The 115,364-nt window shown below is 38.9% G+C and overlaps 2 protein-coding genes and 1 non-coding gene across 4 annotated transcripts; all 3 read right to left on the bottom strand.

The window, feature by feature from the left end:
* Nucleotides 1-19,855: 19,855 nt before the first annotated feature.
* On the bottom strand, nt 19,856-19,962 carry LOC138382078 (U6 spliceosomal RNA). The gene has a single exon (XR_011233251.1). It is a non-coding gene; the product is annotated as a U6 spliceosomal RNA (small nuclear RNA).
* Nucleotides 19,963-26,162: 6,200 nt separating this feature from the next.
* On the bottom strand, nt 26,163-59,558 carry TRAM1 (translocation associated membrane protein 1). Of its 2 annotated transcripts, none has more exons than XM_069466387.1 (11): nt 59,272-59,558; nt 51,032-51,095; nt 48,839-48,960; nt 48,600-48,716; nt 47,306-47,364; nt 45,627-45,711; nt 37,327-37,397; nt 37,116-37,220; nt 36,014-36,157; nt 35,505-35,665; nt 26,163-27,727 (listed from the first exon to the last, which is right to left on the bottom strand). In XM_069466387.1, exons 1-11 carry the CDS (start codon nt 59,392-59,394, stop codon nt 27,654-27,656), a joined length of 1,125 nt encoding a protein of 374 aa, XP_069322488.1. In that variant the 5' UTR covers nt 59,395-59,558; the 3' UTR covers nt 26,163-27,653. The 2 variants fall into 2 exon arrangements, with proteins under 2 accessions (XP_069322488.1, XP_069322489.1); XM_069466388.1 differs by having other exon boundaries at nt 48,839-48,957.
* Nucleotides 59,559-78,832: 19,274 nt separating this feature from the next.
* Nucleotides 78,833-106,200, bottom strand: LACTB2 (lactamase beta 2). The gene is made up of 7 exons (XM_069466386.1): nt 105,982-106,200; nt 98,348-98,511; nt 94,002-94,128; nt 85,628-85,806; nt 83,568-83,716; nt 79,657-79,738; nt 78,833-79,007 (listed from the first exon to the last, which is right to left on the bottom strand). Exons 1-7 carry the CDS (start codon nt 106,101-106,103, stop codon nt 78,964-78,966), a joined length of 867 nt encoding a protein of 288 aa, XP_069322487.1. The 5' UTR covers nt 106,104-106,200; the 3' UTR covers nt 78,833-78,963.
* Nucleotides 106,201-115,364: the final 9,164 nt, after the last annotated feature.

Genomic DNA, 115,364 nt, shown 5'->3' with positions numbered 1-115,364 from the left:
TCATATGTAATCTGGATCATGGAATAGAAAAATGCTCCCACTTTGGTAAGAGATGCTGAGTGGGAGAAAAATAGGCCAAGAATCTGTAAGTCTTTTTTGAGAGTTTATGGATGATGCAGAAAGAAAAGACAAATCACTGTGTTTAGAGAAATTAGAATCTCACTGGTTGTGGGAGACCTTACTAGTGAATACCAAGATTTTTCTCTAATTTTCTTTCAGAGCACACGTCCCCTTGGAATTAGCCACAACCACGTGACTTGCTTTAGCCAACAAAATGTTAGCGTACGTATGAATAGCACTTCTAGAGGGAATAAGCACAGGAAACTTCTGCATTCTCCATGCTTTCTTCCCTTTCCACAGCGAACCCTGAAACCTTGCGTTGAGATGGCGATGTCACTAGATGATAGAATTTGTGTCAACCTGAGCCATGGAGTGACTATGATGACAGAGCTCCTCTGCTGAGCAGTGTAGCAAATGCAGTGTGAATGAGAAAAACAATAAGCCCAAACTATTGTTTCAAGACACGGAGATTTGGAGCTGATTTGTTGACTGCAGCACAATTTAGTTTCATCAGGCTAATGCATCGGTCAATAATAAATATGCACAGGAAGCCGGCAGCTAAGAACAAACCCTGAGGTGTGATGAAAGGGGAAGATCTCAGAGGGCTAGAGCCCTAGAAGGCAACACTGGTCAACTGCAATAATGAGACATAGACCGGATAGAGTTCAGAAGAGAAAAATTCAGGGTTATGCACTTGAAGTTGAAAAGTGAACATGTTCAAAGGCAAGGTGCCAACCACTCAAAGGCAGTTGGCTGGAAAATTGAAAGTGTAGCTTTAGTGGACAGCCAGTTGACCGGGAGGAATTGTCACAATCCTGCAGTTCTGTTGATTGAAAAAAATACAAGCAGAGAACTGTGGCAAATGAAAAGCATGTCTGTATCATGAGGTAATTGTTACATTGCTCTCTGGGCTGACCAGAGCCCTAACAGAGAGCCGGGGCTGGCTCCAGGCTCTGTAGTTCAATGGGAATTGAGAGAATGTGGACCCAGTTCAGAGCAAAAGCAGAATAGTCATTCAGCGACCAGCAAACAAGGGCTAAAGGACCTGGGATGATTTATCCTAGAGAGGGGATGTATAAGGGGTGACTTAAGAAGTGTCAGCATTGGATTTAAACTTCAGAAGAGCCATTGCATGAAGGATGATGGCTGTTTTTTTCTTTGTTGCCAAGGACACAAAAAGAATGGGCTCATTAAAGTTAAACAAAAGGAAGAATTTCCTGACTCCTAGGGTTGTTGGACACCAGATAATGTTGGAGATTTTTTTTCTGGAGGACTTTACAGAGATCACAGTTTCTTCCAGTGCAGTGGATTCACTGGGTCCTTCCTGAAGTTCAGGCATGGAAGGCTCACAATCTCCTTTCTTCCATGACCTGGATGATGGATGATGTCCACTGTGGGACACATTCCATGGCCTTGCTGCACTAACATTTTGCACAAATCCCAGCATCTTGTTGGCAGCTGCCTCCCCTTCCTTCCTGTTACGAAAACATGTCAGAAAACAAGTGAGAGCCATGCCGTGATGAGGATAGCCTCAACTCCTCTTTTTTAAAAAAGGTAAATGTTATGTAATTGTCAGACTTTTAACTATTGTTTGTAAAAATAACTTGTGATCATTCAACATTTATTTAACAGATAATTATTGAGTGAAGGTTGTATGCATGTGTGTTGGGGGTTGTCTAGGGTTAAACCAACATGTGAAATGCGGCATGCTATGGGACTATGGAGAAGGGCTGATTAGGCCGAACTGGAAGGAGTGCACACTCTGAGATGCACAGGAGGAGAAAGTCAATCAACAGAAGAGCTGGGGTAAGAACACAAGGGAAGCTGCCTGTGTGAAGGCTGAGCGGCTAGAAGCTTATGGAGGAATTGGAGATGGAAAAGTATCTGAATATAGCACCAGGGATGGTAGGAGACAGAGCTGCCATGCAGGAGGCAGAACACCTGGGGTCGCAGGGACCTTCTTAATAAGCTCAGATTTCATCCCAAGAGCATAGTCGAGCCATGGAATTGTTTTATGCAGGCGGAGGATGTTATCAGTTCTATGTTTCAGAAAGATCACTCAGGCTGCAGTGTGAAAAATTGGATAGAGGGGCTTTGAAATTAATCTGTCCTGAGTTTGAATCTATGGTCCATACTGTCAATTTTAAGATTTTCTTTTCCTTTTTTTATTAACTTTTTTAATTTCAAAATATTAAGGGGGGAAGGGAAGCAAAAAAACCCCCCCAAATATTAAGGGGATACAAATGTTTTTGTTACATGGATCGATTGTTTAAATGCTTGAGTCATGGCTATAAGTGTACCCATCACTCAAATAGTGTTCATTGTACCCATTTGGTAGGTTTTGGCCCCTCCTCTCCTCCCCCTTTCCCCCTGAATTTTAAGATTTTTAACCAATTATTTAATCTCGATTTATCTCAGTTTCTTCATCTGTAAAATAGAGATGATTATGCCTATCTGGCAGGGTGGCCATGAGGATAAGTTTAAACATTGGATGTGAAGGCTCTGTAGAGTGCCTGATGCCCCAGTATGGGTGCTCAACAAACATTGGTTCCCTTCTCTACAAATTCATAGTCAATTAGCAAATGACAAATGCACTTGCCATGGTCCTGAATCAAATGGTTTTTTTTTTTTTCAATTGAGAGTGATCATTACATGGGTAGTTTCCACCACCCTCTTAAAACTATAGAGACCAGATTTGATTTTCCTTTAGTCCTTTAATCATCTTTGTGGTTCTTTGCAGAACTCTCTCCAATTTTTCCAAATTCCACTTCAATTGTGGAGACCACATCTAGATTAGTCACCGAAGAGAACTCATTATAATTAGATCAACACTGTGCAGCCACTTGGGCGGCTGGCTCAGCCATGTAAACCCAGTCAGCCGGTCCCCATCGACAAATAGGTTGTGTTCCAGGAGTTCATTAGTAAGTTGGTTGTTTGGAACACAGAAAGCCTTTCCCCATAGAAACAGAATTATAGATGGTGGCTTGTTTCCCAGGCCAGTGCACAAAAATCTATTTAATGCACATGCAGCTGAACCAGGGCCCGGCCATGTAGGCCCTCAAGCCCTTAACTTGCCTAATGCCCAGTGGAACAGACAATCCCACAGAGCCCAGCACCTCTGACCCCAAGCATCCAACCCTGAGCCCCGAGGGAGGGGAGAACTGAGCTGACAGTTTTAGGGTGAGAATCACTTGTAGCCTGACATGAACACTTCTTGGAAATAGGCCTTACCTGAAATTGTGCTTGTTATTATGTATGCAAGCAATTTAGAGCTACTTCATGATGAATATGCCTATTGTATACTAGATACTTTACCTAAATCTACCTCACTATCTTTAAGTCTCATGATACTCCCGTTACAAAAATACTTTTTTTCTCAGTGTTCCCATTTTTCCTGTATCATAAGGAGATTGTGGCCCAAGGTCAGGCAAATAGAAGGTGGCAGAACTGATGTGGGATCCCTGCCTGGATTTCTGTCTTGCAAAGCTGAGATCTTTTCACTGCACAACACTGCCTCCCAGTGGAGTGTCCTTAACACATACGCTAGCGTCACTAAACCAACGATATACCTCCCAGAGCAGTAACAAGTTCTTCATTCATACATCCAACAAAGAATCTTTGAGTGCTTCCAATGAGCTAGGCCTTGGGAACACAAAATCAAATTAGACTCGGTGCTCTCACAGAGTGGTTGGGGAAAAGAGTAAGTAAATCAACAACTGAAATCAATGACATGAGAATGTGATCAAATTTAAAAAGATTACACAGAAACCCAGAAGAGAGATGTGTTAGACTAGGGTGATGGTGGCCAGAAAGTCTTCCTGGGAAAGGTGAGCTGATCTGAGTTTTGAAGGATGAGGTGGAGTTAGATGTCAAGCTACAATGACAAAGTGTCAAAGGGCATTCTATGCAAGAGGAACAGCATGTTTAGATGCACAGGTAATGCAAAACACACCAAAAATATGTTAAGCATGTCTCTGACTCATCTGCTTTTGTGATAGATTATGACCTATCTTGTGGAATTGGCAAATGAAAATGACATTTTAGTATAGGTTTAATTTGCCTTTCTTTTGAGAGATAGGGTCTCACCATGTTGCCCAGGCTGGAGTGCAATATCTATTCACATATGCGATTAGAGCACACCACAGCCTGGAACTCCCGGGCTCAAGCGATCCTCCTACCTCAGCCTCAGGAGTAGCTGGGACTACAGGTGTGTACCACTGTGCCCAGCTAAATTCTTTATATATTTAAAAAATATATTTGACATTATCGTGAACTGTCTATATTTATTGTTGATTTGTCTATTGGGTGTTGGTCATTTAAAGAATTGTAAGAGCTCTTAATACATTACATAATCTTTTTTATTAAAAAATGTTTAACATCAGAAAAATCTACAATTGTCTTTTGATTTTTTTTTAAAAAAATTTTCTTCTGAAGACCCTCTTGATCCTATGATTATTAAGAAAAAATTAGATTCTCTTTTTACATTTATTTATTTATTTATTTTTTATTTATTTTTTTTTTTGAGACAGAGTCTCACTCTGTTGCCCAGGCTAGAGTGAGTGCCGTGGCGTCAGCCTAGCTCACAGCAACCTCAAACTCCTGGGCTCAAGCGATCCTCCTGCCTCAGCCTCCCGAGTAGCTGGGACTACAGGCATGCGCCACTATGCCCAGCTAATTTTTTCTATATATATTTTTAGCTGTCCATATAATTTCTTTCTATTTTTAGTAGAGATGGGGTCTCGCTCTTGCTCAGGCTGGTCTCGAACTCCTGAGCTCAAACGATCCGCCCACCTCGGCCTCCCAGAGTGCTAGGATTACAGGCGTGAGCCACCGCGCCCGGCCTCTTTTTACATTTAAATCTCTGATCCAGCCGAAATTTATTTCAGCCAGTGTAAGATGCTCCAACTGCATCTCCCAGCCTGCCTTGTAGTGTTTAGTCCTCATGGCCAGGAGACAGGGAACCGGAACATGGGGCAGGGGGAGACGGTGAACTTGGGGCAGGGATGGGGCTTCTCCAACTGTGAAAAAAAGTCTAAAAAACCTGGGGCCCCTGCACAGGGCATAATGCAGAGGCGCCCATCCGCACTCTGGATGCAGCGGAGAGCAGCAAGGACAGAGAGAGCCTAACTGCCTGGTGTCAGTGTCCCCTTCTCTCTGTTGAATGGGGACTCTGAGCAACCAGGAAAACACCTGGTTCTGGACCAAGGGTCCTAGGAGCCCAGCAGACTCCAACAAAACCACAGGGGAGTGAACGCAGAAAGAAATAACAATCACACACGAACCCACAACAAAACAAAGAAAATAGACAAGACAAAGGCTGCAAACAAAATTCCAAAGCACACGAGGAAAACTACCCAGCTAAAGGGTCCAGAGATAATTTAACTGCCGATAAAACAAGCAAACAATAAAAACCCCAAAACCCCGCCACTGGCAGCCTCCCGACTCATACCTCTTTTGAGTTGACCAGGGCTTATCTCATTCTGCCTTCGGCCCTGTTCCAACACCTGTGGCGCCCCAGATGCCCAGGGCACGGCCCTTCCTGCCCTCTTAATCCCACACCCACCACACTTCCCTTATTCCGCCCACACCTGCCCTTCCTCTCCACCCCGGAACCCCTTACATCCAGCCCACAACCGCCACTTGGTTTCTTTCTTTCGTTTCTTTTCTATTCTTTCTTTCTTTCTTTCTTTCTTTTTTTTTTTTTTTTGAGACAGAGTCTTGCTCCGCTGCCCTGGCTAGAGTGCTGTGGCCTCATCGTGGCTCCTGCAACCTCAAACTCTTGGGCTCAAGCGATCCTCCTGCCTCAGCCTCCCGAGTAGCTGGGACTACAGGCACAGGCCACCATGCCCAGCTAATTTTTCTATTTTTAGTAGATACTAATTTTTCTACTTTTAGTAGAGATGGGGTCTCACTTTGCTCAGGCTGGTCTCGAACTCCTGACCTCAAGCAATCCTCCCGCCTTGGCCTCCCAGAGTGCTAGGCCACCGTGCTGCTCTCCACCTGGTTCTGAATGTTCTCCTCTGCTCCTTGCTCTACACAAAACTTGGCTGTCCCCAGAGGTCAACCCTCCCCTGCTGCCCTTCCACAGCCCCTCCGCCCCTGTACCACCGAGCCTGGGGGTGTCCTCCCCCTCCTGGTTAATGCTTCTGGCCCATCCCCCTCCCTCCTTCCTACACTCACTGGACTTTCGTCTCCAGTCGTGGGGCTGTGTCATCCACTCCCTATGACACCTTATTGCTGCACCCTCAGCGGAGCCCAGGGTTACTCCCTCCGTGTCTCCACCATTTTGGCTTCTAGCTCACTGTAACTCTCTCCAACACCACTTCTGCCTTGGTTCCTGGTGGTTTTGACATCCACACTGATGACCACTTCAGTACCCAGGCTTCTCAGCATCTCTCACCCCGCACCGGTCATCTCCCCCACCTCAGCCACTCACCATGTCACTACCAATACCTGCCCTCCTGCGGCGATCTTGAGGCCAGGCACCCCACTCTCCGACCAGGACCTCCTATCTCTCCAGCTCTCTTCCTGCCCCAGCAGTTGTTTGAGCCCGCCAGGACCTGGTCACCTTTCACTGGCCTTCACCTCGCACATGTCCTCTCTTCTCTTCCTACCCGAACTAGATTTCATGGTCAAATACTGTAACCACACCCTTGCACGCACCTTCAATTTCTTTGCCCCTTTCTTGCTTCATACTGTAGATTTAATCATGTTTAATCACGCATTACATGTTTCTTTGTTGTTTGGCTTCTTTGCTCAACATTGAGAGACTTCTCTTTTTTGTTGAGTGTGACAATTGTTTGTTTATTTTCATTGCTGTATAATGCCCTATGGTATGAATATCCCACATTTTATTTCTCTGTTGTATTGTTGATGGACATTTGGGTGGTTTCCAGCTTTTTGCTAATGCTGCTATGAACGTTTTTGCAGCTCTTTTCCGGTGCACGTGTGCACACATTTCTGTCTGAGTGGAGTGGCTGAGTCATAGCATATGCACGTCTTCAGCTTTAGTAGACAACGCCGAACTGTTCCACAATGGTCGTACCCATTTATAACCCGCCCACAGTATATGAAAGTCCCAGTTGCTAGCGTCCTCTCTTACATTTGCATTGTCAGTCCTTTTAATTTTAGCCATTCTGCTGAGACTGTAATTATAATTGTAACATTGAAATTTTATTAATTAATTTGCATTTCTCTGACGATTAAGGAGGTAAAGCAATTTTATATGTATTTATTGCCCATTTGCTACTGGGTTGTCTTTCCTTATTGATTAGTATGAGTTCTTTATATGATTATCCATGAGTTAAATGTATTGCAAATAATTTCTTCCACTCTGTTGCTTGTCCTTTTATTCTCTTGCCTTTTTGATGAATAAAAGTTCTTTTTTTTTTTTTTTTTTGAGACACAGTCTCACTCTGTTGCCAGGGTTAGAGTGCCCTGGCGTCAACCTTGCTCACAGCAACCTCAAACTCCTGGGCTCAAGTAATCCTTCTGCCTCAGCCTCCCAAGTAGTTGGGACTACAGGTGTGCACCACCATGCCCGGCTAATTCTTTCTATATATTTTTAGTTGTCCAGCTAATTTCTTTCTATTTTTAGTAGAGACGGGGTCTCACTCTTGCTCAGGCTGGTCTTGAACTCCTGACCTTGAGCAATCCTCCTGCCTTGGCCTCCCCGAGTGCTGGGATTACAGGCATGAGCCACTGCGCCTGGCCTCTTTCTGTTTCTTAATTTTTAAAATCATAACCTTTTCTCTGATTATAGAAATATCCCAATATAACCTATGTGATTCCACCACAGGTAATGAAGTTCTGACTTCAAAATGAATTGTTGAGTCAAAATCCTGCACACTAATGAAGGAATTATTCTACAAGCTTCTGGTAATAGCAAATATACCATACTTATGCTACAAAATGCATTTCTCAAAAAGCCAAACAAAGGAAATAGGAAGGAACAAACAAAGTTCTTTTTTTTCTCCCTATTGCCCAATTCTGAGTTTTCAGAAGGCTATTTGAGAAAGGGTAAGATTCTGGAGATTTGGGCCTCTGCTTATTTGATCACCTTCTCCGTGGCCCCCTCTTCCCTCTTTACCTTGTCTGTGATGACTTGTGCTCACTTATTCCATGAGTAATAATGTCACCAACTGGCATTGCAGTGGCATCACCAAATACATAAGTTACCCTTTTTGGAACAGGTTATAACAAGATTCTAAAATACAATCGTAATTCTCAAAGGATTTCATAGGTGTAGAGGCAGTCTTACCTGGGAACATTGAGACTTACTGTATTTGAAGAGTTTTGGGTCTTTCTCAAAGGAATTATTGGACTCCACTGACTGGGTTTGCAGGGGTGGTCACAGAGGCAATGGGGTAACATGTAAAAATGGAACCTTAAATGCAAAACCTAACGTGGGCCACTCCCCAACCCCCAACCAATTTCCCCCTCTTTTTTCTAGGGGAAGGGAAGTGTGTTTGGTTAAGGAAAGATGGGGATAGGGTGGGTGGAGGCAGGAGGGAAGGAGACAAAGGGAGGATGAGTGAAGAATGGAATGAAATTCCTATCCCCCAGGTGCTGCCCAAGTCTCCACAAAACAGAGCTGTGTCTGCAGTGGTGGCTGGTGACCCCCCCCACCCCCCGCCCCGCCCCGTCTTTGATTCTCCCTCTGCCTTGCCATACCCCCTCTCTCCTTCTAGGCTGCTTATGAGGGTGGGGCTCGCTTATGAGATACTGTGGCCGAGTCTCACCTCTGTTAGAAAGACCACATCCAGTTTCCATCTGAGCCTTTCTGGTTGTTAGGAAGTCCAAGAAAAGAAGAGAAAGGGAATGTGAAAGAACAAGTCCTGTAGGCCTCAGTTTCTTAATTCCCCATGAAGAAATCTAATCAGCTGAGGCTTCCTCAAGGGGGCAAGTAGCTAGGATTTTGCCTTGGCTAATTATTATTATTTTTAAAAATTATTATTGTTTTTTTCAGAGACAGGGTTTCTCTCTGTTGCCAGGCTGGAGTGCAGTGGTGTGATCCTTGCTCACTGCAACCTCAAGAACTCCTGCGCTTAAGCAATCCTCCTGCCTCCTGAGTAGTGGGGACTACAGGTGGGCACCACCACACTCAGCTAATTTTTCTATTTTTTATACAGAAAGGGTCTCACTCTTGCTCAGACTGGTCTTGAACTCCTGAGCTCAAGCTATCCTCCCACCTTGGTCTCCCAGAGTGCTAGGATTACAGGCATGAGTCCTCGCGCCTGGTCTTGTATTATTTTTTTTCTATACTCTTTAATTTCCAAAATTTTAAATCAAATTAATGGAGACTTGAACAAAAGAGTACCCCAGCAAGGAAAATAAATGCACTTCAAAAGTGAAAAACAGGAACATGCTGCTTAACTTACATCATTTTATTAACTGGATTAGTCAACATTTACTGAGAACCCACTGGGCACAGAATGTAATAGACATGGGAAAATTACAAAAGATAGAGAAAGATACATTTTTCTGCCTGCAAAAAGCAACTAATTTAGTTTAATGGAAGACACCAACTAAAGACATACGAGAACAGCTAAGGATACAAATAATGGAAATATGGTAATGTCCACCAAGGACACATTAGTTTCGATCACCAGTGAATGCTGAAGAGCAGGCTCAGCGAGTGCCCTTGGACCCCTGTAATTGCCGTGTTGCTACCAAGTGTCCTACTTGGGGATGTTGTGGCACAGCCCTGGCAAAAATCAGGCCAACAGCAGGCCTCACATCCGTCTCTTGGTCACTATAGGAGTAACCAGGCAGGGAAATTTGGTGACTTTGAAGGGCTGGTTTCCTACCAAAAGTACCTGACTTTATTTTAGAGACAGAGTCTTACTCTGTTGCCCACATTGGAGTGTAGTGGCCCAATCATAGCTCACCTTTGCCTGGGCTCAAGGCTCAAGTGATCCTCCTGCCTCAGCCTCCCTGGTAGCTGGGACTACAGGTGCGCAACACCACTCCCAGCTAATTTTTTTTATTTCTTGTAGAGATGGGATCTTGCTATTGTTGTCGAGCTGGTCTCGAACTCCTCACCTCAAGTGATCCTCTTACCTCAGCCTCCCAAAGTGTTGGGATTACAATGGGAGCCACTACTCCCAGCCCCTGACTTCATTTAATTGAACATACCATGGTGGCCATTTGGGGATTTATGCCACATGATTTGTGACCATCTGAAGACACCACAGGTAACCCACTCAAGCTCTCTGTACTGCCATTTGGCCAACTTGTCATTTTGTGGATTTCATGTGAAATCAAGCCTCTGCTCTGGAAAAAAGCAATCATCTGGTTTATCACCTGACTTTTGAGGGGAGTGTATTTTACTTTCCACAGCCTCCTTATCTGTGGTTCTTGCTGCCTAGAGTCAGGAAATCTGCCCAGAACTCTGGGTTTTGAATGAGAAAGTCTTCGGAGGGGCATCAAGCTTCCTTCTGACTTGTGACAAGTATTCTAGATCCTTCTGGAAACTGTTTTAACTGTCTGTGCATACAAGTGGAATGCCTTTGACGCCCACTGAGTGGCTCAGAACAATGCATCTCAGACTGCCTGTAGAGAAGGACTGTTTTGTTTTAAATCCATCATGGATCAATATTTAAAAAAATACAACAGGCCGGGCACGGTGGCTCACGCCTATAATCCTAGCACTCTGGGAGGCCGAGGCAGGAGGATTACTTGAGCTCAGGAGTTCGAGACCAGCCTGAGCAAGAACTAGACCCCCTCTACTAAAAATAGGAAAAAAAAATTAGCCAGTGAACTAAAAATAGAAACAAAAAATTAGCCAGGTATGGTGGCACATGCCTGTAGTCCCAGCTACTCGGGAGGCTGAGGCAGAAGGACTGCTTAAGCCCAGGAGTTTGAGGTTGCTGTGAGCTAGGCTGACGCCATGGCAGTCACTCTAACCTGGGCAACAAAGCGGGACTCTGTCTCAAAAACAACAACAACAACAACAACAACAACAAAATAAACTACTAGAAAAATGAAATAACAAAGGACATACAAAACACAACAAGCTCAATTCTGTTTATTAGTTTCAACAGACATAAAATTTCTCTATCCACTTGCCATAAAAGTTCTAAATGCTGACTCTGTTTCTGTACTTAGCTCATTGCAGACTTCTTATGGTTTGCAGAATGGGGCAGGAACTGACTGCAGTCTGAGTAGCACTGGCTCATGAGAGGATGAGGCTGTGCGCTATCTTCAAAGAGGCCTGTTAACGAATTGTTGGAGAGACAGAGAGCAGATCCCTTCAGCTAATTCTGTGTAGTCATTTGCTCTGACTTCAATCAGAGCTTGAAAGTTTGAAATCAATGTTTGTCCCTAAAAGTCAGTTGCCATTCCTCGTGGCCTCCCAGCTGAGAGGCAGGCTCCTCCTGCCTGCTCATACACAACTATTTACGTATCCTCTTATCTCTTTTGCTAACCTGCAAGGTCTCACTTAATACTGCTCAATAAGTGTGGGGAGGAGGAATGAAATAATGAAATAATACTAGTTACATGTCCTAGAAAATAAGCAGGCACTTTACTGTCACTGAGTACCACATTAAAAACATTGCTGGGAGTGTCCCAAGGAATTTCACTTTCACTAGTGTCAAGAAAGACTTGCGGAGAAAGTAAGAGGGAGAAACAAGATGAATACGTGCCGTCGCTAGGTCCTGGATGGTACAGGCCTGCAGACCACATTCCTGATGGCAACTGTGACCTGAGGAGGACCATGGGGACACCTTGCCAGAAGGAAAGAGCGCTGGGCCTGGAGTCACAGGCCTGGCTTCAACCCCGGCTCTGAGCTTTGTCGTGGGAGATCTTGATTCAAACTGAGCTTCAAGGTCACTTCCTCAGGGAAACCTCTCAGTTCCAGACAGAGTCCCGCTCAGTTTAGCCTTAAACCTGAAGTAACTTATACCTGAGGACCCTGGTACTTATCCCCGGCTCTGGAACATTCCCCATTGTTGTTGTTCATTCGTTCGTTCTTTCTTTCTTTATTTTTTTGAGACATAGTCTCGCTCTGTTGCCCAGGCTAGAGTGCCGTGGCATCAGCGTAGCTCACAGCAACCTCAAACTCCTGGGCTCAAGTGATCCTCCTGCCTCAGCCTCCCGAGTAGCTGGAACTACAGGCATGCACCACCGTGCCCAGCTAATTTTTTCTATATTTAGTTGCCTGGCTAATTTCTTTCTATTTTTAGTAGAGACGGGGTCTCACTCTTGCTCAGGCCAGTCTCGAACTCCTGAGTTCAAATGATCCTCCCCCTCCTCGGGTTCTCAGAGTGCTAGGATTACAGGCATGAGCCACCATGCCTGGGCAAACATTCCCCATTGTTATAATTATTGTCTGTGATTCCATCACTAGACTCTGGACCCATGGAGGCAGGGACTGTGTAATACTAATTTTTGTTTCCCTATAATGCCCATAAAAAGAGTCTATTAGTGTTTGTGAATAAATTAAAATTCATAAGCTATTTTGCTGTGTGCATAACATTCTGCGGTTCAATAATTAGAGATAACCTTATGTCTAAATTGCAAAACCCCTTGGAAGAAAGAACACTGAAGATCAAATAACCAATCCTCTCCCGAGGTCAGGCTTGGATGGAAACAGGGTGTGGTGGAACACAGTGAAGAACAGGAGCTCCATCAAACAGACATGTTCTTGAAGCCTGGCTTTGCCACTTACCAAGGCCCTTCACCCCTCTGAGATTCAGTTTCTGTAAAACAGGGCTAAGAACGGTTCCTACCTATTCATGGGATTCTAATGGAGTTAATAAATGAGGGTGATAAAGCACTTACAGTACTAACTGGGGCTTAGTAAGCCCTCAATAAATGTTAGCCATCTTTAATGAACTTCATTCAGTCTAAGAATTCATCGGTGTTTGAGTCTGTTTTGTGCTCCTATAACAGAATATCACAGACCAGGTGATTTACAATGAACAGAAATTTATTAATATTGGCACATGGTTTTGGAAGTTGGGAATTCCAAGACTGAGGAGCTGACATCTGGTGAGGGCCTTCTTACTGTGTCACCCCATGGCAGAAGGGCAAATAGAGGGAGGGAGAGAAAGGGGTGGGGGTGGAGGTTAGTGGGGGGAAGGTAAGGGGGGGTCGAACTTTTCTTTTTATAAAGAACCCACTCCCGTGATGACATTAATCCATTCATAAGGGCAGAGCCCTCGTGGTCTAATCATCTCTTAAAAGTCCCATCTCTTAATTCTATTATAATGGCTATTAAATTCCAACATGAGTTTGGGAAGGGACTAACATTCAAACCGTAACAATCAGTTTTTTTTAGAAAATCCTTATTTTGTGAACCACAAAGAAAAATATGCCATTGATCATTGATTGAAAGATCCATTTTAGGCCAGGTGCGGTGGCTCACGTGTGTAATCCTAGCACTCTGGGAGGCTAAGGTGGGGGGATCGCTTGAGCTCCAGAGTTCAAGAACAGCCTGAACAAGAGCAAGACCCTGTCTCTATTTAAAAGAAAAAAATAATAAAATAATAAAGAAAAGAAAGACCCATTTTAATTTCAGTAATGCTAATGTATGAAGGCAGCACATTTTAGAATCAACAAAATACAGTACTCTTGTTGTTATGGTCTGAATGTTTGTATCTTCCTCCAAATTTATGTGTTGAAATCCTATCCCCAAGGTGATGGTGTTAGGAGGTGGGACTTTTGGGAAGTGATTAGGTCAGGAGGGCTCTGCCCTCATGAATGGGATTAGTGCCTTTTTAGCAGAGGCCCTCGTAAGCTGTTCGCCCTTCCCACCAGGTGAGGACATAGCAACATGGCACCTTCTGTAAGGAAGGGAGCTCTCCCCAGAAACGGAAGGTGCTGACACCTTGATCTGGGACTTCCCAGCCTCCGGAACTACCAGCAAATTTCTCTTGCCTTTAACCCACCCATCTTATCGTATTTTGATATAGCCACCTGAAAGGACTAAGAAAATTGTGACTTATGGGAGAAAAAGATTGTGGAAAATAAAGATTGGACTGTAGGAGGATATTCTGGGTTCCTGGGAGAGGAGAGTTAGATCCTATGCTATATAATAGGATGTAAAAATGCAAATATCCTCTCCCCCTTTCTTCCATTTTAGGTGCAGGGTGCTAGCCATTGGGAATGCATGCTGGAAAGATGAAGATACAGTGTAATCGATGTAAACTATCCTCTCAGAGACAGACATTTGCAGAGCTAAAGGGGAGTCAGAGCATTTCAGGATAGGAACCCATTAAAACCAAGATTCTCTGCCATGAGAATCACTATGTACAAAACATCCTATACAACTGATAACTTCTGTTTGTAGGTATTTGGAAATATCAAGAAGAAACTAATACCTTTAAAGCCAAACTATCAGATAGATGAGTGAAGTTCATCAAATCATGGGAGTGTGTGCAGGTCTCTTCTTCAGGATTTTGAACTTTAGTGAAATGTAAGAGCAGTATTTTATTATATATATATATATTTTTTTTTTTTTTTTTTTTTTTTTGAGGCAGAGTCTCGCTTTGTTGCCCAGGCTAGAGTGAGTGCCGTGGCATCAGCCTAGCTCACAGCAACCTTAAACTCCTGGGCTCAAGTGATCCTCCTGCCTCAGCCTCCTGAGTAGCTGGGACTACAGGCATGCACCACCATGCCTGGCTAATATTTTCTATATATATTTTTAGTTGGCCAGATAATTTCTTTCTATTTTTAGTAGAGACGGGGTCTCGCTCTTGCTCAAGCTGGTCTCGAACTCCTGTCCTCGAGTGATCCTCCTTCCTCAGCCTCCCAGAGTGCTAGGACTACAGGCATGAGCCACCGCCCCAAGAGCAGTATTTTAGATGGAAGTGCAGATTCTGCATAAGAAACAGCTGGAGTAATCAATTTTTTAAAAAATCACAGGCTGAAACTCTTTCCCTTTGTAGAGAATTTGTGATATTAGGCAAAAAAAAAAAAAAACAAAAAAAAACCCAAAAAACCAAAAAACAAAAAACCCAAAAACTAAAAAAAGGAACAAATATCAAGGGCGGCTGGGTTAATAAGTACAGTGAGTACAGCTGCTCTTAACTCCGGAGACTAGGGCGCTGACGTGGATGGGGTGTGAGTGGAAAATTGGGTGTTGATTGCAGCAGCCCCTAACGGGGCCTTACTCCACAGCGGTATGTAATGGGGTATGATTGGCATTGCCTGCTAAACAAGAGATGCTGGACTGTAATTAGAATGTTGGTGCTCACCAAAATGCAGTAAAACAAGGAGAGCAGTGATTACTTAAACCTGAAGCTACATTCCACAAGACTGCTTTATTCTCTTTCAGCATTCATTAGGAAAACCACAGGTCATGAAAAAGTAAGATGCCATCTAATAGAAGAATGAGATGTGCCTGAGCTTTCTGTATAATGGCCAGTATTTAGAGGTATGTTCTATACATTTCAGTGAAAATCACTGCAGAGTATTTCTCTTACTTTAGAAAAGAGATTTTTTGCTAATGGTTATCTCCCCATCTCCGTCTCACTCTACTGTACCTGTGTTTCTGCACTGAGACAGAGTTGACTCACCATCCCATAATATGAACAAAGAAATGACTTCTAGGCTTGAATTGGGGCTTTCTATTCCCTGAGAGTGATTGATAGCTTTACAGTGAGGGAAGTTCTCTTTGCGGATGAAGTCGAACCCAGCCTCATGTATTTTCTTTTGAATTTTTCAGACTCCTCCATGTATTAGGATTTAGGTAAACCACCAATCATTCTAACATCTCGGTAATCTTCCAGACCTTAATCCTACAGAATTGAATTCACTGTTTAGGAACAACACTTGGCTTCTTATTTTTCTTACACTTAGCATATATAGTACAGACATTTTCCCTTCAGACCTAAGTTATGAATAATCTGTGTTTATTGTTTGTTGTGAATGAAATTAGCAAGAAATAGAATAGGCTGTAGTTGGTCACGAGGTCACTAATGACCTACATTAGTTGGAATAAATTGCATTTAAAAAATATTAAATTCTAATTGTTTTCATAAAGAACTTTATTATAGTTTCACATATTTGATAGAAGAATAAAAGGATTAGAGGCCGGGTGTGGGGGCCTTAGGAAGGTCAGGAGGGGAGGACTGCTTGAGGCCAGGAGTTCAAGACCAGCCTGGCAACCTAGGGAGACCCTGTCTTTAAAAGAAGAAAAAACGATTAGTACAGAAGTCAATCAGCAAACATACAACAGAGGAGACACCTTAGTCTTCAGATTTTAGTCTGTTTCACACATGACCCACACTTACGCGTGTATCCCCCACACACTGGCACATCCAGGCCTTCAAGCCCACTAGCCCACTTGCAGAAATGTTGTTTCTAGGACATTTTATAAGATCAGTTCAAACTATTTCATAAATATTGTCTCGTAACATTCTCATATACCTAATGGAGTTTGATTTTTCCCACCAGAAGGTATGACAATGCCAAGCAGCTAAAAATTCTCTAGAAGTTATATACATCAGCTAAATGGAAGTATATATTCATCGACCATATAGATATCTGATTTTTTAAAAATATCCTTCTTTAGAAACTATACATACTATTTTCTTTTATTATTTATTTATTTTTTAGAGATAGGGTCTTGCTCTGTTGCCCAGGCTAAAGTGCAGTGGTGTGATCATAGTTCACCGTAAACTTGAACTCCTAGACTCAAGCAATCCTCCCACTTTAGTCTCCTGAGTACCTAGATTTACAGGCATTCATCACCATGCCTGGCTAATTTTTTAAATTTTTTGTAGGGATGGGGTCTCACTATGTTACCCAGGCTGGTCTCAAACTCGTTCTCCAGCAATGCTCCTGCCTCAGCCTCTCACAGTGCTGGAATTACAGGCATGAGCTACTATACTCAGCCACTACTTGCTTTGATAATTTTCATGTTAAATAAGGGTAAAAGATTCAGTACAGACTTGGATGTTTCATTTATGAACTTTTGTGCTGGTTACGCATGCCTGCATCACCATGCCTGGCTGATTTTTTTATTTTTTGTAGAGATGGGGTCTCACTGTCTTACCACTGTGTAACTATTAATGATAACTAAAATCAATAAGGTTGTTTCTCACTTGAATTGGTTGAAGTTTGGATTGTCAAAATATGACTTTTGTCTTCAGTAACTTAAATAAGGTCAAAGTTAAATTACTAATAGTTGTGAACAAGACTATGTCATGGACCTAAGCCTCTTTTTTTGTTGATTTTATTTTATTTTATTTTTATTTTTTGAGACAGAGTCTCACTCTGTTGCCCGGGCTAGAGTGCAGTGGCATCAGCCTAGCTCACAGCAACCTCAAACTCCTGGGCTCAAGCGATCCTCCTGCCTCAGCCTCCCCAGTAGCTGGGACTACAGGCATGCACCACCATGCCCGGCTAATTTTTCTATCTATCTATCTATCTATCTATATATTTTTTTTTAGCTGTCCATATAATTTCTTTCTATTTTTAGTAGAGACGGGGTCTTGCTCTTGCTCAGGCTGGTCTCGAACTCCTGAGCTCAAACAATCCACCCGCCTCAGCCCCCTAGAGTGCTAGGATTACAGGCGTGAGCCACTGCGCCTGGCTGCACCTACGCCTCTTAATTTTTTTTTTTTTTTTCCGGCTAATCAGGTGAAGCAGTGGGAGTGGAGCAGGAACAAAGAAATCTGTAACTGGTTGTGATCGATAAATTGTAATCACCACCGTACTTGGACAAGCCTTACATTCTTTTTCTCATTTGCTTGTTTTCAGGATGCCCAAAATGTTTGATTTCAGCCTTAAACAAATACATTAAAAGTCTTTTCACTGAAGAATTATCTAGACAAATTGGCATGAATTAAAGCTGGTCAACTTAGACACCTAGCTCAACTTTTTGTAAAGCAAATTATGCTTAGATAAACAGAGACCATTTGTCTTTGTAAATATTGGGTCCTCTGCTGTCTGCACAAAATGGAGCTGAGCCACGGAGGTGTGTTGCCTTCTGCAAGTGGCTAACAGATTTTTAAAAGTGCTTAGTAACTAGATTAACAAAGCACTATTAGGCCGGGCGCGGTGGCTCACGCCTGTAATCCTAGCACTCTGGGAGGCCGAGGTGGGCGGATCGTTTGAGCTCAGGAGTTCGAGACCAGCCTGAGCAAGAGCGAGACCCCACCTCTACTAAAAATAGAAAGAAATTATATGGACAGCTAAAAATATATATAGAAAAAATTAGCCGGGCATGGTGGCGCATGCCTGTAGTCCCAGCTACTCGGGAGGCTGAGACAGGAGGATCGCTTGAGCTCAGGAGTTTGAGGTTGCTGTGAGCTAGGCTGACGCCACGGCACTCACTCTAGCCTGGGCAACAGAGTGAGACTCTGTCTCAAAAAAAAAAAAAAAAAAAAAAAAAAAACAAAGCACTATTATTATGAGCTTGTCTGCTGGCCTCTCATTTTATTTGAATGGATTGGGCTGAATACCTAGGGCTTTGCTAAAACACCTCTAGAGACTGCAACCCCACTCACTCTCCTTAGGCCCTGGATTCCTCCTCCCAACACCTGCCAATGTCTACTTTGAAATTTCCAAACCTGCCTTGCTTTGAAGTTTTATTGTAAATAATAGCAAAAATCCTTCTTAACTGAATCACCCACAACATCTAGAGTGGTCTTTTGGGAAAAACATCTGCATCAGCATTATTCCCTAAAATTTTCTCCAGGGTTACTTTTAAAGTCACTCATTTAAAGATTCAAATATTTACATAATGATCACTATCATTATTCTTATTTCTTAAAAACAATTTTTATTGCTGTCCATATGTAGATAAGCAGAGAACTAGTTTTCAGTGATATTTGCTAACATCATGGAGATACAGGGTATAATTGGGCTATTTATAATCACATCTGTGCAACAAAAAATCTCCTATTTCCTCACCTAAACAAGCTTTGCTTCAGGATGAGTTCTGAATTTAAGGACTTGGGAAGATTGCTTAATTTTGGAAGAATGTAATTAATACCTTTGTTCTAGAATAGTCCACCTGGACCACTCACAAACATATTTTAACATGCAGGCATCATGGTAGCCATAAAGCAAAAATCTATAGTAGAAGCAGAAAACAAAAATAGAGAGGATTCATAACACTATAGAAAACCATCAAACCACGAAGGAAGACAGCAAGAGAGGAAGAAGGAAACAGTATCTACAAAACAACCAGAAAATAACAAACAAAATGGCGACATTCATTCCTTACCTATCAATAATTACCCTGAATGTAAATGAATTAATTTCTCCAATAAAAAGATATGGTGACTGAATGGATAAAAAAGGGAGACCTGTCTGGGTGTTGTGGCTCATACTTGTAACCCCAGCACTTTGAGAGGCCAAGGTGGGAGGATTGCTTGAGCCCAGGAGTTCATTTTTATTTTTATTTTTTTTAGTTTTAGTAGAGACGGGGTCTTGCTCTTACTCAGCCTGGTCTCGAACTCCTAGGCTCAAGTGATCCTCCTGCCTCGGCCTCCAGTGTGCTGGGATTATAGATTTGAGCTACCACATCCGTCCAGAGCCCAGGAGTTCAAAACCAGCCTGGGCAATATAGTGACATTCCATCTCTACAAAAATTAAATAAAAAATTAGCCAGGTATGGTGGTGTGCACCTGTAGTTCTAGCTACTAGGGAGACTGAGGTGGGAAGAATTGCTTGAGCCCAGTACTTTGAGATTATAGTGAGCTATGATTGTGCCACTGCACTCCCGACTGGGCAACATAGTGAGACCCTGTCTCTAAAAACAAAAAGCAAAACAACCTCCCCCCCAAAAGCACCCACCTAACTATATGCTACTTATAAGAGACTTACCTTACTTTCTTTTTTAATGGAACATGTCTTGAATTTGCATGTCATCTTTGTGCAGGGGCAATGCTAATTCTTTTTGCATCATTCCAATTTCAGTATATGTGCTGCCAAAGCAAGCACTCAACTTTAGTTTTAAGAACACACATAGAATGAAAGTGAAGGAATGGAAACAGGTATGTCATGCAAACAGAAACAAAAGAGCAGAGGTAGGGGTAAAATAGATTTTAAGTCAAAAACTGTAAAAAGACTCAAAAGAGGACATTATATAATGATTAAAAAGGTCAATTCATCAAGAGGACATATCTATTGTAAATATATGCAACTAACATCAGAGGAGCTAAATATATAAAACAAATATTAAAGGATCTGAAGGAAGAGACAGATTGCCATACAATAATAGTAGAGAACTCCAATGCCCCACTTTCAACCATGTGTAATAAGAAAATAATAAGGAAACATTGGACTTGAACAACACTTTAGACCAAATGTACCTAAAAGACATATACAGAACATTCCACCCAACAGCAAGAGAATACAGTCTTCCAGGATACATCATGTTAGGGAAGAGAACAAGCCTCAGTAAGACTAAAATTATATCAAGTATTTTTTCCAACCATAATGGTATGAAATTAGAAATCAATAACAAAAGAAATTTCAAAAAATTCACAAATATATGGAAATTAAACAACATGCTCCTAAACAATCAATGGGTCAAAGAAGAAATTTAAATAAAGAGTAGTTAAAAAAATATCTTGAGACAAACAAAAATGGAAACAGAACATACCAAAACTTATGGGATACAGCAAATGCATTTCTAAGAGGGCAGTTTATAGCAATAAATGCCTACATCAAAAAAGAAAGGTCTCAAACAATGTAATGTTATACCTCAGGGAACTAGGAAAAGAACCAAGCACAAAGTTAGCAAAAGGATGGAAATAATAAAGATCAGAGCAGAAATAAATGAAACAGATTAAAAGAATATAAAAGATCAACAAAATTAAAAGTTCGTTTTTGGATAAGATAAAATTGACACAGCTTTAGCTAGGCAAAGAAAAAAGAGAGAAGACAGAAATAAACTTAGAAATGAAAGAGGAGATATTACAACTGACACTATAGCAAAAAAAAAAAAATCATAAGAGAGTATTATGAACAATTATATGCCAAGAAATTGGATAACCTAGAAGAAATGGATAAATTCCTAGACACATACTAGCTAACAAGACTGACTTATAGGCCGGGCGCGGTGGCTCACGCCTGTAATCCTAGCACTCTGGGAGGCCGAGGTGGGCGGATCGTTTGAGCTCAGGAGTTCGAGACCAGCCTTAGCAAGAGCGAGACCCCATCTCTACTAAAAATAGAAAGAAATTATATGGACAGCTAAAAATATATATAGAAAAAAATTAGCCGGGCATGGTGGTGCATGCCTGTAGTCCCAGCTACTCGGGAGGCTGAGGCAGGAGGATCCCTTGAGCTCAGGAGTTTGAGGTTGCTGTGAGCTAGGCTGACGCCACGGCACTCACTCTAGCCTGGGCAACAGAGTGAGACTCTGTCTCAAAAAAAAAAAAAAAAAAAAAAAAGACTGACTTATGAAGAAATAGAATATCTGAACAAATTGATAGTGAAGAGATTGAATCAGTAGTAAGTCTCCCATCAATGGCAAGGTCAGGACTTGATGGCTTCACTGCTGAATTCTACCAAACATTTATTTTATTTATTTATTTATTTTTTTTTTTTATTGTTATTTTTTTTACTTCCCTCTACCAAACATTTAAAGAAGAATTAGGCCAGGTGCAGTGGCTCATGCCTGTAATCCTAGCACTCTGGGAAGGCAATGCAGGAGGATTGCTTGAGGTCAGGAGTTTGAGACCAGCCCGAGCAAAAGCGAGACCCTTTACTAAAAATGCAAGAACATAGCCGGGTGTGGTTATGCATGCCTGTAGTCCCAGCTACTCGGGAGACTGAGGCAAGAGGATCGTTTGGGCCCAGGAATTTGAGGTTGCAGTGAGCTAGGATAATGGCACAGTATTTGCACTCTGGCATGGGCAACAGAAAAAGACCCTGTCTCAAAAGACAAAAACAAAAACAAACAAACAAACATAAAAAATAAAGAAGAACTAATACCAACCCTTCTCAAAACTATTCCAAAAAATCAAAGAGAAGGGAATACTTCCAAACTCCTTTTATGAAGCCAGGATTACTGTGATATCAAAGTCAGAAAACGGTAACAAGAAAAGAATATTACAGGCCAATACCCTTGATGACCACAGATTTAAAAGTCCTCAACAAAATACTAGCATACCAAATTCAACAATACATTAGAAGGATCATTCACCATGATCAAGTGGGATTTATCTCTGGGATGCACAGATGGTTTAACATATGCTAATAAATAAATGTGATACATTACATTAACTGAATGAAGGACAAAAACCATATGATCATCTCATTAGATGTAGAAAAAGCATTTAACAAAATTCAACATCCTTTGATGATAAAAACTGTCACCAAATTAGGTATAGAAAGGATATACGTCTGGCCGGGCGCGGTGGCTCATGCCTGTAATCCTAGCACTCTGGGAGGCCGAGGTGGGCGGATCGTTTGAGCTCAGGAGTTCGAGACCAGCCTGAGCAAGAGCGAGACCCCACCTCTACTAAAAAAATAGAAAGAAATTATATGGACAGCTAAAAATATATATAGAAAAAATTAGCCGGGCATGGTGGCGCATGCCTGTAGTCCCAGCTACTTGGGAGGCTGAGGCAGGAGGATCGCTTGAGCTCAGGAGTTTGAGGTTGCTGTGAGCTAGGCTGACGCCACGGCACTCACTGTAGCCTGGGCAACAGAGTGAGACTCTGTCTCAAAAAAAAAAAAAAAAAAAAAAAAGAAATTATCTGGCCAACTAAAATATATATAGAAAAAAAAAATTAGCCGGGCATGGTGGCCCATGCCTGTAGTCCCAGCTACTCGGGAGGCTGAGGCAGTAGGATCGCTTAAGCCCAGGAGTTTGAGGTTGCTGTGAGCTAGGCTGACGCCACGGCACTCTAGCCTGGGGAACAGAGTGAGACTCTGTCTCAAAAAAAAAAAAAAAAAAAGAAAGGATATACCTCAATACAATAAAGGCCATATATGAGAAGCCCACAACTAACATTATACTCAACAGTGAAAAATTGAAAGCCTTTCCTCTAAAATCTGGAACAAGACAAGGATGCCCATTCTGTGTCACTTCTATTCATCATAGAGAGCAATGAGGCAAGAGAAAGAAATAAAGGCATCCAATTAGGGAAGGAAGAAGTAAAATTGTTTGTTGGTAACATGATCTTATATATATAAAACCTTACAGACTCCACCAAAAAACTGTTAGAAGTAAAAACAAATACAGTAAATTTGCAGAATACAAAATCAACACATGAAAATCAGTATCATTTCTATATACTAACTATGAACTACCTGAAAAAGAAATCAAGAGAATAATCCCATTTATGATAGGTACAAAAAATAAATAAATAAAATCTTAGGAGTAAATTTAACCAAGGAGATGAAAGACCTGTACATTGAAAACTACAAAGCATTGATGAAAGAAGTTGAAGAAGACACAAATAAATGAAAAGATATCCCATATTCATAGGTTGGAAGAATTAATATTTTTAAGTGTCCATACTACCCAAGGCTATCCATAGATTCAGTATAATCCCTATCAAATTCCAATGTCATTTTTCATAGAAATAGAAAAAATAATCCTAAAATTCATATGGAACCACAAAAAATCCTGAATAGCCAAGGGAATCATGAGCAAGAACAAAGCTGGAGGTATCATACCACAGGATTTCAAACTACTAAACCAAACTATACTACAAAGTAGTAGTAATTAAAACACCATGGTACTGGCAAAAAAAGAGAGACATATGTGGAACAGAATAGAGAACCCAGAAATGAAACCTGGCATACAATATATATATATATTTTTTCCAGAAACAAGGACTCACTGTCACCCAGGCTGCGGTGAAGTATAGCTCACTGCAGCCTTGAACTCTTGGGCTCAAGTGATCTTCCTGCCTCAGCCTCCTGAGTAGCTAGAACTACAGGCATACCACCACAACTGGCTAATTTTTCAATTTATTTTTGTAGAGATGGTGGGAGGTGGTATCTCACTATGTTGCCCAGGCTGGTCTTGAACTCCTGGCCTCAAGTGATCCTCCTGGCTTGGTCTCTCAAAGTACAGGCGTGAGCCACCAATTAGCTTGTGACAAAGATGCCAAGAATACGCAATGGGAAGAGGACAGTCTCTTCGATAAACTGTGTTGGGAAAACTGGGTATCAACACGCAGGAGAATGAAACTGAATCTTTATCTCACACCATATACAAAAATACACAAAATGGATTAAAGATTTAAATGTAAGACGAGAAACTGTAAAACTGCTAGAAGAAAACATAAGGAAAAACCTGAAAGCACAATGAGATATATTGTAAAACAGAAAAGATAACAAATGTTGGTGATGTGTACACTGTTGGTGGGAATGTTAAATTAGTATAGCCGTTATGAAAAACTACTGGAGGATTCTCCAAAAACTAAGAGTAGAATTACCATATGATCCAACAATCCTGTCTATTTACCCCAAAGATTTGAAATCAGTTTCTTAAAGAGATAACCGCACTCCTGTGTTCATTGCTGCACTATTCACAATAGCCTAGTTATGGAATCATCCTAAGTGTTGTGAATAGCAGATGAATGGATAAAGCAAATGTGGTGTATATACACCATAGAACACTATTCAGCCTTAAAAAAGAAGAAAATTCTGTCATTTGCAACATGATTGGAATTGGAGACTATTAAGTGAAATCAGCCAGGTACAGAAAAACAAATACTGCATGTAGTCACTCAAATGTGGAATATAAAACAATTGGGAGTCAGAATCAGAGAGTAGAATGGTGGTTACAGAGGCTAAGGAGGAATGGGGAGATGATGGTCAAAGGGTACAAAATCTCTGACAGAAGGAATTTTTTTTTGTAGTTATAATAATGTACAGCATGGTGAATATAGTTAATATAAATTATACATTTTAAAACTTAAGTCAATTTCAAGAATTCTCAACACAAAGAATGTTAAGTATTTGAAGTGATATGTTAACTAGCTTGATTTTATATTATTCCACATTGTATTCATAAATCATAACCACTTTGTACCCCACAAATGTGTGCGTGGAACTTACACAATTATAAATTGCCAATTCACAGTAACAAAGATGAAATGTTGGCAAGAAGGCATTTTGCAAAGGGAAACCCCAGGATGGCAAAGCAACTAGTTCAAAGTCACTCAAAGAGTCTTAAGACAGCAGCTGTCTTGGTTCAGGATCCTACATGCTTCCCATCAGGTTTCAAAGTTAAACCTGAGTCCAGGTGATAGTGACAGCTTCTGCAGAGTCTGGAAGCCAGTAAAGATTTTCCGGTGCGTATGGTGGTTCACGCCCATAATCCTAGCACTCTGCGAAGTCAAGGCGGGAGGATTACTTGAGGTCAGGAGTTTGAGACCAGCGCTGAGCAAGAGTGAGACTCCGTCTCTACCAAAAATAGAAAAAAAAACGTCTCTACCAAAAATAGAAAAAATTAGCCAGGCGTGGTGTGCTGCACCTGTAGTCCCAGCTGCTCAACAGGCTGAGGCAGGAGGATCGCCTGAGCCCAGGAGTTTGAGGTTGCTGTGAGCTAGGCTGACGCCATGGCACTCTACATGGGGCAACAGAGTGAGACTGTCTCAAAAAAAAAAAAAAAAAAAAACTTTCCTCAGGGTATTTGTGGGCAGGGGCCTTCTGCTTATAACTTACAGTCTTACTTGTGTATATGTGCATGTTTGTATCTTGTCAAGTTCTAACTATATACCAAGGGCTTGTTTTTCTTTTCCTCAGTCTATAGTGTATGCGGTAGAACACAAATGCTTTAAGTAATTCATTGACAAGAAGATTCCACAGTCAGATGAGGTGGGAAACAGCATATTATATCACCACTGCCAACATTCTTGGTGCACCAGGAAGCACATCTGCATATCATGGACTGAATGGTCTTGTAATAAAGAAACATTTTTAAATTTGTTTAACCCAATGGTTCCTGGATTTATTTGGTTATGACCATTTTCTCCCCCAGTAGCCCTCATAAATATCCTAAGGAACTGCACATTTTTTTGTAGAACATACTTTTTAAAAAGGGTTGTTCTAAGTGTCTATCTAGAGTGTGCTCTTTAAACATAGTACATTTTAATGAGATTAGAAACTAAAAGGCGTAACTGCTAATAATGAAGGAAACATTCAGGACGCAGCTTTTGAAAGTAAAAATTTTTATTTTGATTGATTTCTCAATGTGTAGTTCAATATAATGCCAGTTTTTAATGGCAAAAATTTGGTTCCACTGAAAACTCCATAATGCTACAGAGAGCTACTACTTTTTTCAGGAAGTAGGCAAACAGCTGGAAAGAAAAAGCACAACTTTCTAGCAGCATGGCAACTCAAACTGTAGACCTAACAGGTCTACGACTTTTACACTAAAAATGGCACAACCATTAGCTGGTGACAGAAGTGAGAAATGGGTAACAAGATGTGAACACCAAAAAGAAGCAATATATATTATAAAGTCAAGGAACAAATCAAATATAGCTATAAGGATTTTAAAGGATAATTATAGAAAAGGGAACCAAATATTTTACTCAAATGCTTTTTAGAGCCTTTCTGTAGAGATACAAATATATATATATATTTATCCAAAAATATGCTTTGTACAGATAAATGTTTTTCAATTAAAGATGGGACCAAAGCTATAGTTATAACATAAAGCACACTGTCTTTTGTAAGACTATTTATCCACCTGAATTTTCAATTTCTTTAAAGTTAGTGCATCAAATATTTTCCAAATATAATTACCTGACATTCTTTTTATAGATATAAATCAAGTAGGCATTATTTTTTAAAAGGGTTTCCAGGTTAAGCAATATTTTTCTAAGATGTTGTGCATATCAAACTTATGACAAGCCCCATTAAGAATCATTAACAAACATATCAAAAAGGGGTATATAAGTCAGATTTTCCTCTTCATAGTAAATATTTTCTGATTTCCAGTTTACAAGTGTTGAAAATGCACAAGGAAGATTTTACTTTACATGTACTTTTATGTTAATAAGATATTTTGATTCAATATATATGTCAATAAATCTCCACATGTTGTAACCATTAGTATGTATTTTTTCTTTTAAATGGGGATGTAAACACTAACAACTACTACTTATAAAATAAAGCACACAAATTATTTTGGTAATTTTATAAATCTTTTTTTCCAGGTGTAAAGGCTACAAAAATTCCTAAAAATTAGAGAACACCGAAAACATATTAAAGTTTGACATCCAAGTTTATATCATTTCCATTTTACCCTGAAAGATAACTTAAAAAAATATGACCTTGTTGGAATAGGCCACCTTGCTAATATTATAAAAAACTGGTGAGCGCAAGAAACTGTATCACTGATATGTGGGATTTCCGTAAACAGTTTTCTCTTCAAATCATTACAAAAATGTTCAAAGATAAAAAACAAAATAGAAGATGGTGGTGGTCCCTAAACTATTTTGAAGGCAAGTAGCTTAGTCTAAGCTAAAATATTGTGTTCAGTCATAGTAATCATCCTCCCCTCAAATGCCCTTTTAAAAAATGCATGAAACAGTACAATGGCAAGAATCAAAGAGCACAAACTGTATTTTCAAGAACAGAAAAATCTCTAATGCTGAAAGATATAGTAAAAAGCAGATTTCTTTGGGGACATTAATCAATTAGTTTGTAATTCATTATGAAGATTTCTCTTTTCTGTTACGAGGCGAGTCCGCTGCATTTGAAGTTACTGCTCCATTTACACCATTTTCTGAAAGAGAAAAGAATCAGTGTTACTCTTGTATAAATAAATGCAAGTAATATAATCTTTACACATAAAGGCACCTTCAGAAAAGAAAATTTATACACAGGTGCAATCTATTTACTAGTATCTAACCCATCTTAATCTTTACTAGTATCTGACCCAATCAGAATATCCAGTAATGTGTTGAACACAATGAACTGAAAGCAGCAAATTAAAATAAAAGTGAATTCTATTCAAAGTAGGAAAAAGTGACAGGATAGAAAACTATTTAAAAAGTTACAAGGATTTAAAAATAATACTCCAGAGGTCGGGCACCATGGCTCAAGCCTCTACTGCTAGTACTGTGAGAGTACTTTGAGAGGCTGAGGTAGGAGAATTGCTTGGGACCAGGAATTGGAAACCAGTCTGAGCAACATAGCGAGACCCTGTCTCTACAAAAAATAAAAAAAAAAATTAGCTGTGTTGGTGGCGCATCCTTGTAGTCCTAGCTACTCGGGAGGCTGAGGCAGGAGGATCGCTCGGGCCCAGGAGTTTGAGGTTGCAGTGAGGTATCATGATGCCACTGCACTCCAGCCTGGGCAACAGAGTGAGACCTTATCTAGAAACAAAAACTTCAAGAGCAGTACTTGAGGTAGAAATAAACTTTTCACATTTGACAGCAAAGTCCTTGGGGATATTTCTTTAGAACATACAAAAAAGTTGGTGCTTAGGATGATAACTCTTATGTTTAAGAGTGTATCACGGTTTTCTTCTTCAAGATATGATGGAGTAACTGATGTCGGACTAAACCCGCCCTCCAAAAATATCTATAAAAGTTGGACACAAAAATGTATGTTTGAAGGCTCTGGAAACAATCAAGGCAAGATAGGACTTGATGTGTCAAGGTTCTGGAAAGAAAAGAAATGAGGCTGGGTGCAGTGCTCACGCCTGTAATCCTAGTACTCTGGGAGGCCAAAGCGGGAGGACTGCTTGAGCTGAGGAGTTCGAGCCCAGCCTGAGCAAGAGTGAGACTCTGTTTGTACAAAAAGAATTATCTGGGCATGGTGGCATGTGGCTGTAGTCCTAGCTATTTGGGAGACTGAGGAAGGATGCTTGCTTGAGCTCAGGAGTTTGAGGTTATAGTGAGCTATGATGGCACCACTGCACTTTAACTGGGGTGACAAGAGCGAGAGTCTGCCCCCACCCTCAGCAGAGAACTTAGGTGACTCTGCATTTACTGCTATTTCTCCTGGACCATTTGTAGGCAGGTTCAGTGGATCTGAGGCAGAGCGCACAAGAAAGTAATAGTCTAGAGCTGAGATTCTGGCCAAAATTCTGGAGAAAGGAGAACTGTAGAGGAAAAACCTAACATCCTATATGAATTTCTCCCTCAAGGTATTTGCCAATATCAAACTGTGCATGCACAAAGCAAGACTCAGAAATCATGCAGAAAGCAACTCCTAAGAAACTGCAAATTTAAACAGATAATTGGAAGTCTCACATCGATAGGGAGACAAAAATTTGATTTCAAGGCCTATCAGGGAAGAAAGCCCTTATAAACACCCAGTATGTCAATGTCCTAGGAAGGAGGGCAAACTGGAAATAGATCAGCTTCAGTGAGGTAGAATGATCTAGCCATATTCAATCTAGAGCCTCTGTAAATTTTTGCACAAAATGTACAGGAGTCAATTAAAAATTACCAGGCATGCCAGCATGCCAAAGAACAAGACTGAATGACTTCCAAACTTGGTGTTGCGGCGGGGGGAGACTGAATGACTAATGAACTGGAGAAAATACTCAGATTGAAACTTAGACAAAAAAGGATGGAAAAATGTAGAAAGTGTGAAAAGATATAAAAGACAGGATAAAGGGGTTTAACACACATATAACTGGAACCCTTGAAGAATATGAGAAACAGAACGGGGCTGAAGCAATATTTGAAAAAATAATGGCCAAGAAATTTTCCAAAAATTACAGAAAAAAGCAAGCCAAAATTCAGAAAGCTCTATGCAACACAGAATAGGATAAATATAAAGGAAATCATGCCCAGGCACATCACAGTATAACTGCCCCAAAGCAAAGACAATAATGGTAAGATTGGATGGAAAAAAAAAACCAAACAAAATCCAATTACATGCTGCTTACAAGCACCACAATCTGTATATAAAGACAAAGAAAGGTTTGAAGTAAAAAATACAGGAAAAGATATGCCATTAGAATATTTTATCAAAAGAAAGCTAGTGTAGCTATAGTAAAATCAGACAAACTAGACATCTGATAATGAAAAAAGGATGAATTAAACAGGAGCATTCCCAAATTTTGATGTACCTAACAACATATCTTTGTATGTTAAGCAAAAACTTACAAAACTACAGGGAGAAATGGTCAACTTTACTATTATAGTGTGAGATTTTAACATTACTTTCACATAACTGACAGAACAAGTAGAATTCCCTCCACAAAATCAGTAAAGGTATAAAAGACTGAACACGATTAAAAATGTGACCTGACACGTATAGACACAATATCCAACAAATGCAGAATGTGCATACTTTTGAAGTCCAAAAGAAACATTTACCAGAATTGGAATCAGGCTGAACTGTAATAAAAGTCTCAATATATTTCACAGAATTGAAATAATTCAGAAGACATTCTTTATCCACAGTGGAATTAAGCTAGAAATCAACAGCAAAAAAAAAAAAAAAAAAAGGAAAGAAAAAAATACCACACAAAGAGCTAGAAAGTGACCAAATATTTGTAAACTAAACAATGTACTTATAAATAACTCATGAGTCAAAAAGGAATCAATCAGAAGGATAAAATATCTTAAACTGAACAATGAAAAAGACATGAAAACTTGTGAAATACAGAAAAAGCAGTGCTAAAAGCAAAAGTTTATCCTTAATTGAATGTAATTCACAAGAAGGAATGAAAATCCAAAATCCAAAGATCCATTTCAAGAAGGTAAACCACAAACAAAACAGCAAATTAAACCCAAAAGGAAATAAGAACAGAATTCCATGATATAGAAAAGATACAACTAAGAGGTTAGGGGTAGATGCACAAAAAAAAGAAAAGATTCAACCAAGAAAATAAAAAATAACAAAAAGGCAAATGTTGGTTTTGACTGATGGAAGAAAAGAAGAGACAAGGCATAGGTCACTAACATAGGAAATGAACAACAGGAATTACTGCTGATCTATAGGCACTAATAAGATAATAAGGATAGTATAAATAATTTCATGCCAATACATTTGCAAACGTATATGAACTAAATTCCTTGAAAAACACAATTTATCACAAGAGAGACGAGACAACTAAAAAATAGAAAATCTGAATAATCCTATTGTCTATTTTAAAGAATATGAATCTATACTTAAAAACTGTCCCATAAAGGCTCTAGGTCAGATGCCTTCACTGGCAAATTCTTCCAAACATTTAAAGAAATAATGCTAATTTATATAAAGGACAAATCTGCCTAATACTTTTTATAAAGACAGCATAACCTTGATATCAAACCTTGACATATTATAAAAAAAGGCTAATCACAGGACAATCTTTTATATGAACACAGATGCAAAAATCCTAATCTGAAAAAACCAACTCAGCAACGGTGATGTACAATAGTACATCAGTACTACTAGTGCAGAAAGTCCCTACTCCTTCCTTATGTTTTATTATTATTATTATTTTTTTTTTTTTTTGAGACAGAGTCTCACTCTGTTGCCCAGGCTAGAGTGAGTGCCGTGGCGTCAGCCTAGCTCACAGCAACCTCAAACTCCTGAGCTCAAGGGATCCTCCTGTCTCAGCCTCCCAAGTAGCTGGGACTACAGGCATGCACCACCATGCCCGGCTAATTTTTTCTATATATATTTTTAGCTGTCCATATAATTTCTTTCTATTTTTAGTAGAGATGGGGTCTCGCTCTTGCTCAGGCTGGTCTCGAACTCCTGAGCTCAAACGATCCGCCCACCTCGGCCTCCCAGAGTGCTAGGATTACAGGCGTGAGCCACCGCGCCCGGCCTATTATTATTATTATTACTATTGTTAATCTCTTATTGTGCCTAATTTATAAATTTAACTTTATTATAGATATGCACGTATAGAAAAAAAGCAGTATATACAGTCATGCATCGCTTAATGACAGGGATATGTTCCGAGAAATGTCAGGCAATTTTGTTGTGTGAACATCAGAGTGTACTTACACAAACCTAGAGGGCATAGCCTACTACACAACTAGGCCATATGGCATGGTCTGTGGCTGAAACCTGTGCAGCATGTTAATATACTGAATACTATACGTACCTGCAACACAGCGGTATTTATCTATCTAAACACAGAAAATCTATAGTAAAAATATACTATTATAATCTTATGGGACCACTGTCATACATATGACCCATCATTAACTGAAATGTGATTATTTGGCACATGACTACATAGAGTTTGATACTACCTACAGTTCTAGGCATCCACTGGGTTTCTTGGAATGTATCCCTCCAAAATAGAGGGGGACTACTGTATTATCATCTCCAACTCAGATGAATGCCAGGAATGCCGGATGAGTTTAACATTTGAAAATCAATGTAATTCTCTACATTAAGAAAATAAAGAAAAACTACATGACTATCTAAATAGCTTCAGAAAAAGCAGTTCTTAAAATTCTATATCCAGTCATGAAAAAACATAGCAAATACAGTGCAGAAGAGAACTGAATAAAGGGTATCTATAAAACATTATTAACGATGAAATATTGAAAGCTCTCCCCTTATATTAGGAAGAAGACAAGGAAGTCTGTACTCATTTCTTCTATTCAATATTGTGCTATGGTCCCAGCTAGTATAATACATCAAGGAAAAGAAAAGGTATAATATTTGCAGATGACATGACCGTGTATTTTAGTGTAAACTTTAAAATAAGTGAATCAGGAAGGTTTCTCAATACAAGGACAGTATGCTAAAGAAAACAAATAGTATTTCTTTATAACAAATAATTAAAACTGTTTGTAAAAAGGAACATGTATACTAGCTTAAAAAAATAAAATATCTGACAATAAATCTAACGGAAACTGTATGAAATCCCTATATAGAAACCTATGAAATATTTCTTCAAGAATTCTTCCAAAAAACAAAAAAGGAGGAACATTTTTCAAATCATCCTATGAGGCCAGAATTAGCGTGACAGTAAAACTAGACAAAGATGTCACAAGAAAAGTACACACCAATATCCTTTATAGATACAGATATAAAAGTCCTCAACAAAATACTAGCAAACCAAGTCCAGCAAAAGATAAAAAGGATTATACACCATGCCTCATAAATGTAATGTTGGTTCAACATCTGAAAATCAGTTAATGTAATCTATAATATCAACAGAAAAAAGTGCAAAAACTACAAGATCATCTCAATAGAAGTAGAGAAAAAAAGCAATTGACAAAATCCAATAACCTTTCATAATAAAAACACAAACATACTAGGAATAGAGGGGAACTTCCATAACCTGTTAAAACCATTTATGAAAAACCCATAGCTAACATCATACTTTATGGTAAAAGACTGGATGGATGCTTACCCCCTAAGATCAGGAACAAGACAAGGATGTCTGCTCTCGCCATTTCTATTCAACATTGTTGTAGAGGTTCTAGCCAGGGCAATTTGGCAAGAAAATGCAATAGAAAGCATCCAGATTGGACAGGAAGAAGTAAAAACTATCTTTATTTACAGACGACATGATCCTTGTATACTGAAAATCCAAAGGAATTCACAAAAAAAAAAAAAAAAAAAAAAACTATTAGAATAAATAAGTTTAGCAAGATTGCAGGATACAAGATCAATATACAAAAACCAACTGTATTTCTATACACTAGTAATGACTCTGAAAACACAATTAAGACAATGATTCTATTTTACAATAGCATCAAAAGAATAAAATATTTAGGAATACATTTAACGAAAGATGTGCAAGACATATACATTGATAACTACAAAACTAGAAAGCAATTAAAGACCCAAATAAATATACATCCACATTCATACTCCCCAAAGCAATCTATAGATTAAAGGTAATCCGTATCAAAACCCCAGCTGGCTTTTCTGCAGAAATTGACAAGCTGATCCTAAAATTCATGTGGAAATGCAAGAGACCCAGAATAACCAAAACATGAAAAAGAACACAACTGGGCTTTTACTCGCATTTCCTGATTTCAAAACTTACTACAAAAGCTACAGTAATCGAGACAGTGTGGTATTGGCAAAAGAATAGACATACAAATTATTACAATGGAATTCAGAGTCCAGAAATAAGCTCTTATTTTATTATTTTTCTCAAGAGTATCAAGACAATCAATAGAGAAAGAGTAATCTTTCCAACAAATGGCACAGGGACAACTGAATATCAACATGCAAAACTATGAATATAAAGTGGTGTAGCCACTTTGGAAAAGAGGTTAGCAGTTCCCTCCAAATGTTAAATATACAGTTACCATATGACCCAGCAATTCCATTCTTAGGTATTATATATACCCAAGAGAATGAAAATAGGTGCTCAAACAAAAACTTGTACACAAATGTTCACAGTATCATTCGTAATAGCCAAAAAAGTGGAAACCACCCCAATGTCCATCAACTGATGAATGGACAGACAAAATACAGTATTATGTTCATACAATGGAATATTATTTGGCCATAAAAAGAATGAAGAATTGATACATGCTGTAACATGGATGAACCTAAAAAACATTACACTAAGTGAAAGAATCCAGTCCCCCCAAAACATGCAGAAAATAGATTAGTTGAATTAGTTGCCATGGGCAGGGGAAGAGAGAAATGGAGAGTGATTAATGGGCCTGGGGCTTCTTTTTGGGGAGATAAAAATGTCCTGGAATTAGTGGTTCACACAACTTTGTGAATATACAGTACTTAACTTTATGATATATGAATTATATCCCATTAAAGATGTTATTAAAGATAATCTAAATAAATGGAGGTATATATCATGTTCATGGGTTGAAATACTCAATTATTCCTAAATTTATCTATAGATTTGATGTAATTCCAGTCTAATATCCCAGTAAGTTTTTCTTGTGTGTGAAAACTGAAGAGGTTGTACTAAAATTTATTAAGAAAATGCACAGAGCTCGGAATTGCTGGGACAAACTTAAAAAGAACAGAGCTGGAGGATATAAACTATTAGATATCAATACTTACATAAGGAGCAAACCAGTCTTGATATATCTTCAAAACTGTGTTACAGTTCCAAGTATAACACATTGTATTTTTCAAATAATACAAATTGAAAAAATTAACTGCAGTGTCAATGCATTTTCAATTTTTCCAAGAGCCAGAAGGAGAAAAGAGGTTAAATAGAGGCTCAAAGACAAAAGCTCAAGCAATCAGAAGTTATGGAAAAAAAAAAAAAAGCTGCTCCACTTGGGACTAATGGGCAGATGGGAAGAAGTTACAAAGAGGTTTTAAAAATGTGAATGAGATGCTTGAAAACAAACTATCACATTCTAGTTATCCACACTAAACCTGCCCACATTATACACTGGTCTACAGTGGCTCAACGTAACCAAGACTGAAAAACCTGTGAGAGAGAAATTTAGTAGACAGATTTTGAGGGGAGTAACTGACTCCCATCACCCAGAGTATCACCAACTGTGGAATGGGGTAAGATTACTTTGCCTCTAATTATGTTAAAAAGTAGAAAATTTTCTTTATATGATCTGAGAATAGGTAAGATCTCACAATAAATGTTTTAATGTTTTCTAATTCCACAGATTTTTCATTGCTTACTGAATACAAACCTGTTCCTTTTCTAGAAGACCTGCCTTTAGTCACTGTTGGTTTCTTCTTCACAACTGGTGCCTGAAAAGGAGAATGTTCCCTCCACCTCCGAAGCTGAAAATTAATGAACTTCCACATCATGAATGCTTGGGTAATGCAAATGGATGCCAGAACAGCAATTCTGAGAAATATTAAGAAATAAACAAAAAAATTTAGAGTATATGAAAAAATGTCATTGAATAAAGTATTTATTCTAAACTGCTTTGATAGTATTTGGTACTAAAAGTCCTATTCTGTTGACAAGACTATGTTGATAATCATTCCATTAATAATTTGCCCTAGAAGTTAAATAAATGCTTTAGTACTTCAGTTTAGACATAAAAATCTGCAACAGGTATGAAATCACATCGAATGAGTATTTCCCCCAACCCCATAGTCATCCATTTTTTAGATGATTCACATCATAATGAAACTGATACTACCTATGATATAGCTGTACAAAGTGAAAAAAATGTTAGATAAACTGTACCTAACAGCCAACACATTGAAGTTTCCAGTACTGAAATCCAGCTTCTGATTCTCTGCTCTTGCAAGGCCAAAACCAACAGTAAGTACCGAAAGAATTAAAGTCAGAAGTCTTCCCAAGACAAAAAGAACTGCCCACAGAGAAAATCTGTAAGAAAAATGTCATAAGTCAAATTCATAAAATCTCAAAAATAAGAAAAAATTCTATGAGAAATTAGATTCCTATTAAGTAAATGCATATTAAAATAGCACTTATTCTGCAAAAAAGGATTTTAGAGTCAAATGTTTGGGAAATGCTTAAAACACATACTATACCACTCTCTTGGAGACACATAACACATATTAGCCCATTTAAAGTTCTAAGAAATCCAGTAATCTGTTTAATTTCTTGTTTAGTTCATCTTTTTTATGTAAGTACTATTAATGTCCCTTAGAACTACTAGTATACAGAATAACTTTGAAAAAATGATGGACAAAACAAAACAAAGCCGTGCTGTAAAGAACAGGATGTCCAATTCCATTTGAATCCCAGTTTTACTTTTTCCAAAGACTTTTTACTCTTTACAAGTTATACCTCTCCAATTCTGTTTTCAGTCTAATTTTCCCATCAAAATCTTTTAGTATCTTTTAAGCTATATTACCCATCATTTCATTTTCTTCAGAGATTTCATTTTACTATTCCTCCAAAAGAAAAACATGCAACAAACAAGGTAGGAGAAGTTATAAAAGAAAAGTGAACCCAAAAAGCCTTTAAAATTTCAACTTCCAATACTATATCTCTTCAGCTGAGAAGGACTCCATTTTAGGGAGTAAAATATCAAGTTTGAATTGCTAAATAATTTCATTTTATTTAAACTTGCTACTGACTGCTTAAAAAGTAATTTAATGGCAAGGGCATGGATCCTGGCAATCTAGGCACTGATTTTATTTATTTAGAGATGGGGTCTCAATATGTTGCCCAGGCTGGGCTTGAAATCCTGGGCTCAAGCAATCTTCCCACCTTAGCCTCCTGAGTAGCTGGGGCTACAGGTGCACACCATGGTGTCTAGCTAGGCACTGACTTTGAATACCCACTACGCAAGAAATACAATGGCTAAATGGCTTACCCTTTCTGATACTTTTCATCGCTAAAATAAAACAGGCGGGAAATGTGGAAAAGAAATTCAACAAAATAATGCAGCACCAGAAGAACAAGTCCTAGATGATTCAAGCTGTTAAAAGAACAAATTTAAAATGAAAAGATTAATCATCAATTAAGACAGATCAACATACTATCTGTCCAGTCCACTTGCACACCCAAGAAAAATCCCAACTCACTTCAAAAGATAAGCTCCAGCAATGTGAAAGAGGTAAAGACCAATGTAGACAAGCTGACGAGGAATATCTTCCTGAAAATAGAAAAACACATGATAGACTAAAACATATTGAAACATTTCTGTTCTTTAAGAGCAGTGTGGTAGAGTGAAAAATATGAAATAAAAAAAAACAAAAAAACCAAAAAAACAGACCCTCTATCCCACCTCAATCCCTGACCCCCAGTGAGCTATATGGCTTTAACAAACCATTTAATCTCTGTTGGCTTCAGCTAACTCATCTGCAAAATGTGAACACTTGAATTTGCTTCAATCAGATGAACTCAGAATCTCTTTTAGTGCTAAAACCTATGGTTCTTTTTAAAATAAACATGTATTAAATGATACAAAATTAATAACCATAGTTACATGCTGACAATTTGATGTCTTTCTAATATTAAAACTGCTATGTTTATAGCAGTAGAGATGCTTTTGTTTACCTAAAATAGTATTCACATTTTTAGCTCATGTTTAGTCACTTCACTGACAGTTAGTCATTAAAACTGAAGTTCAACATTTTAGCTTCTCATTTATAACACTTAATTACATATTCTTTCTCCTCAACTCTGCAAGCCCAAGTATCTAGATTTTACTTTTGCTCTTTTTTCCTCTCATAGTTCCTAGATGACCTGGTTATTTGAAACAGTGTTTTTTTTTTTTTAAATTTTTTTTTTTTTTTTTTGTTGAGACAGAGTCTCACTTTGTTGCCCAGGCTAGAGTGAGTGCCGTGGCGTCAGCTTAGCTCACAGCAACCTCAAACTCCTGGGCTTAAGCGATCCTACTGCCTCAGCCTCCCGAGTAGCTGGGACTACAGGCATGCGCCACTATGCCCGGCTAATTTTTTCTATATAGATTTTTAGGTGTCCATATAATGTCTTTCTATTTTTAGTAGAGACGGGGTCTCGCTCAGGCTGGTCTCGAACTCCTGACCTTGAGCAATCCACCCGCCTCGGCCTCCCAGAGTGCTAGGATTACAGGCGTGAGCCACCGCGCCCGGCCTGAAACAGTGTTTTTAAAAAATGTAAATCAAGACCTCCTAGTAGATCATGAAATATTTTTTTAAAGTTTTTTGTTTGTTTATTTGTATTTTAGACAAGAGCCTCGCTCTATCGCCCCATCTAAAGTGCAGTGGTGTTATCACAGCTCACTGCAACCTCAAACTCCTGGTCTCAAGCAATCCTCCTGTCTCAGCCTCCTGAGTAGCTGGGCCTACAGGTGTGCAACACCATGCCTGGCTAATTTTTTCTATTTTTGGTAGAGATGGGGTCTCGCTCTTGCTCAGGCTGGTCCCAAACTCCTGTGCTCAAGTTATCCTCCCACCTCAGCCTCCCAGAGTGCTAAGATTACAGGTGTGAGACACCATGTCCACTGCATCATGTAATCTATTTATGGGTCACACTAGCATCTTCTGAAATATGAAATAAAATAAAATAGAAAATGCTTGAGTGTACATAACTTTGTATTATGAAAACTTTATTCCAGATTTCACACACACACACACACATATAATTAGGATGTAAAATCTTGTTTTTCATCTTAGGTTGTAGTAAAAAAAAAGTTTGCAAAACACTGACAGCAATAAGCTCAATAAAATGCCTGTTGATTGATGAAACACTTACACCCCATTTCGACTTTCTCTGGTTTTAGCAGTTTTCCTCATGGATGTTTACAAGGCTTATATTATTAGCCTGGTTAGTACTACTCATATACTACAGCTGTTAATTAAAATGGTGGGTTGACTCTGGCAGACTGAACTGTATTCCTTTGGAATCTCACTCAACTTATCTCTTGCATGTATAGTGGCACACGGGTCTCTACTGGATCTCCAGTTCTCCCCTCATATTTCAGTACAGAGCTACCTCACCACATCTTCTGAGAAAGAGTAGAGATTTTATAAGTCTAGTTTTGAAATTGAAAACTCTTCTCTGGTAAGAATGGCACAAAGATCAAAGTCTAGGTAGAACATAAGACGGTCTGAATAGTATTATATACAATATTATACTTTGGGGCTCTTGTGAAAATTTCCAAGACATGATACCAAGTTGACAGTGGTTCTTTCAACTGGACAGAGAAGTATCTTTGAAAATAAACAGTCTTAAGATTCTCTCACATAATTTTTAAACTTCCATTTGGAAATTATTTCCTATTTTTAAAATTTCCCCTTATAAAAGGAAAGAAGGAGAAATGCTGTCAAGATAACACGCTAAAGTTCAACCACAAGAGAATGTCTCTTCTGTTAGAATATTTCCATAAGCGCTCACTTGTAGCATTATCAATGCAATATGATATGCTATGGATATAGAGGTACCACTACATGTATACACCAGCGTTTCCCAAAGTATGGTATGTTTATTTTTGGTACTGTACAAAATGATTTTAGATAGTACACAACAAAACACTTATTTAATGGTAATTTAAAATAAAATATTCTAAGTTATTTATTTTAATATGCCTTAATAATTAAAACGTCATGAGTATTACTGCATAGAATAAGAATATAGTCAAAAGTATGAATCAGTAGTATGTGAATATGGTAAAACAAGAAGGTGGCATGTAAATGACTAGGTATGGGAAATACTGCCATATTCCTTCAGATGTGTCAACCGATGCTCCAAATGTTGGAGGAGAAAACATACCAAGAAAACTCTCAATAATTATGAGGGAAGCTTTTAAGTTTTTAAAATGCTGATTAAACTCATTTCATTACATAAAAACTTGTGTAAGTCAACGTAAAAAACTAATTTGCTGGAAAAATATGTTACAGTGCAATGTAACTTCTCAAGAGAATTTTTAAAAAATTAATTTTAGATGAAACCAAAATTATTTTTTTAAAATTCATGTTAGTCATTTACCAGAGAGGAACCTAAGCTATCTACCCTTTTCCTCTCCAACAAATCTAAAAACACTATTATAAATGACAAACAAACTAAATTTCCAAAAGCCATTCCATTTCTCTGATCTTTTGTCTTTACATCTCAACAACCCAATGAGGTGGGGCATGATTGTACTTGTCATTAGCAAAGGAAAAACCCATAGGGTTTCTTCCTAAATTCAGATTCAACTTTGCATCTTAGGTCTGCCTTTTTGATAGTCACCCAGCTGAGTCAATAATAATAGAGGATAAAATGCCATCACCAGCTTCCGTCTTCACAACCATCAAATGCCTAAGCAAGAGCTTTTAAAATAGTATGCATAGCTTTCAAAAGGATAGAAGTATCAAGAAATCTTTTTGTAAGTAATGGTGCATTCAGCTGTATACAATTGTATACAAATTGTATAATCTAAACCAATGTTTGTACTCTTAAAGCTTACCACAGAAAAAGTAAAAATGAGTAAGAGAATGGGTAGCTAGAATAAGTGTTCTTACTAGTTGTGTGACCTTGGACAAGTTCCCTAATCTCTCTGCACAACAGGTATAATAACAACAAAATAATACCCCCCAAAATACCATAAATTATAATAATAGCAAAAAAAAAAAAATTAAAATTGAGTGACAGAGATGAATAAAATGACACAAGAAGTGGTGGGGATTGTGGTTAACTGAAGAACATACACTCTAGATAAGGGTATTTCCATATGATTAAAAAAATACAATGGAAGTGGAGGTGGTGTACCATGATTTTTAAAATGAGAAATTTTACCTAGAAAATGGCTACTTTTAATATCCCTGTCCTATCCTCCAATTCGCATAGGGTTACAGCCCCAGTGGCTCGGTGCTCACATGTCTGAGGCCAAAAACAAAGACCCTGTCCAGCACCATGGTCTCTGAGGCTTACACGTTTACATGCGGTGTGGGGAATGGGAGAGAACAGAGGAGGCTGGGTGAAATTGGCTCTCGTAGGGAAGTTCATGCAATCAGTTTACTGGCCACATTACAGATTTCAATTAGGGAGTCAGCAAGCTATCCAAGGGTGGCTCATCATTGCTCTACAATCTAGAGTCTGGATGAAAATAAAAGTGACTGAAAAAAAAATCAGGAGCTTGAGGCTGCAGTGCACTATGATTGCTGTGAATAGCCACTGCACTCCAGCCTGGGCAACATAGCAAGATCTCATCTGTATAAAAAATAAAAATAAAATTAAAAAAAAAGTGGCTGAGAGAAAGCTTTTGTATTTAAGACATTTTTATATGTCATTATATGGTTTTGTCATGTAAATTAACTTTCCCTATCAGGAGCCAGAAATGGAAGTTTTGTTTACTTAAGATTAACAATTTTTTGAACTCTTTTTTTCTACTCTTTCTCCCCTTTTCACTACTGCACTTGACTAGTCTTAAAAAAAAAAGATTAACAATTTTTTTATACTTGAATGGAAAAAATATAGAAATGAATTATTAGAAAAGTTTTTCCGAGTTCTTAAATATTCTTAATGCTAACGTTCAAGTAGCTTATATAAGAATGAAATCATGAAATAATGACACAATTCTGATAGTTTCATTTTTCATGGAAAAATCTAATAAATATAACGAACTTAAATCATTAACACATTTTAAAATTATAAATAACTTCAAGTACTTTTCAGTTGTTATTACATCTTTTTTATTAAAAAGGATAACTGCATACTTCAGCAAATTTATTATTATACGAAAATATATTTCTTGGCTACAGTATACTAAAAAATAAACGTTACCACAAACTGAATAACACATATATGCTAAGGCAAAGATTTTTCCCCAAACCCCAGATGGAATTATCTTATATTTAAATCTTTACAAAGCTCTCCTATTACAAAGACTTATACCAATTATTCTGAACAACAAATAAATGTTTGGGTAAGACATATAGACCTGAAAAATTTCAGTATATGCCATTTTTAAATGCTTACAGAGTTCTAATGGAAGAATTAGTAAGATATGTAAAGATGATGTTCTCCGGAAAAACTGTTAAGATGATTCAAAAAGTTGCTCTAGCTACCTAGTGATGAATGGCAGATATTAATATCAAAGTTATGGCCAGGCACGGTGGCTCACATCTGTAATCCTAGCATTCTGGGAGGCCGAGGCGGGTGGATCGTTTGAGCTCAGGAGATTGAAACCAGCCTGAGCAAGAGCGAGACCCTGTCTCTATTAAAAAATAAAAAAAAGAAATTAGCTGGACAACTAAAAATATATAGAAAAAATTAGCTGGGCATAGTGGCGCATGCCTGTAGTCCCAGCTACTTGGGAGGCTGAGGCAGAAGGATTGCTTGAGCCCAGGAGTTTGAGGTTGCTGTGAACTAGGCTGACGCCACGGCACTCTAGCCAGGGTGACAGAGCGGGACTCTGCCTCAAAAAAATAAAATCAAAGTTACATACGAAAAGTGTGAATATAACTTTCATGAAGTAGGAGTGGGGAAAAACATTATTTCTAGTTTAATGCTTTATGTGATATACAATTATATATATACATAATTAAACTAAAATTGAATATTAGAAATAAAACATTTGGCTATTTCATGACTTCCCTAAAAGCTCATATATTCAAGTTGGCTCAGAAATGATATTTTGTATCTTCTCATGGGCAAAATGGAGAACTGTTTACATTAAAATATACATGGTATCTGTAATTTAAATTTTCTCCCTGAAAGAAATACACCTCTTGAACTGCTACTAACAGCCTTCCTTTCTTTCTTCATTTGTCTGTAGGATTGGTTCAAAACAATCACTCTACTAGTTTCTTCCAGTAAAGAGTTCTTCCAAAAATAATTTTCATAGAGAAAATTTTAAGAAACTGTTTAACACATATGCAGCTGTTACTTTCAAATTATGTTAATTGCTTGAAACAGTTACTTTCAACTGTCATATGTAAGTGTTAAAAATAGTTTCAGTTAAGTTCTAAGTTATGCAAATTATTCCATAAAAATTAGATTGCATTTCTGGAGAAATGCCATCTGGCAGGAACTGGTAAGAAAAGAGCTTCAAGAACTAAAATGAACAATTACTTTGAAATGTCCCTCTTTAGTTACCATGGTCAGTGAACAAGATGAAGACATGGTATTATGTTCCTGAGTATACAAATACCTGCAGAAAGTTTTAAATATTTGAACCATGGTACTAAGACATCAAAAAAACCTATGACATTCTCAGCAGCACTGTTCCATAGAACTTTCTGCAATTATGAAATGTTCTTTATCTCTTCTCTCCAAAATGGTAGATACTAGCCACATGTGGCTAATGAGCAGTTGAAATATGGCTAATGTGACCAAAGAAGTGAATTTTGTTTTTTTAAAGTTAATTGAGATGTGGCTAGTGGCTACCACTTTGGACAGTACAGCTCTAGGACACCCGTGCCTCACATTAGGCGCTTACTGAATATGGAAGGGTTACTGTAAACTGTGGGCCTAATAATTTTATTTTAAGATAGTTCTATGTCAAAGGTTTAAAAATAAAAGATCTTCATTGTAATCCTTACAATCAACTTAACTGGAAAAACATTCTACTTTATAAAAGAAATCAACATAAAAAGAACTTAAGTGCCTTAGTAAATGGCCTCTGCTTTGGTGCTGTTTTCTAATCACAGCAGACATCAATGACGACAGATACGTAGGACACATAAAACACAAACAGTAGCAAATCAAGTACCTAAATCATGAATTAACTATTGGCAGCACATATAAAAATAAGTGTTTGTGGCTTTTGAGGAGGAAGAGATAAACTGGTCACTGGACGTGTTATCACACTTCCATTTAGGTAGGCTTCTCAAAGTAAGGGGATTTTAAAAAACAAGTTTTCAATGTGGAAAAATAGAAATATATGTACAATGGATAGAGAATATAATGAATCTCCATATACCTATAACCCAGCCTCAATAGTTATTAACAAATGACCAAACTCGTTTCATCTATATACCTTCTCACTTCCCTTCACCCATTATTATTTTGAAGTAAGTCCCAGATAGCACTTCATATATTGGGATTAAAAAAAACCTTATAAAAAAAGGAAATAAAAGTGTTTGATTACTTTGTCAGAAGGAAAAGGTATTCCAGGAAAAAGGAGTGATGTGTTGGGATTATAAAACTAGAGATATCAGTGTGAATGAAACATAAGGAGAGAAGCGGAAGAGCAACCAGGAAGAGGTGGTCCAGGCAGGTTTATTTGCGTTTAAAACAATAAGAATCTAGTACAGGTTTCAGAGAAAGAGCTAAATAAAGGAAATAAAGTGGACTTTTGCAATACCATAGAAGCCAGACTTTAGAAGTACCGAGGGTATAACTAGAGAGCGAGATACTGCAGTTCTCCAACAGTTTAGTTTTTGCTCAAATAAAATAAACAAACATCTTTCCCACATGCTAAAAAGGGAATGCTCCACCCATTTCTGGAAAGGTTTCGCTGGTGAATATTTAACTATGTTTTACTTGTTCAATACTGAACTTTTCTTTGAGACTTATACACAGAACTGTTAGTTGTAGAGTAATCCGATTAATCCCTTTGCCTCACTTGTCAAATAGACTGCTAGGAATACCAATAAGAAGAAACTAATTTTGCACTTTAAAAATCAAATTTTAATTTACATTACCAGTATCTGTATTTTTTTGAGTCCAACTTCTTACTTAATATCTAATGTTCCTCCATTATTCTTTTAAAAAAGCTAAGACAGGCCGGGCGCGGTGGCTCACGCCTGTAATCCTAGCACTCTGGGAGGCCGAGGCGGGTGGATCGCTCAAGGTCAGGAGTTCGAGACCAGCCTGAGCAAGAGTGAGACCCCGTCTCTACTAAAAATAGAAAGAAATTATATGGACAACTAAAATATATATATACAAAAAATTAGCCGGGCATGGTGGCGCATGCCTGTAGTCCCAGCTACTCGGGAGGCTGAGGCAGGAGGATCGCTTAAGCCCAGGAGTTTGAGGTTACTGTGAGCTAGGCTGACGCCACGGCATTCTAGCCCGGGCAACAAAGCGAGACTCTGTCTCAAAAAAAAAAAAAAAAAAGCTAAGACAAATATATGCCCACCACCCCAACCCTGTTCCACTCTCAGGATATTTATGCATGATCCTGAGAGTTCAATCTGTCCCAGGTGTTCTCACTAGTAATATAATTTTAAAATGAGCAATCAGCAAGTCAAATGTAAAAGGGTCCCCTCTAAGTTAAAATACTAACTAAAGGTTTTTAAAGAAATACTTAAGGATTTTAGTCTTTGTATAAAGGGGGGTGGTGGGAGAAAGACAGAAGAGTTGAGGTGAGAAGGAAGGCGGAAGGGCAAAGATGTGAGGAAATACTTAATTTTACAAAGACTTTCCAAAAAAAGAAAAAAAGGACAAAACTTTTAAAACTACCATCCCAGCTTACTTTTTTGGTCTTCTGGAAGTAGAGTTCAGGAAAAGCATGAAGCCAGTAAGCCAACTGTGATATGTAGAAAAATTTCATTTGAAATCTGCACAAAACAAGAAAGTGAAGAATATCTTTTAAAGAATAATATTTGTAAAGAATAAAATAAAGGATATGCTAAGTAACTACCTTTTGCCTTATCAGTTCATACATATTCTGCACGTATTTAAACAACTCTTCAAAAACCACTTTCCCCATCTCCCTAGGATATTCCCACTGTCAATTCCCCTGGATTAAACAATGGGCAAAGATCTGAATGCTGTTAACATGCAAACTAGCCGGGAGGAGCCAGAGCCCCTGTCTATTAGTTAATTAAAACTGATTAGTATGTCATGTTAGCTATTGAAAACATAAGAAACATAATCAACCCACAGATCTATATGGTTTCATCAAAAAAGGAATGGGAAGGGCAAAAAGCCTGACACAAAAGCAATGGTGCATAGATTAATAGTCACCCGAAATTGGGACAATTACAATTTCAAATATCCTTTCGCTTTTTTTCTTCTTAGGGAAATATAGTAACTTTACCTGGTTGGAACATGGAGACAGCCCCCCAAAATGGAGGCAGAGCCTGGACTAAAGAGAGTAATAAGGCATACAGGGGTTCTCCAGGGGGTATATCATAGTCAGTCTAGATGCAACAGTCTCCCTTTACATTATATCCCTCTAGCCCTTCTGTGTCTTCTTTATTCTCCCTTCCCCCTCCCCTCCAGAAGGGGAATACGGTCCCATATAAATATGTTTATAACCCATTCTACAGAAGTTCACTGAACTAATAAAATTTTTAAAATTCAGAGTATGATTCGGTAGAGTGGGTATTACTGTTGGACTTAAAGAGATCCATGTTCACGTTATTCCCTTCTTTGCTTTCTATCTTTTTCTTCAATTCTCACACTGTAATGTATTTACAAGTACTTCTACGTGACAAGCACCGGCGACCTAGCTGGTACAACAAAGGATATAAAATAAAAAGATCGTTCCTACTGTTGCCAAGGCACATATAGTCTTGGTGGTTATGGGCACATTACAAGACTTACATAAATGACACAAAAATTATAGATCAAAATAATATATAGATACTTCATAAAACATAAACCAAAATGATGAATTCAGGGAAGCAAAAGACTAATAAGACTAATACAGGCTAAAGTAGCAAGGAAAATTATTAATAACATGGAATAGTGGTACTAGAGCTAGGCTTGAAGAAGGAATAATTTAGCTAAACATCTTTATAACCACTGAGCGATGTAGCCTGGCAGCACAGTATAGAAACTCAGGGCTGGAGAGATTAAAAAACAATCCCTATCCTCAAGAAGCTTACAGAAGAGGACAAGAAAGGAAGGAGTGAAAAAAAATAGGGGTATGGGGAGCAAAGAAAGGAGCAAGAAGGGTAAAGAGTATTAAAATTGTTACAATCAGCTGTCTCAAGCTAACAAAGATGCCGAAAAGATTATATACATTAAAAAAAGTATACAGGAATTTTTTTCTTATGGCAGTGGGACTGTCAAAGACATACTTTAACCTTTTTTATGAATTTGTCTAAGGTCCTAAAAAAAAAAAAAAAATAACAAGAATGAATTCTGCTTAATATTGACATGACCATGATACTTAACGAAGAAAGGCCTGCTAAAAAGACTTACGTCATCAGGTTATGGGGATAAGCCCTCCATAAGATAGTTGGGTCTGAGATGTAGTTTTCCTAAGAAAGAAGACATAAAAATTAACCTATGAGCACAATGAAAATTTCCTAGAAAATAAGACAGTATTTTCATTTCTTAACATTTACAGTTTCTCATATAAAGTTCCAAAGAACTCACTGAAGTTAAACCCTATAATTGTTTTAGCTATTTTTCAATTCAACTTGAATTGTTTACTTTAGTAAAGTGAAAATCAATGATATGAATGAGACGTGGAATCAACTAAGACATAATTATTGGCCTTCAAAAACCTTTCAATCCGGTAGAATAAAAAATACACGTACACAAACATAAAACAACCAATAAACAGCAAAGACATATAACAGAGGCATAACAGCTACAAAAGAGATGAATTTTGTCACAAGGATTTCAGGAAATGATGTAGCACCTAACAGGAGACGAAGGATCAGAGAGCTGCCAAGTTTTATGAATTTATGCCCATAAAATACTACCCAAATCTTTTTCTTAGATAACCAGATCTATTCGGTGAGAATTACCACATATGTAAAAAAATAAAATAAAATAAAATCTAAAGTGACTTACCTTTTATAAGTCTATTTTCTCACAGAAGTGTAACTTTTATAGTTTTTTAAAAATTTATAAGATTTTAAACTAAAATTTACATGTATTTATATAGTATTATTAAAGCAGCAGAGTAAAATGGAATGAGCACTGGATTGAAAAGTTGAGTTTTAGTCTATTTCCAACATTAAGTGGTGTACCCTTAAAATTCACTGACTATCATTCATCCCTAACATAGTGATTAAAAAAAAAAACTATGTGTTCAACAAACTCAAAAGTAGGTAAACTATGGAACACCATATAAATTTAAGGGACTGTTATTATTAATAATATATATGCTTATTTGTTTCAGAAAGCCTTTTCTCTCCTCATTAGTTAGGGTGATACAATTAAAGGTTTTGACTGCCTCAACTGAAAAGTTATACATTTTAAGTTTCTTAGACTGCTTTTAAAGGAGGAAATGACTGGAAACATTATAACTCCTGTAACCTAGTAGGAGTATCACTAATATCTTACGCTCTTGCTAATACAGAGGCATCTGCAAATGTCTATGAGTAAGGCTTTCCGAAACAATAAACATAGTTTAGAATTTTTGCTGTATAAAAACTTAACTAAAACAGAGATGTATCACTAAAACTCTTAACTTATACTTGTTCATTAGCAGAGTTCCTAATCTTAGATGAGGAAGGAGAACAACAATATGAGACATACTTACAGAGATTAGAATGAATGTGCCCCAAACACAAGCAAAAAGGTAGAATGCACTAAGCTGACCAGATTCATTAAACTTGCTGTGTTTCGTTTTGGAGAAGTGCATTCGCCTGTTAATTTTCTAAAAATAAAAACAGCCATTAGTAATTAACAATAAAGTATAATATATATTCAATATATAACTATCAGAGTATGGAAAGCTAATACTTTACAAAGCATAGATTTCTAAGATTGCATACTTACATCCAACACATACTCCTGAATTATGGCATGAATAATTATCGCCACTAGCATGTAGAAGAAAACTGTAGCCAAATCTTTGATACCATAGTAATAAAGGGATGCTGATTCAGTAGCTTGTTCTTCTGAAGGCCAAAAAGGACATACATACACAAAAATATACATAAGGTTATGCACAACACAGTTATGGAAACAAACAAAAGAAAACAACCTAATAAAAAAGTTCTATACAAACATCATAAATAACTTGCTCCTGGGCATCTTGAGTCTTAAGGGGCAAAGAAAATCGAGCAGACTATCTAGAAATCTAAAGCTTCAGAAATATAAAGACTTGACACATGTTAGTTACAGCCACCAAACACCAAAAAACAGGGGAGAGGAGGCCACATTCAATAAACTGTTACCCCAGGGGTATAGATTAAGTTGATAAAGTTATACCTAGTCCATGTACCTGTTTTGTCAAAGAACTTTTGAAACTTTCTACCTCTACTTTCAAACTAGACATTACATTATGATTCTGAAGGAAAAACTGACTTGATCTGTTTTTTCCATCAGAAAACAAATGGAAAAACAGATCCCCCCCCCCATGTTTCTGACCTATTAAGTTATGTTTTGGACCTGTACTAACAATCCTTTAAGCAGTAGATAATTAGTATCTATAAGCAGTAGAGATAAAGGCAACTGCTACTTAAAATTGTTTTTAGTCCTTGCATTTGCTATAATTTTTCAAAACAAATCTGTATCAAATACTTGTGAATTGCTAATACTTCTTGTTCTCAAGCTTTATGTTTATAGGGACCATTTAGGTAAAAGAGCTTTGTTCTTCTCTGGCATATTCAAATTTCAAAACAACACTGTAGTTCTGAGTAACCTGATATCTAAGTCACTAAATCAAGCATTTACAAAGGTATATGTAACTGAACAAAGCCCCAACTCAATGTTATATACTACGTGACCATACATTCTAAATAGAAAACCTCTGGACAGGTTTACTGACTCTGAATGTTAATATTTTATTAATCAAATTTATCCCATCCCTCACTCATGCTAGTTAATGTTACTGTCTTCAATTAGAATCAACTTCCAGTAACAACTTGATTTTCACATAGAATAATTTAGAAAGAATATTTTTTTAAAGAGATAGGGTCTTGCTCTGTTGCCCCGGCTGGAGTGCAGTGGTACAATCATAGCTCACTGCAAGCTCAAACTCCTAAGCTCAAACGATCCTCCTGCCTCAAACCCCAAGTATCTGGGACTACAGGAGCAGGCCACCATGCACAGATGAAGAAATAACATTTTCTAAAGTAAAGATTAAAAGTGTAGGCCGGGCGCGGTGGCTCACGCCTGTAATCCTAGCACTCTGGGAGGCCAAGGCGGGTGGATAGCTCAAGGTCAGGAGTTCGAGACCAGCCTGAGCAAGAGCGAGACCCCCGTCTCTACTAAAAATAGAAAGAAATTATCTGGCCAACTAAAATATATATAGAAAAAATTAGCCGGGCATGGTGGCGCATGCCTGTAGTCCCAGCTACTCAGGAGGCTGAGGCAGGAGAATCGCTTAAGCCCAGGAGTTTGAGGTTGCTGTGAGGTAGGCTGACGCCACGGCACTCACTCTAGCCCAGGCAACAGAGTGAGACTCTGTCTCAAAAAAAAAAAAAAAAAAAAAGAATAAAAGTGTAGACACTATTACCAGATAATTACTAGAGTTTACCAACATTCTCTCTAATCAAAACAATTGTCAGAAGTAGAGCACAACAAAAGTGAAAATAAACTTAAAAGAATTGTTATTACAGGTCCAAAACATAACCTATAGGTCAGAAAAACTGAACCCGAACATTGTGCCTTTAGATGCCCTGACTAAACAATGACACTTTAAACAAATTTAAAATATCTAAGATTCAAATTTTCTTATGAAAAAAATCAGAAGGCACAGAAGGCAAAACAGGATGTTCTTTGTTTTAAGCCCAGTCACAAAAATATGTAATAAATATTAAACCCATAAAACTGATTTTCATATAACATAAAAGATAAAGTCAACCAAAACCACTACATCTAGTATTACAAAATCAAAATAATGTTTAGTTGAATTATGGATGAGGTCTGTGATGATTGATGTAGAACCTAGTGTTCATGGAAATTTCCAAGTTTGTTCAACTGAACGTTTATTTAAACAGAAAATTTTTAATGAAAATTACCTACCTGTTGCAGGGAGGGTAACATTGTACTGAAGAGTAACAAAAATGATAGAAGCTTTTGCTGTTATCTAGAAAGGAAAAAAAAAGAGCAAGTCAATTTGTGACCCTCCTCAAACAATAGATCTGGGTAAAAACATTACAAGCTCTGTCCCCAAACCTAACAATCAAGGGCACTCTAGTTTCTGTGGCACTCTACAGACATAACTGATCACCAAGGAGTTAATTTAAATCACCAGAGTACTCTTCTGCAGTTTAGATAAGATTGCGTAATTCATCCCTAACTTTAAGATTTCAAAAGAGACACCCTGCAGGTCCAGAAAACCATGATTTGACAAATAATGATTCTCTACTCTAAATCTATACAATAAACACAAAGTTTCTACCAAGAAAAATTCTAAATGTAAACGAATAAAAGTAAAAGGAAGCACAGTTAACATGAGAAAAATGGATCAAAGGTAGGGTCTGGTTTATGTGTTAATCTCCCACACCCCTGGCATAGTTACATGATCAATAAATATTTAACTGACCTGACTATTGATAAAAGTAAAGCGCTCAGAACAGATAAATGGCATGCTTAATATTTATTAGGCACCAGGGACAGTGCTAGATAAGAAAGAACAAAACGAAGATGAATGAAATAATCCTTGATATCAAGGAGCTCAGTCATGTCGGGACAGGTAAATAAACTTATGTAAGTGCCAATAGCTTACGCTGTGGGGTACTCAGAATAAACAACAGACTTTTTTGTTTTCTTCCTGGGGTAGGGAATGGAGCACGTTCTGGAAAGGCTTCTTTCTCTCAGAGGAGGTGGTGGTGGAGCGTGTCTTGCTGGAAAATAGAAGTTCCCTAGGCTCACAAGGCCAGACAGAGGGCCGTACAGGTAGAGGAAACAGACAGTGCAAAGGTCGAGTAGCAGTAAACATAAAGGCCAGGCATAAGCACACTTCAGCGAGTGGTGGAAAAGACTAGAAACAGAGTGCCAGAAAGGACCTTGTTTGTTGAGCTAAGTAGTTTAGAATTTATTATAGCACAACTGGAGAATTTTGAGGAGGGGGAAGGTCATTTATGCCTTTTAGAAAGATTGTCGTCTATGACCTACAAGTGGTCTCTCAGGCCCCCCTCGGAGCTGAGCACACTGCAGCCAGAATGATCTTCTGATCACGTTTCCACACCCTCACCCACCTGCTAAGGACGCTTCACTGGGTTCCCAGCTTTCTAGTATAACGTGGTCTATACAACTTTCCACGGTCTGACACCTCCCCTCTGCCTCGGCAGCCTCACCTCAGACCACTGCCTCCCGCTCCTTTGCCCTGCAGTTCCTCCTGCAGGGCCTGGCCACATGGGGGACTATTTACAACACTGTTGGAAAACCTACCCCTCAGATCTCAGTGCAATCACACCTTTTCAAAGAAGTCTTCCTTGTCTTCCTAGAGTAGGTCATTTCCTTTGTTAGATTATCTCAGAGAACTGTGCTCTTTTTCTTCAAAACACACACTCCGGCTTGATTATATTAATAATTTCTGTTTCACTCATTAGAAAGTAATCTCCCTAAGAGCAGGGACCACACCTGTTTCTGCTCATCATGGTATGTTCAGAGCCCAGCATGGGGCTTGGCACATATTAGGTGACTGATCAATATTATTGAATAAATACCAGATAAAACACGAATTGCAGCAAGCATGCAGGCAAGAATAAGTCTTGCGCAAGATACCATAGGAAAGACAATAAGGTCTGAACTAAGGCAGTGCAGTGGGACAGAGGAGGCTCTTACAAGGCAAAATAAGGTTTGGTAAGTAAGAAGAAAGAGTCAAAGACTATTTATTGACGCTCATAGCAGAGACTTCTGTGAGATATACAGGTAGAAAGAGCAGGAGGTGGCAAAAACCTAAGTCTAGAACTCGGTAGGGAAAACCTAGCTTAGGTAAGGATTTGGGAGTGTCTACTTACAGATCATAGTTGAAGCTGAGGAAAGATGTAAGTTGTACAAATAGAGTGTAGAGTATTTGTAGAGAAGTAGGACAACATCAGAACTGTGGAGAAAAAGCCTAAACTTCAAGTCCCCAAAACTAAGAAGAAATGGTCAGACAGAGAATGAAGAGAGCATGGTATCCCAAAAGCCAAGCGGGAAGCATTTGAAAAGGTGTGGTTAATAAGGGCAAAGTTTCAAAAGAGATGTGTTAGGGAAAGAGTACAACATACTGGACAATTTAAGAAGTCATCAGTGGTCATGGCTTGAGTACTCTCAATGAAGATGTGAGAACAGAAGCTGCATCGCAGTAGACTGAGGAACACAAGAGGGACAAAGTGGTATCCAGTAGATGCCTGGTCAAGATTCATGTTGTTTTTAGAATAGGAGAGACCGCGCTTATGTGGGGGAATAGGAAAGGTGACAGGGAAATGGGAGAAGTTAAACACACAGGATATCCAGGAGATTCTGATGCTTGCAGCCAAAAAAAAAAAAAAATCACACACAGGGTAAGGTCCAGTGCAGTGGCTCACACCTGTAACCTCAGCACTTTGGGAGGCCAACACAGAAGAATTGCTTGAGGCCAGGAGTTTGACACCAGCCTGTGCAATGCAGTGAGACCTCTTCTCTACAAAAAATTAAAAAAAAAACAAAAAACACAGGCTAGAAAGAGGATAATGAATGGAAGGATATGACAAAGAACAAAACCCTAAGGACAGAGTACTACTGCACTCTTGAACAACTTTTCCTCTTAGATTGGGAAAAAGGTAGTTAATGGATGAGGCAGATAAGTTCAAAAGACAGGAAACTGAAGAAATCCACACCTGATAAACTTTTATTTTCTCTGTGGGGAAAAAAAGCAATGTCACATGTTAAACATAATGGGGACCTGAATGATGAGTATTTATATAGTTCCTATAGGGAAGGGAGCTGGCCAGGAAAAGTAAAAAGATCACTGGTTGTTACTAATGTCTAAGGTTAGAAACTTGTGATTTGTAATATTGTCTATCAGTGTCAGTGTATGACTTTGTCGGGTAACACTCAGCAACCTGTGAATTGAGAGGCACAGAAAAGGCAGATAGAGTAAAGCCTGCAGGAAGAAAAGCAAAACAATGAGGGGCTAATATAATGAAAAAAAGGAAAGGGGGCCAAGGTACCATGGTAAAGAACTGGCTTGTGAGGAGCAGAATGAGGAAGGTGAACAAAATGCAGGTTGAGGCTGAACTTGCTATCCTGGAATTCAGGATCTGGAAATCAGTCAGGCCTGCATGATAGAGTCAGGGATAGGGCCACTAAGGTGAGTTGCTGAACTGCGAGAGGTATGAGGGTCACTTGAGTAGAAAAGGCTAGTAAGACCACCGTATTAAAATTTGGGTCATTCCCAAGGATTCATTAGAACAGAACGATGGCATGAGTTTCTAGGGTAACACTACTTTCATGTGATTATTTTTAATAAAATTGATTGGTTACTAAATTTCATTTAGTTTTTCTATCTTTGTTTAGACTTCATCTCTCTCTCTCTCTCAGACACACACACACGCACACACACACACAACCAGGCAAACACCACATCCTTGTTTCTAGTTTGTAATATAAGGTCATTAACACAGCGAAGAAAACTTTGTTAAAGAGTCCTTTACGAACAAGTGAAATTCTTCAAAGATAAATTTACTATCAAATTAAAAAAGCAATAAAAAATTAGATTATCCTTTTATGCTAGCCTTTGAAATAAAATTAAAATCTGGCCTCCAGCAGGTTTAGCATGTGACATGAAGAATGAGAAGACGAAAATATAAACTACACATCACAAAAAAGTTTATACAAAACCTAAACCAGTAATCACGCTCCCATTTCCAGGCCTCCTAAGCCTCACACCCCAGCCAGCATAGTTTTAAACTAATACCACAATTAATTAATAGTAAGATAAGTTAGTTTGGAATAAAAATATGCTACAGAAATATATAATGCACTCAACTCAGAAGTAAAAATAACTGAGTTTATAACAGTTTGGGAGATTTATACTGCTTCTCTCCCATTTATAAGAAAAAAACGAGACTTATTCAGATTTATCTTAAATAGGTTACTACAAACTCCAATGAATTATCTAAATCTATGCTGTATGTAATGTCATAACTATCATGACTTTTTTTTTTTTTTTTTTTTAAAGAGACAGGGTTTCACTTTGTCGTGCAATGGCGTCATCATAGGTCACTGCAATCCCAAACTCCTGGGCTCAAGCGATCCTCCACCTCAGCCTCCCGAGTAACTGGGACTACAGTGCGTATCACAATGTCCAGCTAATTAAAAAAAAATTTTTTTTAGAGACGGGGTCTCATTACGTTGCCCAGGTTGATCTCAAACTCTTGGCTTCAAGGGATCCTTCCGCCTCAGTCTCCCAAAGTGCTGGGCTTACAGGCATGAGCCACCATGCCCAGCCCATAATATTTCTTTAATTGAGTGGTCACCAGCTGGGGACTGGTATCTTTTCTTGGTATATTGAGATATTAACTATTTTGTACTTGTTAAAAGAAGGTGTGACTACTATATGGACTGAATTCCTGAAAGGTAATTTTTTTTTTTTAAACAAATAGAGACAGGGTCTTACTCTTGCTCAGGCTAGTCACGAACTCCTGAGCTCAAATGATCCTCCCGCCTTGGCCTCCCAGCGTGCTAGGATTACAGGCGTGAGCCACCGCGCCCGGCCCAAAACAATTCTTAATATCAAATTCCACTCCTCACCAGCTTATACAAAATTAAGTTCTTAAAAAAGAGAAACTCGGCCCAGAGGCTTGTGCCTGAAAATTCCAGCTATCTGAGAGGACAGCCTGAGGCCAGGAGTTAGAGACCAGCCCGGGCAGTTGGCAAGACCCTGTCTCTAAAAAAAAAATATATATATATATTATTTTAAAGAGAGAGAACGAAGGAAAACATTGGCAATGACCATGGTGGCGTACACGTGTCGTTACAGCTACTTAGGAGGCTGAAGCAGGAGGATCATTTGAGCCCAGGACATTGAGACTGCAGTGCGCTATGATCACACCACTGCACTCCACCCTGGGTGACAGTGAGACCCCATCTCTAAATAAAAACATAAATAAATATTGGCATTAAGACAATTTATGCTTAAAAATAAAGCAAACCCCTAAAAACTGTTCCAAGATTGTTTTAACTATAAATCTCCCCAAACCCTGTAAGGCATATCTTGTAGATTTCTGAACATCTATCTGGAAAGTGACTCCCTTTTAGAAGGAAATATTTCTCTTATGAACCCCTAACTCTTCACTCCTTTTCCACATCTTCACTTTCAGAAAGCTTTCTATGCATTCTTACATGTTTCGACTGTTCAAATTTTCCTAACTCAAATATGAAGCCATTAAATAAAGACCATGGTTTGTATTCTGAGGACAGATACTGACTGTAATAAAACAATGATTTCAAAATTCACAAGCAATTTTTGGTAATATAAAGTTCCCTGGAAATTAAACTCTCATATTTTCCACAGACTGACTACTTTTTTATCAACCTCTTCAGTACATATAATCTCTTAATATGTTAACTGCTGGGCCATTCTCTCACATAAAAATGCTGTTTTGTATTTTCAAACTTTGATGAGTTTCCAAGGAATAATAATCACTACCATTTATTGTATGCCTTTTGTAAGCCAAGCATTGAACAAGGTATTATACGTATTAGTTAATTTAATTCTTAGAGTAACCCATAAACCCATTTTATAGATAAACTTAAGTTCTGAGATGTCTCAGGTCACCCAGTCAGCAAGCTGCAGAGCCCTAACTTCAACATGGACCCCTTTAGCTCCAGAATCCATGCTTTTAAAGTATATCTATATTGCCCCTTAATTTTGGCTAGTAACAGTATGTTACTTCTTTGTTGATTTCACCATAAATCCTCTGACATTTCCTCAGTATATTTACACAAAAGGCTTAACAGTTCTGCAAAAACATCAACTTCCCTATTACTCTAGCACAAATATTGCAATTCTGTAATTATGTTAACTTTGAAATTTGGTAGTATTTTAAGTATTTTAAAAGTCAAATAGCAAGACTCACCTAGTCAGTATTTCCCCATTCATAGATAACATACTTTCAAATCCCAACTCTTTAACATATGGTAAGAAAAATGAACAACTTGCACACACTTCCCACTTTTGTAAACCACTTTAACACTCACTTTCAAATTGACTTTAAAAACTTCTGTTTAGTATTTTTGTTATGTCTTTTTAGATTTACAAATTTTACAGATTTATATAAAGTTGAAAATCCACTCACTGTTAAAAAGTCATTAACATGTGAGACAAGGTACAGGTGGTGAACTTTCCTATAAATGTAATAAGAAAAGTAATACCACTTCTAAGTGTCAGAATTTCTGATTTATATTCCATTTTATTCAAAGCACTGCAAATATGCCTTGCAGGTCATAGTTCTCCTAAATTATGTTTTTAAAGTCAGGAATTCTCACCATGTGGAGATGGGTTCTAGCAAGTTACACAAAATAGCTGAATATATGCATATATGGAAGTATTGCTTTTACTATTAAAACAAAGTATATGTAAATATTAAATTCAGAAAATGAGTACAAATATTTAGCATTATATTTTTAGTGATACCATACTTTAATATAATGCTTTGTAAACTCTCAGGTGCCTTCCCACCATATTATCCCAACTTTGCAACAATGGCCATGAGAGATTAGTACAGGTGATATTATTTCCTTATACAGAGCAGAAGAATTGATGCTTGGACTTGGGTCATCCAGTAGGTAAGTGGCACAGGCACAGCCTAATATAGAGCTTGTGACATATGTTAGTTTCCTTTTACCTACCCTTCAACTATACCTACCTCCTTAGCACTGGTTTCAAACACACACGATACTACCAGGAATAAAAAATATCTATATCTAAATACAGAAAAGCCTATTTGAAGAGAAGCAAAAATAAAGTAAAATATTAAGTTATCTAGTAATAAAATTAAAAAAAACCCTAATGGACTTCATTTAAATTTATTCTTAGGAGAGTCTGGATGATTTAAAAAACAAAAATTAAAAAAAAATCCATTCATCTTTTGGTCACTGGCAGTGTCATTCCATTAATTTTTCTCCAAGATTCTTAACATGGCTCTTTTTTTTTAAGTACCTCCTACGTCCTAGGCACTATTTTACATGCTGGAAATAGACTGGTACAAAATGAAATAAAAATCTCTGCCCTCACTAAGGTTAGACGCCAGGAGGGAGGAGAAAAAGCAATAAGTAAATAAAATAATTAGTATATTTGATGAGACATAGGGGTTACAGAGGAATAGAAAGGAAAAAAGAAAAAAAAGGAATAGGCGTATTGGGGGAAAGAACGTAGGATGTTACATGTTCACCTTGCAAAGTTTATTACCCATATTCAACAGCTGTTAAATAAGTCATCAAAATACTAGATATGTGGGAAGAGAATTTACACACTCCTGACATTTCCATCCTCTCTTACTTCAATAAACAAAAAGAAAATTACTCGGCTCTCTGGCACTACTGTTCAGAAACTCGATTTACTTATCAGACCTTGTTTCTTCAAGGCAAAAGCAAGCATCAGGGCAAAAAGTTCCCTGTCGAGTTATAATACCAGTTTAAGAGACAAGAATTAAAACAATCGGGTGCGCCTTCAGTGTGCCGGTGCCCAGCGGCCACCGCCCTTCAAGTAGGCAGCATATGCCCGACTCCGTCTGTTTCTCGCTCACCCCAATCTCGGTCCTACAAGGGGTCTCCCTGTCAGTTGGGGCCTGTGGTCTCGGGGCTGGCACGCCCCGTACCCCGGGGGCCTGGCCTCCACATTTCCCCCGCCGGCCGGACGCACACCGCAGCCAGGGCGGGCCATCCCCCCAAGTCCGCCCACCCGCCCAGAGCCAGCTCGGCAGTGCAGGGGCCGTCCCCGCCCGCCCGCCGGCCCCTAGCCGGCTGCCACGTAACCCTTCGCGGGAACCAGGAACTGCTCTGCGCGGCTGGCGGGAGGGGGCGGCGGCGGGTCGGGGAAGGGGGCGACACGGCGGCCCCAGCCCCCTGCGGGCGGCAACGAGGCCCACCCGGGCTCCGCATCCCCAGGCCGGCCGCGGGGGGGTGCTCCGCCAGAGCTGGGCAGCGCAGGCCCGCGCCTCGGGGGCCAGGGGGCCGCACCTTCCCCCGGCCCGGACCCCCGGCGGTCCCGGGCGGAGGGGCCGGGGCTGGCAGCCCGGGCCCAGGCAGGGGGCGGCAGGGCAGGCGGTTGGGGCGCCAGACGGGCTCACCTCGAACATGAGCCCCAGCAGGAAGACCATCGCCACACAGGAGACGATGTCCGCGTGATTCTGCAAGACGAATTCATGGCTCAAGACCGGGGGGCTCTTGGTACTCTTCTTGCGAATCGCCATGGTGGGGCCGCCGCCCGTGCTTGCAGGTGCTCCGCCCCAGCTCTGCTCTTCCCAGCTGCTCACCGACTGGCAGCCGCCGCCGCCGCCTCCCCCAGACTGCTCTTCACAGCCCCGCCGCAGCCGCTCGCTGGGGCTTCACTTCCCATCCCACGGCCAGTACGCAGCCGCCAGGGCCGCCCGGGAAAAAAAAAAAAAAAAAAAGAAAAGGGGAAAAAAAAAAAAAAAGCGAGCCCGCAGCGGGGGCGAGCATGCGCACTAGAGAGACGGCGCTCGCTCGTGCCGCCGCCGCCCCTGCGAGCCCACAGCGCCACCTGGGGGCCGGAGGCCGTTGGCCCGCGCCGGGCGAGTGTGCAGGAACCCGAGCGGGTCGCCCCTGCTCCGCGCCAGGCCGGGCGTTGGGAGTCGTTTGAGGCGCGAGCTTCCCGCGCCTGGTCAACAGACTGAGACCCCTGCCTGATCCCGGGGCGGCCGCGTGCTGGCGCGCATGGCCTCAGGCGTGTCTCCCCCGCCCGTCCTCCTGGCCACCCTGGGCTCGGGTGCTGGTGGCTTCTTCCACACTTGCTTGTCACTTTTCTAAGCCACTGCCACCGTCAAGATAATCTAAAAATACGAATGCTGCCTGACTACACAAGGGTACGGCGTATTCTCCAGTTTTAGCATCCGCCTTAAAAATTAACCTGAGTTAAACACTCTTGGGGACTTTTTCCTACTCATTGTAAGTTTGGACCAGCTTAAAAAAAACAAGACTGTCCCTGTTCGGTCTGACTACCCATTCCCATCCCCATCCCCCACTTCAGACTGAAGAGGATGGGATCGGTTTGAGTTTGCTTTGCTCTATATATTTTTTTATTAACACTTCTTAGTAATTTAGGGAGATAGTCAAAAAGGACTGTGGATTAGGCATGTCCTTCTTTTTCATCGTTCTGCCCAAACCAAGAGTCCTTTGTATTCCTTTTCCTGATGAATTGCTCCACTGTTTACCCCTTTGCCAAATCTAGAAACCAAAATCATCCTAGATTGAGCCTTTTCGGCACCCTTCCACGTCCAATCTATCACCAAACCCTGACAATTCTGCGCCTTTCCTCCAACTCACGGCCACAGCTTCAGGAGTGGACTTGTCTCCTGCATGACAACTCTGATGCAACCAGATATTATAACTCTGATGGAATCATTCATTGGCTTAAGAACGTGGGTTTTTGGATCAGAAGTCTGCTACTTATCACCTGTATGATCACGGACAAGTTATTTAATCTCTGAGAGTCGGTTTCCTCATTTATTTATGTATTCATTTATTCCAAAAATACTTATTAGGTGTTTACCATATGCTAGGCACCAGGGATACAGAACTGAATAAAAAATAAAAATTAACCTATTCTTATTGGCTTTCACTCTAGCAGGGGGGGGGAGTGGGGAGAGAATCTTTAAACAAAATTTCAAAAGTGAAACATATGTTACATTAAGTTGAGCGTCCAGGGGAAAAATAAATCAAGAGGAATAGGGAAAGTGTGAGGGAATTTCAGTGTTTGCCTGAAGACCTGAAGCGGGTGGGGGAGCAAGCCATGTGGAAAGCGCAGATCATTGTAGTACTTACTTTAGCAATTAAATGAGATGATTTAAAGAAAGTGATTAGCAGAGACTTAGGGCTTTATAAATTTACTTAGCTATAATTATTTTTTTCCTTTCTGGGCAATCACTAATTTCACTTCCCTTCAAATCACCTTCCAATTTTTATGTTAGAATGATGCTTTTAACAGGCTGAAAAATTTCAGTAGTTTCCCTTTTCTTTCCTGCAAAGCTACCATGACTAAATAGTCCTTTAGGATTTGGACCCTATGTACCCAAACAGGCTGGAGCCCTGCCTCTGTAGACCCCAGTCTCTTTTTATCAGCGCTTACTGATAAAAGTCCGTATAGACTACACAGACTATACAGTTGGCACTCAGGATCAGTGGGTTCCATGTCCCTGAATTCAACCAAGTGCAAGCCAACAATATTTGAGAAAAAAAATTGTGTCTGTACTGAACGTGTGTAGACTTTTTTCCTTGTCATTATTCTCTAAAATTATATAGTATAACAACTATTTAAGTAGCATGTACATTGTATTAGGTATTATAAGTAATCTGGAGATGATTTAAAGTATATTGGAGGATTTTGTAGGTTATATGCAAATGCTACACCATCTTATATCAGAGACTTAAGCATGGGCAGCTTTTGGTATCCACAGGGATCTTGGAACTAATCCCCCAGAATGCCCAGGGATGATCGTGCACACTGTAACATGCTGTCATCCCATGCTCTGCCCTGCCTTTGTGCCTGCTGCTGCTTCTGTCTGGAATGTTTTCCCTTCTCCTCCCATATATCCAGCAGACTCCGTTCTTTCAAGTTGCATTTATGTATGACCTTCACTGAAATGCGTGACTGATCTAAGTAATCTGTCTTTTATGATTCAATTGTATCTTTTTTCTTTTTTTTTCCCTGTACCCTCTGATGGCAGACATTTGTATTTTTAAAAACAGCTTTATTGAGATGTAATTTACATCAGATAGTTCACCCATTTGAAGTGTACACTTCAATGGTTTTTAGTATGTTTACAGAGTCATACAACTGTCACCATAGCCTAACTTTAGAACACTTTTATCATCCCCAAAATATACCTTGTACACATTACCAGTCACTCTCTATTTCCTCTCACAGTCTTGGCAGCTTTTGGCAACCACTATTCTATTGTCTGCCTCTCTCCATTTGCGAATTCTGGACATTTCATGTAAAGAGAATCATAGTCTATTGTGACCAAGTTCTTTCACTTCAGATAATGTTTTTGAGGTTCACCCATGTTGTAACATGTATCGGTAATTCATTCCTTTTTACGGCCAAATAATATTGCATTGTATGATGGATATACATCAGTTGATGGTTATTCTCATATGTGTCTTGTATGGCCAACTAGACATAAACTCACTGAATGCAAAGATCATTTTTCTGTTCTTTAACATTTCTTATAATTATAGTAACCCTGTGCCACAGAATTTCCTGGATAGACCTAATCCAAAATAAGCTTTTCTTTAAAAAAAAAAAAAAATTAAAAGTATCCTGAGAATACTAACATTTCAGGATCCAGGCTACATTTTCAAAGTATCACTTACTCAGGACATGGTTACTGTATACATGGTAGCTGAATGGTGCTAGAGCAATCAGTGTGCTTAAAGGAGGCCTCCAGAGCCCCTTGTGCCTTGGTAATACCAATTTTCCCACCACTGTGACCTACTCTCAGAGGATTTAATGGCAGCCACTCTACAAACTTCTTAAACTTCCCTGTAAACTTCTTAAGAGGACAATCCTGAAAAGGAAGCTAAAATGAGAAGTGATTCCCCACTTTCCCCTAGAAGGCCATCAAGATAATTCCACCATGCTTCAAAACTCTTTCCACATTAGTCCCCTCCAGAGTCAAACTCCAGTGTCATCCATCATCGCCACCTTCTCCTCCCCACAAGGCCCCAGCCCTTCCCCTGTATGCCCCAGAACCCCAGGTGTGCCATCTGCCAGATCCTCCATGACCTCCATCTCTGTCTGAATGTTTTCTTCACCCTCTTGCCCAGAAACCTGGCTGCCGCTCTAACTGAAAACTGAAACCTGCCTTCCCTAGGGCCTTCTCAAGAGGCAGCTGTTTCTTCCCTCCCACGCCCCACATACCACAGCGCCTCGGGGTGGAGTGGGTGTCTTTCATGATCCTCATTGCTGCTGACAGGTACTTGTCCTCCCTTGCTCAAAAACCCCAGCTTTTCTAGAAGCCTATGCTCTGAAACTATACCACCCACTAACCCCCATGGCAGTCATCTGCTAACCCCTCTGAGTCTTCCTCATTGGCAGCAGATGTTAGTGCCTGGCCCCTTCACCGGCTCCCTTCCCGTTCTGCTCCTTCTGTCCTTCTTGGTGAAGTGGGTGCGGCACATCCCAGCCTCTTACTGCCTTTACTCCTCATTTCCAAACTCCTTCTCCACCACCTCGGCCACCCACCCCTATCATCCTCCCCTGCCTGAATTATTGCCAGTGACTGCACAACCTCTGAAATCATTGCCAACCTCCCACTCCCTGACCACTTCCTCCTCAGCCAACCCTCCCCCCCACCGCCAGCAACAATTCTTCAACCCCCTGGACACCTCCAATTCAGAAGCCCTAGCACTATTTCTCTGCCCTTTGTCTCTGTCAGAAAACTGGCAAGGAACAGACAGCCCAATCAAAAGGGTTTAGCTGGAGAGAGATTAGTGAAGGGCCTAGTCACAGAGGAGTAGGCAGGTTGAGGGAACCTACAAGTGACAGTGAAGTATCCAGAAACAAGGAACATGGGAAGCCATTACCACCAACAGCCTGCAGCCACGAAGGAGAGAATGAGACCCCTGGAGCATGCTAAGGGCTGAACCAGTGAGAGAAGAGCTACCTGACAAGGGCAGTGACAAGCATAGTCACTGCCAGAACCACAGTAAAGCAAAGAGGGTTCAAGGGGGAAAAAATAAATCCCTGAAACTTTTCTTTTTGGCCAGTGCCTTCCACTTCCATTCCACCCAGAAGTCAGGGGCAGGGGAGCTCCAGTAATGCAGCCTGCAGACATTTGCCTTTCACTCCAGAAAAGGTGGATTGTCAGGGTAGAGGATGACAAAGTGTCATGAGCACAACCACCGCCTTGTGGCCTTCACGTCGTCACCCCTGCCCTCACCTGCACACATCCTTCACCTCCTGGCCCCTCTGTCACACCAGCCTGGCAAAGCCTGACTCTGCCTTCTCCGCACCTGTCTCCAAGCAGGGAGATGTGACTGGAGAAAATTATGTGACTCTGCTTACTAGTCTCACTCTAAATTTATGTTCCCAAATCTCAAGAGGACCCTGCTATCTGATTATAGCCCCTTAATCCAGTCGCCCTCCACGATCTTACCCCATTCTCTCCTCAAACACCATCACACTGTCCCCACTCCTGATCATGTCATTTTATATTTTACTGGGGAAATAGAAGCCATCAGAAGAGGAAATTCCATCTTGGTGTTATTAACCTAACCATAAACTCTGCTCTCCCTGTGGTTACTGTGGACACCCCATCCTTGTCATTGTGGGTGCTCAGCTGTATGCTACATGCTGTCACCTCTGACCTACTCAGGCACCTTCCTTCTGCAAGTGTCTCCTGTAGAAGAAAGCTCTCACTTTTCTGGATCATTCCCATCTGCATGCAAACATGTTGTAATATAGCTCGTACAAAAAGAAAAGCAAAACCCTTAACTAGACCCATCTTCAGCCACTTACCCAGTTCTTTGCCTCTTCTTACAGGAAAACCCCTCAAATGAGTTGCTTGTACTCATGCCTCCTTTTTGCCCCTTCCCGTTCTCTCTTGAACCCACTCCAATCAGCCATTTGTTTCTACCATTCCAGAGAAAACATTCTCTTCAAAGTAACTAATGACTTCCATATCAATCAGGGTCCTAGTGGGAGCAAATGGCACATTTGGATTCAGTAACTTGGCGAAATTTTCCTAAAGGTGCTTTTCAAAGGTGTGGGTAGGGTGTAAGGAAACCACACAGGACAGTGCAGTACCCAGAGGCTGTTAACAATGGGGTTCCTGAAGAGTGAAGAGGAAGAAGTGGTTACCAGAGCCCAGGAGAGAGTTGTGGACAGAGGGCCTCCTGACAGAAGACAGGACCTTCTGTGGAAGATGGCAGGAGTGCAGGATAGGAGCCCACAGTGCATGACTGGGCACTGCAGTGGTGTACAGAGACGCATCGTCTCTGCCCAGCCAGGAAATCCTCAATGGACAGTCTGTGCTGCAGCTCCCCACTGGGCTGGCCAAAGCACCTCAGTCTGAGTGCGTCCTCCCTTTCACAGGGATCAGATCTACATTGGGGTCTGAAGGCTTTCTCTGCTGACTCCTCTCCCCTTTACTTTTCGCAGTTGTTATCACCAATAAATCTCTTATGCTTCTAATTCTGTCTTGGCATCTGTTCCCTGGACAACCCAAATTCACACAACCTCAATCTTACCAAACCCAATGGTCATCTCAAGTCCTATGGCTGACCAGAGTATGATAAGCAACTGAAAGAAGACCAGTGTGGGTATTTTCTCAAAAAGGAGTGAAAAATAATTTTAAGGTTTGAAAGGGCCAACTTCAGTTTTAAAACTGACATTAGTGGAACAATTCATTTCCAAAGGACCTAGACACTCCCATTGCACCTTTCACTGTCCCTTTGAAAACACCCATCACATTGGTAATTGCTTATTATCTGTCTTCTATTTCAGGTATGAGTTTCCAGAACAAACACTAAGTCTGTCTTATTCATAATTATATCCCTCACACTCAGAACTTGCTTTGTGCATTGCAAGTCCTCCTTAAATGTTTTTAAAATGAGTAAGTTTGTAGGGCCATATTTCATTTTTATATTTGCTTCTTGGGTAAGCTATCTTAAGGTTTTATCCATGTGAAGTCTTTTTTTTTTTTTTCATTCACTCATAAATATTGAGCACCAAAAGTTCTACAGCATAGGTCCAAGTAGTAGGTGATACAAAGATGAAAAGACTCCCAGTTCCTGAGGAGCACTAATCTAGTGGGAAGACAGACTTAGAAACAATTAGAATACAGTTTGGTAATTGCTAAAATGCAGTGATGTACAAAATATAATTGAATCATCATAGACCCAAATGTAAGAGCTAAAACTATAAAACTGTTAGAAGAAAACATAGGAGTAAATCTTTGTGATCTTGGGTTAGGGAACAATTTCTTAGCACACGAAGAGCAAGTGATTAAAGAGAAAATAGATAAGTTGGACTTCATCAAATTAAAAACTTTGTGCTTCAAAGGAAACCATCAATAAAGTAAAAAGACAACCCTCAGACTGGGAGTAAATATTTTCAAATCATACAACTACTAAGATCTAGAATATACTTTTTACAACTCAATAAATTTTATTTATTTTATTTTTAAACATTTTTATTTCATGTTTTTTAGTTTCTTTGTTTTTTTTAAACATTCTTAATGTTGAGGAACTGGTTTTTCTCTTTTTCTGAGATGAGGTCTCTCACTATTGCCCAGGTTGGAGTACAGTAGTGTGATAATAGCTCACTATAGCCTCAAACTCCAAGGCTCAAGTGATCCTTCCACTTCAGCCTCCTGGGTCACTGGGATTATAGGCATAAGCTACTGCACCTAGCACACAACTCAATAGAATTTTAAAACAAAATTCAACTTAGAAAATGGCACAATATTTGAATAAACATTTTTACAAAAAAAAGATATACAAATGGCTAGTTAGCACATGAAATGGCCAGTAGTCAAGGAAATGCAAAGCAAAATCACAATGAGATACCACTTCATAACCACGAAGATAGATATGATTAAACAACAAAAAATAACAAATGTTGGCAAGCAAGTAAAGAATATGGAACCTCTACACATTGCTGGTAGGGTTGCAAAATGATGCAGCCACCATTAGTGTTCAAGTTCCTCAAAACGTTAAGCATAAAATTGCCTTATGATCAGCAATTCCACTGCTACATATATACACAAAAGAATTGAAAACAGGTGTTCAGGCCGGGCGTGGTGGCTCACGCCTGTAATCCTAGCACTCTGGGAGGCCGAGGTGGGCGGATCGTTTGAGCTCAGGAGTTCGAGACCAGCCTGAGCAAGAGCGAGACCCCATCTCTACTAAAAATAGAAAGAAATTATATGGACAGCTAAAAATATATATAGAAAAAATTAGCCGGGCATGGTGGCACATGCCTGTAGTCCCAGCTACTCGGGAGGCTGAGACAGGAGGATCGCTTGAGCTCAGGAGTTTGAGGTTGCTGTGAGCTAGGCTAACGCCACGGCACTCACTCTAGCCTGGGCAACAGAGTGAGACTCTGTCTCAAAAAAAAAAAAAAAAAAAGAAAACAGGTGTTCAAACAAAAACTTATACACAAATGTTCGTAGCAGCAGTACTCAAAATCGCCAAAATGTAGAAACAACCCAAATGACATTTATTGTGCAGCCAAACCTCTCTGCTAATGGTAATCTGTATTTGCAGCTGCTCCCCAGCACTAGTATCACCACCTCAGCTCCACCTTGGATCATCAGGCATTGGATTCTCATAAGGGGCACACAGCCTAGGCCTTGCATGTGTAGTTGACAGCAGGGTTCACGCTCCTATGAGAATCTAATGCCTTCGCTGATCTGACAGGAGGCAGAGCTTATGTGGTGATGTGAGCGATGGGGAGCGACTGTAAATACAGATAAAACTTCACTTGCTTGCCTGCCCCTCACCTCCTGCTGTGTGGCCCCATTCCTAACACTGGTATTGGTCCACGGCCCAGGGGTAGAGGACTGCAGATTTACGGTATGTTTAAAAATATAAAATTGCACTCATCTTGTGAGGAGGATATTGTATTTCTATGAGGAAGCATAACTACTCCATTAATATTTGGAAATTATATAATCTTCTTGAGTATAAGTTTTGCAACTATGGAAATGAAAAAACAAATTTATAATGCAGAGTTTTCACTAGTAGGTAAGACAGGCAGGAGACGGCACATGACACTTGGAGGTGGATCTGGCCATTGAGACAGAGCTGGCTGGTAATGGTTGTGGACACTACTGTGTCTCTCTAGGGGTAGACTGTGATCCTGTGACCTATAGAAGCTTAAGGAGCCCAAGGTGGAGTTTCTCATCTTAACCAAGCACATCATGGCCTGAGTAATACTTCTCTGATACAAGAGATCAGTTTCAGTAAGTGGTGGATGCAAAGTGAAGAAAGGGAAACAGGAAGTGTAGACAATATTATAAAGAAGCTTAGCTTTGAAGGGGAGGAGAGAGCAGGTAACTAAAGAGGATTAAGGGAGTCACAGTAGGTTTTGTTTTCATTTTTGAAGATGTGACAGTTGAGCGTGTTTAGATGATGAAAAGGAGGGGAGAGAGGAACAGGTGTAAGACACAGGGGAGAGGTGGGGAAATTGATGGAGTTCTCTACAGTTTGGGATCCACCTGAACACAGATGGAGGCTTAACTTTACATAGGAAAGGACACCTCTTTTCACACTGAAAGCAGGGAGGAAGAAAGGTTAGTAGAGGCAAGGCAGTCACAGAACTGAGAGTAGAGGTTCTTCCACGTGGACGTGAAATCAGGAAGGGCATTGCAAGGAGGACTGTGAGCCAAGTGTCTATTTTGAATTGTTAAAAGAAAAACTACAGACAAAATAAACTTAACAAAATTTATTTGAGCATTAAAGGATTCATGACTCAGGCAGCACTCACAACTAGAAGAGGTTCAGAGAGCTATGCTTTAGCAGCGTGAGCAGCAGGTTTTATAAGCTGAATGAGGGAAAAAAGTAAAGAATCACTTGATTGGCTACAGGAAAGCATTTACCTTGTTTGGGTATGATCTGGTGGAAGTCCCTAGTTAAAGGTTAGTTCAGTTTCTGGTTGGCTAAGCTTAAGTTTCATTTTACTATTTATGTGGAATTAGGTTTTAGTTTGCTTATGTAGAAACCCAAGGCACTGGAGCCATCTCAGCCTAATGGCCTCCCAATTAATTATTTTAACAGAATGAATAAATGGTGATTAATAGAAGTAAGGGTGGAGGGAAAGACAGTAGGAGCAGGGTTTTTTCAAGAGTAAGCAGCTCCCCAGTGGTTTGGAGAAGGAGATGACTATCAGTCCACATCTGACCTCAAGACATACAAAGCTTGAGAGAGGAAAGATGTTCACTTAAGAGGGCTGAAGGGAATTGGGGTTTTGAGGGGTGAGCCAGGATATAGTTAAAGCAGCTGGTCAGAGGGAAACTTTGATGCAGTGGGGGAAGATGTAGGGGAGTTTATTGATAACAGAATGAATTATATTAGTTATAACTCATTTAGTTGCAAGTGACTGAAAAGGGTATAAATTGGATCAAAAGTTAAGAATCAAAAGAAAATCTTTGGGAACCAGGGTGCATTGTGGATATTAGGAACTAGAACCAAGCACTTGACCTCCTTGGATTCTTTTTCTACATCTCTTTCTTTCTCTTTCTCTCTCTCTGTTTCAGCTTGGCTTCATTTTTCCTATTGTAAATAGACTTTATTTACATGGCAGAAAACATGGTCACTTGCCAATTCTATCAGAAGAATCCCAAGGAATTACCTAGACTAGGCTGGCTTAGGCTGCATGATCATTTCTAGGTCCATTATTGTGGTGCATCTTGGTCACATGCTTTTCCCGGTGGGTAGGGTAAATTGGTCTATTACCAAAAGGTGTGGAGGAAGGACTGTTGGGCAAATAAGAACATGAACCATCATTGGTGTTCCAGAGAACATGGTAGAAAGGTTCTGGAGGCATAGGAACAGTGAGAAGTGGTTGGATCAGGGAAGAAAACTCCAACAGTAATTAATATGAATGTGAGTGAGTAAGAATGAATGGAGCGACTTGAATTTGAGGCAATGGACAAGGACAACTGAGATATGTAGCAGGGTGGATTTCTAAAATAATCTCAGCAGCCACAGATAGAGGAAGGGGCTTCGTTTGAATTTGTTATGCTTTCAAGAGAGTCCTTTATTCTCAGGAACAGATAGGAAAATGTTGGTAGGTAATTGATTCCTAGGAAGACTGGCATATGCCGGAGACAGCAGCAGCTTCTGGGGATGCTTCATAAGGTAATTGAGCACTTAACATCTCCCAGGAGGCCACCCAGTAGATCACTTTCACCTGAAGAGAATTAAATATTGAGCGCATCATTGTGCACAAAATGCCTTTTTAAACTGCTTCTAAAATTAGAAGGACTTATTATGCCTTAGGGAATTTGTTGCTGGTAGAACTGAGTAGATACCTTGTAGCCACCAAAAAATGGTGTATGGCTCAATGCCTAGTAGAACCAAGGTCTTGGGGGTGATGGTCAAGGATTATTGGCCGGGCAAGGTGGCTCGTGCCTGTAATCTTAGCACTCTGGGAGGCCAAGGTGGGAGGATCGCTCAAGGTCAGGAGTTCAAGACCAGCCTAAGCAAGAGCGAGACCCCGTCTCTACTAAAAATAGAAAGAAATGATCTGGACAGCTAAAAATATATACAAAAAAAAATTAGCCGGGCATGGTGGTGCATGCCTGTAGTCCCAGCTACTCGGGAGGCTGAGGCAGAAGGATGGCTTGAGCTCAGGACTTTGAGGTTGCTGTGAGCTAGGCTGATGCCACGGCACCCTAGCCCAGGCAACAGAGTGAGACTCTGTCTCAAAAAAAAAAAAAAAAAAAAGGATTCTTTGTTTCTCCTTCCTTGTTTGCATCAACCCATGTGCTCCAAGACAAAACTTACGGCATAAATGAAAACAACTAAAATGTCTACAAATTCTTTGCAGTCCCTGAAGCACTTTTGATATATATTATTAATTTTAACTTCATATAAATCCAGAATACAATGAAGAAACAGAGGCTCAACAAATGACTTGTTTAAGATTTCACATCCCAGGATGAAGAATGTGAATTTTATCCTATGAAATTATGATAAGATTTTTATTAAAGAGTAAATATGGGGCTGGGCACTGTGGCTCATGCCTGTAATCCTAGCACTTCAGGAGGCTGAGCCAGGAGGGTTACTTGAGGCCAGGAGTTTGAGACCAGCCTGATCAAGAGCGAGACTCTGTCTCTACAAAAAAAAAAAAAAAAAAAAAATTGAAAAATTAGCCAGGTGTGGTGATGCACACCTGTAGTCCCAGCTACTAGGGAGGATGAGGTAGGTAGGAGGAGGATTGCTTGAGCCCGGGAGTTTGAGTTTGCAGTGAGCTATAATGACACCACTGCACTCGAGTCCAGGTGACAGAGTGAGACCCTATCTCAAAAAAAAAAAAAAAAACAAAAAAAACAAAAACAAAGTAAATATGGTATTTTGAGGCACTTAATTGGTATAAGCCAAAATGAAATAAGGGAATATGTGAATGTACTCTTAACAACACCAAAATAAAAGCAACTAATATTTACTGGGTGCCAAGCACTGTGCTCACTGTGCTACAAACTACTCATTTAATACTGATAACAACTCATCAGTTAGGTCCTGTTATCATTCCTTTTCTACAGATGAAGAATTGATTAGACAAATATTATTACTAAACTGTTCCTAATACCACCATCATGAAAGAAAACAGGAATAGGCTGTATCTAAGGCAATCAGTTAGTAGTAGCTTATTTTAATTAGGGAATGAACACTAGTCTAGGGAAGAAAAGAGAAAAGAATGAATCCCTGAGGCCAAGATAAATGATGGGTTTTGTCCCTGTGAAGAAGCCACTTTCATTTCCTAGGCAATTTGTCACTCTTGAGCATCACTACACCAACCAACATTTTCTTGGGTTCTCAAACTGCCTTCAGATTACACCCTCAAATTATAGCATAAATATTGCCCCACTAAGTGGATTGGGGCTTAAAACTAACAAGAGTGACCAAGGACTAATTCAGCTTGGGCATCAGAGAATGGTAATGCTGTTTACTCAAATGGTGAGTTGGGAAACGGAGGTAATCAGGAATACGAAATTGTGGTGTGAGCAGAAGAGTTATCTTAGATGCACTGAGTTTCTTTGCATTGATGCCTGGACTTTGGGAGAAAGTCAAATGAAGGATGCCTACCGAAAGCAAAAGATTCAGGCCCAGGACTATGCTGAGTAATTGAAGCTCAACCAAACACTTGGAAATTATTCAGCAGGGTGCTAGTGGTTAAAACCACTAAAATGGATTAGCTCTCTGAGGTGGTGAATAAAAGGAAGAGCAACATATTTAGTCTTGGGGTTGTTCATGAGAGTCTGAAGGGGGCTCAGGAGCTTAATTGTGTATACATCATTTTAATAGCAATTTTCAGAGTGCTTTTCAAATGATAGTTTCTCACAAAGTCTCCATAAAATGGGATGATGAAATTTTTAAAAGTCCACAATATTCTTAAACTCTATAATCCTAATGACTGATTTATTTTAGGCTTAAATGCTATTGCAAGGAATGTCCTGGTCTAATGGACAGTAGTATTATTATATTATTTCCTCTGGAGTTGAACATTAAAAACAAACTAAATAGGTGAAGTAATAAAATGGGGAAAGAAAAGGAGAATAATTATATTAAAGAATTGATTTCTAAGAAAAATTGCTACAAGACTAGCTTCCAGGAAGCCAAGGCAAAAAGTGAGCATGGTGAATTAACTATATATTGTCCCATGTAGAGTTCTTGAGACCCAGTTTATTATCAGTATCACATGGGCCTGCCCTCACCTGGAGATTCTGATGAATGGTCTTGCAGATGGGAAGCTGTGTATGTTTTAAAAGTTCCCCAGATGATTCTGATAATCAGGCAGATTTGACAAGCACTACCCTAATAAAGGAGACATACCAGTTCATAGGAGAGAAAAACTTTTTTCCCAGCTCTGAAATCTGAAAGAGATTTTGTTCCATGGACATTGAAGAACATTCAATAACATGGACAATACCCTGAATAGAATAAAAAAAAAAAAAACAAGTAGAGATTTTATATGTCTATGTCTTTATACTGACCTTTGATAAAATAAAAACCAAGAACATAATGTTAAATTATTATTCTGTTACTGTACAGAACGAATCATCTGTGTCGATTGAAAAATTCTTTGGGCCGGGGCGCTGTGGCTCACGCCTGTAATCCTAGCACTCTGGGAGGCTGAGGCGGATGGATCCTTTGAGCTCAGGAGTTCGAGACCAGCCTGAGCCAAAGCGAGACCCCATCTCTACTAAAAATAGAAAGAAATTAGATGGAAAACTAAAAATATATATAGAAAAAAATTAGCCAGGCACGGTGGTGCATGCCTGTAGTCCCTGCTACTCGGGAGGCTGAGGCAGAAGGATCGCTTGAGCCCAGGAGTTTGAGGTTGCTGTGAGCTAGGCTGACACCACGGCACTCTAGCCCGGGCAACAGAGTAAGACTCTGTCTCAAAAAATAAAAAAAAAGAAAAGAAAAGAAAAAATTCTTTGGCCCTCTTAGGAAATTCTGACTCAGTAAATCTGGGTAGGGCCCAGAAATTTGCATTTGTAAGACTCCGCCCCCCCCTGCAGGCGGTAGTAATGCAAGTGGTCCAGGATGACATTTTTACACTGAGAGAGTGGATGGTTAACAATATTCCTTAGCATTTCAGGTTTAGATGTCAAATCTTAGGATGCACCATTTGTAATAAATATTTTCACCATATTTGAAAACTGAAGAAGGGGAAGAAAGCAGGGTTAATCTACTTCTGCAAAGTAGGAAAGATTCCCTGTGTTATAACACTAGAATCCTTCTCCTAGTTAAACTTAATTATTAAAAGCATAGGTTGCTGGCTAGTCTGAAGGTAATGAGTTATCTCACTTGATTGTTCAGTCAGTTACAGATTGAACTCCTTGTTCTACTACTTTCCCTGCTTCTCACTACTGCACTTGACTAGTCTTAAAAAAGAAAAAAAAAAAAAAAGCATAGATTGCTTCATATGCCATTAAAGTAGATATTAATGTCACCCTAAAAGGAAGAAGTTGATATTCAATAGATTAAAACTTTTGGAATTATGGAGGAAAATGGGAAAACTAATTTACCAATCTTTTGGTAGAGATGCACTTAAAACACTTAAGTACCAAAGATATCACAGTATTAATATAATCATTCATAATATAAAGTCATATACATGTGTCCTGAATTGCTGCAACCTTACATATTTGGAAAGATCTGATTTGTAGCAATGCATGCTTTTCCAGATTGGTCTTTATTTTCAAATACATCAAGAAAAAAATATTCTTAAGGGGAGTGCTTCCTTATGGTCATTAGCCATCCCAAACGTCTGAAAAACACGAGTAAAAATACGTAAGGTAATCTGCCATATAAGTGTTAGTGTTCCTGCAGATTTTGTAGAGGGCAACTTGACCAACCACAGAGAAAAAGTGGCGTTGGCAGGAGACTGTGAGGGATAGGGGCTGAGTCCTTTCTGTCTTTACGTGGCTAATTACTGAATCCTAAATTCGATTTAGCTCTCAATAAGAGAAACTTGTGCTATCGTAGATCTTTAATAGTCTATGTTGTGACTGAAAAACAAAGTTTAGATCTACCATAGACCTATAAATGGCACTCTGCTGGATTCAGGTAACCTTGCATCTAATTTAGATGGTTTTCATGCTGCAGTGAAACTTTAAAGGTCATGGAAGTCTTTGACTTCAGTTCATCTTAATTCTCTAGGTCTTCAGTCTAGATATCATACTAGGCACAAGAGTTCCCTTTAGGGAAAACTTCATGCTTGAAAATAGTATTCATTCAAGAAGTTGAACTTAAAGATCCTTATCTTTAAACCTAAGTTAGCATTAAATAAGCATGTACCTTTCATTGTTTCTAATTCCTGATAATTTTTGCAGGAGAAAATTCTAGGACAAAAATGCTTGCTCCACTGAACTAAAAAGTTGGAACCCACCCATTGCATAATATCACCGTTTTGAAATTAAAAATTTTAAAATTTATACCAAGCTGATAAAGAACTTAATTTAAAAATTAAACAGTACCAACAGGAAAAACATTTCCCCATTCTCTCTCCTCCCTGTCCAACTCCCCAAAGGCAACTACTTTAAATTCTTTTTAGATATTTTTTTCTGGTATTAACCAATAAAATGCTTAAATTCTTTTTTTTTTTTTTTTTTTTGAGACAGAGTCTCGCTTTGTTGCCCGGGCTACAGTGAGTGCCGTGGCCTCAGCCTAGCTCACAGCAACCTCAAACTCCTGGGCTTAAGCGATCCTACTGCCTCAGCCTCCCGAGTAGTTGGGACTACAGGCATGTGCCACCATGCCCGGCTAATTTTTTGCATATATATATTTTAGTTGGCTGAATTCTATTTCTTGATTTGTCAATTTTAGACTTTATTGACTTTCTATGATCATAGGTGATGATTTAGTATTCTTAACCTCCCACTTTCTCCTGTTACCCTGTCACAATTTTTAGTCAGTGTTTACACTAATGCCTATGTAGGAATGCAGAGGCAGATATTTCATGATTATTTCCTTCTTTGTGTAACTTCAGTTTTTTTGGAATGAATAACTGCCTTTTCTTTCTTTCTTCTTCTTTTTTTAACAGCATAGCTTTTTCCTTTTTTTTTAGAAACAGGGTATCACTCTGCTGCTGAGGCTGGAGTGCAGTGGTGTGATCCTAGCTCACTGTAACCTCCAACTCCTGGGCTCAAGTGACTCTCCTGGCTCAGCCTCCCCAGTAGCTAGGACTACAAGTGTGTGCTACCATGCTCGGCTAATTTTTATTATTATTTGTGGAGACGGGGTCTTGTCATGTTGCCAAGGCTGGTCCCAAACTTCTGGGTTCAAGTGATCCTCCTGCCTTGGCCTACAAAATGCTGGGATTACAGGTGTGAGCCACCGTGCCTGGTCTACCAGCATTGTTTTCTGTGAACTCATCATTGTTTCAGTTGGTCAACTACAGCTGCTGTATGACCACCAGCAGTTTTTTCTCCTCAATGCTCACATATGTAATCTGTTGGTTCCATTTCCCCCCTGGAGATCTCTTTCTTAAGCCCTCCTTCCTCCTGCTCTGATCTGGAGAAGGTTTTGGGCACAACTTTGTCTCTGTGCTTTCCTTTTTCTACAGTGTATCATCCAACAATTCTCTGAAGAGAGGTGTGTGGCAGGCACACTTTTTGAGTCCTTGATGGGTTGGTTATAAATTTCTAGGATGCAAATAATTTCTCCCTCAGATCTTTGAAGGCAATTTGTCCTAATACCTATTGTTACACCGAAAAAGCCAGTGCCATTTTGATTTGTGTTCCCTTCTATGTGATTACAAATCCCTAATCCTACCACCATACCCAACACCTAGAATCTATAAGAGCGTCTCTCCCTATCCCTGATTTTCTGACATTTCATAATGGCATAACTTGGTTTGGATTGTTTTATCCTTTTTACATTGTTAGGCATTAAGAAGACCCTTTCAATTTATTTTATTTTTTACCCTCTCAATTTAGACTCATGTCTTCTGGTTCTGGGAATTTTTCTTACAGTTCCTTTGTGATAATTTCTGACTCTCCATTTCGGTTCTTTCTTCTGGAACTCTCATTACTTTGATATTGTACTTCCCAGTGTCTTCCTAAATTCTTTCTTTTCTATTTTCCATCTTTGTTTTTTGTTGTTCTATTTCTGAAAACTTTCTCAACTTCATTTTTCAAACTTCTGTTTATTTTGGTTTTATATTTTTACTTTCCAAAACTTTTTCATAGAGCTATTTTTCATAGTATCACCCTGTTCTTGTTTTATGAATTGTAACACCTTATCTCTCAAAGGATACTATTAAAATTTTTTTCTCTGCATTTTTTTCCTTACTTTTGTTTGTTTTGCACTTTCATTTCTATCTTTGGATTTCTGTTTATGAGATACTGATTGGAAATTGTATATATGTATGTGTATGGGAGCATTTGTCAACTGGTAGGTTTCATTCTTTTTTTTTTTTTTTGAGACAGGGTCTTGCTCTGTTGCCTGGGCTCTAGAGTGCCGTGGCATTAGCCTGGCTCAAAGAAACCTCAAACTCCTGGGCTCAAGCGATCCTCCTGCCTCAGCCTCCAAAGTAGCTGGGACTACAGGCACATGCCACAAGGCCTGGCTAATTTTTCTATTTTTAGTAGAGACGGGGTCTCACTCTTGCTTAGGCTGGTCTCGAACTCCTGAGCTCAAGTGATCCTCCGGCCTTGGCCTCCCAGAGTGCTAGAATTATAGGTGTGAGCCACTGCACACGGCCTGTACTGCTTCTTGTTTGAGATATAATAAACTACACTTTTGATTCGAAATCAGACAACTCATATTAATGACCTAATAGCATGCGTCATAATTTCCTTCCTCTTTAAGGTGAAATAATATTCTATTGTATGTATATAGCACATTTTATTTATTCAGGTTGCTTCTACTTTTTGGCTACTGTGAATAATGCTGCGGTTAACATGGGTGCACATACATCTGTTTAAGTCTATGCTTTCAATTTTTGGGTTATATATACTTAGAAGTGGAGCTGCTGAATTGTATGGAAATTCTATGTTTAACTTTTTGAGGAAGCACTGTGCTGTTTTCCATAGTGGCTACATTTTACATTTCCACCAGCAATGCACAGGGCATCAATTTTTCCACATTCTCCCAAACACTTGTTATTTTGTTCTTTTTTTTAAGAAAATTAATAATAGCCATCCTAATGGGTGTGAGGTGGTATCTTGTGGTTTTGATTTGCATTTCTCTAATGATTAGTGATGTTAAGCATCTTTTCATATGCTCATTGGCAATTTGTATATCTTCTTTGGAGAAATGTCTGTTCAAGCTCTTTGTAGACATTTTTGAATTGGGGTTTTTCTTGCTGCTGAGTTTATAGTTATTTTGTAATATGGAACAGTTTTGGGAATACAGCAGGTTTCCAAGGCATGAGAGAATAAGTGTGTTAGAAAGCTATGAAAATGCTAGGGCCCTTGGGAAAAGAGGCAGAAAGAGGTAAGGACTTCAAAGAAAATTTCTAAAAAGTTTAAGTCTTACCTTTAGGAGAGAGTAAAGAAAGTATTTTTAGGATTCTGAGCTTATTTTATTATAGTATTGTAGTTTGGCAACTTTAAATAAACACTGGCAATGTTAAATAAACATTGGTGGGTTACCCTGTGAACCTAACCACCATATAAGAATACTACTTGTATAAAAAAATGCCGTCTTATAATCCTCTAATATAAAAATAAACTTTTTGCATATAATTCATATACAAACTGATGACTATACACTAAAATCTAAACTTGGAAAGTATGTTGGTTGCACTAATGCAGGGGTCCCCAACCTATGGTGAGTTGTATAATTATTTCATTATATATTACAATGTGATAATAATAGAAATAAAGTGCACAATAAATGTAATGTGCTTGAATCATCTTGAAACCATCCCCCCTGTCCCCAGTCTGTGGAAAAACTGTCTTCCATGAAAATGGTCCCTAGTGCCAAAAAGGTTGGGGACCGCTGTAATGGGTTACATAAATAATTACTTATCATATAATACTTTTAATTGTGAATTTAATATGTTTCAACTACCAAAAATTGATTTGCACAAATCATTTGTGGGATGCCATTATAATACACATGATACAGAACTACAGAACCAATACATAATCATGATATAATTGATAGAAACATGAAAACAAAGCTGGTATCCACAGGCATAGACAAGAGTTGAGGAAAAGGAAGGATTACATAGAAATACGTGCTGTTAACTGAAGTAGCTAGAAAAAAATACTACTATTGCCCACTGGTAATAGATAACTTATATCCAAATAATTACACAAATTTTAATATTTTTAAAGTAACCATTTTACATAGTCTATTAAAAATTGATAAATTGATTCTGAATTTTTGGTAAAATGTAAGATTAAGGTTAGATACATAACCTATATTATAGATGTTATAGATGTATAATGTAATTTATATATTTTAGAATAAATATGACATTATTGTAAATTATTCTAGGGTTATTGTCAGTGTTTTACATTCTATATTCTCTGTAAATAATCCATAGTTAAGAAAACATACCATTCTCTAAAAACAAAACAAAACAAAACAAAGCTTTCATTAATCTGAAACTAAAGGTTGGCCTTCCATTTCTTTTCAGGATCCGTGTTGCTAACTGTGGAAAGAAAATCAGAGAGTAAGAATTTAACAACAGGTAAGTAAATACACTGGATTTTAGGTTATCTTGTGGCTAGAAAAAGCATTCATTCTTAAAATAATTTTGTTGCTCAGTATAAAGTTGGTATTTTTTTTTTGTACACATAAAAACTGAGGCTTCTACATGAAATTCAAGTTTTGAACCTTTTGATTTTAAGGGTTAAACTTCTATAAAGATTATTAATTTGACAAATTAACACTAATAAATAATTACAGAATTACTGCTTTAATATCTTTTGAGTTTACTACCTTTACTACTGCTTAAAACCTTTGCCTGCTCTCCAATCTACCACATGTAAAATTCTTTGTGGTTTCCTGGGTCTGAGAGAAGAGAAGTTATCTTCCCACTACATGCCTTTGATTGTCATTCTGGTTGATAAGGACTGGAACCCTAAGAGAGATTCTAAGTCCTGTCGCAACTTTTGGTTCCAATTTGTGGTCAGCCGGCCTTGTGCTACTGACCTTCCTAGTTTTTGTCTCTCCAACTTAAAGAGATATTCAAGGGAGAAGTCTGATGGTGGCTGTTTTTCCTAACAGGAAACTAGTGCATCTGTGAAAATATTTTAAATACTGGCAATAAATGAATTAAAATTTGGAAGTATACTCACATATTTTTCCTTCTTTTTCTAGTTTTTTCAAATGAGGCAAGAGATTATGTTCAGCTGCTCTATGTAAATGTTCAGGAGTATTCTAAAAGAAAAATGAGAGTGAAAGAAAAACACTTTTTTTTTTTTTTTTAAAAGAACACAATCTTTTTGAAACTTTTAAAGAAAAACAAAATGCAGCAAAAGAAGAAAAGTTTAACTTAAACACATTTTTAAATAATAATAACCTAAAGAATTTCACTTTGTACATGTTTTGCTTTAGGACACTATATTCCTATATATATTTTCTACAGATAAGATAGACTGTATGCATCAAAAAGATGGTAGCCATGTCTGTTTCGTTCACTACTGAATACCCAGTGTTTAGCATAATGGTACACAGTAGGAACTTGCTAATATTTTATAAATGAGTGAATGTACAAATTATTCTATTTTATTTTACTTATTATTTTTTTTGAGACAGAGTCTCACTCTGTTGCCCTGAGTAGAGTGCCCTGGCATCAGCCTAGTTCATAGTAACCTCAAACTCCTGGGCTCCAGGGATCCTCCTGCCTCAGCCTCCCAAGTAGCTGGGACTACAGGCACACACCACAACGCCCGGCTAATTTCTTTTTCTATTTTTAGTAGAGATGGGGTCGTGCTCTTGCTCAGGCTGGTCTTGAACTCCTGAGCTCAAACAAACCTCCTGCCTTGGCCTCCCAGAGTGCTAGGATTACAGGCCTGAGCCACCATGCCCAGCCCAAATTATTCTTAGTTTTGATGATGCTACAGACATTTGGCCCTATGGTTTATTGATTAGGTTATAGGATAATATCCTTGCACATTTTAATAAAAGTATATATATTTTAACATTATAACTTATAATTTTTCCTTTACTTTTGTTAAAATAGCAATGTAATATTGACAACTATTACCTGAATGAAAAACAAAGCCAATATTCCTTTTATTTTTTTTTTTTTAGAGACAGGGTCTGGCTCTGTTGCCCTGGCTGGAGTACAGTGGCCTAATCATAGCTCACTGCAGCCTCAAACTCCTGGGCTCAAGAAATCCTCTTGCCTCAGCCTCCTGAGTAGCTGGTACTACAGACACGCACCACTGACTGACTTAACTTTCCTATTTTTTTATAGAGATGGGGTCTTGCTATGTTGCCCAGGCTGGTCTGGAACTCCTGGAATCAAGCAACCCTCCCGACTCAGTCTCCCGAGTAGCTAGGACTACAGGTGCACACCACCATGCCTGGCTACCTTTTATTCTTCAAATAAGGATTATATTTCTAAAGTCAAGCTTCTTGACTAAATTCATGTTCTCTACTCAGCTCCCTGAAAATGTTTTGCCAAGATTATCAAATTATCTCAGTCAAAATTCAATAGATTCTTTTAGTCTCATTATACCTGAAAGTCAACTGGCTAGTCTCTCCCTTTTGAATACCTCTTCTCTTTTTTCCCCCTTGGTTACCCTACCTCTCTTATATTTTAGTCTTCATTGGATATTCTTCCTAACTTATCTTAAACATTGATGTTAACAACGAGTTGTATCATCGGCTCTCTTCTCTTTATTACTCAGCCAACTCACCACAGCAATTATGCACTAATGATTCCCAAATCTAAACTCCCAACACCAAATTTGCCCTTAAGCTCCAGTACCATATACTATATCTACCAGTGTCATCTTCCAGATCTCACTATATGACTTCTCTGCCTAAGATCCCTGAGTGATCATTTCCAGATTATTGGCTAAAGCCCCAATTTTTTAGCTAGCAGTCAAGGCTTCCCATGATGCGATTATGCCTCCGTTTCCTCCCTTATTTCCTGGAACTCCCTGTCCATCCACATATGCAACCTGTGCTCCAGTCACATGTGGTTTCTTTGTGGGGTTTCAAACACATAATGCTCTTTTATTACTCTTAGTGTTTGAACAGATTTTTCCTTCCGTCTAGAATAACTTCTTTCTGCTCTATGCTGGCCTAGAAAATGCTTGCTCCTTCTTTAAGATTCAATTAAATAATAAGTTTCTGAAGGCTTTCCAGACAAGCCTTGTTACACTGCATCTTCATTAGGTAGGACTGATTTCTCTTTCTTTTCTGCCCTGACATACTATATAATAGGACTTGGAGGAAGGTGGGCATAGAAGAAAAACATAAGATCTGAGTATCTGACATCCGCTAGTTGTGTGCTCTTGGGAAAGTGACACTTTTTGAGTTTCGGTTTTCTATCTATTTAATTGGAATAGTACCATCTTTGTGAGGTAGAAATTTGAGGTACTATATATAAAGCACTTAGTACAGTGTCAAGCATGTAGTAATGTGCTATATAAATGGAAACAATTATGATACAGCCAGTATCACAACTATCTGTTGAACATATCTGTCTTCACTTAACCATGAATCTCTAGGAGCAGGGATCTGTAGTCATCTTTTTATCTGTTGAACGAATAAATCATTCTGTAATACCTAATGCCATTCCATATACAACAGTTGCTTCACACACATGCACAGTGAAGACTTATGAATACACACTGATAGGTCACCGAATATTGACAATAAAAAAAAAAAAACCCACATACCAAATACACTTCTGAATGCAGAATAAACTTTTTATTTTTTGAGACAAGGTCTTGTTCTGTTGCCTGGGCTAGAGTGCAGAGGTGTCATTATAGCTCACAGCAACCTCAAACTCCTGGGCTCAAGTGATCCTTCTGCCTCAGCCTCCTGAGCAGCTGAGACTACAGGTGTGTGCCACCATGGTCAGGTAATTTTTAAACATCCTTTGTAGAGATAGGGTCTTGCTATGGTTGCTCAGGCTGGTCTCAAACTCCTGGGCTCAGGCGATCCTCCTGCCTTGGTCTCCCAAAGTGCTAGGATTACAGCTATTGGGCCTGGCCAGAATCATCATATTTTTAGGCATGGGCAGTTACTTGATGCTCATTGTTGAGGGTTATCAGAGTGTTCTACTACCTGTGCTTAGGTTATGGGGAAAAAACCCTCAGTGTACCAATGTATAGTCTACAATGGCTATACTCTGGTATTATGAAGAAATAGACTGTTTCTCAATATTTAAATATTTATATTATTCTTTTGGCAATGACATTTAATATCTTAATAAACACTTTAACTATTCATCCCTCCTTTTTAAAACAAAGCACAATGAGTATGAATTAACTGTTTCTTGATAACTTTGGCCTATGGAACATTAAGGCCCTTTACTAATTGTAACTGGTCCCAGGTTGACTTTCAAAATTCATCTTTAGTTACAATCTCTTGTATCTTCTGGCTGTACAAGTTGTAGTAGTGAGAGTTTTTAAACCTAGGTAATCTTACTCCAAGGCCGACATTCTTAACCTCTAAGCTGTACTACCTATAGAGCAGACATCTAATAAACATTAGCTGAAAAACTGAATTTCACTAACTGATTGCCACATAGTGCTATCATACTTACAGTGATGTACTCAGAGGCCACTGAGGTGTAAGGCTCTTTCCCTATACTAAATTATTCATGTTCTTTGATATGTATTTTCTCTATTGTTGGGCATTGTTACTAATTCTTGCGGCTATTACTCCAATATTTGTCTCTAGCAGATCACCCCTTCTCACTTGCAGGTGAGGACACCAGATAATCAAGATGGCTAGAATAATATATAAACTTAATCATTAGGCTGTCATTAGGAGTTTCTCCTACGGAGTAAAGTATATAAGGTTTAATGATGGCTCAGGATAGCTATTTTTGTTCTCTAAGGCCAGTTTTTGTTTAACATCAGTGTTCTAGAAAGTTGAGACTGCTGGTTTCAAATCTAGACAAGTGGCATAACATAAAATTAACAGACTTGTTCTGATCTGGGATACGGTGAGTTTACCATATTTACAGCCTATTAAATAGATTATTCTAATAAATTCATGACTATGTACAAATGAAAATTACCTTGTAAATAATTTTTACAAGCTCCATTACTGTAAATGATTTTTCAAAGTTCTCATGAAATACTGTAAGAATTTGCTGTTCTCGGGTATTTCTGTGAGAAATGTACTGCAGAATTTTAGCTTCAGCATTGTGGATTACTGGGCCATGTCCTAAATTAAAATAATTATAAAAATTACTTCAACCAGATAAAAAATATTAAGTACAAATGAAGTTAACTCACTCTATTTCAAAGTAACTTATTTGATATAGTGAGAAAGCACACTAAATATACAAATATAAATTATTTGGAAAGCTATACAGGTATGAAGGATTTAAGATTACATATAATGCCTCTCAAATTAGAAAATTATAGCAAATAAAATCTATAGAAAATGTTACTGTGTACCTTAAAAAATATAAAACAAAAAATTAACAATAAAATATGGTAATAGAAACAGCAACCACAGATAATGTTTATAGAGTGCTTCATATGTGCTGGGCACTGCTCTAAATGCTTAATATACATTATTCTTACAAGAATCTCATGAGGTAGGTACTATTATTATCCCTTTTTAAGAACAGAAACTGAGGCATAGAGAGGGTAAATAACCTGCCCAGTTACATAGCTAAGAAGGCGGGGAGCTGCAGTTCTCACTTGGGAGCTCTTAACCACTGTGCTAAGCTTACTTATAAAAGACTGAAAAAGTGGAACGTAAAAGACAGCTTCATGTAAGTGACCGATACTAACAATTCACAAGACCCATATTAGAACTTTAAGAATCTTATGTACAGGCTAGTGATTCAGAAATTTTGATAACCCAGATTAAGTTACACTGAAATTTACTTCCTCTTTAAGACAATACAAATTAATATATCACACAAGTCTGCAAGTGCGATGTTTCAAATATCTGAGAACAAAGTATCTGGAAGCAGGCTAACCTAGTTATCATGTATGGAGCACGGGCTTTGATTAGACACAGACTATTATTTATTAGCTGTGTGGCCACGAGGAAGTCTCTCAATCTCTCTGAGTCTGTTTCTTCAGCTGTGTGATGAGGACACCACTACCTGCTTCACAGGGTTTTTGTGAGGATGACAGCTGTAAAGGCCTCTGTACAACCTGAGAGCTAGCAGGCTTTAATATATGGTAGCTATGGCTACAGAGCATAATTTACATAAAAACAACTGCTGTGCTAATAAAGCCAGTTCACTGGATTCACTAAAGCAAACACTCGAAGAACCTCTACCAGGTAGCCTCTTATTAACCTAGCTTCGATGTGAGTACACTGAATGCCTCTCTCTTCTTTTTAAAAATAGCTAGCAGCTTCCATTCCTTTTATGTCATAATATTAATCTAAATGGTCAGCTCCACTGTATGTTTCCTATTCCCTCAGCACTAGGAACTCATGAGAGCATGTAAGTATACTGAAGACACTGTACTGACACATCTTTCCATGGCTGTCTGGTTAGGAGCAAGTTTGAAGGAGTTAGAAAATTAAGTAACCTAGTCCTGTTTTCCTTCTGGGCCTTCTTACTCAGTCCTGTATCTTTCTTAGCTTTTGAGATGCAGAGGAGATTCATATTGTAAAGCAGTACAATATGAGATACTAACAACAGGTTTCCATTTCTGGAGAACAGAAATAAACATACTATTTTACAGCTGAGATGAAGCTCTTGATATTTCAATATTGTGAGTTAAGAAACTAGAGCTCAGAGGTCAAATGTTACCCAAGGTTACACAGCTAAAATGTAGTCCACAGTAGAAATCAAGTTCACAAAAATGATGGTAGTGTATGGAATGAAAAAGTTTTCCTGTTCCAATGTAAGTTTACTTCCTTTTTTAAACAGTTCTATTAACAGCTGCTTAGACGTTGAAAAATAACCCTCATATCTTATAAAAAGTTACTAATATAACTCTTGGCCTTCTCTTTAACTGCATGGCTAGATAAGACTGAGGGGTGTAATTTAAAGAAGTGGTTTATATGTATCTCTTCAAGGCTGAATACACACAGAGACAAGCCAAAATCAATCTTTCTCATCATTTGACACAAATGGCTTGCGAGATTTAGAAAATTACCCACCTGGATATATAATATCAGCTTTCATTTTCAATAATTCTTTTAGGGAGTTCATATAATCATAGAGGTCTTCAAATATAGTTGTTCCTTCCCCTAGGATGCAATCTCCAGAAAAGAAAGCATTTTCCTCTTCTAAGAAGAGAGCCATATGATCATCAGTGTGGCCAGGTGTATATATAACTCTGGTTGAAGAAAGAAATAAGAAATAGTAACAATTACAAACTACCAGACTTATGAGAAATTTTGAGAAGTAAATTATTCTCTATCCTTATCTTTGGACAAGACACAAATAAATGATGCCAGTGAGTTAAAAAGCCCTTTTTTTCCCATGTGCCCACCAAAAATTATCAGAAAATTGTCCCCCTTAACTAAATCAAATTTCTCATTCTCTTTATCAAGTATATATTTAATACTTCTCCCATCTTTTTTCCTTATTTTGTAATAGGCGCTGATTACAACAAATGTGGAAAAGAGAAAAGGAGATAAAAATCAGCAATCATATCCATCACTCAGAGAGAGTGCTTTTAATAGTTAATTTTTTCAATTTTTATGCATTTTTATATTTTAGAAACAAAATTGATATTGTTTTAATACCTGATTTTTGAATTTTTCACTTACTATTATTGTATTTTCCTAGGTACCATGTAAAATGTATTAAATAAATTTGTATGCTTTTTTCCCCCTGTTAATCTATCTTTGTCAGTTTTATTTTCTTACCCAGCCAGGGATTCTAAGAGGGCCGAGCCACTTTCTTTCCCTACGCTGACTAGGCCTGACCCTGAGATTCCCTCCCTGTCATTACAGAATCAAGTTTGAGCAAGAATTTGCTAAATCAGTTTAGGGAAAATCCCCTACTCTTGGTATCTGAACCCCCCTCCCACCCAATATCTTATTGCTTTGGCCTGCCTTCAGCAATAATCCTGTCAAGTAAGTTTAGCCAGAAACCCCCTTACCCCTGATGTTTCCTCTTAGTGATTTCCCATCCACTGATTCCCACCCTGTTCCTTGGTTATAAATCCCCACTTGTCCTTTTTGGAATCGTGGAGCTCAATCTCTCTCCCCTGTTGCAAGACCTCATTTTAGTAGTCCCTATACTTACTGCCGTGGCTCTCCTTGAATAAAATCTGCCTTACAGTCTTTAATAAGTGTCACAAATAATTTCTCTCTTTAATAGGACTTAGTACCATAAACTCTCACCAAGGCATATCACTGTGAAATTTTACAACATAGTGGACAAGAAGGAAAAAAGAACAAGGGCCAGGTGACATAAAAAGTTCAGGAATCAGAAGGGCTTCAGAGTTCTCAATTGCATTAATGAAACCAGAAGGAAATGAAACCTTGTATATAAAACTGAGAAGGAATATGGAGATACCTTAAACAGATACAAGTAGACCTACCATTTGATCCAGCAATGCCATTATCGGGCATCTACCCAGAAGAACAAAAGACATTCTGTAAAAAAGACATCTGCACTCGAATGTTTATAGCAGCACAATTCACAATTACAAAGATGTGGAAACAACCCAAATGCCCATCAATTCATAAATGGATTAGCAAAATGTGGTATATGTATACCATGGAATATTACTCAGCTATTAGAAATAATGGCGATATGGCATCTCTTTGGTTCTCCTGGAGAGAGTTCTATTCTATTAAGTGAAGTATCCCAAGAATGGAAAAATAAGCACCACATGTACTCACCAGCAAACTGGTTTCCCTGAGTGCACATTTGGGAATAACACCAATTGGGTATCGGACAGAGGTGGGGGCTAGGGGGAAGGGATGGGTGTATACCTACTTGATGAGTGTGATGCGCACTGCCTGGGGAATGGACACGCTGGAAGTTCTGACTGGGGGGGATGGGGGTGTGGGGGGGGATGGGGGTGTGGGGAGGGGATGGGTGTATACCTACATGATGAGTGCGATGTACACTGTCTAGGGAATGGACACACTTGAAGCTCAGACTCGGGGGGATGGGGGGCATGGGCAATATATATAACCTGAGCTTTTGTACCCCCATAATGAGCTGAAATAAAAAAAAAGTTAAAAAAAAAAAAAAAAAAAAAAAGGAGGCCGGGCGCGGTGGCTCACGCCTGTAATCGTAGCACTCTGGGAGGCCGAGGCGGGTGGATCGCTCGAGGTCAGGAGTTCGAGACCAGCCTGAGCAAGAGCGAGACCCCGTCTCTACTAAAAATAGAAAGACATTATATGGACAACTAAAAATCTATATAGAAAAAATTAGCCGGGCATGGTGGCGCATGCCTGTAGTCCCAGCTACTCGGGAGGCTGAGACAGGAGGATCGCTTGAGCTCAGGAGTCTGAGGTTGCTGTGAGCTAGGCTGATGCCACGGCACTCACTCTAGCCTGGGCAACAGAGTGAGACTCTGTCTCAAAAAAAAAAAAAAAAAAAAAAAAAGGAAATTATGGGGTACAGGAAAGAGGAGATGCAACACCGAAGAGAGGCAAAAGGAAGCCCTATGTGAGAGTAAAGAGAATCTGAGATGACAGCAATGCCAGGCCCGAAGGAAAACAAGTCCAGACTGGAGAACATTAGAAATTAGAAAGCTCAGAGGGAAGCTTCTTTCAGAAGATGAAATTGAGAGAATCTCTGATACATTTAAACATTCTGAGAGAAGATTTATATACTCAGACTTGAATAAGTTATAAATATTAACACATAGAAAACTATCCAAATAACAAAGAAAAATAATTAACTGTAGGAAAGCAAAAGTAAGCATGGTTTGCTATTATATAATACATAGTTCAGCTGTAAATAGTGTCCATAGTCATAATAACATGAACATTGCATACCGATCTAACCAAAACTATGACATTGAGAGGTTGGAGGATAGGAATGGTACCCGTAAGTAGAAGATGAAAACCCAATCCTAATTTTTTCATGAGAGGAAATTAATAAATACCTAAAATTGAAAAATCAAGATGTAGCAAGGAATCAAAAGTTCTCCAAGATCTGTTTCCATTACTGCCCTATCCTATTTAATTTCTTTCTCCCTAGAGGCAACCACTTTTACCTCTTTAGCTAATTATTTATATCAGTTGTCTGTACGTTTCTGCACAACAAACCTATACTATCAAAGGTAATTACATGTATTTCTCTTCCTCGAGACCTTGATGACCCTAGCCAATGATATCTAAATACATTTTCAAGTTTGGATGTTAGATTCTAGAAGCTATAACAATAAGCAAACCTTTAACGAAATGATCTGATAGAAGCAATTTAGAATATAAAATTTGTTTAGGTCAACCTTGTATTTAAAATATCTATAAGAAGAAGTACACAGAAACAAAGTTATTTGTGTTAAGCTTACCTCACAGGACCACAGTACTAATAAGGAACAGTGAAGCTCTACAAAAAAGATGTGTGATTGTCATTAGAAACTAAAGGCTCAGTATTTTCACGGGATTATTCTACCAAACATTCAAAGGTCAGATAATTTCACTAGTAAGCTATCCTATATTAGGAAAACTTATGAAGCCCAAAACTAACAAAGGTTGCACAAGAAGAAAAATATTACCCAATCTCACTAATATTGTTATAAAAATATTAACTAAAATATTAGCAAATAGAATCCAAAAGCACACTGAAAAATAACATATGACCAAATAAAATTTATTAAAAAATGTGAGGGTGTTCCAACATTATAAGACCATTGAAAATAATAATAAAGATACGGAGAAAACTAATAAGTTTATCTTCCTAGACATTAAAGAAACATTTGACAAATTTTAACTCTTAACAGTATTTAAGAAAAATAAAATGACTATAACTTAGAGGAGTTTCTCCTTTGCCAAAAAATAAAAATCAATCAAATCCTTAATATTAAATATTAAATATGTAAGGTGTTTAAAAACTCTACTAAAAATGTAATAGGTATAAGGTATAAGATCACATGATACTAGTATAATGGGAGCAATTATTTTTGAAAGGCCAATGCCTGACATAAGAACTATTATGCTTTTATTTCCAAGGGTATGCTTCAGGTATTGCAAACAATTACAACATTATAGTTGCTCCAATAGTGAGGTAGTAAAAAGCTGTTAGAAACCATCTCTTTTGCCTGATTAAACTCGCTGTAAGTTGTTAATAAAAGTTATGTTAGATGAAAATAATTCCAAGCGAAATTATGAAAATAATTTCTAGCCAACTATGAAAATATGTATGTGTGTGTGGGTATGCGTTATGTCTTATGGACAAACTTATGAACACAAAAACTCATTTGGAGAACCACTCTTTCAGATTCTTCAAACTGGTTTCTCCTTCACTGTGTTTGCAATGCTTCCTTTATTTTCTGTGCCATCCCTCCACCACACCAGAACTCAGTGATGGTTTTCTGTGATATTTTCTAGGTTGGAGGCAGTAAAATTTCTTAAATTAGGCGATCAGACATTACAATTCTCCAGTCACCTGGGTGGCTAATGCTTTAATTTATATGAAACTGTGTTAAAATTCACTTCACATAGGCAGGAGGAGAAAAGGAAATGACATCAGATGTGCTCTGCTAAACATCAGAGGAACTGCAGCTGTGGCCTTCCCATTCATCAGGTAGAAAATTTATCTACTGCTGCCACTTCTGTGATAGAGTAGACTTTATAAGAATGGCTGTCTTAGAAAATTCAGGACAGTGAACAAAAATTGTCAGATTGACTTTTCTTCAAGAAATTAAACTTCATTAGACAGTTCCGAAAAGTTACATTCAGAATCAAATTCTTACAGAAAAACCTTTCTAGTTTTCTACTCTTTACTACAAGGGTTCTTGGTGGGTATTATCTCTGCCCCTACTGCGTTTTGCTTTTTTCCAAAAGTTGGCAAGTAGGCAAGATCAACTCAATGAATACTTGAGGATTAGGCAGATTTTAACCTTCTGCTTACCGAATGTTTGCTCAACACCAAGTCTTCATGTTAATGTTTAAAACAATTGGGTCTCTCACTAACTTCATAAAAATGGAAATTGGAAACCATGGTCATCAGAAAATTAAATGTTTTATTCAGTCTTTATCATAACTAGAATTTATATTTTGAGAAAAGATTATTTACTAATAGTCATTTTAAAAAGTGTGTCTGCTTTTTTGATTGTGTTAGTCCCTCCAATTCTTAACACAGATTTCCACATTTAACTTATCTTAATCAGAATGTGGTAAAACAAAAACTAAATAGAATTCAGATAATTTTGAGATCTTTGGCATCACTTTACTCCATGAATCCAAGACAGTACTCAACTGAAGGGGAGGCAGTGATAGGAAGCTTGGGGCACCGATACTGTTTCGTTTCTTCATCTGAGTGCTGCTGATATGAGTGCTTGTTCAGTTTGTAAAAATTCATCATGTGGTACACTTATGTACACTTTTAGGTATAGATCTAATATCCATGATTCTATGACAACTGTGATAAACCAGTACTGTGAGTCCCAAACCTCAGAGACAGAAGTCTCAATGAACCACTTACCATCTCTACCCCTTTTGTTAACTTGGCCCAGGGCTGGTGTGCTATGGAGGTAATTCAGTATCGTCAAGAATACTTTTTGAAATAGTAATGTAATGTTTGTTTTCCTTTGGTGTCATGAGCAAATTATATGAGATGCTATTGTATTTTCAACATGAGCATTTTAAGGAAACTGTCCAGAAACCAGCTGTTTTCTAAATGACATTTTGTAAATCATTGGCATAGTGACAAAAGGGGGCACTAGTTTGAAAGAGGACATGGACACTCACTACTTCATTTTCTCATTCTCATTCATCTGTTCATCTACGTGCCTCTTCATAGGTATTTAGTACATACAGGATAAATATTCAGTGCCTTCTATGTGCCAGGGACTGAGGATATGAAGATGAACCTGGTATCTGTGTCAGAGAACGACTAGCTAAATATCAAACCCATTTCCTCTTTTTCCTGGGTATGCAGTTTAATGATATCTCTCAGCCTCTCTACAGTTAGGGAAATAAAACTTACAATCAGGAGACAAAGAACTATATACTCAATATCTTTTAGTGACTACTAAATGGACAATTCAGCTAATAAAAACAGCAGGAGTTCAGAGAAAAGAAAAAACAGGAAAGGATTCATAAATACGATAGAACTTGATGTGTACCTTATCTGTTCAGCAGGATGGGTAAAGATACAGAGAAGGACTTGTAAGTAAGGGGAACAGCATTAGTAAAGGTGTTAAAGTGAGAATGAGCAAGTACATGTGCAACAACATAATGCCACCAACTTGTCTAATGCAAGTGGTATATGATGGAATTTACAGAAAATGCAATACAAGGCTTAGTTCATGAAAACCTCCCATGCAGTATCCCTTCCATGCTCTTTTCTACTTGCTGGATTGATTGAGGTGAGCATGGTAACCTTGAAAGGCAAGCGTTGAGGAGGGTGGAATCACAAGACAAAAAGAGCTTGAATCATTACTTGCAGGAGGGCCAACCAGCTAATCACAAATCTTTTCTGGACTTTATGTGACTGAGAAAGAAACATATTTCATGTTTGAGCCATTCTACATTTCTGAGTTGGTTTGCTATGGCAATTGGCCTTAACTAATATTGTGAACTTAAGGAGCTAATTACCTTCTAAGAAGACACCTACTCACACAAAAAGCCACAATTTAGTAAGTGCTATAACAAAATTTATTATGAAAGCTGGAAGCAGTTAATTCCGCTCAGAAAGGGTTCTTGAAGTAACTAACATGTGAACTGGGTTTGCAGAATAAACAGATAAGAATTTATTAGGGAGACAAGTAGGCGGAAAGGAGCAATGCCTAGTAAAGAAGAAAATACAAAGTCATGAACACACATGATGTGCCCAGGAGAAATTTGCATATGGCTAAGTATTTTTGCAACAGGAGTTACAGACTAGAAAGGTGGTCTGGGGCCAGAAGGTGGCATGGTAAGGAGAATTAACATTATCTTGTATGCAGTGAGCCATGAAAGATTTCAAGTGACAGCATAAGAAGGGAAGATTGGAATGGGGAGAGCTGGAGACAGGAAGATTAAGCAGGAAGTAGTGGTAGAGGACATGAAGAAGAAGGGAACAGCACTGACAATTTTTTTTTTTTTTGAGACAGGGTCTTGCTGTGGCCCAGGCTGGAGTGTAGTGGTGTCATCATAGATAGTTCACTGCAACTCCAAACTCCTGGGCTCAAGTTATTTTCCCACCTCAGCCTCCAAGTAGCTTGGACCAGTGGTCCCCAACCTTTTTAGTACCAGGGACTGGTTTCATGGAAGACATTTTCCACAGCTGGAGGGCTGGTGGGGTGGAGCTCAGGCCGTGATGCCAATGATGGGGAGCTGCTGTAAATACAGATCAAACTTCACTCTAGCTCACCAGCTACTCACCTCCTGCTGTGCCCTCCCAGTTTCATGGAAGCCAAGGGACAGAGGTAGGTAAGGGGTACGGCAGAGCTCTGAGACCTGGTCCTTAACAGGCCATGGACCAGTACAAGCTTGCTGCTGAGGTGTTAGGGACTGTACCACCACACCTGCCTGATTTTTTTCTATTTTTGGTAGAGATGGGGGTCTCACTCTTGCTCAGGCTGGTCTCGAACTCCTGAGCTCATGTGATCTTCCCACCTTGGCCTCCCAGAGTGCTAGGATTACAGGTATGAGCCACTGCGCCCGGCCTGAGACACATTTTGAATCCCTCAAAGAGGGCACAGGGGATTATGGGTCTTACCTAAAATGTACTTACTTTAGGTATGGGTCTTTTGGAAGTAAGAACATGGGAAAGCCCTAAATTGATAGGTAGATCCCTAAATCACTCAAGGAGGAAATGTTAACTTTTTAAATGTAAATTTTATTTAAAAAATGGTAATCATAATGAGCAAACAATTTTAAAAGGGTATGTAGCATGTGTAGTCTTTTTTTTTTTTTTTTTTTTGAGACAGAGTCTTGCTTTGTTGCCCGGGCTAGAGTGCCGTGGCATCAGCCTAGCTCACAGCAACCTCAAACTCCTGGGCTCAAGCAATCCTTCTGCTTCAGCCTCCAGAGTAGCTGGGACTACAGGCATGTGCCACCATGCCTGGCTAATTTATTTTTCTATATATTTTTAGTTGTCTGGCTAATTTCTTTCTATTTTTAGTAGAGATGGAGTCTCGCTCTTGCTTAGGCTGGTCTTGAACTCCTGACCTCGAGCGATCCTCCTGCCTCAGCCTCCCAGAGTACTAGGATTACCGGTGTGAGCCACCACGCCCAGCCGAAGTCTTTCTTTTCCTCTTTGTCAAGCAACCCATTTGCTCCCCTCAATGTTATACCAGATTTCTTTTGTATCCTTTTGAGGTATTCTTCACAGTACAAATCTGCTTTTCCCTCCTTTTCACAACACATACATAGACCCCTTGCCTTCCCTGGCTAAGGGACATTTACTTACCTTAGAGTGGCTCCCTCAGTCTTAATTATATCTCCATCTTTCAGATAAACATATTGTTGCTCTCCATTTCCTATAATTTCTTCTCTATGAGGATTCCGTGGGAGTTTTTTAATACAATAGGTAGTGTCTGGTCACAAAACATGTGAAATAATATTAAGTCACACTTTAAATGATAATTTACCCCTTTAAGAGATCAATTTTCATAGAGCTAACGACTGTGAAATGACCATGTAAAACACTAACATCAAGAAACAATATAGCACAAAGTTCTCCTAATGTCAAAAAGATATGGAAAAAAAAACAATAGAAAAATGGGTTGAATTATAGCAGCTTATCTCTGGGATGTAACTATTTTGTATTTCTGAACAAAAGAACTCTTTATTCTCTCAGGCCCTGCTAGGTCTACATAAAAGTCTTTTGTGTTTTTCTAGTAACTCATGGTTTATACAAAAATTTGGAAGTAGTACTTCATAATTTCAGCTGGTTTTGACATCCTAACAGGTGTTGAAGAGGCAGTAATGCAGAACCTGGGAACTTTATTGAGGTGCCTAATGTATAGTAAAGAAGTCATGGCAGTAGTTAGTAACAAAAGGATGACAGCGTTAAGGTCCTTGCTGTGAGTGCTCAAAGGGAGCCCCAACTCCAGGGCTAAGATATTAAACCTTTAAAATAACCTTAACCCACATGACCCCTCATGACAGACAAAAAAATCTATTAACTAACAATCCACAGTGGAGTGCCAATTATCTAATCAGTATACTATGTATAGTGAATACAAGCTCCATAACCTCAAAGTACTTAAAAGCTGCCATTGTTGGGGAAACAAAACTTACAATCAGGAGACAAAGAACCATATACTCAGTATCTTTTAGTGACTACTAAATGGACAATTCAGCTAATAAAAGCAGCAGGAGTTCAGAGAAAGGAGAAACAGGAAAGGATTCATAAATATGATAGAACTTGATGTGTGACTTACTGGTTCAGCAGGATGGGTAAAGATACAGAGAAGGACTTTTAACTAAGGGGAACAGCATTAGTAAAGGCATTAAAGTGAGAATGAGCAAGCACATGTGCAACAACATAATGCCACCAACTTGTCTAATGCAAAATACTGGCTGGGAAGAGTGGAGATAAGTTGGATAGGTAAGATAAGCTCAGATCAGGGAGGGCCTTAAATTGCCTTTTGCCTAATAGAGGAACTTAAACTTTACCATATGTGACCACTGCATGCTTAGTAAGACACTGAAATAGTGTTAACAGGTTGATCAATAGAGTGGCTATGAGTGGGGAGACTAGAGGGGGGAGATCAGATCAGGAGGGGACAACTGCAATATACCAGCTGGAAGGTAAAGTCAGGGAGGCAGCACTGAAAATATGGAGGGAGAAAAAGACATTTAAAAGAAAAATTGACAAGGCACAGAAATCTGGCTAGCATGGGGGATAAAGGAGACAGAAACATTGAAATAGAAATAAAATGAACAACCCCAAACTCCATTACCTTGCACCTTAGAGGCCAAAGCAAAACAATTATATGCTTTTTTGGGAACTGACATTATATAACAAGATTGAAATAGTAAGTTTTGTTTGTTTTGTTTTTAATCTGTATAATTTTATCTTTCAGTAAAGGAGTGGAGGTATTACATTTCTAATTATGAGACCTTTGATAGATAATCTTTCAAAAAATTCACAATTATCTCAAAATTATAAAATAAATATCATACTATAACTTTGCATCAGTTTTCAAAATTATGTGCAAATATAAATGAAAACACATATCTTAGTCACAATAGTCATTAACAGACAGGTTGGAAAATGCTAAAAGCAATCACATAAGAATAATTATTTTTAGTAATTCATTGAGATAGAATTCATACTATAAAATCCACCGTTTAAGTGTGTACAACTCAGTAATTTTTTAGTACATTTAAAGAACTGTACAACTATCACCATTATCTAATTTTTGAAGCCCCTAAAAGAAACTCTGTACCTAGTGATAGTCTCCATTTGTATCTTCTCAGCCTCTGGCAATCACTTACCTACTTTCTGTCTCTATTCTATAATTATTTTAACAGGAATAAACTCTCAGTTATTTGTTAAAGTTTGTATAATGGATTAAAACATCATTGGTAATGCTAATTATTTAAGCTAAAACAAACATGTGATATTGTTTATGTGTAATAATTTCTAATAAAAACACATTTTAATTGAATAGCACAGAGGCAAATATTTGACTCCGAGGATTCAACTGTGAAACATGTGGCAAAGACACAACCTCAGCTGCAAAATAATTTTTAATTATCAGATACCAGACCATATTTTACAACTGTGGTCCGCAACCCCCAGGCTGTGGACTGGTAAGCGTCTGTGGCCTTTTAGGAATGGGGCTGCACAGCAAGAGGTGAGCGGCAGGACAAGCGAGTGAAGCTTCATCTGTATTTAAAGCCATTCCCCATCGCTTGCATCACTGCCTGAGCTCTGCCTCCTGTCAGATCAGTGGCAGCAATAGGTTCTGCATTATGGTGAGTTGAATGATTATTTCATTATATATTACAATGTAATAATAATAAAGTACACAGTAAATGTAATGTGCTTGAATCATCCCTAAACCACCCCCCATGCCACTGGTCCACGGAAAAGTTGTCTTCCATGAAACCGGTCCCTGGTGCCAAAAAGGTTGGAGACTGCTGTTTTACAAGATTTACTTAAAAACAAAGCAAAAAACTCAACTGGGAATACATAGTTTTCGTGTCTAGTAAAATTCTGGTTTCCTGCAAGACACTAGGAGTTCCCAAATTATATCCTGATTTTATTTTAAAATTTTGTAAGCAGTTTGCTTTGAAGTTACTGTATCTTCCCATAAAGATCTTATAAATGGCGTTTGTATTTTTGGTGTGGCCTATAAAAATACAGGTTGTTAGGGAATGATTCTGTATGTTTTCATTATGTGACATTCTAGAACAGGCAAAACTAATGTATAGTGAAAGAAAGTAGATGAGTGGTTGCTGGAGGTTCACATAGGTATTTACATTTGTTAAAACTTACCAAGCTGTACACTTAAAAAGGGCACGTTATGTATGTATATTAAAGCTCAATAAAGTTGAGTTATGAAGGAAAAAAACAGGCAATAAACATTTTAATTTTTCAAATTGACCCTCATGCTAAAAGAGTTGACTAATGTAACAAAGCTAATTAAGAAACCTCAGAATAGTTTTTTAATTCACAAAATTTAATAGGTAGATAGACAAGACAAGGAAAGTCAGAGTGAGAGATTATATGAGTCCCCATGGCACTCAGTTCCCTTGGATTGGAAGAAAGGAGGTAAAAGGGAAAGAAAGTTAGGTTAGACAGTTTTATATAACTTGTAGTCTGATAATATATTAAGTGTGGTAGCTGAGACTATCTTTGTATCCCAATTGTAGTCTCAAGGCCTAAAAAACCTATTTTTTAAAAATAATATTTGAATGCACATGCAAGTCTTTGTGTGAATGAACATCCTTGACCTCCTTGCTATGCTTTAAACATGCCAAGCACACTCCCATACCAGCATCTTTGCTCCTCCACTGCCCTCTACCTGGCATGCCCTAAACTCAGGAGCTTACTCTTTCTCCCTGTCCAACCCAGAAATGATAGCCCCTGCTCTCTTCCACTTTACTCTCTCCTCTTTCTCTTCTTGTAGTTTTATTCCATCATAATCTGATCTATTATTTATTTACCATTTATCTTTCCTGCTGGAATGAAAGGTAGATAGAACAGTGCCTGACATATAAAAGTAACTTGAATATTTGTTAAATAAATGAATCTAGGTATATGATGGTGGGGTGAGAGAATAAGGTGAGACATGGTAAAAGGTCAATACTGAATAAGTTTCAGGGACAAAGACTTATCAATACAATGACATTTCACCTCAATTTCAGTATATCTTAGTAATTAACTTCAAGTTATGAAAGGCCTGAGAGCATCTGTTTAGAATGTGGACAGTAACAGCACTTACTTCACAGTATCCACATAAAGTGTTTAGCACAGTTCCTGGCACAGAGTAAATGCTCAACAGTTGTTACTTATTATTAATAAGTCTGAAGCAGTAATTGTCACACAGACTAAATTAAAACTGACCTTCATCACTGAGAAAAGAGAAAGAGAGGGAGAAGATTTGAAACAGAAAACAGGACTTTTCCTTTCCTTTGTTAAAACTGGGGACAGTATTCAAGTCATACACATTTCTAAAAGTACCATTTAAATACATTTAGTTTATATTAGGTTTATACATTACTTAGCTCTGTAACTGAAATAAATTATTCTCCAAACATAGCTTTCCTTAGTGAGCTCAGTGAATGCTTTCTGTTTACCATTATTAATGCTTTTACAAATATCTTCTATGCCGCCAGTATGATCGCGGTGCCAATGAGTCACTACGATTTCCTGTATTGCTGTGTTAAATTGCGTTAGAGCCTGCTTTAAACAGCTGATATATTCTGGAATTGCTGGTTCTCCAGTGTCAATGAGGATTCTCCTGAAAATTAAATGGAAGATAATCACAAAATTGGAACAGAGTTAATATTAGCATATTTCTCACACAGATAATTTATATTAAAGAAACTGCATAAATTGTTTTGCTTTCAACATGCTTGTAACCAGCCACATGTCACTTCAACTTAACTACAGTAATCACCATAAGAAAGCTGTTTGAGGTCGGGCACGGTGGCTCATGTCTGTAATCCTAGCACTCTGGGAGGCCGAGGCGGGAGGATCGTTTGAGCTCGGGAGTTCGAGACCAGCCTGAGCAAGAGCAAGACCCCGTCTCTACTAAAAATAGAAAGAAATTAGCTGGACAACTAAAAATATATAGAAAAAATTAGCTGGGTATGGTGGTGCATGCCTGTAGTCCCAGCTACTCGGGAGGCTGAAGCAAGAGGGTAGCTTGAGCCCAGGAGTTTGAGGTTGCTGTGAGCTAGGCTGACGCCACGGCACTCTAGTCTGGGCAACAGAGTGAGACTCTGCCTCAAAAAAAAAAAAAAAAAAAAAAAGCTGTTTGAAAAATATTATAGCTAAGTCTCAACAAGGAATAATAGCAGTAATCTTGAACACTTACATAGCAATTAAAATAAACATGGCACTGTTCCAAGGACCTTACATAATTTAATTGCATTCCTCCTAACAACTGTTTAAGGTAGATATTTCATGATTATATTTAGAAATTAAGTAACTTACGCAAGGTTACTCAGCAAAGAAATGGCAGAACCAGCTTTCAAACCCAGGTATTCTGTTGCCAAAATATGTGCTCTTATATTCTCTGCCTTTGAGATCTCCTATCTCAATATATCTCAAATGTCTCACAGATATGAAAGATTTGATTCATGGAATCCCTAAAGAAACCCAGTCTTCAGCACTAGATACATAACTTATCACTGAAGTTTACCTTGGCACCCTTAAACACACGAAAATGAAGACTGTAGCGAAGCATGGGGGAAATGGCTGTTTTAGTAATATTTTTTTGCTTGTGGTTCTGAACCTTCCTTATACTTTTTGTTTGCCCTTCCTCACTTTTTTATGGGATGGCCTTTCTCTATGAAGTTTTCCTGAACTAAAGATATCAGGGTGACATTTTCCTCAAGAACCAATTCACAAACTTCTGGCCTAATTCATGTTGTTTCACAGTAACACCTCACTAATTGAGGCTGGCGAGAGATTAGTCTTGATGAAATGTCTGAGTCATTCATTCATTCATTAATGACTGATTATAGATTACCTACTATGTGTCATGCCTTTATTTCTTGCAGTAAGACAAAACCCCTAACATTCTAGTGGAGGCTGGTAAGGGTGAACTGTGCAGGAATGAAAAAGAACAATAAAAGTAACAGATAATAGAAAGCATTTTACAGAGCACTAAAATTGGGTATATATGACAGGAAATAACTGGATGGCTATTTTATATTGGATGGTTTGCTTCCCTAACCCTATTCCCCGAGCCCCACAGCCAATAAAAACAAACTGGCCTCTCAAAGGGGAGGAAGGTAGTGGTCTTATGGCCTATTGGCCTCTGTCTACACTCTAAGCTCACAGGGCAGTGGATAAATTTCAGAAGCACAGCTTTGAACTGCGTTCCAGAGACAGAAGACCAGATGGTTACACTGGTCCAAGGGGGCATTGTAAGGTCCTGTTGGCAGTGGAAATGTAAGGAAGAGATGGCTTAAAGAACATTTAGAAGGTGCAATCAACGGGATTTTTTTTTCTTTTAAACAAGAGGCTGTGGAAGAGAAGGGAAATAGATAATGATTCTGAGGTTTCTAGGTAGGATGATTGGTGTGCCATTATGCAAGACAGTAAACACTGGAGGGAGCAAATTTGAGATGAGTTTGATTTGGCTCACAGTGAATTTTGATGGCATTCCTAGACATCTTCCCTTGCTTATCCTCCACAGCAATTATTACTATATAACACATTATGTACTTACATGTTTATTTTATCTATTGCTCATCTTCACAACTTCCACCACCCTACAAATTTGAGCCTTATGAGGGCAAGTACCTTGTCTGTTTGGTTCAAGGAATTTACAGATTTCCATATCTATAATACATTGTGCCATGCTTGGCACTGTGCATATTTAGTCACACTAAATTAAAAATATGCAAAACTATAATAGAACGATACTTCCAATAATATTCTCTAGCCTACTATCCTAGATTTTAGCTGCCTCCATGAATTTGGGGTTATTTACCACAAATTCTTCTGCTCCTTAATTAGTGTCACTCAAACTGTTTTGGGGGGTCTTCTGTGGACCTTGAGAAGAATCCTTCCATGCTTCAGATCAAGACCTCTCAAATTTTTTCAAACCATTAAGGTATCTTTTGATTACTATTTTTGAATCCTTCCCTTCCCCTCCTTCCAAGAAACTCTGTTTTGCAGTATCTCTGTCATCTAAAACTGAATTGAAATCTCTGTATTTTTAATTACAGACCAGATCATATCATGCTTATCAAAAGTCATGACAAAATTAACAGGGTTAGTGTACAGATTTGACAAAATCTAGTAGCAAAGATAACAGATTTTTCAGAATGCCTGTGCTGCCTGTTTGCAGGTAAAAGTGTGAGTGACCACAGATAGGCCTGTCGCTAGAGAACATGGTTCCTGGGCCTTCTTTTTAGTCTCCTAGTGTTCCTGTCTTGGGCTAATAAAACTAAGAGTAGCAAAGAAAGGAATCTCAAAGTAAGGAAAAATGACTCTCACAAGTCCTGAATTAAACACTGTCTGTTCAGAACAAAAGAGGGGTGTCTAGATGCTATAAAACCTAAAAAATGAGTTTGTATCAAGCATTAAGGGGAAAAAAAAGTCACACTGATAACACCTTACATTGCCATAGCAATTTAAACCATCTGGAGCTTTCATATATGTTAATATTACCTCTTTTGATCCTCAGATCAACTCTAAGGAGGTATTATTATTTTGCTTTACAGAAAAAGAAACTAGTTTTCCGAAATGCTAAGTGATTTGTTCCAGGTCATATAACCAGAAAGAAGCAGTGCTGGGACTAGATGTTCAGCTATAAGGTCCAGTGACTTTCCCATTCAAAACACTGCCTCTCTGGTGGAAGAGGACTGCTTATGTAAGCACTAGATTCATTCCTCATGTAGCATAAATAAAAGTTCAGCTATAAATTAGAAAAAGAAAGTTCTCAGTTTCCTCCTTAACAAATAGTTATTCTATCTGTAATGTCTGTAAATAGCTATTGCAGATTATTAGATACTATTATTCCTATGTGGGCTGGCTGAATTTGCTCTTCATGGCCACAGATAATATCCCTATCTCGGGAGGTCATTTTGCAAATGCAGTTATGCTAATAAAGGGCTCAAGAGAAGAGTGTGAATGAACCCGTACAGGTCTACAACTGAATTGCACTAGAGGACAGTGCCTGGCACATAGTAGGCACACAATAATCTGCTACATGGAGAAAAAAATTCCTCAACTGATGGGAAAGCTGGTGGAATCAAATTCCTCTTTGTAGGTATTTTATATCAATATTAAGATAGCTATTAACTGGTCTCTATTTGCTGTTACTCTTACAAAATCATTAGATAGAAGTTTCTGAGCACCTACTCTGAACCAAGTGTTGTCTAGATGTTATCAGGAAAGCAGAAGTGATGAAAATAATAGCTAACATTGTATGTTTTCCACATGCTAGAACTTAAGTACTTTTGGTATATGCTTTTTCATTTAAATTTCACTGAATCCTCATATCATCCCCATGAGGTAGGTCCTATACAACTCTTACTGTAGAAGTAAGGAATCTGAAGCTTTAAGAAGTAACTGTCTTGTCTATAAATGGAGCCAGGATTCTAACATAGGTAACCCAAGTCCAGAGTTTTAACTCTATTCCACTAGACTGCCTTTTCATATAAGATACACTATCTGCCTTCAAACTATATACAGTTTTGAGAGGAGAGGTTAAAATTGCAGCTTTTGGAGGTTCTCGAGCAGAGGAGGAACATGGAAATACTCTAGACAATTTGGTTATCATTTGTTGATTCAACTACTTATTGAATACCTATGTACAAAGCATCATGGTTAGGTCTAATAGTGCTTTAGTGAAATTCATTTGGCATCTATGGGCTGATCACATGAGGAAGGAAGATCAGCTAAAACTTTATCATCCAGCAGTTCTAGAATCATAACAGTGAAAATTAAGATGTAGGGAGCCCTCATTCATTCAGCAAATATTTACTGTACTACCCGTGTTGTGTACAAGGCTCTGTGCTAGATGCTGAGGATGTAACAATGAATACACCTTCACTGAATTTACGTTCTAGTGGGGCATGAAGGTGTGGAAAGACATTAAGCTGCTTGAACAAAAAAATTTTATTATTGTTGAGATATGGGCCATGAAAAATATGGAGTGCTAAGGTAGTATATTACATTGACCTAACCTAGTTGGAGAGGACAAGGAAGACTTCCATGAGGAAAGGATTCTTCAACTGAGCACTGAAGGATGAGTGAAGTTAGCTGGGTGAAAAAGGGAGGAATGAGTGGAAGACAGAGAGGAAAGCATGAAAGCTCTGAGGCAGAAATGATACAACTCATCTGAGGGACTATGGGGCCAGCAGGGCTAGAATGGGAGAGGTTCGAGAGGAGCCTGATGAAGCAGATGGAGGCCAGAATATGCAAAAACTCCCAAATTTCTGTCAAATCACAACTTGGTAAGAGAAAGAGAGAGGGGGGAAAAAAAAAAAACCAAAACACAACAACTACGCTGGCTACCTGGGGGGACACTTAATTGAAGAGAAACAAAAGGAGATGCAGAGAAGCCAGTTAGGAGGCCATTACAGAAGCCTTCTCAAGAGGTGCACTGGTTTGGACTGGGTGATAGCAAGGGACATGAAGAGATCTTCATAACAGCTTGGATGTGTGGTAAGAACCAAAGAAATGTCAAGGAGGGTACTTAGGCATTTCCCTTGATCAAATGTGGGAATGGCTCTGTTTACCAAGATACCGACGACTGGAGAAGGATCTCATTTAGTTTCCTGTGAAAGCCTATGCGTTCAGTTTGAGAAACACTGAATTTCAAGTGGCTCTCAAGAGTCATCCAAGTAAAGATTTAAAAGTCAACTACCTGAGTGTGAAGATAAAGTATGGATTTTGCCTAACCTGGAGCTATATATTTGGGAGTTAATAATAATAGGTAAAGCCTAGAAAGTATGCAAGATCATCTGGGTAGAGAATACATTATGAAAACAGAACAGAGGTTAGGATTGCATCTTGAAGAACTCAAATAATTAAAGATCTTGTAAAGAAGATGACTCTATAAAGAATGAGAAAGAGCATCTAGAGAGGTAAGAAGAAATTTGGAGAATGTGGTGTTGGCAAATAAAGGTGGGAACAGTCAATGGTGTCTAAAGATAATAAAGCTCAAGGAAGATGGGAATAGAAAAATGCCATTGGATTTAGTGATATAAAAGCAACCAGTGATTTTAGAACTGTTTTGTGAAGTGGAACAGGTAGATACCAATCTCAGAACATCTGCTTTGGACCCAATTAATAATTATTTCTGGCCACCATTTACTTTATACCTTTTACTTTATAGAGCAGTATCACCTGCACTAATTTATTCTAGCTCAACTATATGGAGAAATAATTTAAATAGTGTGATTCCACCAGCTATTCTACTCCATGAGTTTATGAAATAATGTTAAGTAGTTTAAGATGGTAGATCATGAATCTGTTTTTCCCAATCAGTTTCAGGTCCTTTAAGTCACTTTTAGCACAAGCACTTCGCTATGTTGAGTGTGATTCTAGTGTTTAAAGATACAGTATGTATTTTTCATACAACATGGCCCCTAAATGCAAGCCAACGTCATCTGGTTTTCAAACAGAACCAGCCATCTGTTTCAACACTGGAAGAAAAGCAGGTTGTGCCAAACTTATTGTGACAGTACATGGATCTCCAATATGGTGTTGTTCTAAGAGACTTTCTAGGGTAATTTCAACTAAATGCCATTTTCCACCTGCAACAGTGACTTGGAACTAGTTTAAGATGATACACTGAAGAGAGAATGTCTGTGGATTTCCTGGTTGAGGGAGTCCCAGCCAAGACACACTGTCTTCTAAAGAGCTGGTATTTCTTCTGCTTAATACTCTATCCTCCTAGATTCTGGAGGCAGCCCAAAGCTCTTGTACTTACCTGACCCTACTGTGTTCACTCTGCACTCAACCTTTTGCCTGCCCTCTCACTCTACTGCTTCTAAAATTCTTATTTACTGGAAAAAGGCAAACACAGTAGATATTTCCAATGAAAACTCAATGAGCTATACTTATTAAATTCTTTTTAATAATCAATTATTATTATTATTATTTTTTTTTGAGGCAGGGTCTCTCACTATGTCACCTGGGCTAGACTGCAGTGTTGTCACTGCAATGTGAAACTGCTGGGCTCAAGCAATTAAAGCCACAGCCTCATGAGTAGGTGAAACTACAGGCACATACCACCATACCCAGCTAATTTTTTCTATTTTTTGTAGAGAAGAGGTCTAGCTCTTGCTCAGGCTGGTCTCAAACTCCTAGCCTCAAGCAATCCTCCAGCTTCAGCCTCCCAAAGTGCTGGGATTACAGGCTTGAGCCACTGTGCCCGTCCCTCAATTACATTTTCAAAAATATTTGTAATGTCTTGACTGCACAATTAAATTCTCTGCTTAAGAGGAACTATATCTCATTTTAATCTTGTATTATCTAGGTTATTTAGTAAAGACTACAAAAGTTGCTCAATGCCTACTAAGACATACTATGCAGTAAGCCAAGCCTCCCATTTATCAATAATTCCATTAAAAGAGAATGCAGCTCAACAAGAGGGAAAATATCTTCTCAGAAATACAAATACGTTGTCTGCAAAATAACTCAAAGAGGTCACACACAATCTGTAACTAAAACCAAAATTAGTTACGTTCAGCTCCTCTTTCCCACAGGCTAGGGGGGTTCTTTCGGGTTTCACAAACTCAAGCAATGTGGAAGCCAAGAAACTCCTGCCCTCTGCTGCTGAGTTTAGGAAATGGCCTCAGCACAATTAAACCGCTTTTGTGAAAGGAAGTTATACGCTGGGCAAAAACATCAGTGAAAGTCAGGTGAGCAAAGTAAACGCTTCCTTGGACTCAACTTCAGCAAATACTAATTTCTTAGCAGATTAAACACGCTCACCCTGGCATTCAAACATCAAGTAAACTAAAATCAGGTTTCAAAACAGGAAGTTAAGGTTTGTTTTCATTATATCTCCCTAAGTTAGAGAGGTTACCACCCTGGGCGGTCGTAATTTGGCGCAGCTCGGGGATCCGGACCGCTGCGTGCGTCCCGAGTGGGGCTGCCCAGGCCGGGGGCTGGACGCTGCGCTCCCTGCTGCGGGCGCACAGGCCTCTTGGCCAGGGGCGAACGGTTGTCACAGCCCCAGCTTGGCGGGTCCCGCGGGGGGTTGTTGATACTGGGGCGGGGGGGAAGGGACGTTTACCTGGGGCCGGTCCCCACTAGGTAGGTGTTGGTGCCCTGCAGGGTCATAGGACCCGGGTTACAGCCCAACACACGCACCACTCGACTGGACAGCCGCTCGATGCGCTGCAGCACGGCGGCCATCTCCGCCTCAGCCGCCCGCCGCGCGTGACGTACCCTGCGACTCGGCACAGCGTGGGCCAACCAAGCAGGCCGCGGGTCGGGAGCAGCGCTCACGTGACGCCGCGCGAGCCTGGAAGGAGAGGATTGGCCCCTGGGTCGGGGGCGGGGCCAGAGGTCACGTGGCGCCCCGTGGGCGTCTGCAGCGGGAAGGCTGGCGCGTGGTGTGAGGGGGCGTGAGGCGAGGGGAGCGTCTGGGCCTGTCGCAGAGCTTGGTGCTTCACAGGGGTTTGTGTCCAGGCGGGCGAGTGCATCCAAGTGGACTAGACACTTTTTAACCTGCAAATTTTGGGATGGAGCCAGGAGCAGGCAGGTTTGACGTTAGTTATCGAGTACTAAATACTGGGAACGATTGCGTGCCAGGTTTTTAGGCTATGGCGGGGTGTGTTTGTGAGAGGTAGCCCGTTTATCTTTTATAAGAAACAGTGGTAATTAATTTTTACTTAGCGCTTACTTCTGTGCTGAGTGCTTTCTGCAAACGTCTCATTTAATCCTCAAAACAACATTAAGAGGTAAACACTATTTTTTGTCACCATTTTACAAATGAAAAATGGAGATTGGGAAACTTGCCCAGGTGACAGAACTTTGCGAACCCGGCTCTGCAGCCTCGTTCCTACCTGCCTTGCACCAACACTTGCCCCTGGTGAGATTCCCGAGCTTGCTTCTCTCCCTGTGCTGCCCAGGAGACTGGGTTGGTTTTGTGGAGGAGTTTTATGCTCAAGATCAAAGGGACTTAATTTTTCTGTAATGAGTTCTTTTCTAATTAGGCAAATATTAACTGCTGCTTGCCATTAAAAAGTTGAATTACAATTTACCTGAAAGAAAATGTAGAGATCCTGTAATCAATTCCATCGAGTTATGGTTAACAATTGTATGTAATCATTACCCCCAAAGGGATGTAGAACATATCCACCATACCAGTCCACTCTTTTTAAAAAAGTAATTAAGGAATTGACACATTGGACGCTTGATTCCAAAATTTAGGATAGGCATTTTTAACATTCTTTTTGTTGTGGATATTTCTGAAGAAAAAATTAACTTACATTTATTTTACAAATCAGCAGCATAATTTTCTGAATTAGTTGAATGACACTCATTATGTATGAGAAATGTCTTTGCCTTGTTTCACAAGTGTTTAAAAACTGCTGCTGAAATAATCATATAAATTATTCCCTTTGCCATGGGAAGTTAAGCAATATCTCTTCAGAAATCCTTGGAGTTGGAGTAACCATCAAAATCTACATTCCCTAGTCCTAGCACTTTGGGCGGCAGAGGCAGAAGAATCCTTTGAGGCCAGGAGTTCCAGACCAGCCTGAGCAACATGGTGAGACCCTGTCTCTACAAAAAATAGAAAAATTAGCTGGGCCTAGTGGCATGCCTGTATTCCCAGCTACTTGGGAGGGTGAGCCAGGAGGATTGCTTGAGCCCAGGAATTTGAGGTTCTGGTGAGCTAGGATGATGCCATTGCACTCTAGCCTGGGTGACAAAGTGAGACCCTGTCTCAAAAAAAAAAAAAAAAAAAAAAAAATATATGTATATACTTCAGGCATTTCAACCTACCAAGATGTATTTATGGTAGCCATTAATTAATAGCTATTCAGGCAGGAAGCTGCTTCCATTCTCCCTTTTTAAGAACTCTATTGGAAAGTCAGTGAACCCTAGAGAAGAGAGTAGAGTAGTGATTTAGTGATTTCTGGACCATACTGCCCTTCCTGAGACTCTGGGCAGCTCCTTTCCCTTATTCTTTAGCTTTTTTTTTTTTTTTTTTTGAGACAGAGTGTCGCTTTGTTGCCCTGGCTAGAGTGAGTGCCGTGGCCTCAGCCTAGCTCACAGCAACCTCAAACTCCTGGGCTCAAGCAATCCTACTGCCTCAGCCTCCCAAGTAGCTGGGACTACAGGCATGCGCCACCATGCCCGGCTAATTTTTTTCTATATATATTTTAGTTGGCCAGATAATTTCTTTCTATTTTTAGTAGAGACGGGGTCTCGCTCTTGCTCAGGCTGGTCTTGAACTCCTGACCTTGAGCGATCCACCCGCCTCGGCCTCCCAGAATGCTAGGATTACAAGCGTGAGCCACCGCGCCCGGCCTTTTTTTTTTTTAAATTAAAATTTCACTTGTGCTTTCCATCTTGATTTTAATCAATTTTCAAGCTCCTCATTTGGAAGTTGAAGAAATGAGCCCAACAAATTATTTAAAAGTTAAGTGACTGATGTAGGGTTGTACAAGGAGACTCTAGCAGAAGAGCACAGAGGGTAGATAGTGAATATAGTTTGGACAAGTTGAAATTGAGGTGATGGTGGTATATACAGATAAATCTATAGACAGCTATATGGGTTGAGCTCAGAGGATAAATCTAGGCTACAGATACAAAATTAAGTCTTTGTGGATATGTTTAGCAATGTGACTTGAAATTTAAGTTCCTCTACAAGAAATAAGACCAAAGATTTTTACATTCTGTTCAGTTACACTTGCAATCATTTATTATTTGCCTAAAACATGCAAAGTATTATTGTAGACATACTGAGAAGGTATTAAAAATGAATAAAATAGTCTTTGTTTTCTAGAGGGTCATAACCATGAATGAGACATTACATGACCTTATTTTAAAGCATATGTAGGCTGGGTGCAGTGGCTCATGCTTGTAATCCCAGCACTTTGGGACGCTGAGGTGAGAGGCTTGCTTGATTGAGGCCAGGAGTTTGAGACTAGACTGGGCAACATAATGAGAGCCTATCTCTATAAAAATAAGAAAAATTAGCTGGATATGGTGGCATCTGCCTGTAGTCCCTGCTACTGGGGAGCCTGAGGTAGGAGGATTGCTTGAGCCCAGGAGTTCGAGATTATAGTGAGCTATGATCACGCCACTGCACTCCAGCCTGGGCAACAGAGCAAGACCCTGTCTCTAAAAAAAAAAAAAAAAATTATATGTGGGGAAATCTTAGAAGTGTAGGTAATAAAGCGATAGGATTGCAAGGAGGAACAGGGGGAATCATTGAGAAAATCTGGGAAAGTTTAAAGTTAGTTTTGAGCTGATTTTTTTTTTCCCTTGAGACAAGGTCTTGCTCTGTCACCTGGGCTAGAATGCAGTGGCATCATCATACTCATTGCAACCTCAAATGATCCTCCTGCCTCAGCCTCCTGAGTAGTTGGGACTACAGGTGCATGCCACTGCACCTGGCTAATTTTTCTATTTTTTTGCAGAGACGGAGTCTCTCTTTGCTTAGGCTGGCTTTAAACTCCTGGTCTCAAGCGATCTTCCTGCCGCAGACTCCCAAAGTGCTACGATTACTGGTGCAAGCTACTGCACCCAGGCTTGAGCCGATTCTTAACGGATTGTTAGAACTTATCAGAGAGATGGCAGTTATTCTAGACAGTAAATAACCTTGAGCAAAGGCTTGGAAATGGAAGAAAAGTAGTGTTTATTTTAGGAATAGAGACCAATAATCATGTTCTTGGGGCATAGGGTTTGAGAAGGTATATAGGTCAAAAAGTAGGTAGGGTTAAGTTAATGATACTTTTTCAGGGTATTTCAAATTCAAGAATCTCTCTCCTTTTCAAACATGACTTGTTATCCACTTGTATATGCTGTTAGGAAAATTGTATTTTCCTAAGACTTAATTGACAAATACAGTGAAAGCTTGGAACCTCGTCACCCTATATGGGGAACCATGTCATTTCTTCCCTTCAATGAGGTAGTTATAAAGGGTGTACTGTATTCACAGTGATACAGACTTTTATCACTAGGTTGGAAAATGCCACATGTGACTAACAGGTGATTTCAGTTTCAGTTTAGTATTCAGTCTTAGAAGTTTACACACCCTTTAATTATACTTGTTTTCAGTGAAGAAGAAATAAAAGATTTATAAGATCAAGATTTTCCAGAAGATCCTTTGAGTTAAAGAAAGCTTTTTATTTTTGACAGGTAAGTCTGTATTTTATGTGTGTTAAATTTGATCTACAAGCGAAAGTTTCTCAGCTTTTTTTTTCTTTTAAATATCTACTTTAGGCCGGGCACGGTGGCTCACGCCTGTAATCCTTGCACTCTGGGAGCCCGAGGTGGGAGGATTGCTGGAGGTTAGGAGTTCAAGACCAGCCTGAGCAAGAGCAAGACCCCGTCTCTACTAAAACTAGAAAGAAATGATTTGGACAGCTAAAAATGTCTATAGAAAAAAAAACTACCTGGGCATGGTGGCACATACCTGTAGTCCCAGCTACTCAGGAGGCTGAGGCAGAAGGATTGCTTAAGCCCAGGAGTTTGAGGTTGCTGTGAGCTAGGCTGATGCCATGGCACTCTAGCCCGGGCAACAGAGCGAGGCTCTGTCTCAAAAAAAAAAAAAAAAAAAAAAATCTACTTTATTGCAGGGAGATGTACAGTTGGCAAAGGTTATGTATTTTGGCTGGCAGCCAGCTAGCCATGTAGCTAGGTTGACCCCTGAATGAAATTGGATTGAAACTGTCCTATTAAGTTAGTAAGTGTATGAAGTCTCCTATGAAAACAAATTTTGAAGGTGGCATTATTTCTCCTAAGATGGTTTTGGAATTTTGATCAACTATGGAGCTAGAGATGAACTGTCTTTAACACAAGTCATCTCACTATGTGACTATTGAAAGAGCTCTGGGCTCTCTTTATGAGAGCGGCTATGTTTATTAGCTTGCTGTGTTGGCATTGTGTTCTTCCTGACTAAATTAGGAATATGGACATTGCTATATCAGATTAATCTACTGAGTCTAATGTTCTGTCAACAATGCAATTCCTGTTTCTTAGAAATTATTTTTCACGTCTTGTAAAACTTGACTCAAAACTGCTAGTGTTAGCTGAATGTGGTGGCATGCACCTGTAGTCCCAGATACTCTAGAGGCTGAGGTGGGAGGATTTCTTGAGCCCAGGAGTTTGAGCCGAGCCTGGCCAACATAGCAAGACCTTGTCTCTAAAAACAACAGCAACAAAAAAACTGCTAATGCTTTTCTTATTCATCCCTGGTAAAGGAAGCACTCTTTATGGGTAGAGAGATTAAGAAATGTGCACACGGAGTGCTGAGTTAGTAAAGTCTTTAGTTTTAAGGAAATTATCTACATCCAAAACAGTTTAAGTGAAATTTTAGCTCAATTATTGCCTTATAGTCAAGTTTTACTCTTTTGAACATGTTCTCAGATTATAAAGTTTTGCTGAGAACAGTCAGTGGAAAATAAGTTAAAGACTTGTGCTTAGAAAGGTCTAGTATCACATCATTTGCAATTCTGTCTATATTTCTCCTTCCCTTTTTTTTTTGTTTTTTGAGACAGAGTCTTGCTCTGTCGTCCTGGCCAGAATGCAGTGGCGTTATCCTCAAACTCCTGGGCTCAAGCAATCCTCCTGCCTCAGTCTCCCGAGTAGCTGGTAGTACAGGCATGTGCCACCATGCTCGTGTAATTTTTTCTATTTTTAGTAGAGATGGGGTCTTGCTCTTGCTCAGGTTGGTCTGGAACTCCTGGTCTCAAGTGATTCTCCCTCCTTGGCTTCCCAGAATGCTAGGATTACAGGTGTGAGCCACCACACCTGTTCTGTCTTTCTTTTTTATTCCTTTACAGAAAAGAGTAATGTGCTATCGTTTTTGGTATGTCTAAAATCTGTAGGATACTATATGCAAGTGTAGTAGTCAAACAACTATTAGTATTTTCTGTTCTTTTTTCATAGTCCGTGTGGTATATTGTTGTGGTTAGGACCAAATATTGAAGGGGAATGGACTTTACTCATTCGCAATGACTTACCTAAACAGCTACCATCTCTGAGCCTCAGTTTTATGGTCTGTAAAATGGGGCCAGTAATCCCCTTCTCACAAGGATTTGTGAGGATTAAATGAAATAATGTATGCAAAACACTTCACTTATAGTAAATACCCAGTGATGGTAGCTACTATTACTACTATCTATTTTTCTACTATATATTTATTTTTCCTGGATAGTAAAGCTTAAGAAATTATATTTTTAATGGAAATAGAAGGCATTTTATATATATTAAACATATCCAATATAACCATGGTAAGGAATCTCTGCCAGTATTTTATGGAACTTTTGTTTCTGGAGGAAACAATGTTTCTTCCTAATGTATGAAATCTCATCCATTAGACTTTTGAAGTAACTGTTCCTTCTACCTGGAAAGCTTTTCCATTTGAATCCACATGGATAATTCCAGTATTCAAATATCACCACCTCAGTGAATGCTGCCTTGACCAATCTAATTAATATTATAGCCCCTAATGCTCCCACCTCTACTCCAACTCCTGATCTTCCTTGCTGTGCTCTGTTTTTTTTCCATAGCACTTACCACGTTGTAATAAAATATATACTTATTTATTATTTTATTGTTAATTGACTACATTTTTTATTTTATTTATTTTTTAATATTTCTTTTTCTCATTTTTTGCTTTGCCTCACATTAGAAGTTGTATGATTTTATTTTTAAAATGATAGATAATGTACATATTTTTGGGGTACATGTGATAATACATTCAAATAATTTGTAAAGATAAAATCAGTGTAATTGGGATGTCCATTGACCATCTTTGTCTGTTAGGATGTAAATTCTACAGGGGCAGGGATTTTTGTCTCTTTAATTACTTGATATATCCCAAAGGAGCCTAAAATGGCACATGGTGTGTTCTAAGTAAATATTTAATTAATTCAATCGAACAGAACCTTTCTGTTCTGTTCTGTTAGGAGGATTAACTTTATCCTTCTAAACTCCATGTGTATGTTGGGCTTGATGTCTTTCATTTTAAGATAAGAATATCTGCAGGGACATCCATGGCCTGCTAGATTGGAAAAAGTCAGATTTTAAAATGATTTTTTTCCATCCTGATGGCTACAGCATTCTTGATAGGAAAAGCAGTGATTATGAATGCTTTTTTTTTAATTCTGTAAGAAGAATGAAATACGTTTATTCTGAAGACTTTTAAAAAACATAAGTGGTAAAATGATAAGAACACAGTATTAGTTTGTGTGTGTTTTTAGGAACCCTTTTCCCTCTGAGTTTTCAAAGTAATAAATAATCCCTAAAACCAAAGCCTAATCCAGAGCAAGGCCCAGCTCTCTTCAAATCTATGAAGGCTGAAAGAGATAAGGAAGCCGCAGAAGAAAAACTTGAAGCTAGCAGAGGTTTCTTTTAAAGAAAGAAACCATCTCTATAACATAAAAGTGCACTGTTCATGAAGGAATGTTAGTCTAGTATAGATCTTTCAGTTATTAATTAATTAATTACAGAGAGGATCTTCCTTTGCCCTGGCTGGAGTACAGTGGCATGATCATAGGTCACTGCAGCCTCAAACTCCTGGGCTCAAGTGATCCTCTTGCTTCTGCCTCTTGAGTAGCTGGGAATACAGGTGCATGCCATCATGCCTGGAAGTTTTTCTTACTTTTTATAGAGTTAGGGTCTCACCACGTTGCCGAGTGTGGTCTTGGACTCCTGGCTTCAAGCATTCCTCCCTCCTTGGCCTCCCAAAGTACTTGGATTACAGGTAGGAGCCACTGTACCTGGGTTCAGTTTTTTGATATCAGGCAAAAATCTGGATTTTTTTTGTAGAACTTCTTTCAAAGTTGGAGTCAGTCTTCTCAAACCCTGCCACTGCTTTATGTTGGTAATTAATTAGGAAAACAAACAAACAAAATGCTATTTGGTCAGACAGATCTTGTGTGAAGATTGCATTGAGTCCATGTTTGCAAAACAGTGATCATAATAGTACTGCCTACATCCTAAGTTTGATGTAAGAATTAAATTGGGACATTTTATATACAACATTTTGCTCAGTGCCTGGCACATAGTGATAAGTACATGTTAGCTTTTATTAATAAAATAAACATTTTCTCCAGTCATCAAAATTCTTTATAATTATCATTTACTGCTGTTTTTATTTTAAGAAATTGTATACATAACAACATGAGTACTTGTCTGTTGTAAAAAACTCAAGCGATGTAGTACAGAGAGTAAATAACCGAAGTTGTATTTGCTTCCTACTTCCAATCCCCTTCCCTTCTCCGTATATAATTGGAACCAATAAATGCTATACAGGCATACCTCAGAGAAAACCTGGGTTTTGTTCCAGACCACTGTAATCAAGCAAATACCACAATAAAGCCAGTCACAAGAATTTTTTGGTTTCCTAGTGTATATAAATGGTATGTTTATACTGTAGTCTATTAAGTGTGCAACAGCATTATGTCTAAAAAAGCAATGTACATACCTTAATTAAAAATACTTTATTGCAAAAAAGTGATGATTTTCTAAGCCTTTGGTGAGTTGTAATTTTTTTTTGCGGGTAGAGGGTTTTTCCTTCATGTGGATAGCTGCTGACTGATCAGGTTGGGGGTTGGTGAAGGTTGAGTTGGCTGTTGTGGCAATTTCTTAAAATGAAGTTTACCACATTGATTAACTAAAGTATTTCTCTGTAGCATGCAATGCTGTTTGATAGCATTTTACCCACAGTAGAACTTCTTTCAAAATTGGAGGCAGTCTTCTCAAACCCTGCCACTGCTGTATCAACTAAGTTTATGTAATATTTTAAATCCTATGTTGTCATTTCAAAATTTTTCAGAGTCTTCACTGGTACCAGATTCCATCTCCAGAAACCACTTTCTTTGCTCATCCATAAGGAACAACTCTTCATTTGTTAAATTGGGTGGTGGGATTGCAGCAATTTAGTTCTACCTTCAGGCTTCACTTCTAATTCTAGTTCTCTTGCTGTTTTCACCACATCTGCAGTTACTTCCTCCCCTGAAGTCTTGAACCCCTCAAAATCATCCACAAGGGTTGGAACCAACTACTTCCAAACTCCTGTTAATGTTGATATTTTGACCTCTCATGAATCACAAATGTTCTTAATGGCATCTTGCATGGTGATTCTTTTCCAGAAGGTTTTTGATGTATTAATACTTTGCCCATACCCATTAGAGGAATCACTATGGCAGCTATAGTCTTTTAAAACATAGTTACTTTTTTTGAGACGGAGTCTCACTGTGTTGCCCAGGCTAGAGTGCCGTGGTGTCAGCCTAGCTCACAGCAACCTCAAACTCCTGGGCTCAAGCAATCCTTCTGCCTCAGCCTCCCGAGTAGCTGGGATTACAGGCATGTGCCACCATGCCTGGCTAATTTTTTCTGTGTATATTTTTGGTTGTCCATATAATTTCTTTCTATTTTTAGTACAGATGGGGGTCTCACTCTTGCTTAGGCTGGTCTTGAACTCCTGAGCTC

The sequence above is a fragment of the Eulemur rufifrons genome, chromosome 3, assembly GCF_041146395.1.
Source record: "Eulemur rufifrons isolate Redbay chromosome 3, OSU_ERuf_1, whole genome shotgun sequence".
In the NCBI taxonomy this organism is placed as follows: Eukaryota; Metazoa; Chordata; class Mammalia; order Primates; family Lemuridae; genus Eulemur; species Eulemur rufifrons.
Note: the sequence above shows the minus strand (reverse complement) of the source record. Positions and strands in the feature narration are given on the sequence as shown.

Coding starts and splice junctions, on each gene's coding strand:
- TRAM1 (XM_069466387.1), bottom strand. CDS start 59,394: ATGGCGATTCGCAAGAAGAGTACCAAGAGCCCCCCGGTCTTGAGCCAT. Junction 51,096..59,271: donor TGCTGGGGCTCATGTTCGAG/GTGAGCCCGTCT, acceptor TTTCCTTTCTAG/ATAACAGCAAAAGCTTCTAT. Junction 45,712..47,305: donor TATCCCCATAACCTGATGAC/GTAAGTCTTTTT, acceptor TGTTTTGTGCAG/ATTTCAAATGAAATTTTTCT.
- LACTB2 (XM_069466386.1), bottom strand. CDS start 106,103: ATGGCCGCCGTGCTGCAGCGCATCGAGCGGCTGTCCAGTCGAGTGGTG. Junction 94,129..98,347: donor TTGTAAAAGCATTAATAATG/GTAAACAGAAAG, acceptor TTTTGTGACCAG/ACACTACCTATTGTATTAAA. Junction 83,717..85,627: donor AGCTGATATTATATATCCAG/GTGGGTAATTTT, acceptor ATTTTAATTTAG/GACATGGCCCAGTAATCCAC.